The sequence below is a fragment of the Enhydra lutris genome, unplaced genomic scaffold (genome assembly GCF_002288905.1).
Source record: "Enhydra lutris kenyoni isolate GAN:26980312 unplaced genomic scaffold, ASM228890v2 scaffoldscaffold82, whole genome shotgun sequence".
Classification (NCBI taxonomy): domain Eukaryota; kingdom Metazoa; phylum Chordata; class Mammalia; order Carnivora; family Mustelidae; genus Enhydra; species Enhydra lutris.
This window is the reverse complement of record NW_019154166.1, coordinates 3,179,930-3,319,358: the sequence shown is the minus strand read 5'-3', so window position 1 is coordinate 3,319,358 and position 139,429 is coordinate 3,179,930. Positions and strand designations below refer to the sequence as shown.

General features: G+C 52.0%; 5 protein-coding genes across 6 annotated transcripts in view; all 5 read left to right on the top strand.

Moving 5' to 3' along the window:
• LOC111161150 (phosphoinositide-3-kinase regulatory subunit 5) overlaps positions 1 to 13,385 on the top strand; it is a 61,879-nt gene extending 48,494 nt beyond the window's left edge. The window contains exons 6-19 of the mRNA XM_022524677.1: positions 4,236 to 4,305; positions 6,409 to 6,583; positions 7,027 to 7,180; positions 7,422 to 7,505; positions 7,777 to 8,500; positions 8,626 to 8,782; positions 9,135 to 9,247; positions 9,697 to 9,820; positions 9,951 to 10,044; positions 10,154 to 10,230; positions 10,848 to 10,941; positions 11,042 to 11,124; positions 11,432 to 11,544; positions 11,645 to 13,385. Coding sequence (XP_022380385.1) covers positions 4,236 to 4,305; positions 6,409 to 6,583; positions 7,027 to 7,180; positions 7,422 to 7,505; positions 7,777 to 8,500; positions 8,626 to 8,782; positions 9,135 to 9,247; positions 9,697 to 9,820; positions 9,951 to 10,044; positions 10,154 to 10,230; positions 10,848 to 10,941; positions 11,042 to 11,124; positions 11,432 to 11,544; positions 11,645 to 11,792 — 2,210 coding nt within the window. The 3' untranslated portion in view covers positions 11,793 to 13,385. The remainder of the gene's footprint in view (positions 1 to 4,235; positions 4,306 to 6,408; positions 6,584 to 7,026; positions 7,181 to 7,421; positions 7,506 to 7,776; positions 8,501 to 8,625; positions 8,783 to 9,134; positions 9,248 to 9,696; positions 9,821 to 9,950; positions 10,045 to 10,153; positions 10,231 to 10,847; positions 10,942 to 11,041; positions 11,125 to 11,431; positions 11,545 to 11,644) is intronic.
• A 10,645-nt stretch (positions 13,386 to 24,030) lies between these two features.
• On the top strand, positions 24,031 to 51,263 carry LOC111161206 (phosphoinositide 3-kinase regulatory subunit 6-like). The gene is made up of 8 exons (XM_022524786.1): positions 24,031 to 24,093; positions 24,233 to 24,370; positions 39,331 to 39,432; positions 48,031 to 48,114; positions 48,543 to 48,634; positions 49,549 to 49,617; positions 50,446 to 50,578; positions 51,146 to 51,263. Exons 3-8 carry the CDS (start codon positions 39,420 to 39,422, stop codon positions 51,217 to 51,219), a joined length of 465 nt encoding a protein of 154 aa, XP_022380494.1. The 5' UTR covers positions 24,031 to 24,093; positions 24,233 to 24,370; positions 39,331 to 39,419; the 3' UTR covers positions 51,220 to 51,263.
• Positions 51,264 to 56,482: 5,219 nt separating this feature from the next.
• LOC111161090 (phosphoinositide-3-kinase regulatory subunit 6) lies at positions 56,483 to 87,619 on the top strand. Its single transcript, XM_022524573.1, has 20 exons — positions 56,483 to 56,488; positions 56,533 to 56,623; positions 60,402 to 60,533; positions 60,962 to 61,053; positions 61,968 to 62,036; positions 62,865 to 62,997; positions 63,565 to 63,634; positions 64,648 to 64,831; positions 67,981 to 68,146; positions 68,845 to 68,931; positions 69,972 to 70,395; positions 70,716 to 70,794; positions 71,550 to 71,672; positions 74,339 to 74,449; positions 78,045 to 78,132; positions 78,401 to 78,471; positions 78,981 to 79,071; positions 79,886 to 80,001; positions 86,264 to 86,376; positions 86,929 to 87,619. The coding sequence occupies exons 1-20, from the start codon at positions 56,483 to 56,485 to the stop codon at positions 87,083 to 87,085; spliced, it is 2,403 nt and encodes an 800-aa protein (XP_022380281.1). The 3' UTR covers positions 87,086 to 87,619.
• Positions 87,620 to 88,763: 1,144 nt separating this feature from the next.
• LOC111161205 (major facilitator superfamily domain containing 6 like) lies at positions 88,764 to 90,631 on the top strand. Its single transcript, XM_022524785.1, has one exon. It carries the CDS (start codon positions 88,838 to 88,840, stop codon positions 90,581 to 90,583), a length of 1,746 nt encoding a protein of 581 aa, XP_022380493.1. The 5' UTR covers positions 88,764 to 88,837; the 3' UTR covers positions 90,584 to 90,631.
• Positions 90,632 to 109,114: 18,483 nt separating this feature from the next.
• Positions 109,115 to 120,043, top strand: LOC111161230 (coiled-coil domain containing 42). 2 transcript variants are annotated; one of them, XM_022524827.1, is made up of 7 exons: positions 109,115 to 109,197; positions 109,519 to 109,624; positions 109,935 to 110,039; positions 111,104 to 111,301; positions 115,582 to 115,803; positions 115,918 to 116,076; positions 119,769 to 120,043. In XM_022524827.1, exons 1-7 carry the CDS (start codon positions 109,115 to 109,117, stop codon positions 119,844 to 119,846), a joined length of 951 nt encoding a protein of 316 aa, XP_022380535.1. In that variant the 3' UTR covers positions 119,847 to 120,043. The 2 variants fall into 2 exon arrangements, with proteins under 2 accessions (XP_022380535.1, XP_022380536.1); XM_022524828.1 differs by lacking the exon at positions 115,582 to 115,803 and having other exon boundaries at positions 119,769 to 119,846.
• The last annotated feature ends 19,386 nt before the right edge of the window (positions 120,044 to 139,429 follow it).

The following is a 139,429-nucleotide window of genomic DNA, read 5'->3' as shown; positions in this document are numbered from 1 at the left end:
CCTGGGAAGTCCGGTCCCTCACTGCGAAGCGCCTTCCCCCCGTGACACTGCCTGGGGGACGGTGTGACGCTGCAGATGTCCTGGTGATGGAGGGGAAGGCCAGCACCTGTGTGGAGAGGGTGGCGTCCTGCTTGTGCTGGGAACTTGTCCTCTTCCAGGAAAAGCAGAACCGAAATAGGAAATCACAGACTCTTCTGCACGTCAGAGAGTCATTTCCACACAGTAAAAAAAAAAAAAAAAGGAAAACAACAAAAAACCCCTAACATGTAGAAACACAGGGAGCCTTCATCAAAGACACTGAGCTCATTACCAAGGGAACCTGCAAGACGGCAGGGCTGGTTTAAAGGAGGGTATGAGAGCCCAGTGGAAGTTTCTCGATAAACCAGAGTAAGATTGCAGAATTAGATGCGGAATTGGTTAACATCATAGAGGGCGGTAACACCGTAGCCTGTGGGTGCGCTTTTCTACGGGACAAAAATCCCTTCAGTCGTCTCCCCCCTGCCCCTCCCCCCAGGTTCACCTCTCACTTCTCAGAACCTCGGCCGTGGCCAGTGGTGACTAGCAAATTGGGCTAAATGACCCTTTCCTCTATGATCCTGAAGTGGGATGGTTGGAAAGGGCTGTAGCCAAGCTTTTGTCAGGGCACGTGGGACTGTTTTCCCTTATGGCAGGTCCCCATCCCCATCCTCCCTGCTGAGGGAAGCAGCGGAGTGAGCTCTCCAAGGAGAAGCCAAGGCTGAATCACTTAGTGGTTCCTGGTACTTGGTATGATGCCGTGGCGGCCTCAAATTCTGGAGCTGTGTCCCCTATGGCAAGACATGTATTTAATTTACAGGAGCTCTCATTCCTCATCTGTAGAATGGGTAGCCTCATGCCCCCTCCCTCTCGGAGCGCTGCGAAGGGCAATGCTGGTGCACAGGGCAGCCAGAGCCGGAGAGACAGGTCCTGACGGGGGAGCCGGGGAGCGGGGGAGCCGGGCCCTCCACCCAGGGTGCCTTAGGGAGCCAGTTGCCATGGCGACGAGTGAAACAGTTTATCCCGCTTTGATGTGGCTGGGTGGGCAGAGGAAGTGGGCAGGTTATCAAGCGTTCGGGCCGCCCCCTTCTTCCTGGTTCTACGCCAGTAGGCTGGCCCACCGCCTCTGGTCCCGCAGACGGCAGGAAACCTCAGGTCAGCCCTGCCAGCTCCCGCCCACCACAGCCCTCTCGGCTTCAGCCCGCGTGTTTGTTGGGTATTTACTCCAACCCCCGCGGGGCTGTGTAGACCACAAAACCTGCCAGCAAAGAGTGGATCTGTGATGGTGAGCGGCGACAGGGGGCATCACCCGTGAGTCTCAGGACGGTTTCCAAAGCACACACCGATGGCTTCTCCCCCAGACCACGGCCCTGTGAGCGTTCCTTCCCCGGGCAATCTCGGCCACTTTTCCTTTCACTTGGTGCCTTCTATCCTTCAACCTTCTGCTGAAGCAGGTACAAACCTAGATTCGGTCACTTTGGCCCCTGAGTTGGTGGCAGGTGAATTCTGAATAATCTTCCGTGGCCAGAAGCTTCTCTCGGGACATTACTGACCTGAGGCATTTGCATTTCATGGTTTTTTTTTTTTGGGGGGGGGGTCTCTGATTATGGAATAGAAGGTGTAGATCCCTTGAAGGAAAATCAGATGTCACTGACTAGCAGATGGGGTCTTCCTCAAAGAATGCTGCCATACCAAAACCCATAGCCCCCCCCCCGTCCACCCCAAACAACCACCAATTCTCCCCGACACCAACTGAGTGTCCCAAGACCCAGTCCGGTTCTGGCACCAACTACCCACAGTTAACGAAGACCCCACGGGTTAAGCTCAGTCCCCTAGACCACCCCCATTTCAGATGCCAGTTGCAAACCCCACTTTGCTAAGAACCCAAAGTGAGGGACGCAGCTGGCAGGAGAAAACATTATAATTGAGATCCTCTCCCTCCCTTTCAAAGTCTTAATTACAACTGGCCAAAAGTGGACTTTCTAAAAAAAAAAAAAAAAAAAACCAGAACGTTTAAAAATTTGAGTATTTGGTTTTTTTTTTAAGATTTTATTTATTTATTTGTCAGAGAGAGAGAGCACGAGAGTGAGCACAAGCAGATAGAGCGGCAGGCAGAGGCAGAGGGAGAAGCAGGCTCCCTGCTGAGCAAGGAGCCCGAGGTGGGACTCGATCCTAGGACGCTGGGATCATGACCTGAGCCGAAGGCAGCGGCTTCACCCACTGAGCCACCCAGGCGTCCCAAAATTTGAGTATTTGATGTTACAACGTCAATGAAAGAGATTTTTATGATTGAAAAACAGTGGTTAGGAGGGATGCAACATCACTGCTCTGGTGTTCTTGTCAAAGATTCTTGCCTCCCTCCAATCCTGGGATGACATGAAATGCCCCAGATTGAGGAACGTTCTGCCATAACCAATCAGGATTCTTGAGTCAAGGTCATGGATGACTGGGACAGATTGAGGAAGCGTTATAGGTGGAGGAGGCTAAGAAGAAATAAGTCCATGCAGTGTGGGACTCTGGATAGATAGGATCCTGGAACTGAAAGAGAACAGTAAGACCATATATGTATTTCTTGTATTACGGAGTCACAGAAGGAGATGTAGGGAAAAGAGTGGGGAGCCACTATTTCAGAAATCACAGGGTAGGATGAATCAGAAATAAGTTGCCTATCCATGACAGAAACCCCAGTATAACATTGGTGGAAACTCATAGGAGTTTATTTTTTTCCTTATATTAAAAAAAAAAAAAAAAATTCCACTGGAAGGCAGTCCAGGGTTGGCACAGGAATTGCACAAACATTCTAGACCAGGCTTCTCCTTTCTTTCTGCTCCACCCTCCTTAGCAGGAAACCTCATCGTCAATGCCCTTTCATGGTCTAATAATGGCTGCAGGAGCTCCGGCCATCGTGACCCTATTCTAGTTAACAGAAAGGAGGAAAGTGGGGGTTACAGAAAGGGGTCTTCCAGAACCTCCACCCAACCCCTGCAAGGCAGGTTGAGAAATGTGACCTGTCACTCTGTACCCAGGGTCCCTTTGGTGAAGAAGAGGGTGGGTGTTGGGTCGATGCCCACAGGTGTTTGCTGTGTGCGACCCACGAGGAAGAGTGGCCTGGCAGAGCGGGGACTGGTTCTGTCAGGGTGACCTTGGGCAGGGCAGCGAAGGAGCAGGGGTGGCAGATCTCCCTCCAATCCCCCTAGGCCTGGTGGCTCTGCAGAGCTGGAGGCCATCCCATGGACGGAAGGGTCAGGAGAAGACTGCGCAAGTCAAGTCCTCAGGACAGCATTTCACTGACTGGCTTGCAGGGAGCCCTGAGGGGAGCTTGCCTCTGTCATGAATGCAAGTGGCCACCAGGTGGCGTCCCAGGTCCCCAAAGCCACAGCCCGTTTCAGGGACTTTCCTATCAAAACAGACATTACATGAACTTCTAAACATGTGACAATTACGTCAGAGAAACATCACGCAAAAGGCCCCCAAGTCAAAGCAATTAGGTCCTAAATGAGAACAGCACAAACTGGTCATTTTTATTTTTTGCAGTTGACCAGACAAAAATCATGGCCTTTCTGTTTGCAGCAGCCTCTGATCCCTGCCTGTCGTGGCTTTGCACTTTTCTGAGGGGCTCGCCTTCCTGCTCCCCACTCACCCATTCCAGGGCAGCCTTGCCCCCTGACAGGGACCCCTGCCTGCCCTCCAAATCCCAGCCCCTGCTTCTGGGGCTCTTGCTGGTGGAGAGGACCAAGTGTGCTTGAATCTTCCTGTGGTGGGCACACAACTGAGTCCTTCCTGCGGACGGTCTGTTCTGCAGCCACGGGCCTGGGTCAGGCCGCAGGAGCAAGGGAGAGACGTTGGCCAGTTTGGTGCCGGGGCAGAGACAGGGCTCAGCCTGGGAGGGACAGCAGCAGGGAGGCTGAGCTGCCCTGAGAGCCCCTGGGAAGTTGGGCAGAGGTGCGGAGGGCCAGAGGAGACTGAGCTGGGGGCCCGCACACCCTCGGGGGAGCCCCTGCACCTTCGAGAGGGCCAGGGAACCCCTGGGCCGCCGCAGACCAGACACCTTGAAGCCTCTGGTGCCGCACCCGCTGTCCGTGAGGAGCCGAGCTGCATGGGACCTGAGCATCATCCCAGGGGTGTGGGGGGAGCCTCGCAGGCCGGTGCGGGGCCACTGCAAGGCCATGACTGCTGGAGAAGCAGGTAAACCGACCAACTCTCCTTTGTTCTGGCTACAGGAATCACCTACCAGCGGCTGGTGAGGGCCGAGCAGGGCCTGTCCATTAGAAGTCACCGCAGCTCTACTGTGTGAGTGTTCTGGGGCGGGGTTCCCCCATCCCCACCCCACACCATCCTCCCTCCCGGCCCCACGCATCCGGCTTTCGCTCCATCCCTGCACCACCTTCCCCTCCGACCCCCCAGCCCCCGGGAAACAGTCTTCAAGAGGACCAGGAATGCCTGGGAATCATCGGTGATTCTTTGTACATAAGGTTGTTTCTCTGGGCTGAGGCATTTTCCTCCCAGTTCTAAATGGCTCTGAGGCTTTAAAAAATGAAACAAACCTTAAAAGCCACCTGCACAGATCATGCCAGGTCCCAGGCACACATGACCTCGCTTTGTCCCCACTTTTCAGATGGGGAAACTGGAGGTCAGAGAGGCCAAGTGTGACTTCCTGAAGGTCACACAGCTCGTAAACGTCTGAGCTGGGATTGAAGTCTCAGTCTTACTCAAAGGCCCGTGTGCTTTCTACAGCGTCTTTCTGCCTGTTACTAAAACAGCATTTTCCAAACCTTTTTTGATGAGGACCTACAGTAAAAAAAAAAAAATGCATTTTATTTTATTTTAATTTTTTAAAGTAATCTCTTTGTGCAAGTTCTATGGGGCTCGAACTCATGACCCTGAGACCAAGAGTGGCATGCTCTACCAACGGAGCCAGGCAGGCGCCCCTAAACAATGCATTTTATATGAAAGCCTACTGTATATACACACACACACACACACACACACACACACACACACACACACACATGTATGTGCACACAGAACTGAAATGAGCTTTAGGTGAGAACATGCGTGCAGAGAAAGCGTGCAAGGGAAGGGCATATGCCCGGCTGGTCGCGTCCTGCCCTCACATGTGTGTGGAAGGAGTGAGCGAGCACTCAGTGAAGGAGAGAGGCTCAGGCAGGGACAGCTTGGGCAAGCCTGTCCCCTCTTCCTGACGAATGGAGGGGTCAGCACTAGTTTCCCCCCCCGGAAGGATGGGGACTCTGACAGAGCCCAGTCCTGTTGGTGGGAAGCGGGGGGGGGCCCCGACCCGGGGCAGCCATCCGCAGGGACGGGCGGGAAGGCCACCTTCACGCTCCTTCTCTGCACGGAGCCTGTGAGAGAGAGGGGGGAACAGTTCTAGCAGCTCCCACTGAAGCCTCTACAGCAGGGCTTTTGTGTTGTCTTGAACGCTTCGAGAAAACACAGCGATGGAGGGCGGATGACGGAGGGCGAAGTGAGAACAGACGTGTGTGCTTAACCGTTAGCTGGGCCATCCACACCTTGGGGGGGTTCCCGATTCTGTTCACATTTGGTCTGTCTGAAGTTTTCCATGATGAACGGAACGTCAAGGCTGGCCTGGAGAGGGAGCGCAGGGTCCGGGGAGAAGGCGGGCTGGGCACGAACTCCGCTCCCAGCCTCGTGCAAGCTAGCTGGGGCGAGTTAAGAAAGGGGGGTCCCCTGTGAGCCACGGACTCACAGGCAGCCTTGACCCTATAGCCTGAACGTGCAGGGCAGCTTGCCCGCTGGCATGTGGCTGCCCCGTTCCCTCCCCGCTGCAAAATGAGCCCCTGGCCCCAAGTCCCCTCCCCTAAGACGGCCCCAAGTCCCCTTGAGGCCTCCTTCGTCCGTCCCGACGTCCTGTCAGAAAGACGCTGATATAAAAATTAAGGTGACAAACCATAAGTGACTCTTAATCTCACAAAACAAACTGAGGGTTAATGGGGGGAGGGGGGTTGGGGGGGTGGGAGTATGGACATTGGGGAGGGTATGTGCTATGGTGAGTGCTGTGAAGTGTGTAAACCTGGCGATTCACAGACCTGTACCCCTGGGGATAAAAAAAAAAGTTTAAAAAAAAAAAAAATTTAAAAAAAAAAAAGAAGAAGGAAAAAAAATTAAGGTGAAATTTCTTCTGGAAAAATGAAGTCTCACGCTCAGAAGGTCCCTGGAAAACACTTGAGTAGACTGCAAACTGTGCTCTTCCAACTGGGAGCCCTGAGCCAGCCTGCTGCCTCTCCCCTGGGCTTGGCCTCTACCTGTGGAGGCCTCCCCTGGGGCTGAGCAGCTCCTCCGGGTGCCCCATGTGAGTGAGGGGGGCGGCGGCGCTGTTCCTGCCCCCACCCCAGAGCCCGCCCTCTGTGTCCCCAGCACCGTGCTGTTGCTGAACCCAGTGGAGGTACAGGCGGAATTCCTCGCTGTGGCCAACAAGTTGAGCACGCCCGGGCACTCACCCCACAGCGCCTACACCACCCTGCTCCTGCACGCCTTCCAGGCCACCTTCGGGGCCCGCTGTGACCTCCCAGAGCTGCACGGCCAGCTGCAGGTAGTGCTAGGGGCCTAAGGGCCTTAGCATCACCCTGACTGATGTGGCTGGGCACTGGCTGGAGGGCTGGCTGTGCTGAGAGATTTCTATGAAGCTGGGTCCCCACGGAGGTGCCGACAGAGGTGGCTAGCAGCCCAGGCAGGGGACTGGGCATGAGCTTCCGAGGGCTGGGTAGGCTGGGAACAGGCTGTAGAGGGAAGCTGGGAGACCTGACTTCTAGTCCTAGCGCTGTGACAGGTTAGCCGTGCGGCCCTGGACAGTGTCCTCCCCTCTCTGGGCCTTTCTCTCATGACCACTTCCTGAGAAGGGGACCCTGGGGAGGTGGGTGCCAAGGCTGGGGAGGAGAGGGGCCGCAGCCACCATTGGAGAGAACCTAGGGGCTTGAGGAGTCGGGTAGCTGAGCCCTGGTTTGGGAGCAGGCCTGTCTTCTCCTGCGGTTTCAGTCCAAGAGCCTGGCCGAGCTTGAAGACATCTTCACGGAGACTGCGGAGGCCCAGGAGCTAGCTTCCGGCATCGGGGACGCAGCTGAGGCCCGGCAGTGGCTCCGGGCCAGGCTGCAGGCAGTGGGAGAGAAAGCTGGCTTCCCCGGCGTCTTAGGTGAGGCTCTTGGGAGAGCGCGGCGTGTTTTTCCCTGGGGGGGGGGGTGAGCAGCCCCAGGGACCAGTGGCTCTGCCCCACACAGCCTGCGGGGGACCCAGCCGTTGTCCGGGCACTCCACCACCCCGAGGTGGGAAAGAGAGCTGGCTGGCCTCGGCCCAGCCCACCGTGCAGCCGGCGCTAGTCTCTTCTCTTCCACGAGCCCCTTGCAGCCCTCACCTCCTGTCCCCTCCTCTTGCAGACACTGCCACACCTGGTCAGCTCCGGACCATCCCCATCCCTGTCGCCAGGTGTCACACGTACAGCTGGAACCAGGACAGCTTTGGTGAGCGGCCCAGCTGGAGCCCTCGAGGTGCCCACCCCCCCACACCCCCCTTCCCAGTTGCTTCCTGTCCTGCCACCTGCCACGGGCCCAGCTGCCCAGGCAGGCTCTAAGCAGAACAAGGGCTGCAGCTCACAGCTCACCCTCCTCCCGCCCTCTCCTCCTCCTCCTCCTCCAGCTGGTCTGTCTGAGCCTGTGGTCCCTCCCGAGGGCACGCAAGAGGGGTTTCAAGGACCCAGACACCCAGACAGTGCCTCCCCTGGCTTCCCCGCAGACATCCTGCAGGAAATCCTGCTCAAGGAACAGGAGCTGCTGCAGCCAGGGATCCTGGGGGATGATGAGCAGGAGGAGGAGGAGGAAGAAGAGGAGGAGGAGGAGGACTTGGAAACGGACGGGCACAGTGCCCAGAGGGACTCCCTGCTCTCCACCAGCTCCGCAGTCTTCCACGACTCCACCCTGTCCCTTGCCTCATCCCAGGCCTCAGGGCCCACCCTGTCCCGCCAGCTGCTGACCTCCTTCGTCTCGGGCCTCTCGGACGCCATGGACAGCGGCTACGTAGAGGACAGCGAGGAGAGCTGCTCCGAGCGGCCCAAGAGGCCGGGCAGCCAGGAGCGCCGGGGCCACCGCAGGCCCGGGCACAAGTTCAACCGGATCTATAAACTCTTCAAGAGCACCGGCCAGCTGGTGCTGCGGAGGGACTCCCGGGGCCTGGAGGGGGGCTCGGACTCGGGCCTGCCCCTGCGGCGGGCGGGGAGCCTCTGCAGCCCCCTGGACGGCCCGGCGTCGCCCCCCGCGCGGGCCCAGCGCTCCCGCTCGCTGCCGCAGCCCAAGCTCAGCGCGCAGCTGCCCAGCTGGCTCCTGGCCCCTGCCTCGCGCCACCAGCGCCGCCGCCCCTTTCTGAGCGGGGACGAGGACCCCAAGGCGTCCACGCTCCGCGTCGTGGTCTTCGGCTCCGATCGCATTTCGGGGAAGGTGGCTCGGGCCTACAGCAACCTGCGGTAGGAGTCGGACCTGGGGTTGCGGGGTGGGGGCGGGGCTCGCCCTGCCCTGGGTAGGGGTGGCGGGGGTGGTGGCGGGCTGAGGTCTGAGCGGGACGGCTTTCTCCTGGCCTCCTCCTCACCAGGCAGCTGGAGAACAACCGCCCGCTCCTCACACGGTTCTTCAAGCTCCAGTTCTTCTACGTTCCGGTGAAGCGAGGCCATGGGGCCAGCGCCTGCCCCACCCCTGCCAGCCAGACACCCCCACTCCCCACAGACTCCCCGAGGCACCCCAGCCCTGCGGTAGGTCCCGACCGCAGCGGAGAGGGGGGCGTCCTCACCTGGTTGAAGCCCTTCCTGGACTTGGGGTTCTGTCCCACGTGCCGTGGGAGCGCAGAGCGGGCCCCGGAGGGCCACCCGAAGGGGTGAGGAGTCGCCGCCTGGAGCAGTCACCGCCGCTAGGGGGCGCCTCCTCCCGCTGGAGCCTTGCTGGGGGGCGGGGGCAGCCCCTGCCCTGCACGTGGCTGTGGCACTTTGCTGCGTGACACTGGCTAAAACTTCTCGGACTCCTCTCAGGGCGGGGAGGGGCCCTGACGGGGGCTGCAGATGCCGTCGGGGGCGGTGGGCTGGAATGACTCCCGCCCCCTTGTCCCAGGAGCTGGAGAGCACCAATGACATCTCCCACTACCTCGGCATGCTCGACCCCTGGTATGAGCGCAACGTGCTGGGCCTCATGCACCTGCCCCCCGAAGTCCTGTGCCAGGTAAGCGGCCCCCGTGGGACACGAGGGGGCACCCGCTGCAGTCACACGGCACCGCTCAGAGGCCCTGGTTTTGGGGGGGATCCGGCGTGAGGCCTCCAGGGCCGCCCAGGGTGAGAAACGCGACTGAACCCAAACTGAGGGCAGTTGAGGGCAGTGACAGGGCGGGTCCCAGAAGGATCCTGGGGACCTTCAGCTTCAGCCTCCTGCCTCATCTCCCGGCTTTGTCCAGCTCCCTGGGGGGCTCTGGTGTCAGGTGAGGGGGCTTCTGAGGCTGGGCTGTGGGCCGTCCCCCGGCCATTCTGTGTCCCTTTGATCACACCGTGGCTTCCCTGGTCCCGTCTGCCTCCATCCCTGTATGGATGCGTGTGTCCGTCTCTCTTCCCCTCACGTCCCCTTGCTCCCTCGCTCGCCCTGACCGGGCCACACACCCCCCCCCCCCCCCCCCCCCCCCGCCCCTGAAAGCGGAATCCCGGCCCCTGGAGGGCTCCTCGGCCCAGCTGCCTATCCTGGCGGACATGCTGCTCTATTACTGTCGCTTCGCCGCCCGGCCAGTACTGCTGCAGGTCTACCAGACAGAGGTAAGGACACCCCTGCTGCAGGCAACCCCCCCACCCTGACCCCTGCAGCCAACCGCCTCACGCTGCGGCAGCCCCTGGGTGTGGGGGCATCTGGGAGGGCCCCACTGATGCCCTCCCGTGCCCTCTGCAGCTGACCTTCATCACGGGGGAGAAGATGACCGAGATCTTCATCCACTCCCTGGAGCTGGGTCACTCTGCTGCCATGCGTGCCATCAAGGCTTCGGGTGGGTGATCCTGAGCCCCAGGGGACATGGGCCCCAGGAGGTAGGGGCCTTGCAGTCTGGGAGGGCTACTGGAAACAAGAGGGAGTGAAGGTCTGTCCGTGTGCCACAGGTCCTGGCAGCAAGCGTCTGGGCATCGATGGAGACCGCGAGGCTGTCCCTCTAACACTACAGATTATTTATAGCAAGGTGAGGCCACTGCCGGGCTGGGTTCCTTGGGGTCCTGCTCCTGACCCATCCTCACCCAGAGTCAGCCCTCCTACATCCTCAGGCCCCCGTCTTTCAGCTGGGAGGCTGCAGCCGTCTCCCCTGGACAGAAGGGGAGGGAGTGGACATCCTTCTCTCCTTCGGTCTCCAAAGCCACCCCCCGACACAATGAATGTGCTCTCCCCCAAACCGCATGTACTCAGCAGATCCCATGAAGTGTTAGGGCCTGGCTGCGGGGCTGAGGATGAGGGGGGCCAGGGTGCGGGGTCCAGATGCACAGCGAGGGAGAGCCCAGCGACCATGGGCTGGCATGCCTGGCTGGGTGCATGGGAGCTGTCGGAAGGGAGCAAGAGGACTTGGGGGCAGGGGTGGGCCTGGGTGCTGTGAGATCTTGTGCCTCTGATCCCTGGACCAGGCCAGCCACCTAACACTCCTCACTGGAGCCATTGAGGTGCATATGGGGGTCAGGGATCAGGAGTTGGGGGTCTCTTGGTGCCCAAGCGAGCAGGTGAGAGCTTCCCCGGAGGAGCGCTGACTCGCTGTGGTTGGGGGTCCGGGGGGCCTCTGGCTGAGAGGGCCTGGCTTGGCTGCGTTTCCAGGGGGCCATCAGTGGCCGAAGCCGCTGGAGTAACATGGAGAAGGTGTGCACCTCCGTTAATCTCAGCAAGGCCTGCCGGAAGCAGGAGGAGCTAGGTGAGCGGCGGCGGGGCGCACGTGACGGGGCGCGCGTGGTGGGGCCCGGTCTGCAGCGGGGAGGGTCCCTGAGCCTGGCCTGAGCTGTCCCTGCCCCCAGATTCCAGCATGGAGGCCCTGACGCTAAACCTGACGGAGGTGGTGAAAAGGCAGAACCCCAAGTCCAAGAAGGGCTTCAACCAGGTGAGGATGCCCCCGCTTTCCGCTGCGGTGCCTTCGGGAGACCCTGGCACGGGCGGGTGCGGGGTGTGCCCACAGTCAGGAGTCCTGTGCGCGGATGTGTCTCACCGTGGGGCCCTGGGCCTTCTCCTGGGGACACTCGTTTCTCCCTGCCTCGGGGAGGGACAGGGCCAGAGAGGAGGCAGGGCCGCAGGGAGGCTGCTGGACCCTGGCCCAGGCTAGCTGTCAGCCCCGCAAAGCCGCTGCGGGGGTGGCCACTGCCGGTGGTTCGGGAGCGGTGATTGGGGGCTTACGGGGGCTTTGTTTCCAGATTAGCACATCACAGATCAAAGTGGACAAGGTGCAGATCATTGGCTCCAACTGCTGCCCCTTCGCCGTGTGCCTGGACCAGGATGAGAGGAAGATCCTGCAGAGTGTGGTCCGGTAGGAAGGGAGGAGCCCAGGGAAGGGGTGTAGGACCCTGGAAGGAGCTGCAGGGATGAGGCGGGTGAGGAGCCTGCCCTTACTCCGGCCTGTCCCGCAGGTGTGAGGTCTCCCCGTGCTACAAGCCCGAGAAGAGCAGCCTCCACGCCCAACCCCAGCGGTCCCCTGACCTGCCGTCCCAGGCCGTGCCGGACCTCTGCTCCCTCCTCTGCCTGCCCATCATGACCTTCAGTGGAGCTCTGCCCTAGTGGGGCCCTCACAACCCAGGACAGGAAGCCCCGAGCAGGCAGCCTCCGCGGAGGCCCTCCCCACACAGTGGCCGGTCTTGCTCCCTGTGGGGAACTGGATGGCCCTCTGTGGGATCAGACCCTGCTGTGGGCCCGGACAGCGGGCAGGGAGTTGATGGTTTCTGGGCCCTCTGGGCTGTGGCCGGCTACACTGACCCTCAGATTCCTCACGGTAGAGAGGCGGGGGATGGATGAGCTGACCCCAGAGGCCCTGGCCACTTGTGTGGTCTAGGACCCTTTCTAGAAAGATCTGAGGTTCTGGTGCTCCGTGGTGTGGTTTAGGCCTCCTCTCCCAACCCTTGGCTGGGCCCCCCTCCTTAGTTTGTCAAAGTCTTGGGAACGCTTTGTATCTGGGGTTCAGTCCCCTCTATTCTGGGATTCAGGTGGTATAAACAAGGCTAGGAGTTTCTTCCCAGACCTTCAGTAGCACCCCTCCCCCCATGTCTCTCTCTGTCTCAGAAGTTCCCTGGGTCTTCTGGGAAAACAGCACTAATGCTTTACCTGTCTTCGCTCAGCCTGGGGAGCCCCTTTCTGGCTCGGAGAGCCTTGGGTTCAACAGCAGTCCGGTTACCTTTCTAGCTCAGTGACCAGAAGGAAGGGCATTAGCTTCTCCGAGCCTCCATGTCCTCAGCACTAAGACCTTCAGGGGTTGAAAAGAAATTGCCTGCTAAGTGCCTGGCCCAGTGGCCCACTCATGGGCAGTGCTCAGTTCGGATGAGCGGCCTCACCCTTAAGGGCCAAGTACCCACCCCCCAACCCCCCCACCTGGCACTGGGACACCCTCACGGGCTCTGGGATGCCCTTCACTCCACCTTGAGGCAGGACCGAGACTGCGGGGGTGAGGAGTGGTTAGGTTCACCCTCCAAAGGAGGAATGGCCTTGGCGAGGGTAAGAGGATGGTTGCACGGGAGCCCCCCCCAGTCCTCGCTGACGTCTCTCCTGGGTTGGGCCCCATGACCCCCGCTCCCATGTCAGGCCTTAGGCTGGTGTGTATGGAGGCTTCCAGTTCCAAAATCCACGGACCCCATTCTGGCACCTGGGCGGGATCCCAGAGGGGTCGAGGGAGAGCCTGGCCTCCAGGCGCTTTGTGCCTGGCTGGGGGGAATGGGTCACGGGATGTGAGAGCCAAAAACATAAAGTTGTCGGGTCTGAGTGGTTTGGAAGCTGGAAGCAAATGTGGGCTAAGGCGGTAGGGGGGCGGGCAGGGCCGAGGACGGGATTTGGATGGGACAGGTGAAGAAAGTAGCCATGGGAGAGGACCGCATCCCTCCCAGAGACCCTCCATCCCCTCCTTCTCCTGCTTCACCTGGCTCCAAAGGTTCGAGCTTACAGGAGCCCCCAAACCCCAGCCCAGACTACTCACCACCAGAGAGCAGTGACCGGAGCCGGCTCTGCCCTGCGTCACCGCCCCCTGCCCCATCCCCACCACCTATACTTGCTCTGGGCTCTGAGAGCGGCCAGCCATAGACTTTCCAAAGTATTCTGTTGTGTGAACAGGTTACTACAGGATAAACCAATACCCATGAATAAATGAATAGAATTTAATATTATTTTCAAAAAAAACTTGATTCTTCTCCTATTTCTTGAGTCCCTCCCCCGGTTATTTTGCTGCATGGCGAGTAACTGCTAGTTGCTTCATTAACATAAACCCGTTCACCAGCAGGAGCAGCAGCAGTCAGATTCTTGGGGAATTGTTCTGTCTGTTTTTTTGTAAATTTTCCTCTCTATGGGAAATGTATTTGTGCTGGGATTTTCTCTTGACGCTACTCCACCGAAGCCTCATCCCCTTGCCGAGAGGAAGGGAAGGGAGCTCATTGCTGGCCCTCTGGACGGGGGCTGTCCTTAGACTTGGCTCACAGGGAGGGAGAGAAAAGCCGGTGAAGATGGGAAGGATGTTGGAACAGACCTGTGACTTGGGAGAAGCAGGTCCACATCGGGAAGGCAGGAAAACAGGTCAGCATCCTAGCGTGCCTAGGAGTTCAGCATTGAACTAGGCATGAAGGAAGAAGGAGCCGTGAGATGTGCTCTCTGCACCAGCTAGCAATTGCCAACAATAAAGCACACCAAACACCCAGTGGGTGAAAACCGTGATCCCTTACTCTTGCTTGTGCATCTACGGGACCTCCAGGGATCACTCCATCTAGGTGGGGCTCAGAGCAGCTTGGCTCCAAGCTGTAGGTTCAGGCCGGCCCCGTGGGTCTCACGGGCACCTCAGGCCTCCATGGTAGCATGAGAGGGGCCTGCTAGGGCCTGGAACTGGCGGGGTGCCTCTTCCGTCAAAATTCCACTGACCCAAATCAAGGAAGCACAACAACCCGTAGATTTAATAAACTCAGCAAATCTCACACAGGAGAAAAACAAAATCATACTTTTACTTCTATTGGTCTTCCCAAAATCCCATAGCCACAGTCTGATCATGAGGAAAGTATCAGACAAATCCAGACTGTAGGACATTCTATAAGATAATCTGACTAGTACTCCTCCAGGAAGTCAGTGGCATGAAAAACAAGGAAGGGCCGAGAAACTCAAAAGCCAAGGAGACAGGAAACCTGAAAACTAAATGCAACGTCGTACCCTGGATTGGATCCTAAAACCGAAAGAAGATATTAATGGAAAAACTGGTGAAATCCCTATGAAGCCTGGAGTTTAATTTTTTAACACACACACACACCTCCATTGTAAGACTCCTGGGAGAGAAAAAGATAATGAAAAAAATCTTAAAGACAGCCAAAGGGGGGATAAATATATATATATATTTTACCTTCAAAAGATCAATAATTAAACTGAGACCTCCCTTCTCAACAGAAACATTGGAAGTCAGAAAACAATGAAATGACATCTTTTTTTTTTATTTTTATTTTTTATAAACATATAATGTATTATTAGCCCCAGGGGTACAGGTCTGTGAATCGCCAGGTTTACACACTTCACAGCACTCACCATATCACATACCCTCCCCAATGTCCATAACCCCACCCCCCTTCTCCCAACCCCCCTCCCCGCAGCAACCCTGTTTGTTTTGTGAGATTAAGAGTCACTTATGGTTTGTCTCCCTCCCGATCCCATCTTGTTTCATTTATTCTTCTCCTACCCCCTTAACCCCCCCATGTTGCATCTCCACTTCCTCATATCAGGGAGATCATATGATAGTTGTCTTTCTCCGATTGACTTATTTTGCTAAGCATGATACCCTCTAGTTCCATCCACATCGTCACAAATGACAAGATTTCATTTCTTTTGATGGCTGCATAGTATTCCATTGTGTATATATACCACGTCTTCTTTATCCATTCATCTATTGATGGACATCTAGGTTCTTTCCATAGTTTGGCTATTGTAGACATTGCTGCTATAAACATTCGGGTGCACGTGCCCCTTCGGATCACTACGTTTGTATCTTTAGGGTAAATACCCAGTAGTGCGATGGCTGGGTCATAGGGTAGCTCTATTTTCAACTTTTTGAGGAACCTCCATGAAATGACATCTTTAAAGTGCTGGAAAAAATTCAGTCTAGAATTGTCCAATGATTTTTTTTTTTAATACACTGCTCACAAGAGACACTCTAACTATAAGAACACAGAAAGTCTGAAGACAGAAGGATGGAAAAGGCAACACCATGCAAGCTGACACACATAGCCGGTGGTATTATGCTAATGCCAAAGATTTTAAGGTAAGAATAAAAAAAAGAGGCACATTTTATAAAGATCAAAGAGGCAATCCCACAAAAATATATCACAATCACAAATCTGTATGATTGCAATAACACGCCTTCAAACTACAAAGTAAAACTTGACAGAATTAAGGTCTCCACGACCGTAAGGAAAGACTTTATTACACTTTCCTCAGTAGCTGACGGAACAAATAGGCAAAAAAGCAATAGGAATATAGAGGATCCGGACAATACAACGAACACATTTGATCTCATGCCAACAGAACGCGGCTCAGCCGCAAAATTCACATTATCTCAAGTACAACTAGAATTATCAAATTTCAAATGATTGACATCAAAGGGACTATATTCATCTCAAAAAGACTGAGGAAGAAAGGTACAAATCCTAAAGGAAGGAGGAGGAAGGAAAGAAGTGTAAGAGCGGAAATCCATGAATTAGACAACCAATGTCCTAGGAGATAAGTACAAATTATCAATATCAATATCATGCATGGAAAAAAGGACATCTCTACAGATCCTACGTACACAAAATACAATGAAAGGATATTATAAATTCACCAAAGAATTCGGCAATTTGGATAAGATGGAGAAGTTTCTCGGAAATACAATTTGTGAAGGAAATGGATTTCCTGGATAAGCAAATATATATTCAAGAAATGGAGACTGTTTTCTTAACTACACTGGCAGACAGTGGTTCTTTTTGCTGCCCCCACACTTCCACGAATTTCAGGATATCATGGAGTTGGAACCATATAGTGACTACCCTTTTCAGATTGGCTCACCCACTGAGCAGTATGTATTTAATGTTCCTCCTTGTCTTTGCACGGCCTCACAGCTCCTTTCTTTTTGTTGCTGAATAATATCCCGTTTTACTGATGTGCCCGGTTTGCTTCTTCAGTCGCAAACTGAGGACATCTTGGTCGATACCAGTTTTTTGGCAATTATGAATAAAGCTAATATAAACATTCATGGCTGGTTTTTGTGCCTACGTATATTTTCAGCTTGTTTGAGTAAATACCAAGGAGCACAATTGTTCCATCATATGTATATTTAGTTAAGACAAAAAAAAAAAAAAAAAAAGCCAAGCTCTTCTGAAGTGACTGCGCAACTTTTTCATTTTTATCAAATGAATGAGAGTCCCTGTGGCTCCAACATCCTCATCAGCATTTGGTGGCATCATGGTTTTTTGGATTTTATTTATTCTAATGGGTACGTAGTGATGATATCTCATTGTTGTTTTGATTTGCAAGTGCCTAGTAACTGCAAGGTTGAGTACCTTTTCCTGTGTTTTTCATGTGAATATCTTTTTTGTTGAGGTATCTCTTCAGATCTTTTGCCCATTTTTAAATTGGGTTGTTTGTTTTCTTACTATTGAATTCTCAGAGCTCTTTGTATATTCTGGATACCAGTCTTTTATCAGATACGTGTTTGACAAATATTTTCTCCTAATCTCTGGCTTATCTTTTCATTCCTCTTAACAGTGATGCCTTTTTCAGAGCAAATGGTCTTAGTTTTAATGACGTCCAATTTATCCATTTGTTCTCCTCTGGACAGTCTGGAGCTTCCTCTGTCTGGTCTTTATCTGACAGGTGCACTGGTCTGTCATCATCCTCAGACCTTGCCCTGAGGTCCCTGACATCCAAGTCGTGCCTCCTCCAGGGGACCAGCTCTCCCACCATCCCTGGGGCAGGGAATGCCTACATCCCCTTCAGTCTGCTCAAAGCAGAGGCATCAGAGCTGTTTCCAGCCCCTTCGCAGAGGTGTGTGTGGACCCCACCTGCCTGGTTCTTGCCCAGGGTTTCGGACTCCCCTCCCCCACTCTCACAACCACCCCCCTCTCCAGCACTGGGATCCAGCACTGTTGTCCTGGGGTGGCGGGTGGGGTGGGGGCTTCTCCCTATTTTCCCATCCCTGAATCCCTCTATTTCTTCAGGCCTATCATCAGGGTAAAGGAAGCTGACTATTCTGGCAGAGGCTGTCCTCCCCCACCCTCTGGGGACAGAGACAGGCAGGTGGCAGACTGTCCCTACCTGTGCCACTTTCTCTCTGTTCCTTGCAGCAGGCACACGAGCGTTCCAGCTCAGACCACAGTCCCTTATCTTGGTCTGCTCAGGCTGCCATCACGAATGCCATAGAGCGGGCAAACAACGGGTGTTTATTTCTCACAGTCCAGAGGCTGGGACATCCGAGATGAAGGTGCTGTCAGATTCTGCTTCTGGTACAATCCCCCTTCCTGCCTTGCAGATGGTCACCTTCTCACTGTGTCTTCACGCGGTGGAGAGAAGCAGCCCTAGCATCTCTTCCTCTTCTCAGGAGGCAGGGCTGGGGGTTCTACCCTCATGATGTCATCCAGACCCAATTACCTCCCCAAGTCCCCACTCCTAATTACCGTCACCCTGGAGGGGCAGCGTAAGAATTAGGGGTGGACCCAAACACCCAGTCCATAACACTCCACGACTCTCAGTGGTCGCTGGAGAGGCGGCTGGGGCCACACCGATCACCTGCACATGGTGGGCCTCTATGCACAGGGCGAGGTGCCCCTTGGAGAAATCTCAGAAACGCAGGGCTCGGAAGGTCGAGCCTCCTAGTCATTGCAACCTGATCAGAAAAATCTCCACTGAAAGTCAAGCTAGCACAAGATGAGATATTAGCAAACATTTTACAGCACTTACTGTCATGTGCCAAGCACTGCCCACGAGCTTTACATACCTCTGTTATCATGCTCAGGCCTCCCAACAGCCCCATGGGGTGGGTACTATTAAGCCCATTTTACAGATGAGGAAACAGAGACACTAAGGACCTTGCCCAAGGTCACAGGGACAGCGGAAAGGAGAACACGGGATTCAAGCCCACATCGCTGAGTCCGAGTCCCGGCTCTTAACCACTCAGCTAGGCTGCTCCCTCAAGCCACTCATGTCAGAGCTGGGGAAACTGAGGCCCGGAAAAATAAAGTTCACGCAGCTCTCCAAGAGGCTTGACTTCATTGTCATAGAATTCTGCAGTTCTGGTGGTTTCAGAGCGGAAGCTAGGGTCTTCACACACCCCCTAGGCATGGGGGTGGGTGGGAAAGTGGGTGGGGTGGGGAAGCTAAGGCCCCCAGGGGGTTGGCAGGGCTCCAGACAAGCCCGTACCTTCCACCGCGGAGGGGTAAGCAGTCAGGAGGACGGCCCTGTGTGGAAGTGCTCCAGGCCCAGGAGCTGGCCCCAGGGATCCCCGAAGACCTATGAAGTGGGAACGGCAGGAGGGGACCGAGCAGTCCTACCCCACCCCCACCCCAGCACAGAGGCCTTCTCTGAGCAAAACTAGTCGCAAGTCTCAAGGCCAGAACCAGGATTGTCATGGGGAGGAAACTGAAACCCAGATGGGAGGAGAGACCTGCGCGGCTAGAGGAAAGTTACAACCGACTCCAGCCAGGTCCCTTGTGGGGGTGTATCTGCTCGCCTGAGTGCGCGTGCGCGTGAGGGGAAGACAGTTGGCACAGATGATAAAGGGTTGGGGTCCTTGAGTTTTCTCAATGATCCTCGTCAACCCCCAGCCCTCCTGACGTCCAGCTTTCTTGACCTGCTGGCCTGTCTCTATTCCTAGTGGGAATTCCTGTGCAAGAACACAGCGACTGTGATGCGTCTCTTATAAAACAGGAGGCTCCAGGCCCCTTCACATTTGGGGAGTGCTCAGACCTGCTCCCCAGCTCGGTTTCTCCAGCCCCCGTCTGGCCTGAGGACGGGGGAGGTGCGGGGAGACTAGGCCCCGCCCCCAGGGCTGCCCAGGGCTCTCTCCGCCCCTGCCCGGAGGTCCGGAGGAGACTGGAAGGACGACAGGTGCACAGACCAGGAAAATCCTGGAGAGGGAAGTTTTCTTCTCCACCTTGGAGGCCGGTGTGTACGAGGGGGAATGGGCTGATTTTCCCTGCGTTGGACCCACGTGCGTGTGGTGCTGGGCCAGGAAATACCGACTTTGACGTTTAAGAAATGATCCTTTTGTACTGATCTTCCGGTGCTCTCGAGGTAAACAAAGCCTGGGGAAGATCACTTTGCATAATCGCCCCCAGCGGGCACGGGGTGGAGACAAAAAAAAAAAACAAACGATACTAGGAGGGAGGGGTTGGGGGTGTGTGTGCTCCTTTTCACTCTGTATACTTCTGTAATAGGAGTGTTTTTGTAATGAAAATGTATCTGTGAGTGGCTTGAGTAATTTTTTTATTAGAGATTTTATTTATTTACTTGACACAGACAGCAAGAGAGGGAACAGAAGCGGGGAGGGGGGCAGAGAAGGAGAAGCAGACTCCATCCCATGACCCTGGGATCAGGACCTAAGCTGAAGGAGAACGCTTAACCCACTGAGCCACCCAGGTGCCCCTTAAGTAATGTTTTGAAACACTAAAATTAAAAAACAACAACAAAAAAAAACCACGTTGACATTACAATCAAAACTCTTTCCTCAAAAATAAGACTGTCTGAAAGAACGAGTGTATGGATATAGAGCACAAGCCTGCTTCCTACAACGGTCCCCTGACTCTAGTCCTAATTCTACATGCACACTCACCCCACAAGACAGCCCTGCTAGAGATAAGGATGGAAATTCCAGGACACCGTATTCTTCAGTCTCTCCACACCCATAGCTGAGACTACTAGCTGCTAACAGGTTCCCAAAAGAAAATGATGCCACTGATTTTGGGACCGCTTGTGGCGGACCACTGCTTTAAAGCATGACGTCGTCCTCCGCCCCTGCTTCCCTGGGCCGTGCTCTGAGGGCTGGAGGGAATTCTCTGGAAGCAGAGGTGCACGTCAGGTGGGTACCTGCTGTGTCCTGCCTGAGTCTTCTTAAGAGTGGGAATCAGAGCCCAAGAGGGTGGGCCAAGCTTCTCTCTGACTTGTCCCCGTAGGTCCTCCCAGGGGAGCTGCGGGAAGCCCCTGGTTCGAGTCCCACCCCCCACCACGTAGGTGAGCCATCTCCATAACTGTCCCAGGTCTGGAGATGGTTGTATATGTGAAGGAAGGTGTGTTTCCATCTGCGTACCTCTCCTGCCTTTCTCACTAACCAGACAGCCATTTGGTTTTGGGTGTTGTTCTTGAGTTTTGGGGATTATAAACCTGGAGTCAGTGGTCAGGATGGAGGTATAGGGCACTGAATGCACTTCTTTTTTTAAGGAGCTTTTATTTATTTGAGAGAACCCAAGCTGGGGGAGCAGCAGGCAGAGGGAGAAGCAAACTCCCCACTGAGCAGGGAGCCCGACGCGGAACTTGATCCCAGGGCCCCGGAATCACCACCCAAACTGAAGCGGATGCGTAACCGACTGAGCCACCCAGGCACCTGCCCTGAATGCACTTCTAAGAAGACTTCACTTTGTGAAAAAGTCTGGGTGGGAGGAGCTAGGAGTGTGTGATTCAGAGTCACTGGGGGAGAGAGGAGAAAGCAGAAAAACCCCTCACCCTACCCCAGCCCACCAGTCCAACAGCATGGCACAGACCAAGGGTGTCTGGACAATAGGATGTCCATGGGGGATTTTTATTTTTAGGTTTTAATTTAAATTCAATTTAAGTAATATACAGTGTATTAATAGTTTCAGAGGTAGACTTTAGAGATTCATCAGTTGCGTAGAACACCCAGTGCTCATTACACCACGTGCCCTCCTTAATGCCCACCACCCTGTTACCCCTCTCCCCCAGCTATCTTCTCTCCAGCAACCCTCAGGTTGTTTCCTACAGTCAGGAGTCTCTTGTGGTTTGTCTCCCTCTCTGCTTTCGTTTTATTTTTCCTTCCCTTCCCCTTTGTTCCTCTGTTTTGGCTCTTAACTTCCACATATGAGTGGCATCAAATGATATCTGTCTTTCCCACGGAGGATTGTTAAATCGCTTGCTAGGAGATGTGTACAGGCTTTTGCCATCCTCACCCTGTAATCTTCAGGAAGATCTACATTGCTTATTGGGATTTCCTGTGGGCGGATTCCTTAGAAAACAGCAAGGCCTGATGGAAGTCTGCCTTTGCAGCTTAAGCTTCCCGAGACAATTCCCACAGGTGACCCCGGGCATCTTGTATCCAAAGCAAACAAGCCTGAGTGACTCCAGTGCCCGGATCCTAGCTCTGGTCCCCTTGCCCACTGCTGTCTATCAAAAGGATTTAATGTAATGGGTTTAAAAGTTACAAATGTAATTTGCTTAAAGCTCTTGGCTGCTTAGTAATGGATAGACAATGATACAAAGTATCGCAGTGACTAGAAGGGGCTGGTGGGTTTTTTTGTTTTTTTGTTTTTTGGTTTTTTTGCAACATTGGAAAAGAGATTCCACCCTAAGAAGAGCTTCTGGAGAGGCAAGGCGTCCCTGGGATCAGTCAAAAGGGCAGTGCCACCTCACCCTGGTGATGGTTGGGTGTTGCAAGGGACACCTAGGGGTCCTTGGTCCTTCCTTTCTCCCTCCTCTTCACTTCTCCTTGTTCTTGGCTGCCTGTCGTGCAGCTGCTCCTTGCAGGGGACAGCTCTGGGGCTGTCCATGGTCACCAGGCAGCCTGTGGCTATCACACCCAGTGTGCAGGCCAAGATGTTAGCTGTTGAAAGAGGACAGCGCAGCCACAGGAGGCCCTGTCAGCTTGTGATTTCCGATTCAGTTAGGCTGAAACTGATAAGGAGAGAGGGTTGCCCACTATGGCCACACTGACTGGGGCTGCTGCTGAGTGTCGGTCATGCAAGGGTGGAGTCCCTGGTCTTTATCCTGTCCTGGACTTACTGCCCTCATTCACTCCCCCATCCATCCATTTGTTGTATTTAATGAGCCAAACAGTCTCTTAAGAGTCTCTTGTCCTGGGACTGATAGGATAATGAGTAAGACCTGAGTAAGATCTAGCCTCTGCCTCCCTGGGACTTACAGGGGAGGGTGGAGAGATGAGGCAGAACTCAAAGGCGTAGAATGTAATTCCAGTCATGTGAGGGGGTGCAGAAAATTACATATGGCAGGGAGACTGACCCACGGAGCAAATGATTTAAAATTCTGGACTTTTTTTTTTTTTTTTTAATGCATTCTTCTGCAGAACCCATCCAAATCTTGGCGGAAAAAAGACCAGTCACTTCTTTTTTGCAAAGGAGAAACCCAAGTGACAGAAATCCAACTCAAACCGTCTTACTGAAAAAAGGCAAGAGAATGCAATGAATCACGTAGTCAAACAATTAGGAGTATATCCAGGCATTAGGGTTTCAGGCATTCAAACGGCATTCAAACGGCACTGTCTGAACAATCAGTCTCTCTCCAGAACCATTTACCATTAGGCAAAATCAGTTGAGAGCACAGTGTCTGTGAGCTTTCCAAAGGTCTAGAAGGGTGCTGAAGATTTCCCAAAATATTGCTTGGCTTCAAAGTGTGAGAAAAAAAAAAAAGAACATGAGGAGCTAGTCAATGGGTCCATACCTTGGAGGTGGTCTGTTCCCTGGAACTGCTCCCTCCTAATTGCCGAGGTCAGCAGATGCTTTCATTGGCCTCCTTACCGGTGTCCTCTCTGCAGTCTTTGATGCCACTGACCGCCATGTCCTTGGCACCCTCCCCTCCCCTAGCTTGCACGGCACTCTGCTGTTCTCCAGGCTCTCTGACTTGTGTTTTTGTTCTTTTCTGCTGGAGTTGGGAAGATGAAAGGGACCCCACAGCACATGCTCCAGCCTGGAGCTCAGGGGCCACCTGGACCACTAGGGAGCTGCAGGTGTCCAAGATTCCTGGGACAGGTCACAGTGATGGGACCTGGGTTTGGGTTCAGGGAACAACCAGGTCGAGACAGGCCTTGGGAGTCTGGCCACTCTCCTAAAGGTAACAGGGAGCCATTGAAGGCTGTACTGGGGACGTAATGTGATCAGATTTGTGTTTCAGCACCAGAGAGGGGCCTTTGGCTGGAAGGTGGAAGCAGGATTAGGCTTCTCTGGTCATTCAGGAGGAGGACAATGGTGGCCCAATGAAGGGGTGAGAGCCATGGGGTGGGAAAAGGGGACAATTTATGACACAGACTTGGTTCCACTTAAATGGAACAGATGAGGGAGAAGGAGGTGTTGAGGCTGACACCCAAGTTTCTGATTCTGAGATGAGGAGCAGAGAGGTGGGTTTGCAGGGGGTGGGGGAAGAGAGCCTGGTTTGTCCAGGTTGAGCTGGATATGCTGGATGACCCTCTGGCTGTCAGTGTCCGGGCAAGGACAGTGGGGTTGGGGTGTCTGGAGCTTGGGAGAGAGGTCAGGGCTTCTCCTGGCATCACAGCCTGGTCAGCACCGGGGGTGGGGGGGGGGGGGGCGGGGGGGGGGGGGGGAGGGTGCTCTGTGGAGGTGCTCCCTTCTACCTCTTCCAAAGAAAGAACCCCCAGGGCTCCGGGGTGACCACAGAGCTTCTGCAGAAATCAGCTTCAGTGCAGGATGTGTTCTGGGAGGAGCTTTGAAGGCCACGGGGAAGGGGAAGGAAGAGGAGGGGACAGAACCGGGCCTGGGCCACACGGGGCCTTTCTCTGCAGAGCGGAGGCTGCCGTGGAGACTAAAGTCATCGGGGTCTCCGGTGAGGGCGGCCTCCCTGAGCCGGACCGTGGGGAGCCGGTCAGCGGAAAGACTTAGGGGAACCGAGTTCCTCCCGAAACAAGGTAGGTGATCGCGGGGGCGTAAGGTGTCCTGGGAGGAAGCCGGGGAGACGCAGATCGGAGAAGAGCCGATGGAGGGGCTGGGAGGAGGGATGTCGGCTGGGAGCCTCGAGGGGCTAAGACGCCCCTGGCTCTTCCGTAGCAAGCCTTCCAGAGAAGGGTTACCGAGATACGGAGGCCACTAGCGGCACTGGGCCAAGTGACTATCATCTAATCCTTTTCACAAGAAGCAAGGACCCAGGACCCATGAGAGGACCTCCTTCTTTCCTCCCCGAATGCTGTAAGTGTCCATAATAGTGTAACATTTGACACACGCGGGGCGCAGCCGCGCGTACTCACCAGCCGAGGCTTCTCCCGAGCAACGGCAGATGGGCCGGGTGCGCGTTTGATGCCTGATTCGTAGCTCGGAGATGTGAGGCAAGGTGGCAAGGGCTGCAGAGCAGGCGAGCCAGGCGCCGGGTCAGGGTCATCCTTCTGGTCCCGCCCGCACCCCTTCTGGGACATCCTCTGTCCGTCCTGCCCCCGGGGACGCAGGTGACCATCACGCTGGCCCGGCCGCTTCTCTCCGCGCCCACGATCGAGCCTCTTCTCCCCGGGCCGCGCAAGGCCAGTCTCCGTGCTCCAGCCGCTGTGGCGTCGAGTGTGGCATGAGTGACCCACAGAAAGTAAAGGGCGTGGGGGGCCTCGGTGAGGTGAGGCGGGTTCGCGCAGGCAACCTTGGGGTGGGGGGGTTCTGTGGGAGGCGACACGTGAGCCTGGAGGGGCAGGCAGCGTCTGTGTGCACAGGTGAGACAGCAGGTATGCGAACTCACAGAGCAGGGGAGGGCGTGCGGTGGAGGGGATTGTGGGAATGCGGCGGAGGGAATTGTGGGAATGCGGCGAGGGGATAGTGGGAATGGGGCGAGGGGATTGTGGGAATGCGGCGGAGGGGATTGTGGGAATGCGGCGGAGGGGATTGTGGGAATGTGCAGCTCGCGACTCTGGCTGTGGAAGCTGGAACTCCTAGAGGGCTTGCAGGCGGGAGATGCTCTGCGCCTTTCCTTTGAGAGGTTGGTGAGCATCCTTTCATTTAGTCCTGGCAATACTCCTACGAGGTTGGTGCTATTATTAGCTCTCCTTTAAAGATCGGGAAACTGAGGCACAGAGGTTCTAAGCAGTAGCTCAAGATGTCACTCACAGCAACAGAGAGCGTTGGAACCCAGGCAGCCTAGCCACTTGGCCACACAGCGCCTCCCTGGGCCCTGCCTGGTCTGGCTGTGGTGGCTGTGAACCTGGTCCCCGGGAGATTCCTCCCAGGCTCCCTGCCCTCCCCACCCCCGCGCCCCCGCAGAACAATGCTCTCCTTCCCTTACCCCCCACCGCCTAGACTGGCTCTCCCTCACATCCAGGTGTTTCCTCCCCGGCCAGAGGCAGACACGGCAGGGGAAACAGGCCTGCCCCATCCCCAGGGGACAGCTGGGAGCAGGGCCCCCATGTCCCCAGCGCCTCGGGAATCTAGAAAGCCCAGGTGGGCTTCACGGGCTGAGCTTTGCATTTCTGCTGTGGGTCCACTAATCACACGCTCTGAACCAAAGAACGGGGTGTGCTGTCGGCAAGAATGATTCTCCATGGGGCACAAAGGTCAGAATGCTGGAAATAGCATCTGTCCCCCAAACTCAGGGGGGTTGAGGCTGCACTGGTGGGAGGAGAAGGAAGTGGGTCAGTGGTGGGGCGGTCTCTTCTCCCTGTGCCAGAGCGAGGACAGGTGGGCGACAGAGCTACCATCTTGGGAAACTCGGTGTTTTCCTTCCCTGGTTGTAGACCTGGGGGGTTGGCCGCAGGGAGGGTGTGTGGGAGGTTCCATGTAAATAACAACCTGGCCCAGGGGCCAGCAATGGGGGGAGGTTGGGGTACTGGGGGTGGGCGGGGGATCATCAGAAGCTGGGGTCTTCATTGCTGGAACATGGGCCCTGAGCCAGGCCTCCCCAGATCCTCCTCTGGGATCCCCGAGCCTGCTTCCTTGAGCCCTTCCTGTAGCTAAAAGTCTTCCCCACCTTGTCCTGCACCAGCAGTGGGCTGGGAACGGCAGCTGGGAACCGGCTCCGGTTGGCTTCTTCCTTCCACCTTTCTCCAGCCACTTCTGTGGTTCTATGGTGGGTCCCTGGTGTGTTTCACTCCAAGGCCATGACCAGCTGGCTTTGCACCTGCTCTGAGGACTGTTTATTGTGAATATTCTGTATTTAAGGAATGGTACCCTCTGAATCCCAGCCCAGTCATTCACCCTTTGTCTCTCATCTTGTCCCTACATAAAGAATTGTGAAGCGCCTCAAATCTCCCCCTCCTCCTAACTATTCAGTTAGCCAGCCACAGTTTCGCCAGCGGAAAACATAAGACTCGAGAGTCCAAGATAGACGACTTGATGACTCATGGTGTGACAAGCACATGAGAATACAGTCGGAACATCTCAGGCCGATATGGCCCCACTCATTCCCATGCCTCTCGCAGGTTTCTACCCAGAGCTCACCTCCTCCATGAGATCTCCCTGAGCAACCTTCTAGAAACCTCACCCCGAGCCCCGGAGCCCCACATTCCCCTCCCCGGCCTTGTCCTTACAGCACTGACTGTCAGCTAGTATATGACTTAATTATCGAGTCTATCGTCCGTCCCCTGCATGCTCGCAACACAGCCAGTAAAGTCAGGTCTTTATGAGAGCAGCTGTTTTTGTCTCTTTTTTATTTAATGATTTTAATATTTATTTATAAATATTTAATATATAAATAATATAAATATTAATGATTTAAATATTTTAAATATTTAATGATTTAAATCATTTAAATGATTGCCCTATCCCCAGGACCTGGAACGGTGTCTCCCTGTATAGAAGGGGCTGAACGAAGTAATGAGTGAGTGAATCTATCTGTTTACTGGGTCCCCCATGGAAAACCTGATTTTCCTACCTGTGTCTGCAGGATGGGATTGGGCACACACCAAGGCTCAGTAAAGGCAACACTGAAGGAACACCGAGGGGTGGGGCAGGGTTAGAGGCAGCCCGCAAGGACGGGGGTGCTTCTCCTGCGTGGTGGGGACCCACCCCGGGCTGCTTTCCCTGCTGCCGACACCCGCTGCTGGGAACCTCCCCGACTGGTAGCAGAGGCTGGTGTATTCCTTTCCTGTGCTGTCACGTTCTTGCGGTGACTTGGGGCAGTGGGGGAGGCACGTGAGCTGATCTCTGATGTGCCCTTTGCTCGGGCAGTGGCACAAAAGCCACAGTGAGACATTACAACCTGAGTTTGTCCAAGGTGGGACCTGAGCTGGACCCCCACACACAGGTGGCAGAGGGTGATGTCCTTCTCACCGCCATGCCTGGGTTCCCTTCCCCGACATGGTCATCTCCTTCGCCAGCATTCTGAGCACCAACACAGTCTTCGTTTCACGTGCCATTTGTCCAACCAGCCGTACCCCCACAGACTTCTTTCTGCTCCCTGGCCTGAGAACGGTCAGGGACAGTGACCCTGTCCTGTCTCCCTGTGAGCGCCTAATACTCGTTCATTCAAAGATATTTATTGGGGGCCTTCTACTGGTATAAGCAGCGTCAGGTAACGGGGACCCAGCAGTGCATAAACAGAGTCCTGCCCTCAGGGAACATTCTAGCAGAGGCAACAAGTCCATTCACAAATGGGACTCCATGCATGGTGCCCGGGGAAGTGGAGAGGCACTCCGTGGGTGTTTGTTGACTGACTCACATGGGCACCATTGGCAACCCCAGTGCCCAGCTCACAAATACTATCCTTTTTTTTTTTTTTTAAGATTTATTTATTTATTGGAGAGAGAGCACAAGGGCAGGAGAGGGGCAGAGAGAGAGAAAAGAGCATCTTAAGTAGCCTCCCTGCTGATCGCAGAGCTGAACACAGGGCTCGGTCCCATGACCCATGAGATCAGATCATGACCCAGCGGAAACCAAGAGTCAAACGCTTAACGGACTGAGCCACCCAGGCACCCCTGAAAAGCCATTAGCTGCTCTTGGAACATTAGAACTGGAGACGCAGTGTAGCTCACGGATGGCTCACTGTCTGCCTTCAGGGGCCCCACAGTGGCATGAATGATGCCCTAGCCAAGCTCCTGAGCACCAGGGAACACAGGTGTCTCTGCCTCTGCCCACAGGGTGGGCATGCCTGTGGGCTGTTGCCATGCAGGGAAGTGGACCCTGTCTTACCAGATCTCCCTGTTAATTCCTTTTATGTAAAAGTTGGATTTTTATTTAAAATATGACTTCTTAAGAGTTGGCTGCAGATTCAGATCTTCTGAATCTCTGGCTTCTTCTGGTTAGGGGAGCCGATGGCCCAGACAAGGGGTAAGGATGCTGGCTTTTCACTATAGAGTGGTTTGAATCTTCTCAATTTGCCATTGGCATGGTGGTTCATCAAAAAGTGAGTTTTATCGATCTATACTAGGCAGAGCGTGTCACTGGGGCCCCGGGGCGAATCTGGGCAATGGGTTCGTTGTCTGGAACGTGTGGACGCAGGTCCCTGAGAGTGTCAGTGTGCTGATCATGGGGCAGGCATGTGGCCACTAGGGCCACAATGCTGTCCTTAGAAAATCCTTAAAAAGTCAGGGCCCCAGTTCAAAGGGCGAGGACCATGTCTCCCTCATTCATGTCTGAACACCCACACCCTTGTCCAATTTCTGCTGCCTGGACTGGACCGTGTTCCATAGATCCTCTGATTTGCTTAGTAACATCAGTCATTCTGAACACTCCCAGGAACTAGGAAGAGAGCCATGGGGCCTCTGAGCCGCCCAACTGGAGGTTCCCTGTCTGTGGAACTTCCTGCTCTTTTCCTGTATCTGTTTTCTCAGGCTTTGTTTCTGCATTTTACTTACAAGACAATCCCATTGTGCTTATCTGGTTTCCCAGCCTTCTGGAAGAGCAGAGATGGCTGAGACACGGTTGCTGCCAACAGGGGGGAGCCCTTGTTGGAATTAGAACCGTCCCCTCTGAGCAGACACATTACAGCGAGTGCCTCTTCGCATGGATGAATTACAAAACCTTACCCTCCCTGGCAGGCTGGATTACCAAAAGGCCAAAAAAATGGTCCACCCGAAGGTAGCCCCCATTCACCCACTAAGTGCAAGGTGCACCCCCACTGCTGAGACAGGACTCATACCCAAGGAGTCAGAAAGTACGAGCCATTCAGGGCAGGATGGAGGCTGCCGTCATCTGCAGACAGCCCCTGAAGTTGTCAGCATGCAACAATGATGTGACATGTGCCCCCATGAGATTCATCGAGAAGACCTTCAGAGACCTGTTTCGGGGCCAAAATGGGCAGGCTTCATTTCCTAAGAAATGCATGCCATCGTGAAGTGAAGAGAGGTAATGTTGATGCATTCTGAGAATGACTGGGTTCTGCTCCTTTCCATTTCCTGTCTGGGTGCAAGCTTGTCCCCTGAGGGCTCCCCCACCGTCTTATGGTCAACAGCCCCAAAGGACAGGAAATAGATCACAGAGATCTGTGGAGGAACAGGGGGGCCACAAAGCATCTCCAGCACCTGTGCCAATATTCATAAGCACCGAAGAAGCGTTTGCTGAATGAACAAGCGAGCAAATGAATGAAGAGAAAAACGGCTAAGAAGGCTTTCCGACATTGGTTGTTTACACTTCTTACAATTTTTACTTTCTGTTAAAAATCAGCCCAGAATAGCCCTAGCTTTGCACCGTGAGTCCTGAGACACGCACACGTCTTTTAATCTACCTCTCTGTGATTTCTTTTCCTTCGAGGATGCTCAGTATTCCTTATCCACAGATTCCTGGACAGAAGCTTACCTGAGTGTTCATTTCTTTCTTTTTCACTAGCAGCAGAGGGTGCCCTGTGAGATTTGGTGGTGGGAGAAGTAGGGGTGCAGAGGGCAAGGGAGGTGGCCGTGACCTCATCCCCTCAGCTGAGATGGAGGTCTAGCCCAGGTTTCATCATTCATTAGCCATGTGATTTTGGGAAAGACGCTTCACCTTTCTTCTACAGAATGTTAATTCATCATCTACTGGGTACCAGCACTGCCCAAGGAGTGGACATGCTGCGGTGAATAGACCCGGGAGGGCCCAGTGTTGGTGCAGCTCGTGTTCTAATGAATAGCCAAGAAAATTAATCATGACACAGGACAACTTCTGATACTGATAAATGCTATGAATAAAATAAAAGCGTGGGCTAGAGGATCACCTGGGGTGGGTGGTGGGGTTTATTTTAGGTAGATTGACCAGGAAGGCCTCTCTGAGGAGGCAAAATTTTCAATGAGTATTGAGAAGGAGCTTACCGTGGAGAAAAGTGTTCCAGGCAGAGCCGTGTGAAGGTCCTGAGGCAGGTCTGGGAAATGTGAGTAACACAGTGAGCCAAGAGGTGAGAGCCTCATGAGCCAGAAGGAGGGGGGCGGAGAGATGAACCTGGAGAGGTGCACTGGGGCCAAATGGGGCAAGATTTAGGCAGGGTGAGGAGCGGGGAGTTATTCTAAGGTCCAAGAGAAGCCATTGGAGGGCTTTAATCAAGGACTGGGGTGTAGAGAAAGAGTGGATGCAGGGGGACTTACTGGGGGATGACCATGATCTGAGCAAGAAGTGATGATAGCTTGGTCCCCGTGCATTGGGCAGAGATTATCTTTTCATTCTTAATCACAGCTAATAGAGGGGGACCTGGAAATCCCACATTCTGGGTCGCACTTGGGAAGCTTCTCTTGGCCTCTCTGCATCACTGGGTCTGGAGTCAGGGTCTGCCCTGTCCCCACCGTGTGGTGGCTCAGATCACCCCACGTTGCCATTTCCAGCTCCTCCCCCCCAGACTGGGGACATCCTGGGGTCAGCCACATGCTCTCATCCACAGTTGGATTTTCAGGTTTGCGTGTTCACAATTCCTTCAGTTTTGATGTCTACTCTCACCCACAAAAACACGCCACGAAGCCTTTTCAGAAAGAATGAGCAGCAATGAATGCTCAACACGTTCCTGTCTTTGGTGGAGTTTTGGGTCCCTCATCTCCACACCAAGCCCGTTTTCAGAATTTTGTCACGAAACACTTTGACATTCTACCTGGCACTTCGGGACACCCATGTCACCCAGGGGGAGGCTGCAGCTCAAAGAGGCCAGGGATGAGCCCCACAGGTGCCCAGGAAGAGAGAGAAGGACAATTATTTTAATAGTTTTATCGTTTAAGTTACCCTGCTTTTAAGTTAACATACGCAGAGCAACGTGACAGCAGTCTTCCTAAGCTGGGTGGTGGGCTCACAGGTGTCCATTTTATTGGTAGGTTTCACGACGCTCTTTGGCACACTCTGTTCCACAATAAAAAATAAAGTCACACATCATCTTGGTTGATAAAAATCTCAATTCCGGGGCACCTGGGTGGCTCAGTGGGTTAAGCCTCTGCTTTTGGCTTGGCTCATGATCTCAGGGTCCTGGGATCGAGCCCCACATCGGGCTCTCTGCTCAGTGGGGACCCTGCTTCCCCCCTCTCTCTGCCTACTTGTGATATCCCTCTGTGTTGAATAAATAAAGTCTTTTTAAAAAATATCTCAATTTCTGTGAATTCCTAGCCACCCACCCTCCAACACCATTCACTTTCACATATGTTCTCACCACCACCGCATCTTCCTCTCAATTAATTTGTTAAAAGAGAACAGATTATGTGTCCTGTAGAGGTTCTCAGAATCTATTTTCCATCCTGGTCGTATGTGTCCACGTACTGTATTTTCTGTAAATCAGCCATCCATGTAGAGGCTTGTTTGCTTTTAGAATATATAAAACATGCACAAGTTTTAAAAATTAAAATGGTCCAAAAAGGTGTCTATTGAAAGGTCAGAGGCCTTCCCGGTCCCTTTCCTCAAGTGTGTTCCCAGAGGCAGTTAGTGTCACATGTGTAAATGGCCTGGATCTGGTTTTATAAACCTGTGAAAACACCATCAAACGAGGAGTGCTTTTTGTTTCTTTGTTTAGTAAATTCTAGAGTTTGGTGGTAAGTATTTAAGCATATAACCACATGGTGCCAGTTACAAATTAGGGTGTGGGCTCCTCTCTTTTAAAAAAAAATAATGTACTTAAGTTTTATATACAGTGAAATCGATTTTTTTTTACTATGCCCTTCTATGAGTTTTTTTTAAAGATTTTATTTATTCATTTGACAGAGACCACAGGTAGGCAGAGGCAGGCAGACAAAGAGGAAGGGAAGCAGGCCCCCACTGAGCAGAGAGCCCGATGTGGGGCTCAATCCCAGGACCCTGAGATCATGACCTGAGCCGAAGGCAGACGCTTTAACCCACTGAGCCACCCAGGCGCCCCTCCTTCTAGGAGTTTTAACACACTTGTAGACTGATGTTTCCCATCACCCCAATCAGGATACAGTCATCCCATCACTCCAGAGAGTTCCCTCTTGCCCCCTGATAGTCAACCCCTCTCCCTACCCTAACCCCTTACAACCACTGACCTATTTTCTGACCCTATAGTTTTTCCTTTTCTAGAATGCCCTATAAATGGAAACGTACAGCATGTAACCTTTTGAGTCTAGCTTCCTTTCCTCAGCATGAGATTCATACACTTTGTTGTATGTAACAATAGTTGATCTCTTTGTGTCACCGAGTATCCCACTGTACGAACGTATCAGTTTGCTTGTCCATTCACCCTTGAAGGCATTAGGCATTAGTATCATATCTAAGAAATCTCTCTAACCCAAGGTCACAAAGACTTACCCTGTGTTTTCTTCTAAACCTTTATAGTTTTACCTTTTACATTCAGACTGTGATGCATTTTAAGTTCACTTTGATTTGAGGTGTGGAATTTAAGTTGAGGTACTTTGTTGTCTTTGTGTGTATGTGTGTGTATTGATGATTGATTGATTGTTCCAGACAATTTGTTGAAAAGACTTATCCCTCCCCTTTGACTTGTCTTTACAACTTTGTAAAAAATCAATTGGTTGGGGGCACCTGCGTGGCTCAGTGGGTTAAGCCTCTGCCTTTGACTCGGGACATGGTCTTGGGGTCCTGGGATCGAGCCCCACATTGGGCTCTCTGCTCGGCGGTGAGCCTGCTTCCCCCTCTCTCTCTGCCTGCCTCTCTGCCTACTTGTGATCTCTGTTAAATAAATAAATAAAATCTTTTAAAAAATCAATTGGTTGTTTCAATGTGTGTCTATTTCTGGACCCCCATTCTATTCCTTGGATTTGTGTCTAGTCCTTCACTAATAATTTTATGGTTGTTTTTAAAATAGGGAGATGAGTCCTCAAATTTAAAAAAAAAATTTTTTTTTGGCTACTTCAGTTCTTAGAAATTTTAGAATCTGCTTATCTTCTATCTGCAACAGAAATCTGCTGATATTTTTATTGGAATTACATTAAATCTATAAATCAGTTGGAAAGAAGGGACATCTCAACTATATTGGGTCTTCCAGGTCATAAACAGTGTGTATCTCCATTTATTTTGGAGTTCTTTGATTTATTTCATCAGCATTTTGTGGTATTCGTCGTACAGATCCTACAAGTGTTTTGTTAGCTTTATTTCTCTTTTTAAGTATTTCTTTTCCTTTTGGAGCTACTTTAAATGGCATTGCATTTTAAATTTTGGTTTCCAGTTGTTCCTTTCTTAGCATATAGAAATATGCCTGATGTTGTATGCTGACATTATATCCTGTGATCCTGGCAAACTCACTATTAGTTCTAGGAGATTTTTTTGGTAGATTCTTAGGGATTATATATGTACACCTATTACGTGTGAATAGGGTTGTTTTATTTGCAAATAGTTTTATTTCTTCCTTTCCAATATGTACACCTCTTTTCTTTTTCTACTTTTTTTTTTCTGTCTTGTTACACTGGCTTCCAATAATTTGTTGGTTTGTTGAGTAGAAATGGTGAGAGTGAATGTCCTTGCCTTTTCCTAATCTTTGAGGGGAACTATTCAGTTTTTTTTAAATTTTTATGTATGTTAGTTGAGAGGTTTTTTGGTCTAAGCCCTATATTAGATTAATGAAGTTCCCTTATTGTCCTAATGTATTCTAAGTTTTTATCATAAAATTAAAATTTGTCGAATGTTTTTACTGCCTCAACTAATAAGAACATATGGTTTTTCTTTTTTAGTCTTTAATATAACAGATTACCCTGCTTGCCTTTCAGATATTGAACCAGTCTTGCATCCCTGGGATAAACCCCACCAAGTTGTTATGCATTATTCTTTTTATATATTCCCGGTCTTCATTTGCTAATATTTTGCTCAGAATTTTTTTCATATATGTTTATAAAGGATATAGGTCTATTTTCTTTTCTTGTACTATTTTTGTCTGGTTTTGATATCAGGAGAGTGCTAGACTCCTAAAATGAGTTGGGAAGTGTTAACCCACTTATTTTATTTTGGGGGCATATGAATTACTTAGAAATGTGTTGTTTAATATTCCGGTATTTGGAGATATTCTAATTATTTTTATATTACTAATTTCAAGTTGAATTTCATTATGATCAGCAAACCTACTTTGTATAATTCAGTTATTTTAAAATTATTAAGGTTTGTTTTGTAACCAAGGGTATTGTCTATCTTGGTGAGTGTTTCGTGTACACTTGAAAAGAATTCATATTCTGCTGTTGTTGTATGTAGTGTTCTATGAATGCCAGTTAAATTCAGTTGGCTGATAATATTCAATTTTTCTGTATATTCAGTTAGTTGATAGTATTCAGTTTTTCCATGTCCTTCTTGATTTTCTATCTTCTGGTTCTATCAGTCACTGAGAGAGTACTGTTAAAATTTCCAGCTATAATTGTGGATTTGCCTACTTGTAATTTAGTTTCATTAGTTTGCCTTTGTGTATTTTGAAGCCCTGTTTTTAAGTGCATACAGGTTTAGAATTGTTATAGCTTCTTCATAAACTGACTCTTTTATTATTATGAAATGTAATAAGAAGCTTATTCTGACAATTTTCCTTGCTCTGAAATTACTTTGTCTCGTAATAATACACCTACTTCAGCATTCTTTTGATTAATATTCAAGTAGTATATATATTTTTTGTTCTTTTGCTTACCTATGATATTATATTTAAAGTAAATTTATTGTAAACAGCATAGAGTTGGTTCTGATTTTTTTTTAGTGCTGACTGTCTATGTCTTTTAATTGGTGTGTTTAGACAGTTTACATTTAATATAACTATTAATATATTTTTATTCAGGTCTACCACTTTTATTATTCATCTTCTGTTTGTTATTTCTTAGTTTTGTTGCTCTGATAGAGGGAAGAAAGCATTAAGGATTCTTCCCATGTCCTTGGAACTGTAATTCCTCTAGTCAGAGGGAAGAATTTCCCTTTTTCAGAATTTTAGGCACCTGTTTGGCCACCATGGCCAACCACTGTTGCTGCTATTGCTATTAAAAGATTGCCTGGGGGGGGTGTGCCTGGGTGGCTCAGTGGGTTAAGCCTCTGCCTTCGGCTCAGGTCATGATCTCAGGGTCCTGTGATCGAGTCCCGCAAAGCCTCTGCCTTCGGCTCAGGTCATGATCTCAGGGTCCTGTGATCGAGTCCCGCATCGGGCTCTCTGCTCAGCGGGGAGCCTGCTTCCCTCTCTCTCTCTGCCTGCCTCTCTGCCTACTTGTGATCTGTCCCTGTCAAATAAATAAATAAAATCTTTAAAAAAAAAAAAAAAAGATTGCCTGGGGGATATGGAAGGAGGAATTGCAAAAGAAAAAGTAAATACCCCATCTCTTCAATCCTTTGGGGACCCTTTTTTTGTTCCTCAGACCAGAAAGAGAGGCTTTTCTTCTAGCTCTTTCTGTCTGCCCTAAGTGTGGACTTGTGAGTTTCAGGCTATCTTTGTGGTCCAGACCAAGGGATAATGGGGAGGGGGGAAGTGAAGAAAACTCATTGCCAGATTGTTCATGAACTGGTTTTCTTCCCCATTCTGCCTGATACCACTTACTTCTCAGCATCCTCAGATAGCCATGCCATGCATACCATCCAGAATTTTTAGTTTTTTTTGAGTGGGAGAGTTACAACAGAGTGTACTTACTCCACGTTAACTAGAACCAGGACCTTCAATATCACATTTTGATGTTTAGTGTTTTTTGTTTTGTTTTGTTTTTTAAGATTTTGTTTATTTGGGAGAGAGAGATTGAGAGAGAGAGAATGAGAAGGTAGAAGGTCGAGGGAGAAGCAGACTCCCTGCAGAGCTGGGAGCCCAGTGCGGGACTCGATCCCAGGGCTCCAGAATCGTGACCTGAGCTGAAGGCAGTTGTTTAACCAACTGAGCCACCCAGGAGCCCTGATATTTAGTTTTTACTGACTTTTTACAATACATCTGAGGAAATTTAGAAATACATTTTTAAAAAATTAATGTGTTAGAAATGTGTTAACTGTTTTGTTACCTAGTGTTTGAGATGAATACTTCTGAAAATCTTTTTAATTCAGTAAATGTAAATATACGTCATCATTTTCATGTCTGCTTAGTATTCCATTGCATGAGTAACTTTAATTTGCTTAATTGACACTCTGCCATTGGGCCTTTAAGTTTCTTCTGTTTTTCTCCCTTTATTTTTTTAAAAGATTTTATTTATTTATTTGACAGAGAGAGATCACAAGTAGACAGAGAGGCAGGCAGAGAGAGAGAGAGAGGGAAGCAGGCTCCCTGCTGAGCAGAGAGCCCGATGCGGGACTCGATCCCAGGACCCTGAGATCATGACCTGAGCCGAAGGCAGCGGCCTAACCCACTGAGCCACCCAGGCACCCCTCTCCCTTTATTAACAATGTTTTGACGGATATTGTTGTATACTCTCCTTATGCACTTATCCAATTATTTCCTTAGGATAAATTCCTAAGAGTGGAGTTGCTTGGACAAAAAGGATACACATTTTGAATTTTGATGTTTATTGCCCAACTACCCTCCAGGAAAGCTATACCAATTTCTGCTCTCAGCAACTGAGTACGGAGAAAATTTTCCCATATCTTCAGCAACAGTTGTTTCTATCTTTTCTAATAATTGCCAATGGTATATCACATTTTAACATTCCTTCCAATGATTAGCAATCATCTAGAATTATTCAGAATACATTATAATTTTAATGCATTCAGTTCGATCAGTGATATTTTATACTTTTTTTTTAAGATTTTATTTATTTATTTGACAGAGAGAGAGATCACAAGCAGGCAGAGAGGCAGGCAGAGAGAGAGGAGGAAGCGGGCTCCCTGCCGAGCAGAGAGCCCGATGCGGGGCTCGATCCCAGGACCCTGAGATCATGACCTGAGCCGAAGGCAGCGGCTTAACCCACTGAGCCACCCAGGCGCCCCATATTTTATACTTTTAATATTAATTTTTATTGTGGTAAAATATACATATCATAAAATTTTCCATTTTAACCATTTTAAAGTGTATGGATTTGGTGTCATTAAGTGCATTCACAATATTGTACAATCCCCACAGTCCATTTCCAGAAATTTTTCATCATCTCTGTACCCACTGAATAATAATTCTCCTCTCCTCCTTCCCCACAAGCCCTGGTAACTCTGTTACACTTTTCTCTCTCTGTGAATCTGCCTATTGTTAGTGCCTCATGTAAATAGAATCAAATATTTGTCCTTTTGGCCTGATGTATTTCACTTGCATGATGATTTCAAAGCTCATCTATGATGTAGCATGTGTCCAAAGTTCATTCCACTTTAAGGTTGAATAATTTTCCATCATATGGATATACCACATTTTGTTTACCCATTCACCTGTTGATAGACGTTTGAAGTATTTCCAATTTGGGGCATTTTGAATAATGCTGCCATGAATGCTGATATGCAAGTATCTGCTAGAGTCCCTATTTTCAGTTCTTTTGGGTATTTACCTAGGAGGGGAATTTCTGGGTCCTGTGGTAAATCTGTGTTTAACTTTATGAGGAATCACTATACTCTTTTTCCACCACAGCTGCACCATCTTGAATTCCAACCAGCAACACACCAGGTCTAATGTTTCCATATCCTTGCCAACCCTTGCTGTCGCTTTCTTTTTTAAGCAGCTGTCCCAGTGGGTGGGGAGTGATTCATCTATATTTTTAAACTATCTTTATTAGATTTTGCTATCAAGGCTAAGTTGGCTTTTTCAGAGAATCTCTCCTTCTTTATGCTTTTGAACAGTTGAAATAGCTTAACATTTTTCATTGCTGGTTTGAGAGAACTTATCAGAGGAACCATCTGAGACATATATCAACTGTTTGTTTTTTTTTTAAAAGAGATTTATTTATTTATTTTAGAGCATGTGTACCAGTGGGGAAGAGGCAGAAGGAGAGAGAGAATCTCAAGCAGGCTCCACACCGAGCACAGAGCCTGATGCGGGACTCCATGTCCTGACCCTGAGATCATGACCTGAGCTGAAACCGGGAGTGGGACACTTAACCAACTGAGCCTCCCAGGCACCCTGACATATATTACTTTTTAAGAGCTAATTCTTTGATGGCTCTCTTTGTTTCTTCATTGATCACTAAGAAAAGCAGTTTTCCTAATTCAATGGAGGCTTTTGTGTCATTTTTATTTCCCTAGAAAACCATGTGTGAGATATAGGGTTCATTTTTTTTTTTTGCTACAAATAAACATATTACATATCATATATGTACATATGTGGCATGCACTGTGTTATCTTTTCTAATCATTGTCGATAGCATATCACATTTTAATGCTCAATTATATGATTTGTTTATATGATTATCAATAGGTTACAGTAACTTAGCGTACATTATATTTTATTCCATTGAGTATATATGACACTTACCATTCCTGATATTTTCTTATTTCTCTCTCTCTCTCTCTCTCTCTCTCTCTCCGAATTAGCTTTCTCAGGTATCTTTATTCACTTATTCTTGGATTTGGTCAGAGTTCCTCTGCTTTTCAGTTTTGGAGTTTGTTGCTCTGGGAAGCAGGCTTTGGGGGGGTTCCCCTGACTGGGGTCACGGTGGGGCAGCCAGGGGTCATGACATTCGAGAGCCGGATAGTCTGAGTTCGGTGCTCATTCCTTTACTTGCCATCTCTTTGACCTTGAATCATTATTTAACCTCTCTGTGCTTCAATTTCCCCATCTGTAGAAGATAGTACCTACCTTATACAGTTAATATGAATGTTAAAAATTTGATTGTTTTAACGTGTTTAGAAGAGTACCCAGCACACAGCCAGCACCATAGAAGAATTCCTCCAACGCATTAGGAGCCTAGGTCCCCTAGGAGCCTCTCCGCTCCCCCAAATACACTTTCTGTACCTTCCCACCACTTAGCTAACTGCTTCTTATCTTGCAGAACCACCTCTCTGCGGAAAAACAACCACTTTATTTTCCATTCTGCTGCCTGAGACGACCACATCCTCCTCACTCACACCCCAGCCTCCCATGGAGAGCTCAGGTCAGTATGACTGGGGGCAGCGGGGTCTCACAAGCCTGGTTTCGTCGTGGGGAAGGCCTCCCTTGCGGGCGAGAAGGCCCCCAGGGCTGGCAAGACCACCTTCACCTTCACCCAGACCCCCAGCTCAGCTGCCCAAATGTGAGAACATCTTGAGGAGTGGACGGCCACACACCTGTATGAGACCCAGCTGCTTACAGGTCACTGCGCTGGACACGGGGATAATGACAATGAGGGTCAAGATCTATCACCAAATGTTTGTATTTACTTAACAAAAACCTCTGTAGTGCTTATAATCTGCCAAGTAGTGATAAAGACACTTGACAAATAGTATCTCACTTGAGTCTTTGTAAAGACCCCATGAGATAGATGTTATCCCCCATTTCGCAGAAGGAGAAAGTGAGACCCAGAGTCTTTGTAAAGACCCCATGAGATAGATGTTATCCCCCATTTCGCAGAAGGAGAAAGTGAGACCCAGAGGGGAGAGGTACTGCTCCCAAGGCCACCCACAGATACCGTATAGTCAAACCAGGGTTTGACCCCAGCAATCTGGGTCCGGCTCTGTGCCCTAAGTTATTTCACTGGGGGTGTCCTGTGCGTTCATCAGAAGGATCCATGAGGTACAGTATCAATGTAATCTTCCTCGTTTCAATGAAGGGGAAACGGAGGCTCAAGTTAGGTAATTTGTGCAAAGCTACACAGCTGGTAAGTGGCAGAACCATGATCAGAACCAAGGTCTGGCTCATTCCCAACCCTAGTCTCTTCATGCCTTATCAATCTGGGACACAAGGAGAGATGACCCTTCCCTCGAGATGTGTATCACCAACGGTCACCCGGGAAGTCCCACAGCACTCCTCGTGAGACGTAGACTCTGATGCCCTTAAAGACCCCCATCCAGGGAAGGGGAGGGCATGCCCAAGGCAGGTGCAGCTACTGGGTTGTTACCATCCCTCAGACATGTGTCCTTTACACACACACACACACACACACACACACACACACACACACACACCCCACTGCATAGAGCCTCACACAGCCAGACGTTCCATCTGAATCAGACAAGTCCATGAATCCTGGCACTGAGATATTCTGGGCTGTCCTTAACCAGCTGGGGTTTGCCCTGGGAGGATAGTGGTAGAGCCAGCCCCGTAAAAATCTAAATATTTCAAAACCAACTTACTTTGTCCTGACTTTAATTATAACAGTAGACGCACGCCATGCTGTGTTTTAGGAAGAAAGGTGCTCCAATAAATTTTCTTTGGACACAAGCAGTAGAAACCCATAGGGCTAGTTTAACTACCAAAAATAAAGAATGGCCTAGCATTGAAGGACCAGCTGAAGCCCCAGGCACCAGCAAGGGCGGGGAGCAGAGCGGACCCACCCCTAGGACGGGAGGAGGTAGACAGTGACCTCAGAGAACGCTCTGCGCCTTCTTCCCTGCTGGCCATCATCGGCACAAGGTTCGCCTAGAGGGAGAGAGAGTCCGTTGGCCAGCTCAGTCCTGTGCCCAAGTATGCGGAAGTAGAAAGGTATAAATTACCCTCCCAGCTTGGGCTCTGGGCTCAGACCTTTGGAGAACACTGTCCTGAGGAGTCCACCAGTGTTAAATAAACCTCCAATCCTCCAAACTCTCCAAATGCCCCTTGGTTCTTCCTTCAGGATCCAGTCCAGGTTCCCTAACAGTGGGAATTCTCCCGAGTGGGGCATCCACACGAGGAAATGGTGCTGCTGATTACGTGTCTGGATTTTTCTTTCACTGAAACCACTGGCATTGGGTATTTGAGTCAGGACCCTGGGAACCTCAGCCCTATTCCCAACCCCACCGATACTCTAGACCCGCACAGTCCTCCAGATTTAGAAAATGGGTCCTTTTCCTCTCCAGCAAAACTATGGGGTGGGGTCAGAAAAAAAAAAAAAAGAAAAAAAAAAAGGTAATTTGGTAATTTGGCAGAGCAAGGCCAAAGGCCACAGCCTCACCAAGATCACAGTGAGCAGGGAGGATTGCTGGGCAGGGGAAACCACAGATACCCACCACCAAGGATATGACAGGTGACCCCCTCCCACATCAGATGGGCAGAAGGAAACATCCCAAAATTCCGATGCTTGCCCTGGGAGCTCTGAGGGGGAGGGGGCGTTCATGATCAGAACTGCAGTTGTATGGGCTGTGTTCCCAAATTACAAATGTTTATAACCTTCCCCACCGTCCTAGAGCCCTAAAGTGTTCTGTCATTCTAGAGTCAAGAAGAGGGGCACCTGAAAAATTATTTATTTTAAGGGATACAAAAGAGCAGTGTGGCACAGGCACCAAAGCTGTGGTTATTTTGCCATCCCTGCAAATCTGAGCCTTTGTTCCACATGGGGGCAAGGAGGATCAGGTGTGGGATGGAAGAAAACTGTGAGCCCCATTACTCTGGCTGATGGTGTGTCTGGGTGCTGAGCCCAGATTTCAGTGACCAGCTGAGAGGCTGAGACCAGGGGATTCCCAGATGAGTCCTCGGCCCTGGTTGGAAGGGCATTCCGTGAGGTCCAGATGGTCAATATGTCAAGGTCAGAGAAATTTCACCCTCTGAAAACCAGGGAAACCAATGTACCCAGTGACATCCATCTGTACAGAGCTCGGGAGTCCCAAGTCTGAGTCAGAACACACACACAAACCAATCGTGTTCCTCTCAGTTGTTTTATGGCTCACCTGACATGAGGAAACGGGCCCTGGGGTTAGTGATTTTATAGCGATTTTAGAAGAGAATGGTCCAGAAAGTGTTTGTTGGTATTTGCCATTTCCATCCCAGGGAGGGGGAGCTGATTCTGACAGCTGCTATCCGGAAAGCAGAAAAGGACAATACTTTCCAGTACTCCAGTTTGAGGGGAACATCCCTTGGAAAGTACAAATTCAACCTCTTTGGTAGTAATTTTCTGGGTACCAAGTGACCCGAGTGTCCCTATAACCCTTGCATCTGGATGGACACATCTACCGCCTGCCCCAATTCCACTCCTTGGCTAAAGAAGGCTGAGGAAATACTTAGTTTGTTCCACCAGCCCTCTCCATCCCGATGCCTTGGGCCTCTGCGGGTGTGTTAGGAAGGGTGTCCTACTGTACAACCATGTGCAGAATGATTTGTCTTAAGGAATTTGCTCACATTATTATGAAGGCTGACAAGTCCCAAAGCCTGCAGTTGGCAAGCTAGGATCCAGGAGAGCCTATGGTATAGTTCCAGTCCAAAGGCAAGGAAAAAACCAGTGTCCTAGCTGGAAGGCAGTCAAGCAGGAAGAATTCCCTATTACTTGGAGGTGGGGCGGGTGTCAGCCTTTTGTTCTGTGCAGGCCTTCTACTGATTAGATGAGGCCCACCCACGTTAGGGAGAACAGTCTGTCAACTCAGTCTAGTGGTTTAAAAGCCTCATTCAAAAACACCCTCCCAGAGATACCCAGAAGAATGTTCGAACAAATATCTGGGGGTCCTGTGGCCCAGTCGAGGTGACCCATAAAAAACCGTGACAAATAGGTATGGGGTGACTTCAAGACAACAAAGACAGGTCTGCTTAGAAAAATCTTAGAAGATTTTATTCATGTCATGGCTGGACCCCAAGAGAGTTAGAGCCATGTTGTCTGCTGCCTAGTTCCCAGGGTCACGTTTCTGAAGAAATGCATACGTCTTGCAAAACAAGTGAAATACAGCAATAATAAAAATGAAACTTCCTCCCATTATGTTTTTTGAATCTCCTTCTGTCACCATGAAGCCAGGAAGGAGCCATTCTGACCCTGTGACCTTCATCCTTTATGCAGGGATAATCAGCCTCTGTGAGCATCTCGGCACCTGACTCCTTCCTTGACTAACAGCTCAATTGTCCAGAGCTCTCAGCTTAAGAGCTAAGACAGTAATTGCTACCCTAACTATCCATTAGAGTGTCCTGGGGAGCTATTAAAAAAGAAATTATTAGTCCCTACTCTCAGAGATCTGATTTAAGCTAGTTTGCTGGGGGGCTGTATGTTAGTGTTTTTTTAAAGCTCTCTGGTGATTCTCCTGTGCAACCAAGATTGGGAAGGAGAGAAAAGGCAAACATCCTACAAGGACTGTCTGGGACCACAGGGCAACACAGAGCTGGAATGGCCTTGTGCTGCTATAGCTTCGAATGGCCTGAAATCGAAGACTGGACCTTGAACTACCTTGAGAGTTGCGACTCTGTCCAGGCACCTTTATCTGGGGCATTGGCTTTTGGTATTCGAAGCCCAGATACGCATAGATAGACATATGTTGTTCTCCCTTTTCCGGCTAAGCAGGTGACTATAAGGGGACATAATAAGAGTGGAGCTTTAGAGGAAGAGCGTCCGCCAAAGGGACAGCTCTCTTCCAACAGCTCTGTGCCCTCACACAAATGCCAGCCTCATTTGTCCAGCTGTCAAATGGGACGAGAGCCTCCAAGGTCCTTCTGGGTCTGACCTCTGTGTTCGGAGAGGTAATACGGCACAAGACTAAGAGCTCTTGACTTGGAATCTACAAAGCAGAACAGGAAGAACTGTATTGCCCTGCTGAGCTCCCAGGGCTCTGCTCAGAAGCCAGTGAGATGAGATTCCAGAAAATTATCTGCGCGTCCGAGGGTCTGTCAGAAAGGCTAGCTGGTACACCCGTGACCCCGATGTCGGTGGGTTAGCACAACCGACGCTTACGTCTCACATCACCATCCAGGCTGGGCTCCAGTCCTTCAGGGATGTGCCCTCTCATGGCACCATCTCCTCCAACACGTCTTCCAAGGTCACCAAAGAACAGGAAGAGAGAGGTGGCGGATAATACAGAGGATTTTTTTAAAGGTTTTATGTATTTATTTGAGAGAGTGAGAGAGCGAGCACAAGCAAGGGAGCTGCAGACGGAGAGGGAGAAGCAGACTCCCCGCTGAGCGGGAAGCCCGAGGTGGGGCTTGATCCCTAGACCCTGGGGTCATGACCCGAGCCGGAGGCAGATCCTTAACCCATGGAGCCACCCATGTGCCCCAGTGCAGAGGATTTTATGTCATACGTTGTGTCCACCGCATTCCACTAGACAGGCTCAATGCGTGACGTCCATCTAGCTGCAGGGGATTCTGGGAAATGTAGTCTTCCCGGGGACCCAGGACAAACATGAACTCGGTTTGATGAACACCTCACATTGTCTTACCACACCTCCGTAAGACTCTCTGTGTGTATGCCTTTTATGTGCTATTTAAATGTGAGATATTAATAGTAACATGATGCCTAATAGTAATATCTCACATTCCTGGATGGAGGGGAAGGTAATAATTATGAATGGCCTTTATTTATTGGCTGTTCTGAGTCAAGAGTAATGTTAGACATGCATGTCATATACGAATAACCCTGAGACGCTTGAGGCACAAGAAATATCCTCTTTCTTTCGTTTGCTTAATCAGATCAAATCCAGCTTCAAGCTCTCATTTTCCAAGGTCAGTACAAATTCCAGAGTCATTTGCCTGGGCTGCCTGCCCCCTGTTTGTGATCTCATAAGCCCAGAGGTTACAAAGTCTTCATGATGGGAAGAGGCTGTGTCTTCAATCCACTGTAGCTGCCACACCCCCGTCCCTGAACAGGTTGGCCAGGTGTGCACGGTCCATAGGGAGAGAGAGGGTTCCTTTGGAGACATTCTAATGCGCTGGCAAAGGTGACCCAGGAGACCACAGCCGTGGCCCTCAAGCACCAAGTATAGTGCTCACCTGCCTTCGTCTGAGCTCTCAGCCAGCCCCCGAGGCTATGTCCCAGCCAGCCCCAATCTTTCTCATTCTTTGGGTCCCCATAACCCTGTGCTCTTACAGCCCTGGGGCATCCAGCCTCCCACCTCGGATTGCCACTGTCCTCAATAGCTACAAGCAGCAGGAAGCCTCCGGGTTCCTTTGAGACATTTCCAGCTCGGTTGTCTCAGTCCTAGAGCCAGGGGTCTCAAACTCAAGGGGCCAGGCACAGGGTGTCGATGAGCCAGACAAGGAGAGGGGGCCGCTGTGAAGAACCGGGGTAGCTGTGCCCCGTCGATTGTCACATGTGCGAAGAATGCATGCCTGGTGTCAACAGACTTTCCAGGGATGCCAGAAACCCAAACTTTCATGCAAAATCTCCTGATTTGTACATGTCAGCAGCTGATTTGATTTTTTTTTTTTCCCAAGACACTCTACAAGCCCAAACAAAACACGTCTGCAAGCCAGATGCGGACCAAAGCCTGAACGCTTGTTCCGGCCGCCCAGACTTTCGAAAACATACTTTATGTGGGGCTGTCTCCTGGGGCTATTGGCAACTTCTCTATTTTTCTCTGAAACATAAAAGCTTGACTCCTTGTGCAAGGCAGAGGAACCCAGGGCTCAGAAGACAAAGGCTTGGCTGCCCTTCTAGGGAGGGGCAGGGAGGAGATGATGACTATCATAGTTTGAAGTCTGTGCTGTCCACGGAGAGGCGGCTGGGGACGGAGGGAGACAGAAGGAAGGAAGGAAGAAAGGAGAAAGTAGACATAACAATGTTTTAAAAACTCTGCCTGCATTAACTCATTAAATCTCCATGTAAGGTTGGGGCGCCTGGGTGGCTCAGTGGGTTAAAGCCTCTGCCTTCGGCTCAGGTCATGATCTCAGGGTCCTGGGATCGAGGCCCACATCAGGCTCTCTGCTTAGCAGGGACCCTGATCCCGCCCCCCCCCCCACTCTCTCTGCCTGCCTCTCTGCCTACTTGTGATCTCTCTCTGTCAAAATAAGTAAATAAAATTAAAAAAAATCTCCATGTAAGGTGGACACAGGTAGTTAGAAAGGCAGCTTGTGACCAGCCTTCGTGCCAGGCTTCATGATTTCCTTGCCAGGGGGGCGGGGGGTGGGGAAGGGTGGGGGGTGATGCACAGCCCAGCAGAGTGGCGGGGGGAGAAACTTGAGCTGTGAGAGCCGCCCACTCTCAGCCTTGGGGAGACTCAGAAACAGACTTTGATGAGGTCCAAGGGGACCAAGTGAGCAGCAGGAGAAAGGTGGGGGTTTTTCGAGAAGCAGGGGAGCCCTGGCCAACTTAGCCGAGCTCATGCCAGAACCCCAGAGGGGTTCGGTCCCTGAGCACCAGTGCTTTGGCTGAACACGTTCTACCTGCTGATTCTTTAAAACATGTGATCTCTACCTGTATCCTTCCAAAGGAGTGCGAGGCAATTATGATGCAGGTTTCGTAAAACATAAAGCAAGAGCCCCAAAGAGGAGCAGAGAGGAGACGTCCCTGTCCCTGGAGATAAGCTGGTTTTTGAGGCTGGGCCCCCACTTTGTCAGTTTCCTGACAACCCAACAAAAGAGGAACCCCTGAGGCATGTGGTTGGTATTCTCTGACAACCAAAGGCACACTTGGCTCGTGAAGGAAGACAGACGCTTGGTGAGAGCCAGTCAGAAAGAGGAATTTATGGTGTGGGAAGTGTCTCTCATGCTTCCTGTTTTTAGTCTGGAGTCTCCGAGAAGCAGACCTCATGATGGGGTGGCCATGCAGGGCTTGAGGTGGGGACACAGCCCAGGGGCAGGCTACGGAGAGAGCGCTGATGGGTGTCCAGCTCCGAGGGAAGGAGAAAGAGTTGAGGTGCTCGTGGAAATGCATTCGACCCAGTTGTGACCAAGAAAGGCTCAGCAGTGTGGTTGGGGAGCCCTGAGCCCAAGTCAGGTGCCTCAAGGGTGCAAGTCTTGGAGGAGGAGTGTCACAGTGGCCGGGAGTGTGGCCCCGCACCAGGTGATGGGCTGCAGATGCCCAGCCCTGAGCGCCCCCTCCCACCCTGACCAGCTAACCTCTTCTTGCAGTGGGAGATGGGCCAGGGGCCTCCCCACCACTCCCATGCTTTCCGGATGTCAGTGGCTCATTCTTGTACCACACTCACGCTTTGACATGCCAACGGACCACAGCTGAAGAACAATCTCATGACACTGGTTTCAGTGGCAAAAGAGACTTCATTCAAGACAGTCACACCAGGGGACAGAGATGGGGCTCCACCCCAAATGACACAAAGACATCGGGGGAGTTACAAGCCCATGGATTGCAAGGGGGTGGGGCAGGTGGGAAATCAGTCCGAGGAGACGTGGGGCGTCTAGATTTGGCTAACGGTGTTCTGCTCAAGCTGGGCCAGGCCAGCGGGATGGGGTGAGGGACAGAACCGGGGCCAGGGCTGGGGTCTGGAGGGGAAGTTGGCTTAGCAAAGCCTGAGTTCAGTTTGATGAGGGGACAGTCTGTCGTTTCCTGTCCCATCCTTGATCTGACATGAAATTGACTTGAAATTTAGGAACACATATTTTTTTGAACACATAAAGATAAGTGCCTAATTATTCAGGTTTTAGGACTGCATGAGTGTCCCCTAAAACAGCCCTGTGAGCCACCAGTGGAATACCCACGGTGCTTTGGGGAACGTGGGTTTTACAGAGAACAGGGAGGTGCTGATGGAAAGGCTTATTGGAGAGCTGTGTGCTGGCTGCCTGCTCTAAGTTGATCACTTTGGGGCACCTCTTGGGGCTTAAAGAAGGGGTGAAAGATGGTCTCAGGGAGAGCAGACATGGGGGTGAGGGTGAGGCCGGGGTCGCTGAGCTCCAAAGCTCCTGGCCCAGTGCTCCCCCACCCACCCCTGCTGCCCAGATGCGGAGCTGGACCTCCAGCGGAGCGTGCAAGCTGTTCTCCGGGAACTCAGCCCCCATGCCCCAGCCCTGCAGAGCAACCAAGGTAAGAGCCAGCAGGCAGCCTCTGTCCCACTCCTTCTCAGCCACCTCCCCAGCTCCCCGTGCGAGCAAAATTCCTCTTGACTCTCTGGACCTGCACGACCTCCAGACACGTGGCCCCAGGTGCTGAGCTCCAAACATCGCCAGCCTGTAGGCCACACGCACACTCTGGCCCACTCATGTCCCACATCCCTGCCTTTCCACCCCGAGAATGCACTGTCCTTGACGGGCAGTGGAACAGAAATCCTCCACGTGTGACAAGCCCTCCCCACCGTGTCGCCAGAGCCAGACGCCCGGCTGAGGGGTCAGATCTGTAGTCAGTCAGAGTCACAGTGTGGGGCTCCAAGGGCTCAGGGTCCTGCTCAGGGGGATCCCCTCTAAGAGCTCCTATGCCCCGCCTGCGTGTGCTGGGGTCCTCTCTGTCCTGGCCAGGCATGTGGAGATGGTCCCTGCACAAGAAGGTCGAGAGAGATCCTGGGAAGAGTCCGGTGCTGGTCCGTATTCTGCTCAGAGAGCTGGAAAAGGTGGGTTCTTGGGTTTCAGGGAGGCAGGTGGGTGGTGGGGAGGAGGAAGAGAGAGGCCAAGCCAGCTGGGGCCTCAGTCCCATCAGTGCTGCATCCACCCTCCCCCCAACTGTGGTCCTTTGTGGACCTCCTGCGTGATTTTCAGCAGCTCTGTCTCCCTCCTCTACTTCTTGAAGGAATATTTTCTTTACGCTGACTCCCACGGTTTCATGTGACTTAGCGTATTTCAGAAAGAAGCTCTGTACCATGGCTACACATGGAAAACCCCCACTTGTGGGAACAGAAAATGCGGATAAACATAAATGCATACCTATTAAAAATGTTTCAAAATTGTTCTTGTAGGGGCGCCTGGGTGGCTCAGTGGGTTAAAGCCTCTGCCTTCAGCTCAGGTCATGATCTCAGGGTCCTGGGATCAAGCCCTGCATTGGGCTCTCTGCTCCTTGGGGAGCCTGCTTCCCTCTCTCTCTCTCTGCCTGCCTCTCTGCCTACTTGTGATCTCTGTCCATCAAATAAATAAATAAAATCTTTTTAAAAAAAAAGTTGTTCTTGTACCTCCCCAAAATGATCCCCTCCTCCATGCTCTGTGTTGTATCCATTTGGGAGATGCTGCTCTCGGGGCACCTCCATGTCGGGGGGCTGGCCTACTGCTCGGCACCAGCTCCTGCCCCGAGTGGATGCCCCCCACACCCCCAGGCTCTCCCAGCCCGCTCCACCCCCATGCTCCCTCCCCACCCCACCCCTTCCTTGCTGGGGCAGGCTGTGCCCTTTTCCCTCCCCTTGGCATGGTGAGATGCTTGCCTTTTACCCCATCTCCTGCCCACACCTACCCCCACCCAACCTGTGTTCTGCTAGGAGGTGGTGAGCCCACCTCGAGCCCCAGCCCAGTAAATGCCCCGTGGTCTCCTGTTTTCTAGGCAGAAAGCGAAGACCTCCGGCATGTCATCATTCCCTTGCTGCATACTCTGCTGTACGTGCTCACTAAGGTGAGCTAGAGCGGAGGGTCGGGGGCATCGTGGAACCCCATGAGCACCAGGGCCAGACACTGTCTTCTCCCTCAGAGGATGCCTGTCTCTGCGTGGGCGAGCCTAGAGCTCTTGGACTACCCGCCCTAAACTGGCTTCTCCACTCTAGCTGTGCCCTCGCCCTAATACACGGAGGGGTGTCCTGGGGCAGAAGTGGGGGAAGTGGGGGAGGCGGTGTGTAGAATGCACGAGAGCCTCGAATGTCAGAAGAAAGTCCTCGGGATTGCTTCTCTGTGCGCTGGGGGCCATCGCTGACCCTGTACAGAGGAGAGACAAGCCGTGGAGAAAACGTCTTGAGAACGGGAACCAGGAGCTGTGTATAGTCGCGGGGGGTGGGAGTGGGCAGCAAGGGGGATGAGGGGCGTGACGAGCAGTTCAGGGGCTGCTGGAATCCAGGAGCAGAATGGGGCTGAGCTCCAGCAGGGTAGGAGCCTGGGGGGTGGGTGGGGAAGGGGAGCCCCCGGGCACTGCGCTGTGAGCATCGTGGCCACGGGACAGCCAAGCTTGGAACCTGGAGCTCTGCAGGAATGAGGAAGAGGGTGCTGAGAGGGGTGGATTTGCTAGCAGAACAGGGGGAGATGGGTTCCCACCACAGTGAATTGGAGCAGGGTGTCAGGAGGTGTGTCATGGGCACTGGGAGAAGACGCTGGGGGTGTACGTTTGGGAGAGAGGTGTGAGCCCAGCTCTGGCTGTCAGACCCGTCCTTCCTCCTTTCCATCCCACTCTCCCGCCCCATCCAGAGCCTTCTGACCTAGGGCTCCAGGCACCTGACTCCTCCCTCCTACCCAGGCCACCGGCATCACAGAAGAGCTCTACCGGAGAACCTACAACTTTTGCACGAGGTTGCTAACCCTGCCCGCCCCCTACTGCACCGTAGCCTTGGATTGTGCCATAAGGCTGAAAACAGAGACTGCTGTCCCAGGTAAGAGCTGTCCCGGGTAAGTGCTGTCCCAGGTTAGAGCTGTCCCAGGTAAGAGCTTTCCCCAGTAAGTGCTGTCCCAGGTAATAGCTATCCCAGGTAAGAGCTGTCTTGGGTAAGAGGTATCCCAGGTAAAATCCTCGGGTAAGAGGTATCCCAGGTAAAATCCTCGGGTAAGAGCTGTCCCAGGTAAAATCTGTCTCAGGTAAGAGCTGTCCCAGGTAAGAGCCATCACAGGTAAGAGCTGTCCCAGGTAAGAGCTGTCCCAGGTAAAATCTGTCCCAGGTAGAATCTGTCCCAGGTAAGAGCTGTCCCAGGTAAAGTCTGTCTCAGGTAAAAGCTGTCCCAGGTAAAGTCTGTCCCAGGTAAGAGCTGTCCCAGGTAAAATCCGTCTCCGGTAAGAGCTGTCCTCAGGAAAGCGCTGCCCCAGTTCAGACCCAGCAGTAGCGTGTCATGGTCTTGCTTTCTGTCTGAGGTCCCTGGAGCTCTGAAGTCCCAGCACCTCCTGTGGAAGTGAGGAAGGAGGGCCAGGGACTAGGGGCTTGCTGGCTGAGGTGGTCTGCTTTGCAGGGACGCTGTACCAAAGGCTGGTCATTGCTGAGCAGAACCTGATGAATGAGCTGTACCCCTACCAGGAGAGGTGAGTGGCCCCAGGAAGGGTGCTACCTTCTGTCCCCTCTAGATGTTGGGACTCCATGACTGCTCACTGAGGGGGACCGGGCGGGGTGGGGATGAACCCCAGCAGAGCTTCCCGTCCATGCCATGTGTCCAGCCGTGGGGCGTATTGTCAAGGGTGGGCAAGGCCTGGCTTCTCTGGGGACTCCCCGGAAGCAGGGTAGGTCTTTCTTCTTGGGCTGCTTCTGAGCCATCCTGCTCCCATGCAGAAGGTGACATGGACACTGAGCCACTCTGGAGTTCTGTTGTCCCACCCCACCCTTAGCCATGATGCAGCATCAACCAGCCAGGCAGCCAGAGGCAGCCCTGGGGTATTTACAGCTCAGGCCACAAGCACACCATGGAATCTGGGGCTCTGGTCTGTGTGTGCCCGGCCCTTGATACAAGATTGAGCAAATGTCTGCTTGTAGTGTTGGGAAGAGGGGCTGATGGAGTGGGGGTGCCTTGCCTCCTGCCCTGCAGGTGCCACTGCTGAACTAGCCGCGGAAGGGGCAGATTGGGGTGCAGGGAGCTGGAGGGACCCAGAGGAGCTGGCAGCCGGGAAGGGGAGCAGGTGCGGGAGGCTGGTTTTTTGGGCGTGATCAGGCGATGGGAGGAGATGGGGTGCACTCAGGGTCCAGAGCGCCTTTGGGCAGGAAGGATTTAGGATCTGTCCTGGAGGGTGATGTCATCAGTGGGCCGCGGAGCTGGGGGAGGGAGCAGGATTTCGGTTGGGGTTACCTGGACATGAAACTAACCTAGCCCTCTCCCCAGCCACCACCCCAGCAGGGGGTAGCTGCTCCTACCTGCTCTGATCTGCCCCAGTCCCCACCGCTCCCTATTGCCACCCCCCCCACCTCGACTTTCAAACTCCAGGCTCCTGTGTTTGGAGAAACAAAACACCTGGGGGCTGCGAGGCTCTGACGGTGCCCCTCCGGGGGCTCTCCTCCTGGGGGGGGGGAGTCTTTGTAAAGACCCCATGAGATAGATGTTATCCCCCATTTCGCAGAAGGAGAAAGTGAGACCCAGAGTCTTTGTAAAGACCCCATGAGATAGATGTTATCCCCCATTTCGCAGAAGGAGAAAGTGAGACCCAGAGGGGAGAGGTACTGCTCCCAAGGCCACCCACAGATACCGTATAGTCAAACCAGGGTTTGACCCCAGCAATCTGGGTCCGGCTCTGTGCCCTAAGTTATTTCACTGGGGGTGTCCTGTGCGTTCATCAGAAGGATCCATGAGGTACAGTATCAATGTAATCTTCCTCGTTTCAATGAAGGGGAAACGGAGGCTCAAGTTAGGTAATTTGTGCAAAGCTACACAGCTGGTAAGTGGCAGAACCATGATCAGAACCAAGGTCTGGCTCATTCCCAACCCTAGTCTCTTCATGCCTTATCAATCTGGGACACAAGGAGAGATGACCCTTCCCTCGAGATGTGTATCACCAACGGTCACCCGGGAAGTCCCACAGCACTCCTCGTGAGACGTAGACTCTGATGCCCTTAAAGACCCCCATCCAGGGAAGGGGAGGGCATGCCCAAGGCAGGTGCAGCTACTGGGTTGTTACCATCCCTCAGACATGTGTCCTTTACACACACACACACACACACACACACACACACACACACACACACCCCACTGCATAGAGCCTCACACAGCCAGACGTTCCATCTGAATCAGACAAGTCCATGAATCCTGGCACTGAGATATTCTGGGCTGTCCTTAACCAGCTGGGGTTTGCCCTGGGAGGATAGTGGTAGAGCCAGCCCCGTAAAAATCTAAATATTTCAAAACCAACTTACTTTGTCCTGACTTTAATTATAACAGTAGACGCACGCCATGCTGTGTTTTAGGAAGAAAGGTGCTCCAATAAATTTTCTTTGGACACAAGCAGTAGAAACCCATAGGGCTAGTTTAACTACCAAAAATAAAGAATGGCCTAGCATTGAAGGACCAGCTGAAGCCCCAGGCACCAGCAAGGGCGGGGAGCAGAGCGGACCCACCCCTAGGACGGGAGGAGGTAGACAGTGACCTCAGAGAACGCTCTGCGCCTTCTTCCCTGCTGGCCATCATCGGCACAAGGTTCGCCTAGAGGGAGAGAGAGTCCGTTGGCCAGCTCAGTCCTGTGCCCAAGTATGCGGAAGTAGAAAGGTATAAATTACCCTCCCAGCTTGGGCTCTGGGCTCAGACCTTTGGAGAACACTGTCCTGAGGAGTCCACCAGTGTTAAATAAACCTCCAATCCTCCAAACTCTCCAAATGCCCCTTGGTTCTTCCTTCAGGATCCAGTCCAGGTTCCCTAACAGTGGGAATTCTCCCGAGTGGGGCATCCACACGAGGAAATGGTGCTGCTGATTACGTGTCTGGATTTTTCTTTCACTGAAACCACTGGCATTGGGTATTTGAGTCAGGACCCTGGGAACCTCAGCCCTATTCCCAACCCCACCGATACTCTAGACCCGCACAGTCCTCCAGATTTAGAAAATGGGTCCTTTTCCTCTCCAGCAAAACTATGGGGTGGGGTCAGAAAAAAAAAAAAAAGAAAAAAAAAAAGGTAATTTGGTAATTTGGCAGAGCAAGGCCAAAGGCCACAGCCTCACCAAGATCACAGTGAGCAGGGAGGATTGCTGGGCAGGGGAAACCACAGATACCCACCACCAAGGATATGACAGGTGACCCCCTCCCACATCAGATGGGCAGAAGGAAACATCCCAAAATTCCGATGCTTGCCCTGGGAGCTCTGAGGGGGAGGGGGCGTTCATGATCAGAACTGCAGTTGTATGGGCTGTGTTCCCAAATTACAAATGTTTATAACCTTCCCCACCGTCCTAGAGCCCTAAAGTGTTCTGTCATTCTAGAGTCAAGAAGAGGGGCACCTGAAAAATTATTTATTTTAAGGGATACAAAAGAGCAGTGTGGCACAGGCACCAAAGCTGTGGTTATTTTGCCATCCCTGCAAATCTGAGCCTTTGTTCCACATGGGGGCAAGGAGGATCAGGTGTGGGATGGAAGAAAACTGTGAGCCCCATTACTCTGGCTGATGGTGTGTCTGGGTGCTGAGCCCAGATTTCAGTGACCAGCTGAGAGGCTGAGACCAGGGGATTCCCAGATGAGTCCTCGGCCCTGGTTGGAAGGGCATTCCGTGAGGTCCAGATGGTCAATATGTCAAGGTCAGAGAAATTTCACCCTCTGAAAACCAGGGAAACCAATGTACCCAGTGACATCCATCTGTACAGAGCTCGGGAGTCCCAAGTCTGAGTCAGAACACACACACAAACCAATCGTGTTCCTCTCAGTTGTTTTATGGCTCACCTGACATGAGGAAACGGGCCCTGGGGTTAGTGATTTTATAGCGATTTTAGAAGAGAATGGTCCAGAAAGTGTTTGTTGGTATTTGCCATTTCCATCCCAGGGAGGGGGAGCTGATTCTGACAGCTGCTATCCGGAAAGCAGAAAAGGACAATACTTTCCAGTACTCCAGTTTGAGGGGAACATCCCTTGGAAAGTACAAATTCAACCTCTTTGGTAGTAATTTTCTGGGTACCAAGTGACCCGAGTGTCCCTATAACCCTTGCATCTGGATGGACACATCTACCGCCTGCCCCAATTCCACTCCTTGGCTAAAGAAGGCTGAGGAAATACTTAGTTTGTTCCACCAGCCCTCTCCATCCCGATGCCTTGGGCCTCTGCGGGTGTGTTAGGAAGGGTGTCCTACTGTACAACCATGTGCAGAATGATTTGTCTTAAGGAATTTGCTCACATTATTATGAAGGCTGACAAGTCCCAAAGCCTGCAGTTGGCAAGCTAGGATCCAGGAGAGCCTATGGTATAGTTCCAGTCCAAAGGCAAGGAAAAAACCAGTGTCCTAGCTGGAAGGCAGTCAAGCAGGAAGAATTCCCTATTACTTGGAGGTGGGGCGGGTGTCAGCCTTTTGTTCTGTGCAGGCCTTCTACTGATTAGATGAGGCCCACCCACGTTAGGGAGAACAGTCTGTCAACTCAGTCTAGTGGTTTAAAAGCCTCATTCAAAAACACCCTCCCAGAGATACCCAGAAGAATGTTCGAACAAATATCTGGGGGTCCTGTGGCCCAGTCGAGGTGACCCATAAAAAACCGTGACAAATAGGTATGGGGTGACTTCAAGACAACAAAGACAGGTCTGCTTAGAAAAATCTTAGAAGATTTTATTCATGTCATGGCTGGACCCCAAGAGAGTTAGAGCCATGTTGTCTGCTGCCTAGTTCCCAGGGTCACGTTTCTGAAGAAATGCATACGTCTTGCAAAACAAGTGAAATACAGCAATAATAAAAATGAAACTTCCTCCCATTATGTTTTTTGAATCTCCTTCTGTCACCATGAAGCCAGGAAGGAGCCATTCTGACCCTGTGACCTTCATCCTTTATGCAGGGATAATCAGCCTCTGTGAGCATCTCGGCACCTGACTCCTTCCTTGACTAACAGCTCAATTGTCCAGAGCTCTCAGCTTAAGAGCTAAGACAGTAATTGCTACCCTAACTATCCATTAGAGTGTCCTGGGGAGCTATTAAAAAAGAAATTATTAGTCCCTACTCTCAGAGATCTGATTTAAGCTAGTTTGCTGGGGGGCTGTATGTTAGTGTTTTTTTAAAGCTCTCTGGTGATTCTCCTGTGCAACCAAGATTGGGAAGGAGAGAAAAGGCAAACATCCTACAAGGACTGTCTGGGACCACAGGGCAACACAGAGCTGGAATGGCCTTGTGCTGCTATAGCTTCGAATGGCCTGAAATCGAAGACTGGACCTTGAACTACCTTGAGAGTTGCGACTCTGTCCAGGCACCTTTATCTGGGGCATTGGCTTTTGGTATTCGAAGCCCAGATACGCATAGATAGACATATGTTGTTCTCCCTTTTCCGGCTAAGCAGGTGACTATAAGGGGACATAATAAGAGTGGAGCTTTAGAGGAAGAGCGTCCGCCAAAGGGACAGCTCTCTTCCAACAGCTCTGTGCCCTCACACAAATGCCAGCCTCATTTGTCCAGCTGTCAAATGGGACGAGAGCCTCCAAGGTCCTTCTGGGTCTGACCTCTGTGTTCGGAGAGGTAATACGGCACAAGACTAAGAGCTCTTGACTTGGAATCTACAAAGCAGAACAGGAAGAACTGTATTGCCCTGCTGAGCTCCCAGGGCTCTGCTCAGAAGCCAGTGAGATGAGATTCCAGAAAATTATCTGCGCGTCCGAGGGTCTGTCAGAAAGGCTAGCTGGTACACCCGTGACCCCGATGTCGGTGGGTTAGCACAACCGACGCTTACGTCTCACATCACCATCCAGGCTGGGCTCCAGTCCTTCAGGGATGTGCCCTCTCATGGCACCATCTCCTCCAACACGTCTTCCAAGGTCACCAAAGAACAGGAAGAGAGAGGTGGCGGATAATACAGAGGATTTTTTTAAAGGTTTTATGTATTTATTTGAGAGAGTGAGAGAGCGAGCACAAGCAAGGGAGCTGCAGACGGAGAGGGAGAAGCAGACTCCCCGCTGAGCGGGAAGCCCGAGGTGGGGCTTGATCCCTAGACCCTGGGGTCATGACCCGAGCCGGAGGCAGATCCTTAACCCATGGAGCCACCCATGTGCCCCAGTGCAGAGGATTTTATGTCATACGTTGTGTCCACCGCATTCCACTAGACAGGCTCAATGCGTGACGTCCATCTAGCTGCAGGGGATTCTGGGAAATGTAGTCTTCCCGGGGACCCAGGACAAACATGAACTCGGTTTGATGAACACCTCACATTGTCTTACCACACCTCCGTAAGACTCTCTGTGTGTATGCCTTTTATGTGCTATTTAAATGTGAGATATTAATAGTAACATGATGCCTAATAGTAATATCTCACATTCCTGGATGGAGGGGAAGGTAATAATTATGAATGGCCTTTATTTATTGGCTGTTCTGAGTCAAGAGTAATGTTAGACATGCATGTCATATACGAATAACCCTGAGACGCTTGAGGCACAAGAAATATCCTCTTTCTTTCGTTTGCTTAATCAGATCAAATCCAGCTTCAAGCTCTCATTTTCCAAGGTCAGTACAAATTCCAGAGTCATTTGCCTGGGCTGCCTGCCCCCTGTTTGTGATCTCATAAGCCCAGAGGTTACAAAGTCTTCATGATGGGAAGAGGCTGTGTCTTCAATCCACTGTAGCTGCCACACCCCCGTCCCTGAACAGGTTGGCCAGGTGTGCACGGTCCATAGGGAGAGAGAGGGTTCCTTTGGAGACATTCTAATGCGCTGGCAAAGGTGACCCAGGAGACCACAGCCGTGGCCCTCAAGCACCAAGTATAGTGCTCACCTGCCTTCGTCTGAGCTCTCAGCCAGCCCCCGAGGCTATGTCCCAGCCAGCCCCAATCTTTCTCATTCTTTGGGTCCCCATAACCCTGTGCTCTTACAGCCCTGGGGCATCCAGCCTCCCACCTCGGATTGCCACTGTCCTCAATAGCTACAAGCAGCAGGAAGCCTCCGGGTTCCTTTGAGACATTTCCAGCTCGGTTGTCTCAGTCCTAGAGCCAGGGGTCTCAAACTCAAGGGGCCAGGCACAGGGTGTCGATGAGCCAGACAAGGAGAGGGGGCCGCTGTGAAGAACCGGGGTAGCTGTGCCCCGTCGATTGTCACATGTGCGAAGAATGCATGCCTGGTGTCAACAGACTTTCCAGGGATGCCAGAAACCCAAACTTTCATGCAAAATCTCCTGATTTGTACATGTCAGCAGCTGATTTGATTTTTTTTTTTTCCCAAGACACTCTACAAGCCCAAACAAAACACGTCTGCAAGCCAGATGCGGACCAAAGCCTGAACGCTTGTTCCGGCCGCCCAGACTTTCGAAAACATACTTTATGTGGGGCTGTCTCCTGGGGCTATTGGCAACTTCTCTATTTTTCTCTGAAACATAAAAGCTTGACTCCTTGTGCAAGGCAGAGGAACCCAGGGCTCAGAAGACAAAGGCTTGGCTGCCCTTCTAGGGAGGGGCAGGGAGGAGATGATGACTATCATAGTTTGAAGTCTGTGCTGTCCACGGAGAGGCGGCTGGGGACGGAGGGAGACAGAAGGAAGGAAGGAAGAAAGGAGAAAGTAGACATAACAATGTTTTAAAAACTCTGCCTGCATTAACTCATTAAATCTCCATGTAAGGTTGGGGCGCCTGGGTGGCTCAGTGGGTTAAAGCCTCTGCCTTCGGCTCAGGTCATGATCTCAGGGTCCTGGGATCGAGGCCCACATCAGGCTCTCTGCTTAGCAGGGACCCTGATCCCGCCCCCCCCCCCACTCTCTCTGCCTGCCTCTCTGCCTACTTGTGATCTCTCTCTGTCAAAATAAGTAAATAAAATTAAAAAAAATCTCCATGTAAGGTGGACACAGGTAGTTAGAAAGGCAGCTTGTGACCAGCCTTCGTGCCAGGCTTCATGATTTCCTTGCCAGGGGGGCGGGGGGTGGGGAAGGGTGGGGGGTGATGCACAGCCCAGCAGAGTGGCGGGGGGAGAAACTTGAGCTGTGAGAGCCGCCCACTCTCAGCCTTGGGGAGACTCAGAAACAGACTTTGATGAGGTCCAAGGGGACCAAGTGAGCAGCAGGAGAAAGGTGGGGGTTTTTCGAGAAGCAGGGGAGCCCTGGCCAACTTAGCCGAGCTCATGCCAGAACCCCAGAGGGGTTCGGTCCCTGAGCACCAGTGCTTTGGCTGAACACGTTCTACCTGCTGATTCTTTAAAACATGTGATCTCTACCTGTATCCTTCCAAAGGAGTGCGAGGCAATTATGATGCAGGTTTCGTAAAACATAAAGCAAGAGCCCCAAAGAGGAGCAGAGAGGAGACGTCCCTGTCCCTGGAGATAAGCTGGTTTTTGAGGCTGGGCCCCCACTTTGTCAGTTTCCTGACAACCCAACAAAAGAGGAACCCCTGAGGCATGTGGTTGGTATTCTCTGACAACCAAAGGCACACTTGGCTCGTGAAGGAAGACAGACGCTTGGTGAGAGCCAGTCAGAAAGAGGAATTTATGGTGTGGGAAGTGTCTCTCATGCTTCCTGTTTTTAGTCTGGAGTCTCCGAGAAGCAGACCTCATGATGGGGTGGCCATGCAGGGCTTGAGGTGGGGACACAGCCCAGGGGCAGGCTACGGAGAGAGCGCTGATGGGTGTCCAGCTCCGAGGGAAGGAGAAAGAGTTGAGGTGCTCGTGGAAATGCATTCGACCCAGTTGTGACCAAGAAAGGCTCAGCAGTGTGGTTGGGGAGCCCTGAGCCCAAGTCAGGTGCCTCAAGGGTGCAAGTCTTGGAGGAGGAGTGTCACAGTGGCCGGGAGTGTGGCCCCGCACCAGGTGATGGGCTGCAGATGCCCAGCCCTGAGCGCCCCCTCCCACCCTGACCAGCTAACCTCTTCTTGCAGTGGGAGATGGGCCAGGGGCCTCCCCACCACTCCCATGCTTTCCGGATGTCAGTGGCTCATTCTTGTACCACACTCACGCTTTGACATGCCAACGGACCACAGCTGAAGAACAATCTCATGACACTGGTTTCAGTGGCAAAAGAGACTTCATTCAAGACAGTCACACCAGGGGACAGAGATGGGGCTCCACCCCAAATGACACAAAGACATCGGGGGAGTTACAAGCCCATGGATTGCAAGGGGGTGGGGCAGGTGGGAAATCAGTCCGAGGAGACGTGGGGCGTCTAGATTTGGCTAACGGTGTTCTGCTCAAGCTGGGCCAGGCCAGCGGGATGGGGTGAGGGACAGAACCGGGGCCAGGGCTGGGGTCTGGAGGGGAAGTTGGCTTAGCAAAGCCTGAGTTCAGTTTGATGAGGGGACAGTCTGTCGTTTCCTGTCCCATCCTTGATCTGACATGAAATTGACTTGAAATTTAGGAACACATATTTTTTTGAACACATAAAGATAAGTGCCTAATTATTCAGGTTTTAGGACTGCATGAGTGTCCCCTAAAACAGCCCTGTGAGCCACCAGTGGAATACCCACGGTGCTTTGGGGAACGTGGGTTTTACAGAGAACAGGGAGGTGCTGATGGAAAGGCTTATTGGAGAGCTGTGTGCTGGCTGCCTGCTCTAAGTTGATCACTTTGGGGCACCTCTTGGGGCTTAAAGAAGGGGTGAAAGATGGTCTCAGGGAGAGCAGACATGGGGGTGAGGGTGAGGCCGGGGTCGCTGAGCTCCAAAGCTCCTGGCCCAGTGCTCCCCCACCCACCCCTGCTGCCCAGATGCGGAGCTGGACCTCCAGCGGAGCGTGCAAGCTGTTCTCCGGGAACTCAGCCCCCATGCCCCAGCCCTGCAGAGCAACCAAGGTAAGAGCCAGCAGGCAGCCTCTGTCCCACTCCTTCTCAGCCACCTCCCCAGCTCCCCGTGCGAGCAAAATTCCTCTTGACTCTCTGGACCTGCACGACCTCCAGACACGTGGCCCCAGGTGCTGAGCTCCAAACATCGCCAGCCTGTAGGCCACACGCACACTCTGGCCCACTCATGTCCCACATCCCTGCCTTTCCACCCCGAGAATGCACTGTCCTTGACGGGCAGTGGAACAGAAATCCTCCACGTGTGACAAGCCCTCCCCACCGTGTCGCCAGAGCCAGACGCCCGGCTGAGGGGTCAGATCTGTAGTCAGTCAGAGTCACAGTGTGGGGCTCCAAGGGCTCAGGGTCCTGCTCAGGGGGATCCCCTCTAAGAGCTCCTATGCCCCGCCTGCGTGTGCTGGGGTCCTCTCTGTCCTGGCCAGGCATGTGGAGATGGTCCCTGCACAAGAAGGTCGAGAGAGATCCTGGGAAGAGTCCGGTGCTGGTCCGTATTCTGCTCAGAGAGCTGGAAAAGGTGGGTTCTTGGGTTTCAGGGAGGCAGGTGGGTGGTGGGGAGGAGGAAGAGAGAGGCCAAGCCAGCTGGGGCCTCAGTCCCATCAGTGCTGCATCCACCCTCCCCCCAACTGTGGTCCTTTGTGGACCTCCTGCGTGATTTTCAGCAGCTCTGTCTCCCTCCTCTACTTCTTGAAGGAATATTTTCTTTACGCTGACTCCCACGGTTTCATGTGACTTAGCGTATTTCAGAAAGAAGCTCTGTACCATGGCTACACATGGAAAACCCCCACTTGTGGGAACAGAAAATGCGGATAAACATAAATGCATACCTATTAAAAATGTTTCAAAATTGTTCTTGTAGGGGCGCCTGGGTGGCTCAGTGGGTTAAAGCCTCTGCCTTCAGCTCAGGTCATGATCTCAGGGTCCTGGGATCAAGCCCTGCATTGGGCTCTCTGCTCCTTGGGGAGCCTGCTTCCCTCTCTCTCTCTCTGCCTGCCTCTCTGCCTACTTGTGATCTCTGTCCATCAAATAAATAAATAAAATCTTTTTAAAAAAAAAGTTGTTCTTGTACCTCCCCAAAATGATCCCCTCCTCCATGCTCTGTGTTGTATCCATTTGGGAGATGCTGCTCTCGGGGCACCTCCATGTCGGGGGGCTGGCCTACTGCTCGGCACCAGCTCCTGCCCCGAGTGGATGCCCCCCACACCCCCAGGCTCTCCCAGCCCGCTCCACCCCCATGCTCCCTCCCCACCCCACCCCTTCCTTGCTGGGGCAGGCTGTGCCCTTTTCCCTCCCCTTGGCATGGTGAGATGCTTGCCTTTTACCCCATCTCCTGCCCACACCTACCCCCACCCAACCTGTGTTCTGCTAGGAGGTGGTGAGCCCACCTCGAGCCCCAGCCCAGTAAATGCCCCGTGGTCTCCTGTTTTCTAGGCAGAAAGCGAAGACCTCCGGCATGTCATCATTCCCTTGCTGCATACTCTGCTGTACGTGCTCACTAAGGTGAGCTAGAGCGGAGGGTCGGGGGCATCGTGGAACCCCATGAGCACCAGGGCCAGACACTGTCTTCTCCCTCAGAGGATGCCTGTCTCTGCGTGGGCGAGCCTAGAGCTCTTGGACTACCCGCCCTAAACTGGCTTCTCCACTCTAGCTGTGCCCTCGCCCTAATACACGGAGGGGTGTCCTGGGGCAGAAGTGGGGGAAGTGGGGGAGGCGGTGTGTAGAATGCACGAGAGCCTCGAATGTCAGAAGAAAGTCCTCGGGATTGCTTCTCTGTGCGCTGGGGGCCATCGCTGACCCTGTACAGAGGAGAGACAAGCCGTGGAGAAAACGTCTTGAGAACGGGAACCAGGAGCTGTGTATAGTCGCGGGGGGTGGGAGTGGGCAGCAAGGGGGATGAGGGGCGTGACGAGCAGTTCAGGGGCTGCTGGAATCCAGGAGCAGAATGGGGCTGAGCTCCAGCAGGGTAGGAGCCTGGGGGGTGGGTGGGGAAGGGGAGCCCCCGGGCACTGCGCTGTGAGCATCGTGGCCACGGGACAGCCAAGCTTGGAACCTGGAGCTCTGCAGGAATGAGGAAGAGGGTGCTGAGAGGGGTGGATTTGCTAGCAGAACAGGGGGAGATGGGTTCCCACCACAGTGAATTGGAGCAGGGTGTCAGGAGGTGTGTCATGGGCACTGGGAGAAGACGCTGGGGGTGTACGTTTGGGAGAGAGGTGTGAGCCCAGCTCTGGCTGTCAGACCCGTCCTTCCTCCTTTCCATCCCACTCTCCCGCCCCATCCAGAGCCTTCTGACCTAGGGCTCCAGGCACCTGACTCCTCCCTCCTACCCAGGCCACCGGCATCACAGAAGAGCTCTACCGGAGAACCTACAACTTTTGCACGAGGTTGCTAACCCTGCCCGCCCCCTACTGCACCGTAGCCTTGGATTGTGCCATAAGGCTGAAAACAGAGACTGCTGTCCCAGGTAAGAGCTGTCCCGGGTAAGTGCTGTCCCAGGTTAGAGCTGTCCCAGGTAAGAGCTTTCCCCAGTAAGTGCTGTCCCAGGTAATAGCTATCCCAGGTAAGAGCTGTCTTGGGTAAGAGGTATCCCAGGTAAAATCCTCGGGTAAGAGGTATCCCAGGTAAAATCCTCGGGTAAGAGCTGTCCCAGGTAAAATCTGTCTCAGGTAAGAGCTGTCCCAGGTAAGAGCCATCACAGGTAAGAGCTGTCCCAGGTAAGAGCTGTCCCAGGTAAAATCTGTCCCAGGTAGAATCTGTCCCAGGTAAGAGCTGTCCCAGGTAAAGTCTGTCTCAGGTAAAAGCTGTCCCAGGTAAAGTCTGTCCCAGGTAAGAGCTGTCCCAGGTAAAATCCGTCTCCGGTAAGAGCTGTCCTCAGGAAAGCGCTGCCCCAGTTCAGACCCAGCAGTAGCGTGTCATGGTCTTGCTTTCTGTCTGAGGTCCCTGGAGCTCTGAAGTCCCAGCACCTCCTGTGGAAGTGAGGAAGGAGGGCCAGGGACTAGGGGCTTGCTGGCTGAGGTGGTCTGCTTTGCAGGGACGCTGTACCAAAGGCTGGTCATTGCTGAGCAGAACCTGATGAATGAGCTGTACCCCTACCAGGAGAGGTGAGTGGCCCCAGGAAGGGTGCTACCTTCTGTCCCCTCTAGATGTTGGGACTCCATGACTGCTCACTGAGGGGGACCGGGCGGGGTGGGGATGAACCCCAGCAGAGCTTCCCGTCCATGCCATGTGTCCAGCCGTGGGGCGTATTGTCAAGGGTGGGCAAGGCCTGGCTTCTCTGGGGACTCCCCGGAAGCAGGGTAGGTCTTTCTTCTTGGGCTGCTTCTGAGCCATCCTGCTCCCATGCAGAAGGTGACATGGACACTGAGCCACTCTGGAGTTCTGTTGTCCCACCCCACCCTTAGCCATGATGCAGCATCAACCAGCCAGGCAGCCAGAGGCAGCCCTGGGGTATTTACAGCTCAGGCCACAAGCACACCATGGAATCTGGGGCTCTGGTCTGTGTGTGCCCGGCCCTTGATACAAGATTGAGCAAATGTCTGCTTGTAGTGTTGGGAAGAGGGGCTGATGGAGTGGGGGTGCCTTGCCTCCTGCCCTGCAGGTGCCACTGCTGAACTAGCCGCGGAAGGGGCAGATTGGGGTGCAGGGAGCTGGAGGGACCCAGAGGAGCTGGCAGCCGGGAAGGGGAGCAGGTGCGGGAGGCTGGTTTTTTGGGCGTGATCAGGCGATGGGAGGAGATGGGGTGCACTCAGGGTCCAGAGCGCCTTTGGGCAGGAAGGATTTAGGATCTGTCCTGGAGGGTGATGTCATCAGTGGGCCGCGGAGCTGGGGGAGGGAGCAGGATTTCGGTTGGGGTTACCTGGACATGAAACTAACCTAGCCCTCTCCCCAGCCACCACCCCAGCAGGGGGTAGCTGCTCCTACCTGCTCTGATCTGCCCCAGTCCCCACCGCTCCCTATTGCCACCCCCCCCACCTCGACTTTCAAACTCCAGGCTCCTGTGTTTGGAGAAACAAAACACCTGGGGGCTGCGAGGCTCTGACGGTGCCCCTCCGGGGGCTCTCCTCCTGGGGGGGGGGTCACCCTCACTGGCGCCCCCTGCCATCTCTGCCCTCAGAGTGTTCCTCTTCGTGGATCCGGAGCTGGTATCTCCCTCCGTGTGCAGCGCCCTGCTGCTGGAGATCCAGGCCGCGCAGGTGCAGCAGACGCCGGAGGCCTGCATGCGGCACGTGGTCTCCCACGCCCTGCAGGCGGCACTCGGGGACGCCTGCCACGCCAGCGCCCTGCAGAGCAAGCTGAAGGTAATCGCCCCGCCCCAGCCCTCCTGGGCTGCCGCCCACACCAGCGCTCCCACTCACCCTCCCACTTCTCCCGTTTTCATACCACCTTCCCCTCAGTCAAAAAGGGGGACACACTCACGGAGGAAGATCTTGGGTGGGGGGAATGCGCGTAAGCCAGAAGAGGAAACAAACCTCCCGCAGGCCTGTCTACCCAGACACACTAGCAGTGAACACTGTGGTCTGTTTCCTGAACCAGGCTGGCAGCACTCATCATCGTAGCTGCTGTGGAGTGAATGTCCGCTGTGTCCCGGGCACCGCGCTAAGCGCTTCACGTGTATCCCATCTTAACGTTGTGAAATGGGCGGAATGATCCAAACGGGCACAGAGAAGTTGCTGACCTGCCCGTGGTCACACAGATACAAACGGACTGAGTCAGGATTTGAACCCAGATCTCTGTGACATCAGACCTATGTTCTGCCGCTTCCCAGCCCTGCTCCCCCACCGCTCCTTTCTAACAAAAGGAGATCCCAAACTCTGTATATGGTTTTTATATACCGCATGGGTGTGTGCGCTTACATAATACCGGTATCCCCCATCCCACTGGAAATACGCCACATGGGAGTGTTTTCCCTTGAAAATATGTAGCCCTGATGGCTGCACCATATTCTCACCTCTGAGCGCGCTGTTAGTTATTTAACTCGCCCCCTGCTCCAGTCCGGGGCATTTCGTTCCTTTCTCACGCTCACCCCCTTGCATCCTAATCTCTCTGCCTGACTCAGCCTGGGCCGCTGTGCACAGCCAAGGCTCCAGTAGGTTAGAGATGCTCCGGCCACGGGCTGTAGCAGGTACAGGACATCTTTGAGGGGGACGGTGCCACCTGGGGCTGTGCGTCCCACACCGTGGGGTCAGGGGAACAGGAACCGGGGAGGCTGCTTTGCAAAGGCGGGTGTCGGGGATTTCCGGAGCGATGTGCGGATGAGGCCAAGCAAGGGGCCTAGAGACACAGCTTTGGGGGCCAGATGTCACTGAATCAGCAGTGGGACTGGAGACCAGCCGCATCTCCTCGGGGTCAGCTGTCTCTCTTGTCTTCAATCTCCTGAGCCCCAGAAGGAGTTTACCCACAGCTGATTGTGTAGGAATCGGAGTTGTCCTGAATTACCATGAGGGACCGGACCTTTTTACTTCCTCCCACATCTGCTAGTTATTGGGAGTGGACTGTCCTCGGGAGCAGCGCGTGAGCGTGGAGGTGGCTTTCTTCAGGGGAGACCGACTTTGGCAAGAGGTTCAGCTCACCGTGGACAGCTGTCATCGCTCCCAGTAGCAGGGCTCGGGTGTGTCTCAGTCCTGAAAGTGGGGGATCTGGGTAGCCACGTGCATTTATCACATCACACGGTGTCAGAGCCAGAGTCATTACAGTGGCCCATAAGACCCTCTGAGCAAGTGCCCTCAATTATATCCTCTGGCTGTTTTCCCTCAGTCCCCCCGCTCCCGCCCCGCCACTGAAGGAGCTCGTCTCCTGGCTTAGAGGATGTGGGGTTCTAACAAGGACACAGGCAGACCCACCTCCATTCTGGGTTAGAGGTCTGCCAAGGAGGGTCGTGGCTTCCTGATTAAGAGAGAGCACGTCATTCTGACCAGCTGGGACTCCAATAAATGTTTGCAGAACAAACAAATAATGCAATTAGAGGAACATATGAATCTGATTGGAAAAGCCCTCAGGGTCCGTTTCATCTTGGTGCTTAATTTATAAATACATTAAATATTTACTGAGCACTCACGACATGCCAGGCCGTGTTCCTTCTGGATGCTGGGATCCAGATAAAAATTCCTGTCCTTGGGGAGTTTATATTATAGTGTATCTCTTTCTTTTTCTGTGTGTGTGATAATAAATAAAATGTACAGTATGATAAATAACAGCGAAAGGGGGAAATGTGCAAAGAAGGATGTGAAATTGGGAGGAGAGGCTGAAATTTTAGATCATGTGATCAGGGAAGTCTCCTTGTCAGGTGACTTTTGAGTCAAGTCCTAAAGGAAGTGAAAGAGCGAGCCATGTGGATATCGGAGAGAACGTGCAAGCATTGGGAACAGCAAGTTCAAAGGCCCTGGGGTGTAAGCATGTCTGGTGTGTTTGAGGAACAATAAGGAGACCTGTGTAGCCAAAGCAGAGTGGAAGAGAAGGAGAGTATGGAAGATGGAATCAGAGAGCAAATGAGCTGGTGGGACAGATGCTGTGTATACTAAAGGAAGCAGGAAGCAGCCGTGCTTGAGAACATGGAATGCACAGAGAGAGGCTTCCAAAACCTGGTTCCGTTAATTTCCATTAAGGAGAAGGGCTCAGCATGGTGCTTTACCCCTAACTTCTTTAACACTAACTTCCCTCTTTTAAAGAGAGAAGGCAGCAGAGGTACCTGGGTGGTGCAGTTGGTTAAGACCCAACTCTTGGTTTGGTTAACGTCTGACCCTTGGTTTTGGCTCGAGTCGCGAGCTCAGGGTTGTGAGATTGAACCCCACAATGCCCTAAAGTGAGCCCCTGGTGGGAGCCCCACGTCTGCTTACGGTTTTCACCCCCTCTCCCCGGTACTCATGCATGAGCTCTCGCTCTAAAATAAATAATGAATCTTTTAGAAGGAGAGAGAAAGAAGGCAAGCTCTAAGCTCTAAAGCTCGGCAGGCCTCAGTACCTGGCTAGAATTTAATAATAGTGCCTTGTGATTGTTAATATTCATCTTAGTTATTACAAGATTCCCTGAGGCACTAGCCTTTTTATATAGATAGAGCAGCAACATAAATTGTCCCTCTGAAATAATTTTGAACCAAAAAGAGTGAGCTGACTGGAAGACAAATGGCAAGTAAATACCAGCACGGTATGTCAAGATAGCGCAGGAATGACAGAAGTCCAGGGAATAATCAGCAGCTGTTTTCTTGAGCAACTACTCTGTGGTTGAAGATGTTCTAGGGGCCCCGGGTGCAGCTGTGACCAAAGGCCTGCCTGCCCGGAGTTTGCATCCAGGACGGTGATCCCTGCCCCTCTGGGGTCCAGACTTTGCAGGGAGCCTCGGTGTGAGGGACAGGAGGGACCGGCAGGTGTAAGCAGCTTCAGGCAACGTCAGAGTTGGGGTGGGTGGGTGGGTGCTGGGCCGGGACCCAGGCTCTGGCGACCCTCCCCGGCAGGCCTGCCCTCGCCGAGCCCTGGAGTGCTATTTCCACGCCGTGGTGGCCGCCGTGGAGCAGATGGCCAGCGAACCCAACCCGAGCCGGGAGGGACACCTGGAGAGGCTGGAGGAGATTTACTGCGGGCTGCTGGGGCCGGCGGCGGCCGCCAGGGGACGCTGCTGCGGTAAGCAGGCGGGGGCAGCGAGGGCCCGCAGGGGGGCGCCAGAGAGCAGCGCCGCACCTGCCACGCGGGGCTGAGGCGGGTGGGAGCCTGGGGACTTGGAAGGTGGGGGCTGAGAAGGTGGGTGACTTGGTCACAATGACAGCTAACCCTGCCGGGCACCTCCTGTACCCCAGCTGCTGTTCGAGGCACCTGGCATATATTTGAATATTGCATGGATTTATCCTCAGAGTAAACTTCTGAGATAGAAATTACTGTGCCCCTCGTTTTACAGACCAGAAGCCTGAGTTAGAAAGAGGCTGAAGGATCTCGCCCAACATCACCCAGTTCCTAAGAATCAGACCCAGGCTGTGTTACAGAAACACAGCAGCGGGAAAGGCATCCTGGCCTGGCTGTACTTCTGGCTTGGGGTTAGGAAGAAGGGACCCACCGTGGGAGGAAAGGTCCCGAAAGACACTGAGCTGGTCTGTGAAATGTCCTAACGGTCGAGCCAGGAAGTTTGGAGGAAGCAGGGGGCCGCTCAACAGCCTCGGGCAGGGAGGGGACAGGTGCGCTGTTGGGCCCTGGGTGAGCTGATGGGACAGAGTGGAAGCCTGGGCTGGACCATGTGGGAGAGAGGGTCTTTGCACCCCCTCTGGGCCTTACAGGAGCTGGAGCGGGGAGGGCAGAGGGGAATGCCACAGCCCTCCTCCTGCCTTCAGGTGACCCCCTGCAGGACCCACAGCCAAGCATCCCTCTGCCCAGCCCCCACATCTCCTTCCACCTGTGGACCGACGAAGAGCAGCTCTGTGAGTCCCGTGCCTCGCACCTGGCTGGCGGGGAGCTGGCTGGAAGGAGGGGTGTGTGTATGTCTGCGTGCGTGCGTGTGTGTGTGTGTGTGTGTGTGTGCGCGCGCGCGCACGCGCGTGAAACTGTCTTCACGGGTCTGTGTCCGTCTGTGACTATGTGTACTGTGTCTGCATGTCTGTATGTGTGTCCGCATTCTGTGTGTGTCCACGTGTGTGCTCCTTAGTGCCTGAGTTGTTCTGCATATGCAGAAGGACCCATTTTCTCCATGTCAGAATAGCTCAGTGCATTAGCCGCTGGCCTCCTGGGATTAGGAATTGCCGGATGCCATGCTGACCCCAACAATGAATGTCCCTAAGAAGGGACACAATGACAGTGACATGAAAGAAGTTACCGTTCCCACAGCTGGACGGGAGCCCTTCCAGAGAGACCCGCCTGCCTGACACTTATGTCCACACTGGTGTTCCCATGCAGCTATCCCCAGCCCTTCTCCAGCCAGGCAGGGGGTGGGGGCACAAGGGTGTGGATCATGGCGGGAAGTGCTGGGCTAGTGAACTGGGTCCAAGTCCTGGCACTTCCTTTCATGTTCTGGGTCACGCTAGACTGACTCAGTTTTCTCATGGATAATAAAATGGAAGTAGATTAGAAAAGCCTAGAAGTCTTTCCTGGAGCAGGTATGGTCTGTTCTCTATGTCCCAGGGGAAGCTACAGACCGGGGGAGGATGGGAGGAAGCCAGGGAGTGGATATGATAAAGAAGACTCCAGGGTCAGCTAAATGGGAGTTACTGAGTGAAGATGACTTCTTTACTGCAGGACTTCTCAGAGCCTTTAACATGTTTACTAATGGAACTCAACTACAGGTGGCAGGAATATTCAGGGTTCTCCATCTTTGTTGGCCGCAGAACCTTTGTTCCTTCATGGGGCTTCTGTTGGGCTGACTGGTGTTTGAGAAACCTGGAACCACAGGCCTTCCTGGGGTGAGGCCCTGCCAGCCTCCCGTAACTTCTCTCCCCTGACGGTCCCCTTGTTCTCTGCATCCCAGGGAAGGAGCTGGTCCTCTTCCTGCGCCCGCGATCCCAGTTGCGCCTCAGTGCCGACTTGGAGGCCTTGGATCTGCAGGGCCTCTGGCCAGACCAGGAGCTGGCCCGGGCGTCCATGCTGTCCACTGACAGTGGCATCGAGCGGGACCTGCCCATGGGGGCTGATGAGCTGCCTGTCCCCGGCAGCCCTGAGATGGAGCGTGCTGGGCTGCAGCGCAAAGGAGGCATCAAGAAGCGGGTGTGGCCCGCCGACATTTTGATGCCTGCGTGCTGGGACGGGCCCCAGGGACTGCACCGCAGGACAGGCCTGCCCAGCGGAGATGGGAGGATGCTGCCGGGGGTCTCTCGGCTTCACACAGCCAGGGTGCTGGTCCTGGGGGACGACAGGATGCTGGGGCGCCTGGCCCAGGCCTACCACTGCCTCAGGTAGGGCCCTGTGGCGGGCGGCTGGTGGGGGGACAGCTGGGGACAGGGTGGGAGGGCCTGGCCAGGATGCAGCAGGGGTGCGGTCAGACCCCGCCATCACCCAGCACCATGCTTACCAGCTCAGCTCTTTCCCGTGAGCTCCGTAATCCTTGCCACCGCCCCCTCCGCCCCTGAGACAGACATTACTGTACGTATTCTATAGCTGAGATCGCCGCCCCCCCACCCCCAGACCGCCTAGAGTAACGATCAGAACCGGGATGTGGAATTGTCTGAAGCCGCAGCACCTGCCCTTACCCCTGTGCTCTGCTGCCTCTTGCCAGGAAACGGGAGGCCCAGAAGTTCTGCCTGACCCCCAGACTCAGCCTGCAGCTCTACTATATCCCCGTGCTGGCGCCTGAGGTGGCAGGGCAGGGCAGGGCGGGGCAGGGGAGGGGGGACGTGGGGGAGGACCAAGGGGCTGTCCGCAGCAGGGGTCTGGCTTAGGGGCCAAGCAACCACATCCCTGACACCAGGGGCTAGGACCGTCCTTCCTTAGGATGCGGGGCCAGGAGAGCCCTTCCAGGGCAGGTCTGTGTCCCAGGACCCCCAGACCCGGGCCCTGGAGGCTGAATGTCCCCTCCTGGGGGCAGCCTGCCCATTGCTGAATTTTGTTTGGCTTTTCTAATGGAATTCATTGGAAGTGTCTGTTCAAACAGGGGCCACCTTTCTCTCTCTCTCTCTCTCTCTCTCTCTCTCACACACATACACATACGCAGGCACGTGCACACCACACTTCCTGGGGTCACATAAAAGGAAATTTCAGGCAGTGGGAGCCCCCTGATTTATTGGGGGATGGGGGACAAGCTTACCCTTGCAGCTTTGCATTTCTATTGTCCCACTCAGTTTGCTTTTGGGGAGCATTAAATTCAAAGCAGTCCTTGTCTCTCCACTTCCAAGGCTCATGGTCATTTTTCGATGTCCCTGGCAAGTGGCCCTCCATCCAAGGTATCCCAGTTTCACTGGGAGAGTAAAACCCAATCGTCTTCACATGGCAGAGAAACTGAGAGAGAACCAAGAGGTTCAGTGATTGACCAGTTTGCCTAGGGGACCCTCTGGCCGGGAAGAAAGTCCCAAGAGACTGGGCTGATGGGTCTGCCCTGTCCCCCTGTCCCCAGGAGCCGGCGACAAGCAGACATTCGGAGCTCCGAGAGCTGGCGGCGTTCCTGGGCCGCGCAGACCCGTGGTACCAGAACACAGTCAACACACTCTGCCCGGCCATCCACAAGCTGGCAGAGATGGTAGGGGAGATGCGAGGGTAGGGGGGAGGTGGGAGGGGCCCATTTTCAGATACCACCCCTGGCTCTCAGCCTCAAGAGTCAGCCCCAGGGTCCCCCAGGGTGGGATGAGGCTGGAAGGGAGCACAAGAGAGGAGCCCTAACCAGCTCATGCTGGAGCTCTTAGCAGGCACCTGTTTGGGGGTGGGGGGACACTGGGGAAAATATGAAGCAGAACATTCTCCCGTAAGTGTATAGGCCGATTCGTTCCTTCTCTTCTGGGGTTCCTGGGACAGTCTCTGTGATTGTAAGAGCCCGTGCTTCCTGAGAGCTCCCACGGGCTCAACACTCAGCAGCCCTACCAAGTACAGGCACTCTTACGGGTGGGTGCTAACGTTGCCATGTCCCCATTGTACAGATCAAGCCGCCGGGGTGCAAAGAAATTAGGTAACTTTGTCCGAAGTGGCGAGATGAGAGGTAGAGTCCTGCTTGGAACCAGAGCATATCCTCTTGACCACAAAACCAGGCTATACCCCCAACCTTCCTGGGCGGGGCGGTAGGGAGGGAGCTCCCACCTTTTACTGACTTGAAAAGGCCTTCATCTATTAGGAGAATCTTTTTTATATCTTTCCAGTAAACTCTACCTCCATGTGGGGCTCAAACTCGCGACCCTGAGATTAAGAGTCTTTTAGTTCCACTGACTGAGCCAGCCGGGCAGGCACCACTCCTATTAAGAGACTTTTAACCTTTTTGGGGTTGCAGACATTTTTTCCCACTTTTGTTTACTTGCTTGTCAAGTTCCTCAGTAGCGGTTTTTTGACTTACAGAAGTTTGATATTTCTATGCAGTTACACACAGGACTTTATTCTTTGTGATACCGGAGTCCTGCTTCAAGAGGTCTTCTCCACAGACTGAATTATATCCAAGATTAAATTAATATTCACTCATCATTTCCCGGGACTTTTCAGGTCTCGGTTTCTCCATTTAAATAACCTGCCTGCGATCGATTTCAGGGCTGAGTGTGAGGCACGCAAATTGCTTTTTTCCAAATGCTCAGCCCGTTGTCCTAAAGCTATTTATTGCATGAGCCATCTTGCCCCATCAGTCTGAAATGCCAGTTTTATCATCTGCTAAGTTTCTACAGATGCTTGAGTTTATTCTGGGACACTTACTCTTTCTTGTCAATCCATTCATTTCCGGCCACGTTAGCATTTTTTAATTTAAGAGCTGGCAGGGCAAGCCTATCCCCTTACTCTTCTTCTTGGAAACCTTTCAGACTGTGTTTGTTTCTGTTTGTTTCCAGATAAATATTAGAAATGTGGTCAAGTTGTTTTTTTTTTAATCCCCCCCCCTCAGGATTTCGATTGGAATTTGGAGGCGAGTCAGCCTCTTTTAGGGGGTTATGCACCTTGATTTTAGGTACCTGATTTCTGACTTGACAGTCTACTTGATTGGGGTGTTTTTCTTGTACCTTCTTGTGGAGGTGTCGGGGGAGGCCTCCTCCCTGAGTTACCGCTTACCCAAAAAAATGTCTTTGTGTATGCACAGGAGACTCTTTAGCTGGGTATTGAAATACTTTTTCCTCAAAACCTGGAGGCTGTTAGAGGAGGAAGATCTTACTTGTGCTCTCTCTCTCTCTCCCTTTTTTTTTTTTTTTTGAAGATTTTATTTATTTGACAGAGAGAGAGAGCACAAGTAGGTAGAGAGGCAGGCGGCGGGGAGGGGAAGCAGGCTCCCCGCTGAGCAGAGAGCCCGATGCGGGGCTCGATCCCAGGACCCTGAGATCATGACCTGAGCCGAAGGCGGAGGCTTTAACCCACTGAGCCACCCAGGTGCCCCTTACTTATGCTCTTTTGTCAGTTAGTTTTTATTTTCATGCTGGGACATATGTGGGATTTGGGCCCTCCCTGCTCTCCTTGCCCTCAGAGTTAACGATTTGTACAGCCCCAGTGTTTCCTCCCAAAGCGGTTTCCATGTGAAGAGATTGGAAACAGTGTAGGTGAGGACAGCCTTGTTGGAGTACATTCTCTGTTCCTCCATGTGGCCTTTCTGAAGGGAGCAGTGTTTCTATAGACCAGACGGGAGAGTCTGGTCTATAGAGAGTTATAGGATCAGATATGGGTTGGATGAGATCAACTTTAGCTGCTTTCCAATTCTGGTACTATGTAAGCATTCTGTTTATCTAAAAGGAAAAAAAATCTGATGGTTCTGCTTTATAACCATAGGAGGAAGGTGTGTAGGACATGACACTAGTGTTTTTCCGATAGCCCACACATGTAAATTAATCTGTTGATATATGGAGATACCCCAAGAGTGAAAGAGACAGCAGATCCCCTCACTTCTCAAGCCGCAGGTCACTTGACCAGTGAGTGGCTGGAACCCAGCCCAGACTCAGTGATCGTTGGCTGTAATCTCAGGCATCTTGTCTATCCCAAGCACCCTACTCAGTGCCTTCGACCTAGAGGCACCCCAAGTGTCTTTGTGCAAGTGGAATGAATCGAGGACGGACTGCCTGGGTTAGGAGTGGAAATCAGGGGGAAGGAAAGGGCTGGAGTGTGTTTGAGTGCCCAGCTGGATTAGTGCCCAACAGAGGATATGTGGGACCATTAGAGTTTCTCTGTTACCAGAATAGCAGCCCCCACAACTGCATGGAGCCCCCATAACTGAAGACCTTCTCTGCCCCCTCACAGCCCCCTTCCCTGGACACATCCCGGACTGTGGACCCCTTCATCCTGGATGTCATCACCTACTATGTTCGCATGGGCACCCAACCCATCTACTTCCAGATCTACACTGTCAAGGTCAGTATTCCCAACCCTGGGACTCCATGGGTAGCACACCAGCAGGACCCTGGGATGCCACCCCCAAACACCCTGGCTCTGGGGAAATGCAGGTACCAGGGCACGAATCACAGACTCACTGGTCTTGGTTGTTAACTGTAGCTTCCCAATCTTTGAATACATCAGATAATTCCCAGCCTCAAAGACCTCCAGCACAAGCAGAAGAACTTGCTCACGAGGAGGGATGCCTTAGGCCCTGACCCTGTGGTGGACTGGGGACAGGCAACTGGGAAAGTAATTACCAGGAATTGCTTTACCTCGGAAATCCTAGATGCTCACTTTCCAGTCTCTGATCACAGATTCTCGTCCTGGCAAGACCCTCACATCTTCTCCCCCAGAACCTGCCTCCTTAGCCTGCAAGGTTTCTATTCTTTTCCGTGCTAAATGTGTGGCCCAGTGACAGGGCCTGGGAGGGAGAGATGAAGAATCTGACTCTTCCCAGACTTTGTCTTGAGCTTAACTCCCACCTTGTCTTCAAGCTCCCAGGCTCAAATGGCAGCAGGGAAGTCAAAATTTTAAACCCTCTGGTTCCCAAGGCTGTCTAGCTCTTGTAGGCTGATCCAGCCAGAAAGGGGCCCTCTTGGAAGAGCAGTGTTTCTGTCCTCTGTGCCAAGTTCGACCAGTGTCTGCTGACAGTTGTTGCTTTCTTAGTGTCCCTCCCTGACACACCCCTGCATCTCTACTCCCTGATGCTTCCACCTCCGTAGACATGGGGTCTGAGCACGGGGCTCCAGCAGGGAGGCCTCCCAGTCCCCATGGGGTGGAAGGATGCTCACTGCCCTCCACTCCTCCTGGCACCTGTTTTGTGTTGGGGAAGACCCGCAGTTGCAAGTAACAGACATATAAAAACCAGCGTCGGGAGAAGAGCTGTATCGGCTCACCTCGCCAGCAAGGGCAGAGTTGACCGGCTTTGGCAAAGCTGGGTATGATGGGTACCGCACCTGTCTCTTTCGTCTCCCTTCCTGGCGACCAGATGACCCGCAGCCATCCTGGGCCAGCATTTTTTTCAAACTCAGCAACCCCAGTGGGGAGAGGGTGTCCCTTTTCCAGTGGGATCAAGGCTAGTGCCTATCTGTATGCCTGTCACTGTGGCCCAGGAGGTGAGTCACACGTCCGTCCCTCCTGAAGCCAGCGCTGTGGGGCTAGATGGCCTGACCACCATCTCCGTATTTTCTGTCCCACTCTGTCCTCCAACCAGGCATTCTGGCTCTTCTGACACTGTTCTTGCCAGTGACCTCCAGACGCCAGGCCCGAAGGACGCTCTCCTGTTCTCTCTTTTGGACCCTTTTCTGCATTTGGCACCGTGGGCCACGATACTTTTTTCCTTTACTATACAATTACATGTATGATATCCATGTGTGCATCACAATTGCAAAATGAAGGCACACATCTCCCCCCTCATGAAGCCCGCCCCTCGCCTGACTTCTGGAACCTTCTCTCCTGCTTCTCCTCCTCTGCAACCTACAGGGAGGCTTCCTTGCCCAGCAGCCCCTTCTTTCTGTCTTTGCTTTCCATACACGCCCCGATGCTCCTGCCTCCATGGCTTTGCCCACGCCATGCCCTACCCTGGACTGCCCTTCTCGACCCTACCTCGTCCCCCCCGCATCCTCGCCAGCCCTCACCTCTGCTCCTCTTGCCCCCCAAGCAGGCTCAGGTGCTTCTCCCGTGTCCACAGCGCTGTGGGGACAGCCCTTGCTTTTCCCTCCGGCTCGGTCACATGCCTGCTCTGTGCATTGATCCCCACCAAAACTGTGCGTCCTTGGAAAGATGGGTCCGCATTTTGTGTGAATCTCATTTTTTAGAAGTTTTATCTTTAAATAATCTCTGCACCCAGCATGGGGCTTGAACCCACAATCCTGAGATCGAGAGCTGTACACTCTACCCAGCGAGCCAGCCAGGGGCCCCTTGAATCTGAGTGTTGAGTCTCCTACCACTAACACAATAAATGGTGTATGTATGGGCGTGTGTGTGCGTGTGTGCATGTGCGTGACGACTGTGGATCCGTGTGGCACCGGAAGGCCGGCGGGGGACCCGGGTGTGGGGTCAGAGGCCCGGTGGGGTGGCAGAGAGTCCACAGCCTTGCTGGTCCCTCCACTTGCTTGCTCTGTGGTCATGGGCACCTCAACTTCTCTAAAATTCATTCTGTCCGCCTATCAAGGAGGCACGATGAATTTCACCAGCCTTAGGGGTGTTGTGAGGCTTCAAATATGGTAAAGCGTGGGGGGGAGGGGCAGGGCAAGGAGGAGGGCACGTGGAGGATTCCAGAGCAGCGGCTGAGATGTTGAATGACAGCCCAGCTTTGCCGCCTGTGACGTCGGGCCCGTCAGCACACATCTCTGAGCCTCGGTGTCCGGTGTCCTAAAAGGGGGTCATTGAGACCTACCCCCTGGGGCTGCTGGGGGTTAAAGGAGGTCACATAGGTCAAGGGCCTTTCTCAGGGTGTCCAGTGCAGAGTAAGGTTGCAACAAAAGGGACTCTTGAGACTCCTCCCCGACCAGGTGTTGGTCCCTTATGTCCCGTTCACCCAAAGACCCGGCCTGCATCACCCCCGCAAACGTCTGTGGCAGAGCTGATGTCCGCAGGCACGTGTCCTGGGCTTCTGCAGGGGCCCCCCTGCTAGTGCAAGTCCATTGTCTGTTTCCGTGAGTCTCCACTCCCATATTCTGGGGGAGGCCCCGCACCGCCCCGTTCCGTTCCCCGGAGGTTTCTGGGGGCCGCCTCTGCCATTCCTGTCTCCTTCTGGATTCTCCTTCCCTGGGCATCCCACGGTGGGTCTTTCCCCTCTTTTTGACCTCAGTGAGGGATGTAGGCCCTTTCTTGGGTTTCCAAAAGACAATACAACACAAAGTGGAATGAATGGGAGAAACCTCTCACAGTGCAGGTAAAGGGAGTAAACATTTTGGCACCACAAAGGAAAGGTTAGGCGTCCGTCCACAGTCAAGGCCTTCAGCCGGAGGCCCCAGGAGCGTACCTGCCCCCCCTCACGGATCTGGGTTTATGGGCGCGGGCAGCCACGGGCAGAGACCGCTAGAAGGAACTTAATCGTGTGGCTTGGGGCTCGAGTTAGGTGATTTGAGGGAGGTGCCCCCAAAGCGGGACTGTGCCCCAGCCCCCCTCCCGTGGCCACGCTTCCCCACTGCACTACCCAGCTCCCCTCAGAGGCCCCTCCTGCCCCAGATTTCTGCCCCCAACTGCCCGTAGTGGCTCAGCTCCCTCTAGCCCTTCTTTCCCAGCCTGCCTTGCAATGCCAAGTCAGGAATGTGGTTCCCCTCTCTGGCCCTCACCAGACACAGCCCCACCCCGCGTGAATTCCGAGCCCCCCTCCCCCCCACCCATTAGATGGTAGTGGGTACAGGGGGTTTTGAGACCAGCTTCTTCCCCAATTTATCAAGTCATTACGTGGCTGGAGACATGTGGACCACAGGTGCAGGAAGTCACTGAATGTGGCTCAGAATCTAGCATTAGTAGGATGGTGGGCCACCCAGGCTCTGGGGGAGCAGCTCACGGCAAAGCTGGCCTCCTCACAACCTCCTCCCGCCCCCCTACTTCCCTCCAGATATTCAGGGACCTGAGCCAAGGCCCTGCAGAGGACATTTTCCTCACCGAGCTGAAGGTGGACGTCCAAGACTCCAGACTCCCCAAAGGTGAGCGTCCATCCCCCCCTCCCACGGGAGTGGCCTCAGCTCCCCCTCGAGCCCGTTTCCAGAAAGTCCTCCCGCCTCTCACCTCCGCTGAATACCGGATGCCCTTGGCTCAGCCAAGCCTGCCTGGACTGGTGCTTCCTTCCATGCAGGGGGAGAGGCTGTCAAGATTCAGGAGCACAGCTCGCCCCCAGTGAGGTGGACAGCGGGGCGGGAGGGGCAGGAGGGGCGGGAACCCCCCACCCTCAGCCTCTTCTCCCCTGTCCCTCAGATGGCTTTTCCCCCAGGAGGAAGGGCGCGGCTGAAGGCCCGGGGGCCGAGCTGTCCATCTGCTACCAGAAGGTGCGTGGCCGTGGGCGTGCTCAGAGGAAGGGGGGCGGGAGGGGGGACGGCAGGGTCGAAGCAGGTGTCAGACGTGCAAATGGGAGCAGACAGAGCCAGAAGAACTTTCAGCCCCTTTTCTTGAAGCTTCCCCCAGGCTTCTCCCAGCCTTTGGAGAGTTTTGCTGGGATGGGCAGATTACAGTCGACCTCGCATGCAGCCCAGGAGGCCATCTGATTTCAGGAACGGGGGGCTGTCCCATCGCTCAAAAATCCCTTCCTCCCTGGCCAACCAGACGCTTGAACTGATGTCAACAGAGACATATTCCCTTGGGTCTGGGAGGCTGAATGTGCTGTCCGTGGCCAAGAGTGCTCTAAGCCTTTCTCCTCCAGCCCCTTGTTGGTGACACGAGTGACACAGACAAGAATCTCAGTCAGGGCCGGGGCGGGAAGCAGGACTGTCGACACGAGGATGCCCAGGGATAGGGCTCTTCTGAGGACCCCGTCTGTTTCTGCCTCCCCCCTCCCCAGGCTCTGCTCAGCCACCGCGCCCAAGTGGTCACCGGTTCCCTGCGGGCCACTGGGCTGGTCCTGAAGGCCCTTCCAACCAGTGACACTGATGGTGAGAAGCGGGGACAGCAGAGAGAGGCAGAGAAGGCACGACAAGCAGGGTGGATGGGGGAGAAGGAGACTGACAGTCGAGTGACTGTAGACGGGGAGAGCCAGGAGAGTTGGGCCTCCACCTGTTCCTGAGATCCTAGAGTCAGGTTGAGTCACTCCGGTGCTGGGCCCAGGGCTGCCCAGCAGGTACCTGGGCGAGGCTCGGGAGCCACCATCAGGCTCGTCACCAGCGGGTAACATACCGTAGCCGTGGCTTCTGGCTACGCCCTGTAGCCTGATGAGACACCCGCTAGAGGTTGGAGAGACCACGGGGAGGCAGGTGCATTTATCCACCTTCCTCTGCGCTGGGCCCCAGATCTAGCTGTGCTGGGTCTGGAGATGTTGTATTGCGAATGTCGTTCCACGGGACAGGAACTCTCCAGTTCACAGAAGGCACCGCTGGTCCCAGTTATGTAATTCTGGCCAATGACCTGATTAGAGCTATACAGTGGATAATCAGAGAGTCGGTCTAATTACCTAACTACCTAAGTCTAAAATGGGGACGATAAAAGATTCTGATTTAGGTGCATATCGTAAATTAACATATGAGCTCTCTCGTTAGCTCCCCGGTCTTCTGGAATGATGAAAAGTTTTGTTAGGTGGATTGACGTCACCAAACACCTTCATTGGAGGCCAGACCAGGTTCAAAGCCAACACCTCAACTCTTTGAGTCCTAGGAGTTAGGCATCATTGCTGTTAGCAGCTTTTTACTGGAGAGGTAATGAAGCCAGAAAAATGACCCCCGTCAAGGTCACATCCCACCTCATTCCTCCCAGGTTCGGGACCCCCCCAGGCCGCACATTCTGCTGCTCCCATCACAGACCACACGTGCCTGAATGTCAGCGTGACGGAGGTAGTCAAGTCCTCCAACTTGGCGGGCAGGTCCTTCTCTGTAAGTACGGGGCCCATTGAGGTACTCAGGGACGGTGGCTGGGAGCCTGGGGTGTTCTGAGAAGGGGAAATCACTTCTGAGCCTTGGCCATCGAAGCACATCTTCCTATCGGAAAGAATCTGCCTTTCCCCAACCTGAGAAGTCCTGAGCATGAGTAAGGCAGAGTTAGGGTCTTGCTTTCCACCTGCTGGGCCTCCAAGGACCTAGAACATGCCTGAAAAATAGAAACTCCAGGCACGTTCTGGCTGCCCCCGCATGACCAGCATTCAGACTCCTGTGCAGCAAACCTCGGACCACATCGAACCAGTTCTAACCTCGCTGCCCTTGGCCCTTATTGATACTTACTGATTGCAATTCCCTTACTGGTACAGACCTAGGACCTGCCCATATGCTCTGTATCTGTTGGCCACTCTGGACTTCACTTCCCTACTCGGCTGGGATGTGAGTCCCATGATTACACCTGAACCCTGTTCCAGACTCCCACCCCTCCCCCCACACCACCTACCAGGGAGACACTTGGGATCAAGCCACCTACTCAGTCTGTATGCTCTGCGTGCTTCTAGAATAAATCCCACATCCACGGAGCAAACACCTGACCTCCCACCTCAGCAGGACCCTTCGCATCGCTTGAGCCTCTCGCATCTCTTCCGGTTCCTTTTCTCCAGCGCGGACCCTCTCTGCCGCTCCTCCCTCATAACCTGGAAATGTGCTCGGGTCTTCTCCATCCTGGAAGGAAAATCTCTACCATGACCCACTTACCTCTCTAGCAACTAGTATACTCCTTCCCTTCCCTTTAACCTATAAAAAAAAAGTTTAGTGATATGCAGGAAGTGCAAAACAAAACAAAACACAAGTAAAACCTCTTTGAGTCCTATTTTCTAGAGAAGATGCGTGTTACTATTCCAAGAGCAAACATCCAGCCTCCTTTTGTATATCTGTGCATGATGGATAGCTACAGACACACGGGTGCTTCCTTCCTTGTAGGTCTCCTCAGCTGGGAGCTCCTGCCTGTTGGGGTTTTATCTGTGGGAAACCAGGGTCGAAAACTTGACCCTCTAGAGAAATTCTGCTTCTGGGCTATTATCAGCCCAGGACCATATTTCGAGTGAATTTCTAGCTCAGAAATTCCCAGACCAGGCAGACAGTGAACACGTATAGCCCAGACCCACTGAAGGGTAGACTGTGGCTTGGAATTCCCAGGGGAGACTCATCCTCCTCACCCCATAACACAGGTGCTGGTTTTCTTTCGATGATAGCATAGACTTTAAGAGTCATTGAAGGGGATCTCAGTTTCCAGTCCCTTGGGCCTGTCCCCAGGTCCCCATGACTGTTGAAACCCAAGCCCCTTGATTCCAGTCATCACCAAATGCCCTTGGGACAACCAGAGCATCTGACCCACGCGACCTCAACTTGAGAACTTATATGGCTTTTTCTTCACTGCATCATATAGGATTGATTTTTCAATAGCCTGCAATAACTAAGGAGGACATGTGTGTTTTCTGTCTACAGAATACAAAGTAAGGTACTTAATTACTAGGTGAAACACATCATTACTCTAATCTGCAGCGTAGAAGTGTTGGTCTACGTCATCTTTCCAAACTAAGAAAGCTTTGTCCGTATTCCCGGTATGGCTTCGATTTTATCAATTCGATCTCAGTTGGTTCAAACACAATGTTCTAGTTTCTGACACTGCTGCTGGGATACAGGATGCCTTCTTCTGCCCAGTCTTTGTAGAAGACTGTTCCTTTCTCTCCCTTTCTAGAAGCTTCTGACGTTTCACCTCATAGAAGGTTCTGGAATAGCCTTGGTGGAATCTTTCTCATTCATTATCATAGATCTTTAAAGGACATCATCAGTCTGGAGACTCCCATCTTTTGTTTCTAACATGTTTTCTAGTGTTTTAAAAATTATTTCCTTCCTCTTTCCTCTTTTTCTCAAAGTTCTACATAATGGATACAGTGGAGACATAATGGATACAATTCATTGTGACTTTTTGGCCCCTTTCCCTGGACTCTTTCCTAAACAGGTTCCTTAAATAGCTCCTTAAATAGCTACTGTTATCAACTTTTGGCTCACTTCTCTCATTTCCTGGACTCCAGAACCCACATACGTGGTTTGAGTCCGATGTGTTCAGGACACCCAAATCTCTATCCCCTGCTTGGACAGTTGCCCCCCCTGAGTTTCTGACTCTGCATTCAACTCCGCATGAACCAGACGCCCCACAACACCCCAAACTCAAGACCTGCGAAACCAAAGCCCAGCGACGGCCTGGGTTCAGAGCTCGGCTCTGCCATTTACCAGCTGTGTGACTTCAGGCGAGGTAATCAACCTGCCTGTGCCTCAGTCTCACCACCTGTAAATGGGGATGATAGTAATAGCTCTGACTTTACCCAGTTGTTGTGGGGAGCAAAACGATGGGCCCATGCAAAGCTCTCAGAAGAGTGCGTGGCCAAGTATGTGCTAAAAGTATGTGCTAACAGTCATCTTTAATTCATCTCCTCCCCTCACCCCCCCGCCGCCCACCGCCGTGGCTGACCTCTCTATGGTACCATCAGTACCCAGTCATCTCTGCCAGAGTTCTGGGAGTCCCCTCGGAGACCTCCTCTTCCTCCCTTCCCTGTTTTCTGCTGGTTTTCTCTCTCAGCACTTCTCGAACCTCTCCCTTCCCCCAGCCCCCTCCTGAGCCACCTAGGTTGTCAAACCACCCTTTTGCCCAGGACTGAGGACTGCTTCCTGGGGTGTGCGACATTCTGCGCTAAAGCCCGGACAGTCCCAGGCAAACAGGACAGGTTGGTCACCCTAGGTCCAGACCTACACCGTCCCCTTTTCCTGGACACACACCATGGCCTCCTAGCTGTTCCCCTGATGTCACTGCAGTGCCCCTTAGGTCCCCCCTCCACATCTCTCTGCCTGAGTGTTCTTTCTAAAATAAAACTTGGATGTACCTGTCCGTGCTTAAAACCCCTCTGTCACTTCCCAGGGCAGAGAAATTTCATTGTGGCATGGTGTCGCTTCTCTTCCACTCCATCCACAACCCCAGCCGGCATCTGCAGGCCCTTTACCCCTAGCATGTGGAAGTGTTCTCAAAGACACACATCCGTGCCTTTGTTCAGGTGTTGTACGTGGTCTGAAACCCGGTCCCAACTTCCTCTTCCCCATCTTCTTTTCGAAGCTCCTTCAAATTGCAACTCTGGTGTTGTCTCCCCCAGGAGGCCCTCCTAGATGCTCTTCCCCCTTCCCTCCACACCCTGCCCCGCCCCCCACCGCACTGCTGGGTAAGCTAGGGTTACAGCCCTGGGGACCCAGCCAGGGGAGCAGGCGAAACACCATTAATTGGCACGATCCCCGTATGGCAATGGACTGCGAGTGCCTTGGACTCGGCCCTCGTCCTCCGGGTCCTCCCCATTCTCCCCAGCACTCGGAGCACTCAGCGTGCCGTCTTGCCCACAGCTGGTGCTCCCAGATGTTTGCTGAAGCCTCTAGCCTGTCCCTGCCCCCGCCCCCTCTGGGACTTCAGCCCCGACCCAAGTGCTTCTGAGACAGCCCCCTCTGCTGCAGGGGAGCTCCGATTGGCTGGAGCTGAAACCTGCCTTCCTCCTGCACAGCCTCAGACTCCAAGGTGGACCCCTTTACCCTCCTGCATTTCCTCTTTGCAGGTCAGTTCCCTGCGACAGTTTCTGTTTCGAATGACCTCTCTAAACAATCTAAACTTCTCGCCCTATCGAGTTCCCTTTGACCCTGCACCGCCTTCCTGGGGGAAATTCCAGGAGCCCTTCTTCACTCTTGGATCCCAGGCCGGATCTGCACCGATGGGTGGATGATGAACGTCCAGCAGCAGCGGAGGCTCCTGGCGAGCTAGAGCGAAGGGCATTCTCTGCTAGGAGACCGGCAGCGCAAGGGCACTCACTGTGGCTGGCTTGCTGTGTCTAAGAGGCAGCGACGATATTGGCCAGACTGTGATGTTGGTGTAGGAAAATAGTGGGAGATGAGGCAGGAACGGTGGGATTGGAGCTCTGGGGGCCTGGGAGGTGGGCCCACACCATTCACCAGTAGGCCCACTATTCACCAGTAGTGAACTGGGAGCTGAGATGGAGACCCCTTGCACATTTGGCTGGCCTGGACTTTCCAACTGACCTCCAGGGCTGCATCTATAGAGTGAAATCCGAGTCCTGGGGTCCCCCACAGACCAAAGCCAGGCAGGTCTGCATGTGTTCAAGCAGGCAGGCCACAAAGGGGAAATGAAGGCATCTGTCCGCACGGCACACAGGTGGAAGGAGGCCTGCGGACTGCCTCTGGCTACCTGGAGGGCTGGGTCATGGGAGCCCGGATCCTGCTGGGAGTTACCTAGAGCGGCCTGACCCAGAGAAGGAGCACTGCGTTGGGAGTCTGGGAGCTGTGTCCCACACCTACTACTGAAAGCTTTAGAAGATGACAGTCAGTCCCTCCAGACCTCGGTCTTGTCCCTGTGGGAACCCGGGGTGTCCCTCACCAGTGGGGCTCAGTTCAGGTGGGGTCCCCCAAGCTATCGTAATGCATCTGGCTTTCCCATCCCTCAGCCCGCACAGGACCCCAGCCTCCCTGCAGTCCCTCCAGGTACTTCTGGAAGGTCTTGGACATCCCCGGGCTCACAGTCATCCAGCTGGCAGTCTGGTCAGTGTCCACTAGGTTCCACTGCCCGCCACAGGGCCGCAGCTGCCCCACCATAGCTGAGGGCCCCAAAGCTGCCATTGGTCCTGATGAACAGCAGGGGAGAAGTCCTCTCTCCTTTTGTGTCACCTTCTGTCTAGCGAGGCTTGGGTCCTTCTGCCTTTGCTCCCAACCCACCTGTTCCAGCTCATAAACGAGTCTTTAGACAGAGTTATGGCAGGAGGGGGCTTGGGCTAAGAGAACAGAGAAAGAATCCACAGCGGGGTCCCCATCCCCTTCGATGACTAAAGCTGCTACTCATGCTTGGCTCCTTGCACACCTGTAGTTAAGAAGGAGAGTAACAACAGGCCAACAAATACAGGGCTTACCGTGTCCTGGCCACTCGGTGTATTTCCTCCCCTTTAATGTTCACAAAATAATCCTACAAGGTAATTGCTATTACTACTGTGTTTTTGTTTTTGTTTTTCTCAATAGGTGGGAAATAAAAGCACAGAGATTAAGAAACATGCCCAAAGTCACACAGCTAGTAAGTGGCAGAGTTGAGATCGCAACCCAGGCAGGCTATCTGTAGGGCATCTGGGTGGCTCAGTCGGTTAAGCGTCCGACTCTTGATTTCAGCTCCACACTCAGTGGCAGAGGGTGGGGGTCTGCCTGAGATTCTCTCTCTCTGCCCCTCCCCCTGTTCTCTCTCTCTCTCAAATAAATAAATCTTTCTTTAAAAAAAAAAGCAGGGGGCACCTGGGTGGCTCAGTGGGTTAAGCCGCTGCCTTCGGCTCAGGTCATGATCTCAGGGTCCTGGGATCGAGTCCCGCATCGGGCTCTCTGCTCAGCCAGGAGCCTGCTTCCCTCTCTCTCTCTCTCTGCCTGCCTCTCTGCCTACTTGTGATCTGTCCCTGTCAAATAAATAAATAAAATCTTTAAAAAAATAAATAAATAAAAAAATAAATAAAAAAAAAGAAAAGTCCTTGCCTGGGCTCCACTCCAGACCCCTTAAATCAGGACCTCTAACTTTATATTTTGGAAAGGTGATTCTTAGGAGAAGCCAGGGTTTGAGAATTCTTGAACAAGAATGAACCCTAAAGGCTCAGAATGTTGTGGGAATGAACCACCCAGAACCGCTGTCTGCATGTCGGGGGGTGAAAGGCCCCCTGAATGCCCCACCTGTGTCTGGCTCCTAGATGATTCCATGATACAGGGAGCTACAGGTCTGGTCTGCGTCATGAGGGCAGGTGGCCGCTTCCCAGGGAAATAATTTTGTGTGTAATCCCACTGTGAGAACGGCAGTCAGGACTCAGAGAACCCCCCAAATCCTGCCCCCAACACTGAACATGCAACCCATGTGCCTGGGATATGGGGGCGCTGGGGCCCCTGGATAACCTGGCAAGCACCGGCCCCAGCATTCCCGGTCGTTTGAGATCTAGGACAACAGATTGGGAAAACAATTGCTGGAACGAGAGACCCAAGGTCCAAGGGGGAGCCCAGAGGCTCCAGGTCACTTGCAGGAAGAGAGCTGGGGACCCCGTGGGCTGGACTGCGGAAATACATTGAGAGAGGAGGAGGAGTTGGCAAGGCTGTCTGTCGCAAAGGTGACACTCACATGAGCTCTTGGTTGTAGACGGTGACAAACACCTTCCGGATGGCCACCATCCAGATCCAGAGCCAGGACCAGAGGCTCCTGACGCTGCTGCTGGACAAGGACGGTCGGCGAACGTACAGGGATGTGGTCAGGTGAGGCTGGGCCTCGCCCCCACTCCGTGTCCCATGGAGCCAGCTCCTACCACCCCCTGCCTCTAGCCTACGACGCAGGCAGACCTTGGGGCGGGGCAGGTGTGGTCCACCTGGTGGTGTGGACTGAGGCCACTGCCCCACGACTTCCTGGAAGTCCAGGGAGAAAAGCAAATGAATGGGGAAGCCGATGATATTAATGTTCTGGAGATTTCCTCGATGAATGTTAGCAGCAATAGGTTTAAACCCCTGTCTGGGCGCTGACCCCCTCACACAGGCTGACCTTCTGTGGCAGCTGTGCCCATTAATGCGACCCTTAGTGGTCCCCCCTCCCTGGGGTGCAGTATTTGGGTAAGACGGGGTACACAGAGGGGCCCACGCAGGCACGCCTCCTCTCCCGGTGTTTACTCCTGGCCTGGGTGCTCTTCTCTTGTCCTATCTCCCCTTTCTCTCTCTGCAAGGCCTCCTCCCATCTACCCTGTAATGTCTTCACTGTGCCCCAGCAGATCTGACCCCAGAGATGGGTCTCCTGAGCTCGCCTCTCTCCACCCGCAGAATCGAAGTTGCTCCCTGCCCAGAGCCGTGTTCCGGGACTCACAAGTCCAGGGCGTCGTGGGTTGGTTCACACCAGCCGGCGGAGGCAGAAGGGACCAGAGCCAAGCCCAAGCCCCTTCTCATGCCCATCAACACGTTCTCTGGCATCGTCCAGTGAGCCTGAAAGGGCGGCAGAAGGGCTGAGTCCAAGAGCCCCAGACCAAGAGGAAGGATACACTACCCCATCAGCCTCCAAACACTCATACCAGCAGCTGGGACGAGGCCAGGCTGCGCTGGGTGGCTTCTGGCTGTGCCCAGAGTTCAGGGAGCTTGGCCCACACCCAGGCCCGAGGACAGCTCCAGCAAAGCTGCGCACACGCAAGACCCAGCTCCGTGCACAAATGTCCACACGCCTTCATCTATTTTTAGCCCCACCCCTCCCACTCAAGCTCCCCCTATCACCCCTGAAAACCCAAGTGAGAGCTGCTGTGTCGTCCAGGGCCCTGTGGCCTGGGGGGAAGTGGGAAGGAGGGCAAAGGCACCTCCTCTCTCCTGAGTCTGTTCCTTTCCCTCCCTCCAGCCACTGTCCACACGTGCGTGGGCAGGCAGGTGTCCCTCCTGGAGGAGAGGAAATGTCAGATTCAATAAAGGCACACTAAAGCGATTTTGCTTTGACCTAATACCTGGCCGGATAGTAAAGACGTGAAAATTCCTGGCTTCTGAGTTCCAAAACGTATATCCAGATGTAAAACAGGGAAGACCAGGGACACAGGACCACTATCTTCACCCTTAGGACTAGGTGGGGGGCAGGAGGGAAGGCAGCAGAGGAGAGAGCAGGGTAGCAGGGGGGAGTGGGTGGAGGGTGTGGAGGAACCTTTCTCAGGTTCCCGGGTCCAAGAGCACAGATGTAGCTGCTTTACTTTCAACCTCATTGCCTGGTGAGTGGGGGCAAGTCTGGAAGACTCCCTGTAAGAGGGGGTGCCTGGGGGGGGCCATCTAGGCAGAGGGGTCCAAGGAGCACCAGTACAGAATCGTGCCCGCCCCTCCGTAGACATCAGCTCTGGACAGAGTGAAGACCAAGGAGTGGATGGACTTGAGATCCTCCACTGAAGCCCTGCCCCCGCACCCCCAACAGAACCCAGGGAGAGAGGGATTGGGGACGGTCCCCAGTCAGTCGGAGTGGTTTTAAACCGGAAATGATTGATATCACCGTATCTGGTGACTTTACCTGGAGGTGGCTTATGGAGGGTGTAGCCCGTTACTGGACCGCTGGGCACCCTCAGGTGTAGACTCAAACTATCCAATACATACATAGGGTTACAGGGGCTGGGACGGCCGCCTTCCTGGGGTTGGGATCCTGGCGGAGACAGGCAAGAAACAAGATAAACCCGCGAAACAGAAACGTGTGGAGCGCTGGATGGCGATGCGTGCAGGGGAGGGGGTGGGATCTGTCAGTGAGGGTGGATAGGCGGGTCCCTGAAGGTTACAGGGCTGTCCTTGACGGAGGACGGGCGCCAAGACCTGAGGAAGACAGGGAGGGAGCCCCCATCATGAATTCCCCTCCCGCTCCCCGCGCCGCCCCCCAGTTTTCGTTGCCCGAGGCAGCTCAGGAGCTCACGCAGGTTAGCTGGGAGCGCGCCCTGCAGGCCACAGGCCCCACCCTCGCGCCGCGACCGGCAGGTGCGGCCGGCAGGTGCGCCGGCCCAGCCCCGCAGGTGCGGCGTCCCGGGGGCGGGGCCACTTCCGGGACGGCCGCCGGACGTGGCGGGGCGTGGAGTGGGGGGTCGGCCGTTGACCCGGTGACCGCGGCGCCGCCCGAGGCCGGAGGTGACTCCCCGCGCCCCGCGCCCTCTCCGGGGCCATGGCTCCGCGGCCGCCCCGCGCCCAGCTCGGCCCCCCGCCCGCCCGGGACTGACGGAGCCCGGCCGCCATGAGTGCCAACCCGCAGTGGGACATCAGCAGGGCGCTGGGGGTGGCCAAGCTCTTCCACCTGGTGTGCGGGGTCCGGGACGCCTGCGTGACTCCGTTCCTGACCCTCTACCTGAGGCAGCTGGGCTTGGCCGCGCCCTGGGTGGGCATCCTGATGGGGACCAAGCACCTGATCGCCGCCTTCTGGGGTCCCTTCTGTGCCTTCCTGGCCAAAATCTACCAGAAGAGGAGGGTGCTTCTGATGGGCTCGCTGCTCGGCTCGGTGGGGGCCAGCATGGTGATGGTCCTCGTGCCGCCGCTGCACGAAGTTCCGGGGTACCGCTCCTCTAACGCCAGCGACGGGGCCACCCCCACCGCTCCGCCGCCTGGGGCCGCAGGAACTGTAACTGCCACCTCGGCCCGACAGCCCGCCTCCAGCCATGCGGCGGGGTCGCCCAGCCCCGCAGGCGAGAGCCGCACCGGGACAGTGGACCCCGCTGGCTTCAGAAAGGCACCTGCGGGAAACGTCCACGAATCGGCTGGCGGGCCACCTGGCTACGCCAGGACCACGTCCCCACCTCTCCATCCTGTCACTGCAGGGGTGAAGGCTACTCCTGGGGAAGGGGCTTTTAACGCGGGCAGGACAGTCCTCCCTTTGCTGGCTGGTGGTCCAGCCAACTTGTCAGCAGCTCAGGGGAGTGCCCAGGGCCTTGACCTCTCCTTGGAAGGCTTGCGCTGGACTTTCCTCCTCTCCCTGGGCTCCCTGGTGTTCTGGGAGCTGCTGACAGCCCCTCTGGAGCAGGTGGCCGACGACAGCCTTTATGAATACTTGGATTTTGTGGACGCCACTGACCGCTACAGAAGCCTCTGGATCTGGAGGCCGCTGGGCATGTCGGCCGGTGTGTGCGGCGTCACAGCCTTGGTGGGGCAACTGGAATGTGTCCTGATGACAAATGGCCCCCGGGGTGTGTTGCATTTCTATGGCTACTCGCTGGTCAGCACCCTGGCTTTACTGGTGAGCGTCTCCTTTCCGGTCCCCATCTGCAGGCGGCGGGAGCCCAGCTACAAGACCGTCAAAACGCTGTCCCTCGTGGGCGGCGCCCCGCGGCTCATTGTCCTAGCCCTCACTGTGTTTCTGGTAGGCGCGGCCACCAGCGCGGTGCAGAACTTTCTATTCTGGCACATGGAAGACCACGGGAGCGGCGAGCTGGTGATGGGTTTCTCGGTGGCCCTGGGCTCGCTGGGGGAGATTCTACTCCATCCGTTCAAAGCGACACTGCTTAGGAAGCTGTCAAGGGTGGGCACGGTGGGGCTGGGGCTGGGCTGTCTGGCAGCCCAGCTCCTCTACTACTCCTTCCTCTGGAGCTGGTGGTCGGTCCTCCCTGCGCAGATCTTGAACGCCGTCAGCAGCGGGGCCCTGTGGTGGGCCGTGAAGGCCTCCGTCGAGGACCTGGCCACTCCCGGGACGGCAAGACCCCTGGGTGCGATGTTCCAAGGCCACATTTCTGGGGGAGGGTCCAGCCTGGGCAGTGTTGTGGGGGGCTTCGTGGTGATGTCCTTCAGCCTGGCCGTGCTCTATCAGGCCTGCTGCGTGGTCCTGTTACTCTGGCTGGCCCTGTTCCTGTCCATTCAGCCCCGACTGCCCCAGGAGCAGAAAATCAACTACTCGAAACTGCTGGTCATGGAGGCCAGCGACACGAGTGACTCTGAGCAGGGGACGGAGCGGGACTGGCTGGTGAAGGCCATGAGGGAGGAGGACTCAGAATAGAAGGGCGGAGACAAGGTCAAGATGTACCAACCTGGGAAGGCACCCAAGGGTCTGGACAAGAGCTCATCCGCTGAGGACAAGCCCTGCGTCCCGCTGGGGGGCTGCGGGGGAGTCTGGAGAGAGAGAGAGTGCAAGTCTGTGCAGAACCCCACCCCCCACCCCGGGGATCATCTCGTTTCATGATTTTCTTTACTTTTAAGGTAAAAGGAGATTTAATTTTTTGCTGTTTAATCTTTTTTAAAGAATGGAAGAAAAATACATTTGCTAAAAAAAAAAAAAAAAAACGCCCTTTGTAGACCCCATGTTTTGGTGTGTGAGGTTTGCAAGAGCTTCACGGTACTGACTCTTGGTGCTGTTGATTTGAGCCACAGTGGGAGTGCGTGAACTGTGGGGACCCCCAGGATTCTCTTTGGCAGAGGGGGCAGCGGGCTTTGTTTGGTGAGTCACGTGCATTGCCGTGGTTCTAAGAGCACGAGCCGGGTCCTACAGAGGCCCTGCTGTGGGCAGGTAAGAATGGGAATGAAAGGAAAGCGGATGCCCACACTCACCCCCAGGGACCTGGGTTTCCAACCAGAGCAAATGCTGGGTGATGTACTCTGCGTTGGGGGCACAGGGATTCAAGTTAATACGTTTTCATTCTTACTGTCAAATGTGCGTGTGTCACCAGGGGGTCCGATCACTAGAATTGTCTCCCATACTTGGGTCCGAGCAAGAGCAGTTTCATGTCTTGGGGCCCATACCATGCACGCTGTACCCCACACAAGTTCATGGGGATTGTTCACAACTGCTTGGTTGGGGTGCAGCAGCCTCTGTAGAGTTGGGGATGCCACAGATGGTCCACATTTGTGCCGGTGCTTAGCCAGTCGGTGGGGTAACCGCTCAAACCCTCCCACCCTCCCACCCCCTGCAGGAAAGGGCCCTTTATTCTGGAAGCCAGCACCAGAGACTAAGTCTTCTTCCTTATAATCAGGTAAGTATAGGATACTGGATTTCTGAGGGTCTCATTTTACGAATGCGAAAACGTCTCATACTGGGAGAAAGGAGACAAATGCATGAATGTCCACTGGGTCAGACGTGGTTCTAGGAAATTTAAACTTTTTCAGTTTTCCCTGAGAAGACTTAGGGTATAAACCACCACCAACAACAACAACAAAATTAGCCTCTGCCTTAAATAACTAGGGATTCGTTTGTCTCACATAAGAAGTCTAGGGGTAGGCAGTCCAGAGCTGGCATAGCGGCCCAGCAATGCCACAGAGGTAGTCTTTTCATCCCTCTGCTCCCATCACCTTCAGCTCATAGATCCCGTATTTGTCCACTCATAATAACAGAATGGCTGCCGCACTGCCAGCCCTCTCATCTCATATTCCAGGCGAGAAGAAGAGGGCAAAGGGAGAAACAGGAATGAGCCCCCTGTATCAGGAAAACAAAAGCTTTTCCAGAAATCAGCAGATTTCTGCCACCCAGAACTGCAAAGGAGTCTGGGAGGTGGAGTATTTTCCGCCCAGCACATTTACATTCTGAGTAAAATCAGGGTTGTGTGAGGAAGAAGAGGGGGCTGAATGTCGGATGGTCAACTAGCAATGTCTAGCACAGTTATCAGAAGTGGAATTCACACCCAGGCCTGCCTCACTGCAAAGTCCGTGTCCCTCCCTGCACGGCAAGCCGGCTTCCCAGGCATAAATGGCTTTAGTAATTCCACTCCCCTGACAACAGCCCTGTGAATCAACCAAATTTGTTATCTGTGTGTTACAAAGAAGACAGAGTCTCAGAGAAGTCACACATTGGGTCGCTGGCAAGAAACACCACCAGAACCCTAATCTCCTTACCCCGAATTTTGATCCTTTTCTTCTATGCCACAGTTTCCAAAGCCCGGCTGTCTACCTGAGTCATCTGGGGAGCAGATCCAAAAAGACAGGCTCCTTGGTTCTGTAGGAACCTCCTGGCCGGTGCCCAGGAATCTGTATTTTTTTTAAAAGATTTTACTTATTTGACAGACAGAGATCACAAGCAGGCAGAGAGGCAGGCAGAGAGAGAGAGGGGAAGCAGGCTCCCTGCTGAGCAGAGAGCCTGATGCAGAGCCTGATCCCAGGACCCTGAGATCATGACCTGAGCCAAAGGCAGAGGCTTTAACCCACTGAGCCACCCAGGTACCCCAGAAATCTGTATTTTTAATGCGCTCTCTGAGTGATAGTCCACTCAGTTACCCTTTCCAGCCCCGTCTGTCTCACCCCTCCTTCCAGGAATGCTTCTAGCATGCAGGGAAATGCGCAGTAGCTACTGAGCGGTGACCGTGTGCTAGACACCTTTCGAATACTTGACATGCACTGGCTCGCTTAGTCCCCCAAGCGATCTTAGGACACAGCCGATGTCCCCCCTCCAATTTACAGATGTCAGAGTGACAGCTCAGGACCTGGCTGGAGGTCAACAGCCAGCATGTGGCAGAGCTGGGACTCCCATCCAGACTGGTGGCCCCAGAGCCCAAGGCTTTAATCATCATGCTCTGTGGCTAAGGGAAGAGGAGAAAAGGAGGGAAATTCAGTATTAAGATTGAAGGCAGGTGCACTTGAAATTTACTGGACAGGAGGCAGAACTTGCTACGTAGACGGAACCCACAATAATATCAAAATGCAAACACAGGTGTGTTCCTCTAATGTAGACAAAAGGATGGGGAACAGGACTTGGTTTGGGGAAGGATTGAAGTTAGTAAACGTGGTTTGACCTGAAGAAGGAAGGAAGGAGGAGAAAAAGGAGCAGGAGGTGGGAGAGAAGGAGGAGGTAAGGGACCTGACATTTTAAGGATCTCAAAGATTTGAGGGGGAGGATACCGAGAAATCTGTGTTCGGGCTATTTAGTTAATGTGACCGTCCTCTGTGAAGAATCATACTCCCTGTCCTGGGGAACTCAAGAATGAAGAAAATGCATAGTCCCTCCCCCACCCCAAGAAGCCAATGATCTAATGGGGAGATTTGTTTTGTACAAAGACACGCGCATACCTAAGACAGAGCAGGACATTGTGGAAAATCCCCGCAAACAGCATCCCTGGAGTGAAGAAAGGGACAGATCGTTCCTGACTCAGGAATTCAAGGAAGGTTTCGTGGGGATGACATTTAAGCCAAGCTAACAGGTGGGGAGAGAGTGGTCACTCGGGGAACGGTATTGCAGGCAGCAGGAACAGATGAACAGAGTTACCGAGGGGGGAAAAGCGTGGAGTCTGCTTGGGGAATGGCAAGAAACACAGTTCGGGGCGGGGGCGTGGGGTTTGCGTGGTGTGGTGCTGACAGACAAGCCTGGGGAGAGAGCTTAGGGCCAGCTCACAGAAGACCTTGATTCTGTAAGCTTTGGTAAACCATGGAAGGTTCTTGAAAGGGTCGTGACAGGTGAGGACGACAATGAGCTTTTTTTTTTTTTTTTAAGATTTTATTTGTTTATTTGAGAGAGAGAGGGAGCGAGCACAAACAGGGGGAGCAGCAGGCAGAGGGAGAAGCAGGCTCCCCGCTGAGCAGGGAGCCCAGTGCGGGACTCGATCCCAGGACCCCGAGGTCATGACCTGAGCTTAAGGCAGATGCTTAATTGACTGAGCCACCCAGATGCCCTGACCTTGAGCTTTAAAAAAAAAAAAAAAAAAAAAAAAAAAAAAGCTTTATTGAGGTATTATTTATGTATAATAAGATACACCTATTTAAATGGTACAAGTTGACATATACACAAATCCACACCCTTGAAACCATCACCACAATCAGGACAGTGAGCTTATCCATCACCCCCCAGATTTCCTCCTGCCCCTTGGGAATCTCTCCTCCACGCTGGTCCTAAAGAGCCACTGACCGGTTGGTTCTCTGTCACTACGTAGTGGTTTGTAAAACATACCAAAGACTATGGTATCTACGATTTTACGTCTAACTTCTCTCATTGCATAATGGCAAGGACTTCTGACACCAGGCACCCTGGGTTAGGCCAAATTCCACTGGCTAAGGGCACACAACTGCCCCCAACTCCCTTCGGACCCCCAAGGCCACCCTCACTTTGACCAACCAACTACACATGTGGGGGTTCCCCACCCATCCCCCCCAGGTTCCAGAAGTCACCAGAATGATTCCTAGAACTCAGAAAAGTGTTAACAACCCAGAATCAGCCAGAAGAGGGGAGCCTGGCTGGCCCGGTTGGGGAGCATGTGACTTTTGATCTCAGGGTCGTGAGTTCGAGCCCCGTGTTGGGCATAGAGATTACTTAATTAGAAAAACAACAATAATAAAAGAATCAGCCAAAAGAAAAGATACATGCATGGGGCAAGTTCTGGGAGGATCCTGACATGAAAAGCCACGTGTCCCCCCCGCCACGTGTCAGAAAATGGTATAAACTACTGTCACCTCTTAGAAGGTTACAACACCTCTTAGCTAGTAAAGGCTCCGTAAAGCCCTAACAAACTCGTTTGGCTCTGTCGGACCTGTAATTCCCCGTAGCCATGTGGTAACACGACCTCCTTCGAGGTAACACCCATCACTATCTTGCAGAACTAGTATTTCCTGGATGATCCTTTGGAAAATTCTGATGTTGGTGGTTCACTGTGTGACCTTTTCAACTGAGCAGAGTCGGTGCTCAAAGATAAATCTGGGCTCCGCCCCCGGACTGGCAAGGATCCTGAGAATCCGTGCTAAGAACTTGGCAAAGCTTGTCCCGTTCAATCAGAGCATGAACTCCTTTTACAGGTGAACTAACTAACTTCCAGGCTAGGTCTGTTTGAGCCACTCTGTCAGTCTCTATGTTACAACTGGTTCGGATAAGTGGCCGGGGAGCAGGGATCAGAGGCTGGGACGGGCTGGGGCCGAGAAACCGAGTCTGCAGTGGATTTTGTAGGAGGAGCCATGGACAGCAAGGTTGGTGACCCTAGCTGCCAACCTTAGGGAAAGGGAACTCTCCTAGGTTGAACCGTGCCTTCCCTCTCTGGGCTTGACACCTGCATATGGGAATGCTTGTAATTTTCACAGCACTATGGCTCATTTTACAGCAGGGGAAACTGAGTCTTGGAGAGCTTAACTGACTGAGTTGCCCAGCATCGAGGCTATTAGACGGTGGAACGTGGCTTGAGGGCAGATCCGACCACTGCAAATTTCTCAGTCCTTCCTCTGAACATTATGCTGCTTCTGGCGAGGTTTTACCAGCCACCGGAGGTGTACTGAAAGTTTTTGACCCTCTCTTGCCCCTTGCCTTGTGAACAATAGGTCTGAGCTGGGGGGAGATTTTGGGGTCTAGGTCACCTGTCTTGGGCAGACCATTGCAACTGTCCAGGCAGGAAGTGTGTTAGCAAAGGCTTCTAATACCACTTTCGTTTTGCTCCAGACCTTGAAAAGAATGCATCTAAAGTATCAAGTGTGATGTCTGCTGAGGGTTTTATTAAGTTTAAAAAAAAACAAAAACCTTTCCTTTTCTTCCTCATTTTCATGACATTTTCAGCACAAACTTTATCAAGAATCCTGCATCTATTGAGAAGGTCATGTGATTTTTCTTCCTTAGTGCATTCATGTAGTGAATTTCACACTAGCCGTGAATTCTTAGATAATCCCTATATCATCCCGATAAATTGTGTTTTTAAAAAATACACTGTTGGACTTGGCTGGCCAATATTTTATTGAAGATTTTTGCATAAATGTTCACTTTGCTTTTTTTTTTCTTTTTCCTAAGCTAGTTTTGTCGTTATGGTTATGCCAGTCTCGCCTTTATATTTTCTATTTTATGGAGCCACTCATAAGAGATAAGACTCATCTGGTCGGGATGCCTGGGTGGCTCAGTGGGTTAAAGCCTCTGCCTTCGGCTTGGGTCATGATCTCAGGGTCCTGGGATCGAGCCCCACATCAGGCTCTCTGCTCAGCAGGGAGTCTACTTCCCCCCCGCCTGCCTGCCTCTCTGCCTACTTGTGATCTCTGTCAAGTGAATAAATAAAATCTTAAAAAAAAAAAAAGACTCATCTGGTCAACAAATGGTAGAACTGTTCATCAAACATTCTCGTTCTCGGTTTATTCATCTAACCTTTTACATTTTTCTGTATCCTTTTTACTCAAGTTTTCAAATGCATTGGTGTATAGTTGTTGAGACAGAAACTGCTGCTTGCCTACTCAACACTCATTCTTCTCTCTCCTCTACCCAACTGTGTTCCTGGCAGCAAATGTGTTCAAGTGAAATGCTTACCTTCCCAGATTCACTTGCAGGTAGAAATCTGCACAGGATGTCTGGGGAAGTCTTTGCTTTCCTGGGCATAGGCTCCGCCTCCTGTAGGGGCTCCACCTCCTCATCTTTCTTTGGGAGAGAAACAGCTGTCTCACAACTAAGTTGACAAGCATGAACCAAAAAACGTCACGCACACTTAACTGAACACAGTCTTTTTTGCTTAGCTACTTTTATCAGAGGTTTGTGTCTAGAGTTTTCAAAAGACCTGTCCCAGGTTTTGTTAATTTTGTCCATTGTTTTTGTTTTCATTTCTGCATTAGCTCTATTGCATCCTTCCTTCTTCTTTCTCTGGGTTTACTCTGTTGCTTTCCCCCCTTGAGTTACACACTCACCTCTGTTGTTCTGAGTATTTCTTGTTTTCCAATAAATGTCAAGAATGTTAATTTCCCTTATGTATTGCTTTGGTACAAACTCTGACCTTGCAGTACAGTTCCAAATGTTTCATGATTTTCTTTGCGGTTTCTTTGTTAGCCCAAAGGTAGTTTTCATTTTTTCCTAGGAATATGGGATTTTTAAATGTTCTGTTTTTACTAGATTGTATCTGCGTCTCATTGTAGTTGGAAAATGTAACCAATACCATCCTTGGTAATGCATGGCGAGGTCCTTTGTTTGTTAGGTATAAAGAGGTATGTGTGTGCAAGCGTAGCTCCGGATTATTAATTGTCTTGGTCAAATATTCTATCCTGCTTATTTTGGGTCTGCTTGCTGTATCATATTCTGAAGAAGTGCTAAAACCTCAAAATATAATTGCTGGTATATCCATCTCCCCATCTTAGCTATTTGTTGCTTTATATATTTTAAGGCTGCATTCCTGGGTACATATATACTTATGATTGGTATATTTTTATTATCCTTTATTAGTATGTAAGCTCTCCATTGGTCCTTTATTTTTACCCTAAATTCATTTTTTTCTTCTGATGTTAAAATTGCTACCCTAGAGTTATTTATTTTCTTAATGTGCCAGGCTTTTTTTAACCATTGTTTTTCCGATTTTGCTTCTATGATCCTTGCTAACAATATATTACTGTATCTTGTTTTACATCTGATCAGAAAGTCTCTGTGTCTTGATCTGTGAGCTTGACTCAGCCTCCCCTATATTTCTTAACTTTATTTCAGGACATATTTTGCTGAATCATTTTGTGTTTTGTATTTATTGTACTTTCTCTCTACTCCTTTCCATCTTTGGAATAGTTCAAAATTTCTTTCCTTGGATTTTTCTGCTTTCTGTTGCCAAGATCAAATTATTCTGTAGAAAATAATACATCCTTTTTATACCCTTCTCATGGTTAATGCTGATGTATCATGACCCTTATTTAAATTTATTCTTTCTCCTGTCGATTTCTTAACCTTGACAGCTCTAGATTTTTCCTTAAACAAGACATGTTCCATCACCCTCCAGTCTTTCCTCCTCCCACCAGGTCACCATTCCCCTTCCCCAGCCATGCTTCCAATCCTGGGTGTTACTTCTAAATTATCTGTAACAGATTTTTTTTAGGAGGGATGCATTGCTAATTTAAGTAACATTTCACGTTTCTAAGTTATGTTCTCCCTCTTACTTTGCATAGCTCATTGCTTCATTTTGAATTAATTTCCCATCTTGGCGAAGTACTTCTCCTTTAAAAATGCTTTCAAGGGGGTGCCTGGGTGGCTCAGTGGGTTAAAGCCTCTGCCTTTGGCTCAGGTCATGATCCCAGGGTCTTGGGATCGAGCTCCACATTGGGCTCTCTGCGAAGCAGGGAGCCTGCTTCCCTTCCTGTCTCTCTGCCTGCCTCTCTGCCTCTTTGTGATCTCTGTCTGTCAAATAAATAAAATCTTTAAAAAAAATAAAAATAAAAATGCTTTCAAGGGAGGTTGACTTCTGGAATGGTAAAGCGAGGACCTTGATGAACCACTCTTCCATAAAAGCAACAAAAATACTGGCCAAATAACTAAAACCAACCATCTCAGAATTCTGGAAAAGTGCCAGAGCTACCACATGAACTGGGAATCATCTAACCAAGAGAAATTACTGAGCTTCAATAAGACTGTGGTGCCTGTCACATTTTAACTTGGGATTATTCTCATCCTCGCTCTCTCTGCACCTTGGTGGCCCAGTAGTGGTGAAAAGTCAACAGTCTCAAAGCTAATGGAGAAGACTGACTTCTTCTGAAGCTCTGTTAAGGGCCCCATCCCTAGAGCCCTGTCAATATTTTGTCCACTTTCGCAGCTCCCTGGAATTGCCAGGGTGTTGTGGCTATTTATTTCATTTGACTTACAGCTCAGCTCAGGGGGAAAATAAAAACTATACTTAGGGCACTACCAAAAACAATAGTAGTCTTCTGGCAACACATCAGCTGCCAAAGTTTGTGATTTTGGTTAGAGGAAACAAGAGTCTGGCCAACACCAACAGAAGTTTAAAAGTAAGCTCTGCATAACTAGAAAACCACAGAGGACTTTGAAAAGCTCTGACATGTTCCTGGGGATCTAGAAGGCTGCACAGTGTGCATGCTTGGGAGAGACCTCAGAGAGAAAAAGGCTCCAGTCACTCACCTCTGGCTGACCTTCAGGCCCTGTGCACTCAGGAAGTAAGAGCTAAAGCCATTTTGTAAACTGAAGTTTGATGTATGCTTTCAGATACAGATCCCCTTGTAAAAGGGTAGGAGACATATACACAAGGCATTTAGGGAAATCTTTGGACTGATCATTGGTTCACCACTAAATTATACTGAACCGAGAGTAAACCCTAGAAAACCAGATTTAAAAATAAGAACTTTAAGGGAAAAAATAAGGGCCAGCAGAGAGGTTGAGAGCTGCACACTGCAAGGAATATAGAATGGACAGAATTCATTTAGGAAATTCCCTAAACAAATAAGCAGCCACAGGAAAAACAATAATAATAATTTTTTTAAAAAACCAGCAACAACAACAAACCTGGGGAGAGGGAATCTGATTTTAGGTTGTTACAATACATTATTTTAAGTGCCTAAATTTAGACAAAAATTTGCAAGCTCTGCAAAGAAACAGAAAAGTATGCCACATACACAGTAAAATGAACAGCCAACTGAAAACATCACCGAGGGGCACAGATGTTTAATTTAGTAGACAAAGACTTTAAACCAGCTATCATAAATATGTTTAAAGAACTAAAGGATACATGTCTTAAGAATTAAAAGAGGGGCACCTGGGTGGCTAGTCAGTTAAGCATCTGTCTTCAGCTCAGGTCATGATCCCAGGGTCCTGGGATTGAGCCCAATACTGGGCTCCCAGCTCAATGGGGAGTCTGCTTCTCCCTTTCCCTTTGCCCACCCGCCAATGAACTCTCTCTCAAATAAATACAATCTTTTAAAAAAAGAAAGTATGAAACAGTGCCTTACCAAATAAAGAATATCAACAACAACAAAATTACAAAAAAAAAAATTAGAAGAGGAATTCTAGAGTTGAAAAGTACAAGTATTGAAATGAAAAATTTACAAAAGGGACTTAATAGTAAATTTGGGCTGTCCAAAGAAAGAATCAACAAACTTGAAGATAGATTAATAGAGATTATCCAGGGGTGCCTGAGTGGCTCAGTGGGTTGAGCCTCTGCCTTCGGCTCAGGTCATGATTCCAGGGTTCTGGGATTGAGCCACGCATCGGGCTCTCTGCTCAGCAGGGAGCCTGCTTCCCCTTCTCTCTCTCTGCCTGCCTCTCTGCCTACTTGTGATCTCTGTCAAATAAATAAATAAAATCTTTAAAAAATAGAGATTATCCAGTCTAAAGAAAAGAGTGAAAAAAAGAAAGAAAGAGAAATGAACAGGGCCTCACAGATCTGTGAGATACCATCAAGAATAGCAACATAAACCTAATATGAGTCCCAGAAAGAGAAGAGAAAGGGGAATAAAGAATATTTGAAAAAAAAATAATGACTAAAAACTTCCCCAATTTGACAAAAACGATTAATGTGCACATCCAAGAAATTTGACAAACTCTAAGTAAAATAATTCAAATAGATCCACACCTAAACACATCATGGTCCAACTGGTGAACACCAAAGACAGGAAAATCTTGAAGGCAGTAAAAAGAAAACTATTTCTCATGTACAAGTGAGCCTCAATAGGATTAACAGCTGACTTTTTATCAGAAATCATGGAGGCAGAAGACAGTGGAATGATATCTTCAAAGGGTTGAAAGAAAAAGACCATCAATCAAGAATTCTATACCCAGCCAAACTCTCTTTCAAAAGTGAAGGAGAAATTAAGATATTCCCAGATAAACAATTACAGAAAACTTGTCACTAGAAGATCTGCTCAGAAATACTAAAGGGAATCCTTAAAGGGACACCAGACAGTAACTTGAACACACATGAAGAAATAAAGAGCACTAGGAGAGGTAATTATGTACATAAATATAGAAGGCAATATAAATGTATTTTTGTTATAATTCTTTTCTTCTATGTCATTTAAAAACAACTGCATAAAGCAATAATTATAAAACTTTATTGATTGACTTATAATGTCTGAAAATGTAATTCATATGACAATAATAGCATATTGTTAGGGAATGGAGGTATACTGGAGCAAAAGTTTTGTAGACTATTGAAATGAGGTTATTATCCATCCAAACTACATTGTTAAATTAAAATGCTAATTATAATCCCCAGGGCAGCCACTAAGAAAATAATTTGTTAAATGGTTTCAAAGAGAGTCTTGATGTGGTAAAGTTTTTGAGGATATATGTGCCTGACAATATTTTTAATTCATGGTCACATTTTTAAAAGATTATTTATTTATTTTAGAGAGAGAGAGAGCGAGCACAGAAGGGGGTGGGTAGAAGCAGACTCCCTGCTGAGCAGAGAGCCTGATGTGGAATTCAATCCTAGGACCCCAAGATCATGACCTGAGCCAAAGGCAGATGCTTAACTGACTGAGCCACCCAAGATCCCCTCATGGTCACATTTAATAACAGTTAAAATGCATAAAATAATACTAAGATTTGAAAAGTTCTCAAGTCTTTTGAAATATTCCATTGTTTTCTTGCATCCAGTTTGATGTTGAGAAGTCTGATGTCAACATATTTATTGTTTCTTGTGGGTGATCTGCTTTCTCTCAGGAAGCTTTTAGAATTTTCTCTGTCAACAACAAAATAATAGACTATCTGGGAATAAATTTAACAAAAAATATACAAGACCTATATAAAAAAAACTTTAAAACTCTGCTGAAGGACAAAAGACTGGAACAAATGAAAAGCGTATCATGTGTTTTGGTAGACAGACTTAACATCATTAAAATGTCAATTCTCTCTATCCACTGGCAATAGTGTGTGAAGCAGTCATCCCACAGCAATGTGAAGGAGAGAAATGAAATGATATAACCCCTGTTCTAGGTATCTGGCCCTCTTCTGCTCTAGACTGCTGAGAGAGCGAGTGAGAGAAAGAGAGACAGGGGGAGAGAGAGAAGCATTCAACCACCAACCACTTTCTGCCTCACTGGGGTTTTCCTCTCAGATTTTTGATTTGTTGTTGTTTGGCTTAAACAACAGAAATTTAATTTCTCAGAATTCCATAGGCTAGAAGTCTGAGGTGAAGGTGTTGGCAAGACTGGTTTCTTCTGAGGCCTTTCTCGTTGGTTCCCAGATGGTCTTTCTCTCCTTGAGTCTTCATGTAGTCTTTCCTCTCCACAGTTGCACATCTGTGTCCTGATCTCCTCTCTTATAAGGACACTAATAAATTTTCTAAATTAGGACCCCTCCTTAATGAGCTTATTTTACCTTAATCACCTCTTTATTTTTTATTTAAAATTTTTGTTTTGGGACACCTGGGTAGCTCAGTTGATTAAGTGACTGGCTTCAGCTCAGGTCATGATCCTGGAGTCCCGGGATTGAGTCCCACATTGGGCTCCCTGCTCGGCGAGGAGTCTGCTTCTCCCACTGACCTTTCTCCACTCATGCTTTCTCACTCGCTCTCTCAAATAAATAAATAAATTAAATCTTAAAAAAATTAAAATTTCTGTTTTATTTGAGTAGAGTTAACACAGCCTGTTACTTGAGTTTCAGACATTCCACATGGTGATCTGGGAAGTTTATACATTATGTTGTGCTCACCGTACAATGCTATTATAATACCACTGACTGTGTTACCTATGTTGTACCTTTTATTCCCATGACTTACTTGTTCCATAACTGGAAGCCTGTATCTCCCATTCACCATTTTGTCTATCACGCCCTCCCCCTGCCCTCTGGCACCTGTCAGTTTGTTCTTTGCATTTATAGGTCTGATTCTGTTTGTTACGGTTTGTTTGTTCATTTGCCTTTTTTAGAGTCCACATGCAAAAGAAATCATAAGGTGTTTATCTTTTACAGTCTGGCTCATTTCACTTAGCATAATATCCTCTAGGTCATCTACATTGTCACAAATAGCATGATCGCATCCTTTTTTATAGCTGCATAATATTCCATTATATATATCTATCACAATTCCTTTATCCATTCATCCGTCAGTGGACACTTAAGTTGCTTCCATATCTTGGCTCTTATTAAATAATGCTGCAATAACCATAGGGGCACGTATCTTTTTGAATTGGTGCTCTTGTATCAGTGTTTTCATTTTCTTTGGGTAAATACCCAGTAGTGGAATTATTGGATCATATGGTGTTTCTCCTTTTAGTTTTTTGAGGAAACTCCATACTGTTTTCCACAGTGGCTATACCAATTTACATTCCCACCAACAGTGTAGGAGGATTGCTTTTTCTCTACATCCTTGTCAACACTTGTTACTTCTTGTCTTCTTTATTTCAGCCATTCTGATAGGTGTGAGGTGGTATCTCATTGTGGTTTTGATTTTCATTTTCCTGATGATGAGTGATGTTGAGCATCTTTTCATGCATTTGCTGGCCATTTGTATCTCTTTTTTTTTTAATGTCTAGTCAGGTCATCTACCTATTTTTTAATCAGATTGGGGGGTTTGGATGTTGAGTTGTATAAGTTCTTTATATATTTTAGATATTAACCCCTTGTTGGATATAGCATTTGCAAATATCTTCTCCCATTCATTATTTTGCTTTTTTGTTTTAACAATGGCTTCCTGCGCTGTGCACAAGCTTTTTATTTTGATGATGTAGGCCCAATAGTTAATTTTTTATTTTGTCTCCCTTGCCTTGCAAGACACATCTGAAAATTGTTAAAATGGCGATGTCAGAGGAGTTACTGCCTGTGTTCTTTTCTAGGATTTTTACAGTTTCAAGCCTCACATTTAGGCTTTAATCCATTTTGAGTTTATTCTTGTGCATGATGTTAGAAAGTGATCAGTTTCATGCTTTTACCTGTAGCTGTCCAGTTTTCCCAGCACCATTTATTGAAGAGACTGTCTTTTCCCCATTGTATATTCTTGTCTGCTTTGTTGAAGATTAATTGACCATATAAGTGTGGGCTTAGGGCTTTCTATGCTGTTCCATTGCTCTGTGTGACTACTTCTATGACAATACCATACTGTTTTGATCACTACAGCTTTGTAGTGTATCTTGAGATCTAAGATTATGATACCCACAGCTTTGTTTCTCTTTCTCAAGGTTGTTTTGGCTATTCAGCGTCTTTTGTGGTTCCATACAAATTTTAGTATTATTTGTTCTTGTTTTGTGAAAAATGCTGTTGGTGTTTGGATAAGGATTGCATTGAATCTGTAGACTGCTTTGGGTAGTAGAGACGTTTTAACAATATTAATTCCTCTAATCCATGAACTTGGGCTATCTTTCCATTTCTTTGTGTTGCCTTCAACTTCTTTCATCGGTGTTTTGTAGTTTTCAGACTGCAAGTCCTTCACTTCTGTGCTTAAGTTTATTCCTAGGTATTTTATTCCTTTTGGTGCAATTGTAAATATTTTCCTCTTAGTTTTTGCATTCAGTTTAGGGAATCCATCAACCTGCCTCCCACCTCCACATTTCCAGGGACAGGAGCAAAGACCTCCTCCTGGTTTTCAATCTGACTTGAAGTTAGCCTCATTTGGAATCCTGGCTTTGCTATTGCTGAAGATGAACTTAAATCCCCAAGTGTCCATTTTTTTTTTCTTCTACATGATGAGAAGTTTGGAATAGATGAGCTCAAATGAATCTGGCTCTAAAATTCTGTGACTCTGCACAGTAAATGAAGAGGTGGCAGGTAAGAGACATTGATGTTTTAAGACTCCACAGTTTCCAAGGAGATAAAGAGGCATAATTGGGACCACCCAGTGAGAGCATTATTAGCAAGAACAGATGTCAAGTTTGGAGAAGGGATGACAATCGAGATTCAAGGAAAAAGGGGAAGAGAGAGGATGCTGGCAGAGGTTCACAAGAAAAATGAAAACCAGTGATTGAATAGAGGTTAAGAGAGAGACAGCAGGTGTTGGGAATAACAAACATGTTTAACCACCGTGGGAACAGATACAAAAGTCTTTCCCTTTAAATCTATTATTAAATATTTCTGCAATAATAAAAGTATGCAGAATAATATAATGAACACTTGTGCCCCTTCTAAGATATTATTCATTACCAATTTATAGTAGCTCTCCCCCCATCAGCACCAAGTGGTAGTAACTATTTTCCTAAATTTGTCGACTATCATTCCCCATAGCCCTTTACATTTTTATTACATATGTGTGTATTCAAAGGCAACGTTTTATCTTTTAAAAATCAGGTTTGATGTCCGAAGATGGAGAACTACGACTGTGGAAATACTTGTTTGAGATAAAGCAAAGTGTCCTTGCTAAAGGCAAGGAGAATCATAAAATAGATGGAAAAACTTGGATCAGAGAATAAGAAGCTAATTGCTATTGACGTAGTTCTCTCCTAGGTCACGAGGTCGCTGGTGAAGCTCCCGTAGTAGGACCAAGAGCATCGGCCAGCTTCCTGATGCGGGGAGAGGGCCACACTCCTAGAACATCAAGGTCAGAAGGAAAGGGATGATTTCAGCCACTGTTCAGCAGAGGTCTTTTAGTTGGGGCCAGTGGGGATTCTGTTCTCAGAAACATAAGCGGTGGGAAAGCGGGCATCAGAACACAGCAAGGAGTCATTTACTATTTCAAGGACAAACCACAGAGTAGGCTGAGGTTTGGGGCCAGACTCCAAGTTCAGAGTTGGCTCATGGCTAGCCAGCGAGAGGCAGAACCTCTCCCTTGTGCCGCAAGACGCCCTTGAAACCGCCTCCACTGGGGCCTGTCATCCTTGGGCTCAGCAAGCTGCCAAAGAGAGTAACAGATAGTTTTCTGGGTTCAGTGAGACTGCTGTCTTGCACAATTCTGTTAGTGAAAACCCACATGGGCCATCTTAGAAACCCAACCTTGCAAGGAACTTAACGAAGACCTAACCTCCACCATAGCAAGCAAATTAAAATTCACTCCCATCAACACTAAACACGATTTGGATTGGGTGGGGGAAGTGAGAGGATTTTCACAACCTCAGTTTTGAAATTGTCAGTGAGTAACTCATTTAGTTCTCAATTTGTTTTGATTTTTTTCCAAAAATCTGTGCAGAAGTGGAAATTCTTGAGAAGTGAGAAAATCGGATCTCCAGATTCCTTTTGAATGTGTGAAATGCTAAAGTTGAAAACTCAGAAAGTTGGGATATTACGTTTGTATGCTTTTAATTAAACATTTATCCTTTATTTCATGGCTTCCTTTTTGTATCCGAGAGCCAATAATCATTTCCAGGCTTCAAACGTTGTTTAGGCTCTTAGAAAGCTCACAGACCCTGAGCTTTGTATCTGTAGGACCTAGAGGAGAGACATCCCATGGAAGAGATTTTATTTTTTTTATTTTTTTTAAGATTTTATTTATTTATTTGATAGAGAGATCACAAGTAGGCAGAGAGGCGGGCGGGGGGGGGGAAGAAAGCAGGCTCCCCATGGAGCAGAGAGCCCGATGTGGGGCTCGATCCCAGGACCCTGAGATCATGACCTGAGCTGAAGGCAGAGGGTTTAACTCACTGAGCCACCCAGGCGCCCTGCATGGAAGAGTTTTTAATGGGAGGTGCCTGGGTCGGTGGGTCCTGACTGGTTCCTTTGTCCCACCTCCTCCGCCCTCTCCTCCCGTGGTCCCTTGTGGTGGTAGTGAGGGGACCGCCCTGAAGACAGCATCAGCATCCCCAGACCTAGTCACCAGAGTCTTTACTTCCTGCTTCCTCCCTCAAACACAGTAACAGTGGGGACTTCGCTTTGTTCTCTGCTCTATCCCCCAGCCCCCCTCCGCCACCTAGTAGAGGTTCAGTACATCACAGGCACTCAGCACCAGTCTTTTTTTTTTTAAGATCTTATTTATTTATTTGACAGAGAGAGAGAGATGGCAAGTAAGCAGAGATGCAGGCAGAGAGAGAGGGGGAAGCAGGCTCCCCGCTGAGCAGAGAGCCCAATGGGGGACTCGATCCCAGGACCCTGGGATCATGACCTGAGCCAAAGGCAGAGGCTTAACAACTGAGCCACCCAGGCGCCCCTGGGCACGAGTATTTTTGGAGCTCATGTGAACATGGGCTCTGGGACGCAGCGTCCGATGGTGGACCAACTGGGCTCCAGCTAGACTGGTATCACTTGAATGTTATAGAATGAGAATGTCATCCCTTATTACTCTCGTAATTAAAGGTAATATAATTTTAGGTGAGCTATCACCTCCCACCCAATCGGGATGGCTGCTACTGATAAAACAGAGATGCGCAGTGTTGGTGGAGGTGTAGGGAGATTGGAACCATCAGGCCCCGCCGGCGGTAATGTGAAAAGCGCAGTCACCCTGGAGGGCCGCACAGTGGTTCTTCACAATACTGGACGCAGAGCTACCGTGTGACCCGGCGATCCCACATCTGGATGTACACCCAGAAAGAACCGAAAGCCTGGGACTCCCAGATAGCCCTGCGTCTTCCCTAAGGCCCCTTGAGGCGGGGTAGTGAGACTCCAGAGAGGGCTGGTGGTGAGCAGTGCTGAAGAAGGTTCTCGTGCGAGGTGTGGAGGAAGCCCCAGAAGGAGCTTGGCCTTCGGCCCCCTGACGCCACAGATGCACCCCAGGATTCGTGCATATACTCGGGCAAACAGGTGACCCGAGAGGCAGACAGCCCCCTCCTCACGGGGAAAAAGAAGGTAAAGCCCGGCTGGCCTGCGCCAGCCCTAGGAGCGCACAAGGAGAGAAACGTCCCCTTTTGCGGACCCCGTTTCTTGGGGCGCTCCCGATGAGAACCACTGCGGGCTGGGGGCCTGAGGGCGGGGTGGGGGATGTCCTGCTTCCCCCACCCCTGTCCCCGCGGGCGGTGGCCGGCTCCGGAGGGTACTGGGGAGAAGGGACTGGGGAGGGGGCTGGGCAGCCCCCACCGCGCCTCCCCCTCGGGGCCCGCGTCGGACGGCCAGCAGGGGGCGCCAGAGGACCGGCGATGCCGCGGGGTGGGCCGGCACGCTCGGGGCGCCGCCCTGCCCGGGAGGGACCCCCGCCCCAGACCCGGAGGGGCCGAACTCCGCGGCCGGCGCGGGCGGGGGACCTAGGGGACGGCGCGCGGCCGGAAACCTGTGCCCGGAGCAGGGACTCGAGGTCGCGGCCGGCACCTCCCCGCTCCCCAACCCGGGACCCGTAGGCCCCCGCCTCCCACGGGGTCTCCAGTCTGGAGCGCTCACGGGATGAAGGAAGGCAGCCCTCATCTGGGATACGTGGGAAATCTGTGCCGGTCACGGTGCCAGGGGGCGGCTTTTCTTCATATTCTGATGGCCCTGGCCCTGAGCCGGCTACACCTCCGGGGCGGAGGACCCCTCCACCTCCCCGCCGCGGCCTCTTTGGTCCCCAGGCTCCCCGCCTACCGGGCCCACCGCTTGGTCCTCAAGCTCGCCCCCCCCCCTCGCGGGCCCCCACCCCCGCCTCCTTTTCTTCTGGGCGGACTGTCCCAGCCCCAGCCGCCCTCTCACCCTCTCACACACCTGAGTCCCCAAGGACTCCCCTCCACCGAAACCCCCTGTTGGGCCGTGGACCCCCGACCCTGCCTCCCAGGCCTGGACACCAGACCCTGATCAGGCTTAACCTCCCAGAGCTCCCGGGGAGGGGGCGGGGAGGTTAAATAAAGGCGGGGTTCCTGCGGGACTGGGGTCCACGCGGGGACAAGGGTCAGAGGGCAGAGCCTGGGTTCCGCAGGCGGCCCACAGAACCAGGAGGCCTGTTGCCAGGTAACCCGATCTCCCGTCACTTGCCCACACCCCACCCTGAGCTGCCCACCCGCCAGCCTCCTGCCGTCTTTCCCTCTGTGGGTCCCTGAGAAGCAGCAGGAAGGGAGAAGCAAGAACCCAGCCAGCAAACACCCCCCGCCCCCAGCCTCAGTTTCACCGCGAGGACTGGGCCGCTGGGCCCCCTAGGGCAGCATCAGGATGAGTCTGGGCATCATGGAGGAGGAAGACCTGGCCGAGTACTTTCGGCTACAGTATGGGGAGCGGCTGCTACAACTGTTGCAGTGAGTGTCTCCGGGTCTGGGGGCGCCCACAGTCCCTGTGCCCCCCCCTTCCAGTCTCTCCTACCCCTGTAACCCTGAGCCCCAAGTCACCTGCCCTCAACCCTGGCACCAACCCAGGGTCCCAATCAGACCCCCAGCCCTTGTCACCCTGCCCCACCATTCCCAGATGCCGATGCAGCCCTCCCTCCCCACATGCCACTCCCTTCCCTCCGGCGGGGGACAGGACCACCCCTTCCCCCCGCCTCCTCTGGTGTTGGCCCAGCCCCAGCCTGTCCCAAGAGCTCAGAACCCACAGGCCTCTCTCACCTGTGTCTTGGGCAGGAAGTTCCCGAACATTGAGAACCAGTCGGAGTCTCCATCCATCCGGCTCCTGGAGAAGAAGAAGGAAGCCAAGATCATGCACCGGGCTATGGAGCAGAAGAAGGAGGTGGGGGCCTGGCCCTGGGGTGCGGGAAGGGCCACGGGGTTCAGAACCTGAGGACGCCCCCCCGCCACCCATCCTGCGGGTGGCAGTGGCTGGAGCCAGGAGTCCTGCGCCGAGGTTCTGTGTTCCCTCCCAGGAGAGAGAAGGGATCTTCATCTTGGGGGTAGCAGGGGCTTGGGATGCCCTCTTCTGAACCCGGTGTGGGGCGGAAGGCGGGAGGCCTGGGGGCAGAAGACAGAAGGCCTGGGGGCAGAGGCCCCGGGGGCAGGAGGCGCAGGGGCGCTCCTGACCCCTGTGCTGCCCCCACCCCAAGATATTTCAGCGCCGTATGGAAACCCTGAACCTGCGCTGGGAGGAACTGGGTGTCAAGGAGGCCCAGCTGAAGGCCCACATCCAGAAGTTCGAGCAGTTCATCCAGGTGCGAGGGCCTGCGGGTTCCCAACTGCCCTCTTAGTCCTCCTCTCCCTCCTCCTCTTTCCTTCTCCTTCCCCCTCCTCCTCCCTCCTCCTCCCACTCCCCCTCTTCTCCCTTTACCCCCTTCCTCCTTCTCCTCCTCATCTTCCCCATTCCTCCTCCCTCCTCCCTTCCTCCTCCCCCTCCTTCCCTCCTCCTCCTCCCTCCTCCCTTCCTCCTCCCCCTCCTCCTTGCTCCTGCTGACTCCTCACCCTAGGTTAGCGCCTCTTCACTGCTCAGCAAGGCCTGGGGCTTCTCCCTCTATGTCCTCGCTCATTACCATTTGTCATTTCCTGTTTCCCTGTCAGTCTGGGCCCTTCTGGACTGCAGGTCACCATTTCCTCGAGTGCCCCGGGTACATGCAGTGTCTCAGGGACTGGATGGGTGGGAGATGACAGGCGGGGTTGGGCATGGGGAGTACACAGATGAATGGGACAGGGCTTCAGCCCCAGCCGCCCACCCAGCCCCCAGCCACTCTGTGCTTTCAGTGGACCTGAGGGGCAGGCTAGCAGCTGCATTTGTAAAAAGCTCCCCAGGGGATCATGATGCAGCGTTTAGGGGTTTAGGGGACCTTGGGTCCTCTGCCAGGCTCATGGGGCGGAGTGTAAACCCTCCCTGTGCCTTCTCCACCTGCCTCCCAATGTCCTCCACCCATGGAGCCCCCCCGGGAGCCCCTGAAGAGGGACAGTAGCGAGGGGTGCGTGTGTCCCTGATCTTGCCGTGAGGGCTCGGCAGAATGAAGAAGGGGATGTCGGCCCGACTGCCCCTTCTTTGAGGACATCAGTCTGCACCAGCGGCTCTGGCCTCAGCCTGATTCCTCCCCAAGCTGGAGCACATCCCCTGGGGCCTCTGGTTCCTACAGAAATGAGAAACTGAGTCACGGAGTACCAAGCACCAAACGGGGAGAAAATCCGGGCCTCCTGGCCCACAGGGGCGGCCCAGCGATCCCTGCCCATCCCCGGCACACAGAGGGAGGACAGGCCCAGTGTCCCACTGGTGCCACCTCCCCCACCCCCACCCCCGCCCCAGGAGAACGACCAGAAACGGATCCGGGCCCTGAAGAAGGCCAACAAGGAGCGGGAACTGAAGAGGCAGCGCCTGCGAGAGCTGGCCACGGCCAAGCAGGAGATGGCGGCCTTGCGGCTGGAGCACCAGAGGCTGAGCGGGAGGCTCCAGGACTACTCCGTCTTCAACAAGTACCTGGAGAAGGTGGTGGAGAGCTCGGAGGTGAGCGGGTGGGCGGGGGTGGGACTGCCCCAGGGCCTGGGGCCAGCAGGGGCGGGTGGGGGGTGGGGGGGAGCAGGACAGTCACCCTGCTCTGAGCAGACAGCTGGGAAGGGGTCCTGCGGGGTGGGGGCTGGGCTTGTTTCTCAGGGCTCTGGGGTCCGCAGGTGCATCCAGGTGACATGTGTATGTCTCTGCGTGTGTGTGTTGGGGGAGCAAGGTTTCGCTTGGGACCCCCAGGGACCAGCTTTGCCGGCAGCGGGATCGGGCCACACCGTCCCCTGCTCCCCATCATTTCAGGTGTGACAAGAAAAGAGAGAAACCCAACCCAGTGTAGAGTTAGCGCAGTGCACAGGCCGGGGTCCTCCTTGAAACAGAGCTTTGCCCTTTCTTCGAGGCTCCTCCCCCGTCTCCTACCCTCTTCCCTTCCTCCTTAGCCTCCTGGAGGACGCCGGGGTGGGGCTCATCTTCCTAGCTCCTTCCTTCAGTGGCCCTCGGGTCTTTGTCCCTGACCATTCACTTTTCTCTTTGATCAACTTGAGGGGCCTCCCACGCTCCCATGTGACAGCAGCAGGCAGGGCCTCTCACGGGAAGGGGGGGGTGGGGGGTGAGAGCCAGGTATGGGTACAGGGTATGCCCTCCAGGGTGTGTCCTGAGCGCAGTGCCGGCGGGGGGGGGGGGGGGCGGGGGGGGCCGCGGGCGGGGGGGGGGGGGGGGGGAGAGGGCAAAAGATGGATAGCTTTCTGAAGTCCCAGAGCTAATCTCTTAAAATCCCATACTAGAACTAGAATTACGCATGTGTGAAGCCCAAATCCGTGTTATGTGCGCCATGCCAAGGTACCTATTGTACAATAAAAGTTTCATTCGTCTTGGGGCACAGGGAGGGGAGTGAGCAGACAACGTCTCAAAGCAGCAGGTACATTATAAGAGAGGACTCCAATCAGACCTAGGGAAATGTGTGTCTTACAACCAAGGAGCCTGGTCTGTGTCTGGCTCTGAGATTACTGCCCCAATGCCCATGGTCTGGACTCTCAGCCCATCAGCTCTCCGCCCCCCCCTGCCCCCACTGCAGCCAGTCCTCCCACGGTGTGTGTCCCCCGCTGTGAATGCTAGAACTGGGGCCTCATCCTCACCTCCTCCCCCTCCTTCCTCTCCGCAGCCCATCAATCAGCAGATCTAGTCTATTCTGCCTCCTAAGTATTTCTGGAATCCGGCCCCTGCCCGTTCCTCATCCAGACCCCCAGTGCCCTCATCCGGAGTTCAACGCTGCCTTTATTTCTGGCCACCAGCCTGTCCCACGCTCTCCCACCGTGATCTCCCGCCCCTCTTTCTTCCTCTCTCTTTCCGTCTTCCCCTAAGTCTTTTAGAATATTTCGAGTACACGGAAAGGTATAGAAAAATACGTAATTGCACCCAGGTATCCACTGCACCTTGCCAACTCTTAATATTTCCCCCTATTGTCTTCCAGTTCTTTTTTCTTAAAGAAGGCACTACCGCTAACTGCAGCCCCTCATGGGCACCCCCCTTTCAAGCCCCCTTCTTCCCCTCTCCGAGGAGCTGGCCGCCATCCGCACTTTTTTTTTTTAAAGATTTTATTTATTTATTTGACAGAGAGAGATCACAAGTAGACAGAGAGGCAGGCAGAGAGAGAGAGAGAGAGAGAGAGAGGGAGAGGAGGAAGCAGGCTCCCTGCTGAGCAGAGAGCCCGATTCAGGACTCGATCCCAGGACCCTGAGATCATGACCTGAGCCGAAGGCAGCGGCTTAACCCACTGAGCCACCCAGGCGCCCCGTCCGCACTTTTTAACCGCTCATTCTCATGCGTGTGGGTATTATTTTGGTCCCATAGCACATCTCCATAAACTATGAAGAGTGTTGCCCGTGCCCCTTCGTAACTTGCTTTTTCTGATCAAGGATACTTTTTCTTTAAAAACAAAACAAAACAAAAAAACCTGTTCATTATGGGAAATTTCAAACATATACAGAAATAGAATCATCTATTGAATGCCCATTACTCATTGCCTAATTCCAACAATTATCAACTCATTAAATCAACCCCCAGACCTTCCCACCTCTGCCACTTGGAAGCAAATGATTTTTTTTTCATCCATATTTCAGTATGTGACTCTCAAAGATGAGGCCAATACCATTGTCACACCCAGTAAAAATGTGATCGTAATTCCTTAACATCAAGTCGTCAGTGTTCAAACTTCCCTCATCTGTTACATACCTGCTTTGCATACAATTGTTTTGTTCCAATCAGGGTCCGCAAGGTCCCCACGCGGCATTCGGTTGATAGGTTTGTGCCTCGAGTATTACAGACGTTCTGATTCTGATCCAAAGAAGCTAGACAGACAAGAGGACATACGTGCGATCCCCCTGATAGATCTGAAAACGGGTCAAGGTGGATCTTTGGTGATAGAAGCCACAGTTCTGGTTTCTTTAGCAGTGGGGACAGACGCTGAGCTGAAAGGGGTTGGTGGACCGTTCTAGGGTGCTGGGAATGTTTTGTTGTCTCTTCTTCACCTGTTAGCTAGGAAACTAAGGCCAAGAAAGCCTTCCTCAAGAGAATCTTCCCTTCACCAGCTGTTTGATTACTTTGTGAGTCTTAAAGGAAAAACTTGTTAAGCACTTGATTCATTAGTATGAATTCCTGGATGGTTGGTATATCTGGTATGTGCGTTCGTTTGCACTTTTTCTCTCTGACATGCAAAGTGTCCCATCTTTAAACAGTGGGAGCCTCTTCTGGTTGGTGCCTGTGTCCTTTGGACGAGCATCAAGTCCTTGATAGGTGCTCCTGGTAGCTCCTCTCGTTTTAACTGTCGCGTGCTGTTGCATGGTGCGTGTACTCGATGACCTTTCGAAATGCAGACATCAAGTAATCTCTCTGCTTCCTTCAATGAAGGAAGTCCACATTCTCCTCGGGGGCTCCTGGGCACTATCGTTACTTCCTCTGGATGGATCTTTCCCTCCCCATCTTGATTACAATTTATTCATACTAATCTCCCTTGAGCATCTTAAATATGCCACACGTCCCCGAGGTCTGCAGACAGCAGCTCCCTCTTCCTGTCCTCACCTTCCCCCACCTGCCCGTGGCTGGTCAGCTTCTGTTCATACCTCTGGTCTGAGCGCAGCATCCTTTCCCCCCAGAAACCTTGCCTGGCTGTTCCCACCTCCTCTGATGCTGAGTTGGGTGGCCCTTCCCCACAGAGGCATTATGGATGGAGAGGACAGCACTCACACCACCTTCTACAGAGGACAGCTGGCCTGCAAGGTCAGGTCAGAGTGTCCTGGCCCGGCACCAGGCTGGAGCAGGCAGCTGCACCTGGCAGGCCCCATGCCCCACTGGTGGCATCTGTTCCCACTGGAAGGGGACCTCAGCAAATGTGAGCAAATTCCAGAAAGCCTTCTGCTGAAGATACTGCCACACGTCTTCGACCAGACCCCTCTCCCCAGTCATCGATAGGGCTTATCACTCCATGTTGTAATGCTTTCCTTGTCTGTCTGTCCTCCCTCCACACCATCCCAAGTCATAGGCTTCATAAGAGCAGGGTCTGGCTTTCTTATCTCCTGCTCTGTCCCTCGCACTTAGCCTACTGCCTGCCTTACAAGTGGTTCACCATTTGTTCTTGTTGGACAGGATCATTATTGCCTTGGGAGACATCTCAAAATGCACCCTTCCAACCCCCGAGCCCCAGCCAGCAACCTTCTAGAATAACCCGGGGGCCCTTTTTGCAAAATTCAGGTGCCAGGGACCACCTCGAACCTGTTGATTAAAATGAATGTCTTGGGGCGCCTGGGTGGCTTGGTTGGTTAAGCGTCTGCCTTGGGTTCAGGTCCTGATCCTGGGGTCCTGGGATCCGGCCTGTGTCAGACTCCCTGCTCAGCAAGGAGCCTACTTCTCCCTCTCCCTCTCCCTCTCCTGCTTGTGCTCTCTCACTCGCTCTCTCTCAAATAAAAATATATATATATATATGACACGAAACTCTTGGGGGCGGAGCCAGACAGGTGTCCTTTTCAGAGCTCCCAGGCGATGCCAACAGGCAGACCGAGGACCCCAGCTCCAGTGGCACCTGCCCCCAACAGAAGGTCCCAGTGGCCCTTAGCAACCCAAAAGGGCCAGCAGGTGGACTCCAAAGTCCTCGCGGCCTCTGCCCTTTGGCCTTGGCCCAGGGTCTCCCGGCTAGGAGGAGACCCCTAGACAGAGGTTTGGCAGGCAGGGAACCCTGCCATCTGGCCCCGGGGGTGGGGGGAGGCAGTGCACTGATGGAGCCCCCGTCGCAGTTCGAAGAGATCCACGAGGTGATTTCGCGCTACAAGACGCTGGTGAGCATGCACCAGGACCTGATGCAGTCGGCGCAGGAGGGCCAGGAGAAGATCGAACGCGCCAAGGCGCGGCTGGCGCGCTACATGGAGGAGAAGGACGACGAGATCCTGCAGCACAACAACGAGCTGGCACGACTGCAGATGCGCTTTGACCGAGCCCGCAGCGATGTCATCATCTGGGTGAGCGCGGGGTGGGGGTGGGCGGGGCGGGGCGTCGCTGGGGGCGTGGCTGGGAGCACCCACCCACGCCTGTGCGCCCACACCTGCTCACCTCCTGACCTCACCCCAACCCAGGAATCTCGCTGGGCTCACATCCAGAACACCGCCGCCAAGAAGACCCTCTTGCTTGGCACCATTAAGATGGCGACGCTGAATCTCTTCCAGATCGTGAGCAAGCAGCTGAAGGAGACCACCACCGTGTCCCTGGAGGACACGCACAAACAGCTGGACATGGTAAGAGGGGGCACAAGTGCCCTGGCCAGCTGGGTCTACTCAGCGGAGACGACCGTCCATTGGTCCAAGGCGAGAATGAACCCCCTGGGGCTGTGGTTCTCAAATTCAGCAGGATCCGAGTCCCCTGCGGGCTGGGGGCTGTGGCTGGGCCCCAGCTCCGAAGTGTCTGACTCAGTAGGTCTGAGATGAGAACCCATGAATCTCCAGTTTTCAGCACGTCCCCAGGTGATGGTGCTGGCCTGGGTTCCGCGCTTTGAGAACCCCCGCATTAGCGCTAAGACCCTGTTGGCCATAGTGAACGCGGGGAAGGGCGGGGACCCCTGTAGAATCCGGTACTTGTGCACACCAGTCCTACTGAATTCTAGAGAGAGGCTGAAGGCTCGCGCCGACGGCCCATTCTTGGAAAAAGAGAATTTTGGGAGTTGAGGGGGTAGGAGGAGGAATCCGCAAGTTTAAGGAAGTGTTAGGGTCTTACTAGTACCAATCTGACGTTTTCTCTTTGAAGTAACTGAAAGGAGGAGCAAGGGGGGGTGCTGGCGCTCAGGGGGTTAAGCATCTGCCTTCAGCTCAGGTCATGATCCCGGGTCCTGCTCAGTGGGCGTCTGCTGCTCCCTCTCCCTCTGCCTCTTCCCCTGCTTGTGTGTGTGCTCGCTTTCTCTCAAATAAATAAATAAATAATTTTAAAAAGTAACTGTAAGGAAATTGGGAAGGAAATAGGTGTCTCACTGTATGACTCTAAGTTGTTCAATGCCATGTGCATCGAACATTACCACGTGTATCCAGCATTACCCCAAAGTCATCTCACTCCCGACCGCACGTGCACAGATGGGGGAACTCCGCGCAGGCAGAGGCACTACCCATGCTTCTCATGACACGCAGAGAACCGTGACTAAGTCTTTACTCCTTGGGCAAAAGCCTCAGGCTTTGCCGTGAAGTAATAGAATACGAGGATTTGTACTTGTCTTGTTCCTAACTGTATCTTGGTATCTAGAACAGTGCCTGGCACACAGTAGGTGCTCAATAAGTGTTTGGTGAATGAATATGAAACACAAGCCAATAAAAGCCATGGACTGGAAGCTTCTTGCCCTATTTAACAAAAACAAAAAAAGGAAAACTTGGGGCACCTGGTGGCTCCGTCGGTTAAGTATCCAGCTCTTGGTTTCAGCTCAGGTCATGACTTCAGGGTCGTGAGATTGAGTCCCGCACGGGGCTCTGCGCTAAGTGGGGAGTCTGCTTGAGATTCCCTCCCTCCCTCTCCCTCAGCCCCTCCCCCAACTCTCGTGTGTCTGTTCTCTCTCTCTCTCTCAAATAAATAAATCTTTAAAAAAATAAAAAAGTAAAACTTGGGAGATGTAAAGGATTTCACCCACTGACCAACCCCGAAGAGGGATTTTCCCCAAACCGTACGATCAGCTCAAAGTGCATCTGGAGCAGAGTTACTGACAGCTGGAAGACGGTGAAGGCGGTTAATAAGAACGTTTGTTCCAAAGCAGTGAGTCTCAAACTTTTTGGTATCAGGAGACCTGCACGCTCTTAAAATTGATGGAGGACCCCCCCCAAAGAGCTTTTATCTACTGATATTTCCCATATTAGAAACTCCCAAAGGAAAAATTTAAAAGAATTGTCACTGTTCAATGACGAGAAGAAGCCCCTCACCATCAAGGCATGCTTGATGAAAAACACATTTTCGAAACAATACTTCGTGGGCCAAGTCACACAATCACAAATCCGTTTAATGTCTGGCTTCCCCAGGACAGGTGGATGGATTCTGCTTTCTGCTTCCACATTCAGCCTTCTGCGATGGAGCCCTTCTATGGTGGAAACACCCCAGCGTGTATGCTCAAGAGAGAAAAAGACAAGTAATGTCTTTGTGGTATTGAAAAAGGACTTTGACCCTGCAGACCCCTGTCCCTGGCAGAATGGTGTCAGGGACTCCTGGAGGTCCTCAGGCCCCTCCGTTTGCTATTGGAAAGCAAGGTTGGGGCAGTAGGTGATCATCTCCAGCTCCCCGACCTGCCCAAGCATCCCCTGCTCAGACCCTAGCTCCCAGCCCACCCACTCCCCATTCTGAGCTTTCTGACTTGCTCACAGCCTCAGTTTGCTTCTACAAGAACACTTCCTACTCCCCAAGTCGTTATTTTAAAAATATCCCACTGCGTTTCCATAGGACATGAGCCTATGGACAGACATACACGTAATCAACTAGCCTGAGACAATTAGGAACAAGGACCCGGGAAAGTGAAAGTTACAACCGAAGGTCCAGGAACCAGTGAGAAACACGGACTGCAGATTGGGAGTATAAAGGAGCCCGAGAGGGTCAGTCATTGCTTCTGCGCCCCCTGATGACAAGAAGGAAAAGCAACACGTAGTTCTGGTACCAAAATGAGAAGACGTAGTTGTGCTCAGAGCAAACATTTTCTGGTGCTTCACTCCAATTGAAATTTCCCAAGGAGGCTACAGAGCATCCCAGGGCACTGACGTCCCAACGACATCTCTGACCCATCCATGCACGGGCTCTGGAAGGCAGCCACTTATCTAGAATTTAGGAGCATGGTCCCACGGTACACCTTAAGAAACATGATTCTGCAAAAGGCTGAATCTGAATTCAACGGTACTATGTCGTGGAAGGTCCAGTGTGTTCCTTGAATGAAACCCAAGCTTTCTGGAGTGCCATTTTCCTAATTGCGCTTGGCAAATCCTAGGACCCCAAGAGGTGGGTAAGTTTCCTGTGGGGGAATCAAAGGAGTTCATGGGCTAATGGGTTTGGAAAACTTTCAGGGAAGCAAAGTCAAATGGTCTTTGCTGTGGTCCTGCCCTGAGACTCTCCACGCAGATAACGTTTCTAAAGCTAACTTGACACAGAACCCCTTCTGGGGGTGTGTGTGATGACTGGTTAAAAGAACATAGTTTGGGAAATTCTAGGCTTGTCTCCTCTGTAACCCTGGGGAAGATAGTTTAATTCACTGACTCTTTCCTTCCTCTTTTGCAAAAGCAGGAATTGTATCCATAATAGCAACAGTATTCCCGGGTTTGTTAAGAGTTTGGGACGGTCTGTGTAGTCCCATCTCCAGGAACATTCTCGAAAAGGAGAGATAGAACGGAGGTCTTAGAGGTCATCGAGGCCAGCCCTTCTGAAGATAAAGAAGCTGAGTCCCAGAACAATGAACTGATTTCCCCAGAGCCGCGTCACGAGACCAGGTCCCCACGTGGCGCCTAGAGCCCATGTTCTTTGAAACCGAAGCTGGTGAACAGAACTCTGGCTTCCCTCCGTGACTCAGGATTGTCGTGATGGGCATCAGTTCTGGGTTCCAAGTACATGCCTTGCTTGAAGGCTATTAATTGTGGGGAGCTGTTTCCCCCAACACTGCTGGCCCCCACCTTCCAGAGGCTTCTAGGCTTCTAGTGCCCGGGTCAGCTCAGCGTCCCCTCACCTCTCCCCTCCACCAGACTGTCCACGGTTCTTTTTCCTGCTGTCACCCTGTCAGTCCCCAGGAGCTCCCTGTCTGTGCCTACTGGTCTGCTAGGCCTGTTGCTTCAACTAAAATGATTGTCAAGTTAGGGAAGGTTAAAGCCTCAAGAAGGCAGTCCCAGGAGGGCAGTGGCTCCTTCCAGGTTATGCCCAGATGTGCTACGTGTGAGGACAAGGTGGCCTGGTGCTGGGTGGGCTAACTCGGGTCCCCTGGCCTTGTTAGATCCAGCAGTTCATTCAGGATCTGTCGGACATCTGGGCAGAGGTGAGGAAGAAGGAACAGCAGCAAGTACGGGTTTAAGAAGCAGCCGCGGTTCCAGAACGTTCTGAGGCGGAGACTGAGAGAGGATAGGTTTCCGGTGAGCTCGCGGTCCCGTCAGCCCAGCTCAGCCATCTGGGACCCCTGTGCCTTTGTGCTGGCGAACACCCTGCCATTTCCCCACCTCAGGCCTCAGTCCCTCCCCTCCCTGAAAACATTAAATTCTGTAAGGTGTTTCTAAGTTCTGCCTCTTTTTTCGCTTATTCACGGAGAGGATGGCCCACTGGGGGGAGAAAAACATCCCCTCTTGAAGCTGGTCACTTGGGCGGCCCAGGGACTAGAAAACAAGCCTCAGGCCTGACATGTCCGAGGCTTTGGACTTGCACAGAGAAACAGACCAGCAGTGGGGTGAGTACCCAGGACCCTTCTTTCCTCTATCACTTCAAAAAAATTTTTTTTAAGTTGGGGGTTCCTAAGTGGGGTTCAAAGACTCACACGGGGGCAGCTTCCCAAGTCAGAGTTGCGTAGGTGGTGAGTCAAGGACTGTCCCCAACCTAGGGGCCAAGCCCTGCTCCCCTGCCTGCTGGGACCCTACAACACGCATTGTGGTACCAGCCACGCTAACATGGGACTAGGCGGCAGGCCCGGAAGGACGCATCTCTCAGCCGGTGGGAATGATGGTTGGAAACCAGCAGAACTCGGGGCACCTGGGTGGTTCGGTCATTAAGCCTTAAGCGTCTGCTGGCTCAGGTCGTGATCCCAAGATTTTGGGATCCACCCGGGTCAGACTTGCTGCTCAGCGGGGAGTCTGCTTCTCCCTCTCCTCCCCTCTCGGAATCTCTGTCTCTCTCAAATAAACAAATAAAATCTTAAAGGAAAAAAGAAACTAGCAGAACTGAGTAGAGATAAATGGAAAGTTTCACACTCAGGGTCAAATGCTCCAAATTATCAGGTCGGATCAGAGACCGGACCAAAAAAAAAAAAAAAAAAAAACACAAAACAAAACAAAACCACAAACAGAAACAAAACAAAACAAAAAAGAACAAACGAGCCTTTCTTAAACGTATATACGCGCACACATCATCCGGGTGCAAACCCCACGGGGCTCCACTGTCCCTGTCTCCGGGAGCCGCGTGCCTGTTCACGGGCGCTGGCTACAGATGACGAGGTCAGGATGCACAGTGGGTCTGCCAGCCCTGGGCCGGGGCTCCCTCTGCCAGGCGGGAGCACGGTCGCTTCCCCTCCAAAGCCTGTGGCGGAGCAGGACGGAACAAGGAATCCAGGGGGCCTGCGGGATCCCCGTCGGCAGCAGTGAGGCAGCCTCCCTGCGGGGCTTGGAGGGGGATCCCGCTGGGGGCGGCAGGTAGCCCTGGCTTTGCACCAACTTAAAGGGGCAGGTGCGCTCCCGGACCAGCCGCAGCCACTGCAGGTGGAGCTGATTAGAAATGCAAATTTCCAGGCCCCGCCCCAGGGTGGGGCCCAGACCCCCTCCCCTGGCTTTTTAATCAGCCCTACAGGTGCTTCCGGTGGCCCAGGCTCGGGTGGGCGAGGCTGGAGGCCCCCCCTCCAGGGTGCCTCAGTCCCGGCCTCATGGCTGGGTATGGGCTTCACTCCAGGGCCCCCTAAACGTCCCACAGAGTCTCGCCGGGACCCCCGCGCCCCCTCACCTGAAACACCCAGAAAAGAAACTCGGAACTACAGGGCAGCCCTACCTCAAGCCGCCCCTGCGGCACAGGTGAGGGCCGCGGAGGTGGCGTTCCTGGCCCAAGGGACTTCTCTCTGGAAGGGGCCAGAGGCAGGGGCCATCCTGGAAAGCTGGGAGGGCAGGAGGGCGAGGTCCCCGAGTGCTGCTCTGGGGAAGTGGGGGTGTCGAGACCCTCACTGGAAGGAGATGGAAGTCAGGGCAGCCAGAAACAGGTTTGGCGGGGAACGGTGTGTCTCTAAACTACCTCCCCTCCCCTTCGAGGGTCCTGGGGTGGGAGAGGGTGTGGGACACAGGGTTCCCCAACACACAAATCCCCTTTCTGCTGTGTCTGTAAGGTGGGGGTTGAGATGTCCAAACTTCCAGCACTGAACCGGCTTCCTGGGCCAGGCCCTCCCCCTCCCTGCCCCTCCAGCCCTCCCTACCTCTTTATCTTCCCTCTTCCCCCCATCCCTCTCCATCCCCTCCCCCTCACCTCCCTCTCACCTCCCTTCCTCCCTTCCCCTCTATCCCTCTCCTCCCCTCTCTTCTTCTCTCTCCGTCCCCCCACCCCCTCTATCCCCCCTCCCTCTCCTCCCCTCTCCTCCCCCTCTCCCCCCCTCCTCCCCCTTTCCCCCCCTCTCCTCCCCCTCTCCCCTCCCTCTCCCCTCCCTTTGGCCCCCTCTCTGCTTCATTTCTCCCCCCCCCCTCCCTCTCCCCCTTCCTTTCTCCTCCTCCCTCTCCTCCTCCCTCTCCCTCCCTCTCCCCTTATACTCCCCTCCCTCCTCCTCTCCCTCCCTCCTGGCCCTCCCACTCCTTACCCTTGGAGTGTCAGGTTTCCTGCTTGACTGACAAGGTGGGGGGGGGGGCTGTAAATAGAGTCGCACTTAGAATCCCTGAGATCACTCACAGCCTTATCTTACCCCACACGTGTTCACACATATGTGGCTAAGTCACTCTGATACTGCGGCACTTTTCAGGGTTCCAAAGGGGCCCAGCCCTGGCCAGGAAGAAGAAATTCTGTGAGTCTAGGCAGATTTCTTGATTCCAGGCAAAGCCACAAATCCGCAGACTCCTTCCCCAGCCCACAGACAGGGGCAGAAAGGCCCCGGGTTCCCCGGGAACCTCTCACTGAGGAGCAGCAGAGAGCAGCGGCCGCAGACAGACCCCCATGCCTTCCCCCAGCCCGTCAGCACATCCACCCTGGGCCCAGGACCCACAGAAAGAAGCCCGAGACTGTGGTTAGGGCAGATTGGGCTCCCAGACGCAGGAGGCCACCTTCCAAGAAAAAGATGGAGTGAAGGGCCTGATTAGAGCGTTTGCAGCAAGAAAAGACACGAGCTCGTTGAGACAGAAAGAATGTATTTGTTCCCGAGATGAGTGGTTCTTGTCAGCAAAGGCAGGAAGTAGGGTTCTGGGTGTTTTATGGGTAAAGGGAAGCAAGAGGAAGGGAGACCTTCGAAGACTCCCTCTCTGGCTTAGAACACACCATTCCTGTGGGACCTGTTAGCTCTTCCAGATGGAAAGGAGGGGAGGAGGGGAACAAGAAGGAGCCCAGCCTGCACACAGCCAGGCAGACGGACATCCTCACGTCTGTCATGTGTAAGGCCACACCACACACACAGTCCCTGATGGCCCAAAATCGGAGGACGGGATTCAAACAGAAAGTTGAAGGATTCTCGGAGCGACCTCTCTCTGTCTCAAGTAGCTGGACAGTCCATGCTTCTGTGGGATTAGTTGTTGGCCCTTGAGATCAGGACACCCACCCCTCATCCACCCACCTGATCTTACCCTCTCTGTCCCTTCCCAGACTCCAGGCCGGGGTCCCACATCTTCTGTGCAAGCTGGAGGCGCTCTGGACCCTTCCAGGCTTCTCTCCCCCTTCTCCCACACTGAGGGCCATGTGCTTTCCCTCTCTGGAACTTCTAACATTTGGACGTTGAGATAGCTCCCACCACAGACCAGGACTGATAAGAGGGCGAGTGGTCATTTGAGGAATTTTATCCAGACGATCTCCATTTTACCACAGAACATGGGATTAACGCCAGGGAGTGAAGGTTATGGGCGCCATCTTGAAACGTTGCCTTCCACCCTTGATCAAGAAAGGAGTCAAAACAGCTTGAGAAGGGAGGGGGAGGTGACAAGAGGGACTGTGGTAAGGGGGGGGTCAAAGGCCAAGATGAGGTGTGGAGGGAAGGAAATCTTTGAGCTGTGCACCTGACCCAATATCTGTGTATTAGTGATAGTCTCGTACAGCATTCCCCTGGGGCTTCTTGCCCTCTGAGGGGTTGATGAGTGGACAGGAATCCATCTGGGACTCTCCTGATGTCTGATGAAGCTTTTATGTACTCACATCTAGGGATTTTTCATGAGTGAGGGACAGGGGGACGGAAGCAAGAGAAAGTCCACATCCGTCGGTAGGTTCTTCTCAGATTCCTGACGTGACAAGGTGAAGACGTACTGCTTTTTAAAAAACTGAACAGCCTTATTGAGGTAGAACTCCTACACCGTATAACTCGTTCATTTAAAGTATACGTTGCAGTGGACTTTAGCAGGTTGACAGAATGGTGCGACCATCCTCCCAGTCAGTTCCAGATGTTTCCGTCCCTGCTCCCCCAAAAACCCGCCATACCCATTACCCATTTTCTCCCAAACCCCCAGCACTAAGCAACTAATAACCTACTTTCCATTTCTCCGGATTTGCCTCTTCTGGGCATTTTGTGTAAGTGGAGTACACTGTTGTTTCTTGCATCTGGCCTCATGTACTTAGTACGTGTCCAGGGTTCATCTGTGCTGTCGTGTGAATCGATGCGTCGTTCCTTTTTATGGCTGAGTAATATTCCACTGTATTGGTATACCACATTTTACATACCCAGTCATCAGCCAAGGGACATTTGCGTTGACTCTCCTTTTTGGCTTCTGTGAGCGGTGCTGCTGTGCACACTCCCGGGCAAGTGTTTCTGTGGATGTCGGTTGTCCTCTGTCTTGGGTTGTGCTCACAGGGGTAGACTTGCTGGTTTGGACGGTTACTCTGTTTCCCCTTTTTAGGAAGTGCCGAACTGTCTGGAACGGCTGCATGTGGAGGTACTCTGGGGACACGCACTTTCATGTCAAGGATTAATGGCCAATTCGCAGAAAGAAAGGTCAGCGGGGGAGGAAGAGTCCAAAAGAAAACCCGGACTTGATGAAAAAAGGACCCAGGAATGCACTTGGAGATCAAAGAATACAACACCCGATTATGGGCTGTCCAGGCTCCGGGGAAGGAGGCTGGACCACGAGGTAGGGACCAGGCAGCCACCCAGCCCTACCCATAGTTCCCTTCGCAGCCCCCATGTGCGCCGTCCATCCTCCCCACGTGATACCCTCACATCTGGGCTTCAGAAACCTCCTGCTGATCGGCAAAGAGTCGATCACCTCTTGTACACCAAACGCAGAGGGAAGCGAAGGTGACAGGTTCGGAAATAGTTGGTGTGGGTTCTGCCTCTTGGGGCCTATGGTCTCTTGGGAGAGACATTAAACCAGTAGTGATAAATAGTTACATAACTAAATAATGATGGCTCCGCAGCTGTCAAGAAGTGGCAGGTGCCAGGATCACGTAAGGGGGCAAAGAACCAGCCAGACCCTTCTGAGGGTGCTGTGTAATGTTTGGGAGGAGACTTAAGGGATGGATATAGGGGTTTTTTGCAGACGATGGTGAGAACAGAGTCAGGCTGTCCTGATGCAAAATGGGAACACCCCGGGTCTGGAAGGTGTGGCTCGCTCAGGAGGCCGGTGTCGCGGTACCAGAGAGAGGGAGGGCAGAAGGTAGGCAGTCCCGGATCCTCCTTCCAAGGACCCTGTGCTTTCTTCTAGCCTGAAGAGCACACAGAGGGCTGTATTAAAGGAAGAAATTCAACACAAAAGGCCGGCGGTTGACCTCGGAGTCAAAGTTTACTTGGTTTTGGTTTTATAGCGAGAAGCTTAGAAGCTCAGTTTGGGGGATGCCTCGGTGGCTCAGTTGGGTACACATCCGGTTCGGCTCGGGTCATGATCCCAGCGTCCTGGGATTGAGTCCTGCGTCAGGCTCTCTGCTCAGCTGAGAGTCTGCTTCTCCCTCTCCCTCTTCCCCCCACAACCTTTGCTCATGCTTGCACTTTCTCTCTCTCTCTCTCTCAAATAAACAAAATCTTAAAAAAAAAAAAAAAAAAGAGCCCAGTTTGGCACCAAACCACGGATCTGGGGAATGAGGTTTAAGGGAGTAGACCTTTAGATCTGAAAAGCAAAACAAAACCCGCGAATCTTCTCTGTCCTGTGCTAGAAAGGCAAGTCTGGCGAAATCTGAGCTTCATGGTCGGGGGAGGGGGGGGGCCTGCAGGGTCTCATCCTGGCAGGTGGGACACCTTCCCTGGGGACTGCCCCACTGTTTGATGCCAGGCACAGTGCCCGGCTCAGCATGGCGGCTCCCACTGCTGTCCACGGTCTACACAGCGTGTCAGTCTTAAGCCGGGCAGAGCACAGTCAGATGTGCCCTCGGAAAAGCGGTCTCTGCCTCCTGTGGGTGTAGAATGGACTGGGTAGGGGCCAAAAGGAGGGTGGCCAGAGTGGCTGCAAGGAGACTATATTCATAAAGGAAGCTTTATTTTTTTTAACTTAAAAAAAATATGACTGCCATTTAGATATGCAATGTATGCATCTTCAAGATTGCGTTGAACTCCTCCATTGAAGGACCCAGTGTGACCTGGTTCAAAGGAGAATGTCAAGAACAGACACAGAGACAGACGGTCTGGAAAGCTGACACTACTTTGCTCGCAGACGCCAAGAATGGTCTCCGCCGCAGGACGGAAGTCAGTTGCTTCTTCCCTGCACACAACTCACCCGAGTTTCAATGACCAGAAATCCTCAGCTTCCCCTCTGTAAGTGCCCTTCTGCCTCTAGGGGGTCTCAGGAACATATGCCGCCTATTCCCGGTTTGGAAGCCGGCCACCACTTTGGCAGCCTGGGCCTGCTGTGGTGGCCTTTGCAAACCTGGATGTCGGCAGAGGAACAACATGTGATAGACCCCCGTGGGGTCTTGTAGTGGGACGGGGGGGAGGAGAGCCCACAGACCTCCCCGCTCCCGACAGCAGATCCTGGGACACCTCGGGAATCCAGTGAAACTGGTGCCCCAGCATCTCCTGTGTTCTTGCCTGCTTAGCGTTGTATGCTGTGTGGGCTTTCTAGTTTCCTAAATCTTAATGCTCAATTATTTATAGGTGATTTATAGGTGATTTCAGTGCTGCCTCCTGCTTGCAATTTACGTTAAAGATGAACTGTGCAAGTTTGTTTAAAGTTTATTTTATTTTATTTATTTTGTTAGTAATCTTGACACCCAATGTGGGGCTCAAACTCATGACCCTGAGCTCAAGCGTCCCAGGCTCTTCTGACGGGCTCAGCCAGGTGTCCCTGTGACCTGTGCAATTTTTAAGAGGCAATCTAGCGTGATGGTTTTGCACACAGATTCTTGGGTCAGGTTCTGAACACCATGGCGTTGGGCATTTTTTTTTTTTAAGATTTTATTTATTCATTTGAGAGAGAGAGAGAGAGAGAGAGCACAAGCAAGGGAGAGGCAGAGGCAGAGGAAGAAGCAGGCTCCCCACTGAGCTGGGAGCCCGACATGGGGCTCCATCCCAGGACCTGGAAATCGTGACCCCAGCTAAAGGCAGGCGCTCAGCCCTCCGAGCCACAGGCACCCTCGGGCATGTTTCTCAATCTCCATGAGCCTGTGTCCTCCTCTGCAAATGGAGATCACAGCAAGCAGCACCCAGGGTCGCTCTGAGGATTATTTCCATTATGTACGTACATCACCTCGCACCGAACCTGGGACACGGCAAGTGTGGGGTGTTTTCTGTCCCTGTGATTCCGGTGACTGGGTGAATTCAGGAACATCATTCTGTTTCACTCTGCTGGTGAGGAGGGGTCCATGATGCCTGTCTCCAGCAACACTGGGGTCCTTAACGGAACAGCGAGCCTCAGGAGTGAACACACAGAAGGGTTCAGCCATGTGCACAGATGGCAAGTGTGAGAACCTACAGCACAGCCCCCACCACGTACCTACTGATACCCCCCAAGTGCGAGTGCAAGGTGCCAGAGAGCAGATGCTGGAGACAACGGGGTCCCACCCCACTGGGCAGCCCTGGCCATCCCAGGGAGAAGCAGTCACCGAAAATGTCACGGTGCCCTCTTCCTTCTTGGAAGTGATGATGACCGAGGGTAATGGTTGTTTCTAGGCCAAGTTTGGGCCCTTTCTTCTGTCCTTCCCCACAATCTTCTCCCACGGATGTTGTCAGGATCCCCTGGGCTAGCAGAAGGTCTAAGTGGTACCCCTCCTCCTGGGAGATACCAGCGGTGTAAAACACTCATGCTAATAATTATCAAAATCACAAATCTTGTATAGGACTTGCAAAGAGTATTATTGAATCTCTGCTCATTCCTCATAGACATGGCTTGAGCCCCCCGCCCCTCGAGTATGGGCTGGACTCGGCAGCTCCTCCGGAAGAATGAAATGTGGCAGAAGGGATGGTTTTAGACCTCCAAGACCAGGTCATAAAAAGCATCATGGCTTCCTCCTTTCTGTCCCTCTGGGTTCATTCAGTCCCCGGGGAAGCCAGCCGTCGCACCATGAAGACACTCCAGGGACCCCGCAGAGAGGTCCACAGGGTGAAGATCCAAGGCCTCCCACCGATAGCCATGCCGCAGGTGTTGGAAGTGGGTCCTCCTGCCTCCGATAAGTCACCCCGTACCTGTAGCCCTGGTCAACACCTTGACTGCACTTCAGGAGAGACCCGGGCCAGAATCCCCCTGCTAAGCGGCTCCAGATTCCAGCCCCTCCGAAATCAGGTGAGATAATAACATTTTGGGGGAGTGAAGGAGGGTTGGCATTTTTTTTTCTTTTTTCTTTTTTGTGACCTTCCTTTTCAGCCCTTTCTTGGCTAACAGCCTAATCTAAAGAAGCTATCTGCTCACTCTCTAGGATTTAAGTGCATCTTATTTTTTTATACAGCCTATCATGACGTAAAGTCCTTATTTGTTCATAATTTAGCTAGCTCTGCTGTAAGTTAAGCTCCGTGAGAGCGGACAATGGTTGTCTTAATGAATCAAAGGAATGAGGTGTATATTCTTTCATGGAAGGACCTATGATGCTCTTTGGATCTCCACAATTCTGCGTGCAGAAGCTTGAACATGACCACGGCTCGATTCACAGTCCAGGCCAAAAATACTCTTTGTTCATTTTCGCCTCTTCACTGTTTTACGGTGGGAATCCCAGAATTCCTCATATGACATGTGCGATCTTACTGTTTTATCCCTCTGAGTCTGAGCTCATTGCGCAGTAGTAGACCACTATTATGTGTAACTAGGGTTTTTTTTTCCCCCTGTTATTCCTAATAATTTGAAAATTGTTGCAGACATCAGGACCCTTCAGTTCTAAATACTTTGGCATGTTTTTCTGAGAACAATAACACTGAAGAATTTTACTGCAATTTATTAGGAATTATCAATTCCTAATTCAATTAGGAATTGAATTAATTATTAATTAATTCAATTAATTAATAATTAAATAATATCTAAATTAAATTTAGATTTAGATTAAATAATATCTAAAATACAGTTTACGAATTTGTCCACTTCTCCCCCAAATATCCCAACGGTCCTCCCCTTCGTTTATTTTTTTTTTAAGATTTTATTTATTTATTTGACACAGAGAGAGAGATCACAAGTAGGCAGAGAGGCAGGTGCGGGGAGGGGGAGGGGAGCAGGCCCCCTGCTGAGCAGAAAGCTCGATGCAGGGCTCGATCCCAGGACCCTGAGTTCGTGACCTGAGCTGAGGGTAGAGGCTTAACCCACTGAGCCACTGAGCCACCCAGGCACCCTCCCCCCCCTTCATTTAAAGTAAAAGACCAAGTCCTGGCTGAGGCATGAAGCCCTCCACGGTCAGCTCTCACTGCCCCCCAATCACCTCTCTGACCTCCTCTCCTACTCTCCCCTTGTCCATGCCTCTCCAGCCTCACCACCACCTTCCACAACCACCCAAAGCACACTCCCCCCTCCCAGCCTGTGCCATTGCTCTTCCCTGTGTGCACGATTCCCTCTCACCCCCTTAAAGTCTTGGCTCAAATGGTTCAGATGTCTCCTCCTCCAGGGAGCCCACCATGGTTACCCATTCTCTAATTGCCATCCCCACCCCTGGCGCTCCCATCCCCCGGCCTCGCAGATTTTTCTCCATAAAGAACCCTCTCGAAACATACTGTGGGATTTGCCTGTTGATTTTGAGTAGTGTGCGTCTCCTCTACCTGAACGTGAGCCCCATGATGACGGGGATTGTCAGCCGAGTTGGCCGCAATGTTCCACTGCCTAGACCCGTGCCTGGTTGCAAACATCAGGGGACATTTGTAGGATTGGTGAGCAAGGGAATGAAGGAGCAAGCCCAGAGAAATGCTTCCTGTGAGCACTGGCAAAGGGGACGCTGGGACAGGGGTGTAATGATACTGAGTGGAATGCTACCCCTGCTGGAGAGCTTGGCAATAATTGGGGGAACCCCCAGACACAGTGAGAGTGAGCCTTGCTGGCCAGAGAGGGACCAAGGGCCAACGGTGTGTGGTGGACATCTTACTCTGGCCACCGTGACATTCTGTCTCATATCCTGCGTCTCCGAACATCCCTCTTACCTCTGAACATTGTTGGACTGTCCTTTAAGCGTGCCATATAGAATGTTCTCTGTGCCAAACCCTTTAAACCCAGTGTCTCGGATGTAATCCTCTCCATAATCCTACGAGGTGGGTTTTACCGTAAATCTCATTTTCTGGACAAAGATGATTCAGAGGTTTAACTGACTTTAAAAATTCATATTTAATTTGCTGACCTTACAATTCAAAACGTCTAAGTTCTTCCTTAAGCTTCGGCTTACAACTCTTACTCTATTTCTGTCCAACATATTTTAACTCTCACTTCAGAAAGGAGTTTGAATGGGTGATCCAGGGACGAAGTTAAACTCCCTCAAACATTTTGAATTGCATGTAAACATTTATTGTGTCCGGTTTCCTCCGATGTGCTTTCGCGTCTGACGAGACAAACAAAATCTTTCCAAGTATATAAATGTAAATTATTCGTCCAAAAAAAAAAAAACACCGAACTTAAAAATATGGTGAACTTCACGTTCTCATAAACACTCTGATATTAGATGTAAAGTCTAAGATATTTTCAGTTTAAAATTGTGAATCTGAATCAATGACATACTTACTCGTTGTCCACTGGAATTCCAAGGATGTTTTTCAAGTTTGTTTATTTATGAATAGTTTCCACGCCCGAAGTGGGATTCAGACTGATGACCCCGAAATCGAGAGTCGCGTGCTCTTCTGATAGAATCAGCTGGTGTCCCGGAATTCCAAGATTTTTACTCTAAATAGGCCAAATCCTACTGGGCCCAAATACAGAAAGACCAAATGTGCAGAGATTCTTTTACCAAAAAATATTAATGCTGTGATTTGGAATCCCTTAAACTATCTATACTTATATTTTAAAATCGTTAAAGATCTCACTCACCAAGGAAACTCTCATCTTCGTTTTGGGTGCCATTTTGGGTGTTGCCTTCTTGACTCTCCTAAGATCCTAGAACTTCTCCTCTGCCCTATCACTGCTCTGTTGGTGACCCCACGACCCAAGGGAGGTGCCGCGTGACCTAGGGGGCTGACCTCTGAGTTCGATGGTACACCCCTCCCCCACCCAGGAAACTCAGCCGCCCCATCTGATTCTGCATGTTTTGGCTTTTCAGATAAGTCATTTCTGTCTTTGAACCAGACAGAATCCTACATTCTCTCATACTCCATCAGATTCTTTAGACCAGGCAAACCTTAGAGATGAGAAACTGGTATCTGGTTGAACCCACAGTTTATGAATCCATTGTTTTTCATTTTGCGGTGAAACGTCAGGCATCCATCAACGATGGGAAGGGACTTGGGGTGAGTCATCAGCTCCTTCTCAGGTCTGTGACATCACACCCCATCCTTCTGTGGCCTGGGACGTCAGCCAGCTCTCGGGGCAGGAAATAGGGAGGCTTCCTTCAAGAGTCCTGAGTTGGCTTCTCTCCTGCCCTAGAGGATAAAGTTCATACAGATCGGACCAGAAGACCTAGAAGCCGCAGGATTGCAGCTAGAAAGAGGAAGCTCAGAGGGGCCCTAATCCACCTTTCTTGATCTCCTTTCCTTTTTTTTTTTAAGATTTTATTTATTTGACAGACAGAGATCACAAGTAGACAGAGAGGTGGGGGGGGTGAAGCAGGCTCCCTGCTGAGCAGAACCCCCCCCCCCCGCCCGCTCACGATGCGGGGCTTGATCCCAGGACCCTGAGATCATGACCTGAGCCGAAGGCAGAGGCTTAACTCACTGAGCCACCCACGCACCCCTTGATCTCCTTTTCAATGCCAGAAAGTCTGCTGAGGCTGCAAGGGCAGCTGGCTCTGCTCCCGGTTCTCATTCACTCGACAAATATTTCTTGGTCCTGTATGATGGGCAAGGTCCTGCCTTCAAGGAGCTCATGGTCTCCAGAGGAAACCGACAGCCAGAGCTGGGGTTGAATGTAATCTGCACCCCAGGAGGGACATTGACAGAGGCAGTGGTCATGGGGATGGAAAGTGATCTCCCTCTGGAGGAAGGAGATCGGAGAAGGCTTCCTGAAGGAGAGGACATTTGATATTCAGCTGTGTTTACTGGGCACCTACTACGTGCCGGGGTCAGGGGGGCTTGGGGATGTACAAGAAAGGTCTAAGCAAGATAATTGGAGGTTACAGGGAGCTAACATTCACTGTGACCTTACGATGTGCTGACAGTGTTCTCGTGCTTTACCCGGATGGACCAGTTTAATCCTCCCAGCCCCTGTGTCGCAGGAAACCGTCAATAACCCCACCTTTGTCATGCTGCCATCCTTACACAGAAGCGGGGTTCACATCACTTTGCTCAAGGTCATCCTGCTAAGAATGAGGCCGTGGGCATCAGCAGGGTGTAGGTGAGACCTGCAGAAACATGGAGGAGGACAGGGAAGGATGAGGAAGCATGTGTGTTCAAGCCCAGAGACGTGACCTCTGGAGGGTCATTGTTCTGGCGGCTGGTAGATAAAAACGGGGTGAAAAAGCGAGACTGGGGTCAGACCATGGGGGATCCTGGGCACCAGGCTGGGCTAGCTGCACTTGACTCTGTAGGCAGTGGGAAGCTACGAAAAGGTCCGGAGCAGGAGAGTGACTCATCCTGGACTGCGCTCTCGGGAGACTGGGAGGTTGGCCGCCCAGTAAATGCAGACCATCTGGGGGCGTGATGCTCTTGGACCTGGAGAGCATAGGACGGGAGGAGAGGGGCAGGTACGAAGGCAGGAAACATCATGGGGTGGGTCTGACCTAACCCAGCAACCCGGTATTTTACAGGTAAGGAAGATCCACGCTCTTCTGGGAAGCTCACTTAGCAAAGCAGCTAGCAATGGCAGAAGGTAAGAGGCCAGCAGGTGGAAGTGTAAGTCGGGGGTGGGGCCCCCGTGTCCAGGTCTTTGGACCCCGAGTCCATTCAGGCACCATGGCATGTTCGTGGTGGGAAGCAGGAAGGTTGGGGCTCCGTTGACTTCTCTGAAGGGCACATTGGCATCAGCCTCGTATGGGTGTCAGTGCGGGGCACTGTGCAATGAGGGCATGACCCATCTTGAACCAACAGAAAGAGCCCACCCCGGTGGGTGATAGGCACTCTTCCCTCCCCAAGGAGTGGGGCTTGGGCCAGCGGGGGCTGGATGGGGGCTGGGTGTGGACGGGGACATGGAGGCTTCCATTGTGCCATTTCCACACATACCCAGAGTTGCTCTGAGGGTCTCTCTGCATAATAAACACTTTTTAAAGCAGTGGGGAAGAGAGAAGGGTGGGGGGATGAGATAGGCAGCTGTTTCAGCGCTCCTACTTTGAAAACACAGTTTTAAAAAAAATCAAAACAAAACAGGAAAGAGCCTGGTTGATCTCATTCTTAGCATCTCTGGCTGAAAGGGGCCTCCCCACCCCCTCCGTCCTAGTCGCTGCCCGGGATCTGTATCTTCTGTTCTTCTGACACACTTCGTGTGGGGAGAGCGCATTTTGGCTCCCTCCAAAATTGGACTCTAAATTTAGAACTGGCCTCAAAACTTCTGATCTTTGAGCTCTACTTGTCTGGCTTGGCCTGGCCCGCGGCAGCCTCCTCTTATCACCATTCATGTCCTTCCTATCTGGTTCTCCGGTTGTCTTGGAAACGGGAGTTGGTATGATGGGTCATGGCCAAGAAGCCGCAGCCAGAGCCCACCAGTCTCCCCGGGGAAGGACCTGGTCCCCGTTCTCCTTGTAAATAACGCTCACTCAGAGCAGAAATTGTTTCCCCCTCACAGCCTCCGAGCTGGGCCCCTTGGGCACATTCCAAATTCCTCTGGTCTCTCTCCCTTCTGTGGCAAGTTCCTTCCCTGTCTTCTCGTCTCTGCAATCACCAGAAAGGGGAGGAAGCCCTCTTGGTTTGTGCCCCGGCCAGCTGCTTGCCATCTGGACTCAGGCCTATTAACCCCCGACCTCCAGCCCTAACCCTTCCTGTCACCTCCTTCCACGTGGCCACTTTGGGGGATGAAGCCAAGGGACCTCCTAGTCCCCACCCGGTGGCCTTTCACTTGGCCCATTCTAGCAAAAGAGACGCCATTTTCCTCAGAGCCCAGCGCTCTGTGACACCCATGATGGGACTGTACCATGTTCCGTGTATCCTTTCATCCACCCGTGATCTGTGATATGTGGCAGGCAGCTGGGTCTGCGCTCTGGGCTCTGCCCCTTACCTCCACACATCTTTGGGCAAGTCACTTGACTTTGTAGCAGTTTTCCCTGTTTAAAATGCATAGTGCACAGTGCGCCCCACTTAAAACAACCCATACCTCTATGAATGGGGCCGTCTTTACCAGAGAAGCGGTCCCTTTGGCATTAAAGAGAGGACGGTATACAGTGTCATCCAAACAACGCTGAGAACAACAGTCGTGGGACACGTTAGAGTTCCGGTACCCCTCAACAAAGCCCAGAGGGGCAACCCCCCAAACTCAACTCGGAGTGGGTCCGCAGGAGGCCAAGCCCGTCTGGATCTCATCTGCAATCGTTCTGAAGGGCCACAGCATTCCAGAGATGAGAGCTAACCCCTCTACAGCAGTGTTTCCCGCAGTGCTCTCCACGGGACGTAGGATCACATGTGGACTTGGCCCTCATCGACCTGTTGTCCAGTAAGTTTGGGGGAAGCTGGATTTCTTTCCTGCAGGATTGCTCAGAGCTTTTCGAAGACTGATGAGCCCCAACTAGAGAGCCACAGACATTCTGCTTACCCTTCATAACAGCGTTTGTTTCCGCCATTTTGCTATTTCCATGAGGCTCAGAGAGGTTAAGTGACTTGCCCATGGTCCTGCAGCTCGGGAGTGGAGTTGGGATCTGAGTCTAGAGCCTACATTCTTAACACGCAGCTACTTTTCATCCCATGTTCGTAAGTTCCAGAAAGAAGTTACTGACCCTGAGAGGCTGCCTTAGTCCCAGCTGACACAGCTCAGAGAAAGCAGAACAAAAGGCAGGTTTGGGAGGAAGGAGCGGGGATAGTAAGGGGACACATTATGTGTATATAAAATCAGGTATAAGGGCCTGTGGCTGGTTCCGGCCGATGGGGACTCACAGACATCTACACTGTTTCCCACAATGGGGACCAGGCTCTGGAGCCAGTCCGATGGAGGTCCCCTTTACAAGGAAGACACGCAAGGTCTCGTGGAGGTTCCAAGATATCCATTCTAGAAATACCCATGTGCATGCAAATTTGAACTGTAGAGCTCCCCTCCCCAACGTAGCCTCCTCGGGGAGTCTGAGAGACTGAACTGTCACCTGTTCACGCTTCCGTTTCCCTCCCAGGCGCTGCTTGAAGACAGTGCCCTGCATGGGAGACACAGTGGCTAGGGAATCTAGCGCCCTTGTTCTCAAGGAGAGACAAACTTTAAACACAAATCATGCTCGCAGGTGGTTTTGTGGCGTCCAAAGTAAGTTCCCTGAAGGGAAAAATGTGGTTCTGTGGCAGTGTGGTCAAAGGAAAATGATTCTAGCCAAACTGCGGAGATCCCAGATGTCTATCGGCAGATGAATGGATAAAGAAGGTGAGGTGTGTGTACACGACGGAATATTATGCAGCCATCCGAAAACCAAAATCTTGCCATTTGCAACAATGTGGAGGGAACTAGAGGGTGTTACGCTAAGCGAATAAGTCCGTCAGAGAAAGACCATTATATGATCTCACTCCTATATGGAATTTAAGAAACAAAACAAGAGCATAGGGGAAGGGAGGGAAAAATAAAATCAGAAGAAATCAGAGAAAGAGAAACCATAAGACACTCTTAACTCTAGGAAACAAACTGAGGGTTGCTGCAGGGGAGGGGGTGGGGGGCTGGGTAACTGGGTGACGCGCACGAAGGAGGGCACGTGATAGAAGGAGCACTAGGTGTTCTATAAGACTGATCACTCACCGACCTCTACCTCTAAAACTAATGTCACACTGTATGTTAATTTACTGAACTTACATAAAATTAACTTAAATTTAAAAATGGAAAAACAAAGGACTATGATCCAGTTTAGGAAGGCATGTGTCCCTGGAGGGTGACTAGTCACATGTCCCTTCAAGAGGCCCTCCTGGGAAGAACGTAGTTGGCCGAGAGCCCCCAACTGCCCCAACTTCAGATCAACCCCAGTGTTCACACCAAGGCTACTCCCTCCCCGAGTAGCTCCTCGCCAGTGACCGAGCACAGTGGGCCACCCTGCTGGCGGGGACACTCTTGAGGCTTTAGTGTGGCTCGAAGCTCATCCTGCCCTCTCTCCTTTCACGGGCTCCCACCCTCTCCCTGACCCCCTTCACATCATTTGGGCACCTGCTTCTTGTAGAAAACATAATTCAACCAAGTACATTTCAAAGATCTTATGGGCTTTGGTCAACAATTTGTGAACCGGACAGCATCCCATTTCCCAGATAGAAGGAGGTCTGAGTTGCCATACATAAGAAAGGACTTTCATATGCAGAGCAGAAGAAAGGAAATTCTACTGGAAAAAAGCGGGCTGGTCATTACAAGGTCACTTTCCTTTAACGGATGTCTGGGGGTCTACCAGGCAGTTGACCCAGCTAGTGCCATCAGGTGATTCTTGACTGGATCAAGATTCCATTTCTGGGAGAACCAAGACTGTAATTAAGTTAAATCTCGGTTTGGTGGCGTGGGGCTTAGCATAAGTGACTCCACTTGGAGCGTCTTTTTTTCCTAAGACAAGGAAAATTAGGAAATAAATATTTTGAGCTGAATGATAAATGAACATAGAATCCATCAGAATTTGTAGTATATAGCTTGAAGGGTGCTCAAGAGAGAATATCTAGCTTTATTAGAAAAGACGAAAAATGTATGAGCAATGGTCTGAGATTCCATTTCAAGCTAGAGGAAGAACAAAGTCAACCCACAGTACGTAGAAGGAAGGAAGGAAGGACATAACAAAGGCAGCAAATATTGGTGACACAGAAAACAGAGAAACAGAAAAGGAACAACGGCCAAAGCTGAGTCATCGAAAACATCAAGAAAACTGCAAATTCCTAACTAGATTGACCAAAGAGTGAGAGGGACAATAAATTATGAATACAAGAAATAAAAGGGAAGATACCACCCCAGAGCCTGTAATAAAAATGAGACAACAGAACAGGAAGAAAGCCTTGTGAACAACTTCATGCCAATAAACTTGACAACACAGATAAGGGGACACATTGCTTAACCATTTATAACTGACCAAAAATGATACAAGATGAAACTGAAAATCCAAATGGTTTTGTCTGTTAATTGTCAAAACCCTTCCCACAAAAACAAAACAAAAAAACGAAAAACACCTTTAAGCCCAGACAGTTTTACTGGTGAATTCTATCAAATATTTAAGGAAGAAATCACACTAAACTACTCTGTCAGGAAAAAAAAAAAAAAAAAAAGAACAGGAGGGGACACTTTCCAATTCATTCTATGAGGCCATCAATACCCCACACCAAAGCTTGATGAAGACATTATAAGTAGACAAATGGACGGACGGATGGATGGACAGTTGGATGGCTGGATAGAATTCAGATCTCCGTATCTCAGTTCATTAAGATTTATTTTCTACTATCCTATATATCCAAAATAGGTCATCAGGAAGGCTTTGCTTGTCATAGACCCTCACACCCAGACTGATGAAACACCAATCTTGACACACGCTTTCACTAGGATCAAGACAGAGAAATGGTAAATTGCATGCCGATTCTTTTTTCTTTTTTTTAAGAGAGAGAGCGTGCGTGGGAGCAGTTGGGGTGGGGAGAGGCCAAGGGAGCGGGAGAGAGAATCTTAAGCATGTTCCACACCCAGCATGGAGCCCAGTGTGGGGCTTGATCTCATAACCCTGAGATCACGACCTGAGCCGGAATCAGGAGTCAGACGCTCAGTGTCTGCATACTGATTCTTAAACCTTCTGCCCTGAAATGACGTATTTCGTTCATGCTCAAGTTCACGACCATGTCCCGAGGAGATGGAGAAGTCCTAACATGTTCTCAGCAAGGGGAGAAGGGACAGTGACCATCCCTGTGACAGACATATACATAGTAACAGAAGAGCCTTAATACCTAATGCAGATGATCCGACCGGTGAGAGAGGACGGAGGGGACAACACGGGGACTCGGGGGCCTGGCTTTGAGAAATGCCGCCAGCCTGAGAGAAGGGAAGAGCCTGGGAAGGAAGCTGAGACGGAGGGATGGGAGAGGGACCAGATGACTTCATGAACAGATGGTTCCGCCACGTCTAACGCAATTGAGGGTTTGTGTAAGATGGGGATGTGGGCAACTAGGGTGTCGCTGGGATTCCAGTGGGGCGGTGGATGGGGAGGCCAGAGCGAAACGAAGAAGGACTGAGTGTGAGGTGGGGAAAAAAACACAGAATATCTTGGGACACCCTTTGAAGACTCGGATTGGGAAGGGGAGGTGGGCGGTGCCTGGAACGGGACGTGTATTCAGAGAGGACCTGTTTGTTATGTCAGCAGGAGAACCCAGGGAATGTTCAGATGTTGATGGGAAGAGGCTAGTTTGGAAGAAGTGGTTAAATACGTAAGAGAAGGGGGTCAGGGACGCTATGGGGCTCCTGGGAGGTGGGGCCTGAGAATCGGGAGTGGGGGAGACAAGCCAGCAGAGGAAGCAGGGGAGAGGCTGTAGGATGGCAGGAACCTAGAGTGAGCTGCGGTAGGAGAGAGGAAGGCTGTAACACCGCCTTAGTGGTCCCTGGGGTTGTTTCCGTTCTGCCTTCCTGTTCTAGCTCTGGACCTACTGTGTCCTCCCAACTCCATTTTTCTTGAAAATATTTCATTCATTCAACAAATATTTACGGAGCATCTGCTGTGTGCCAAGCCCAGTCCCGAGCACTGCACAGAGCGTGGTCAACAGGACAGACGTCATGCTTGTGCTCAGAATCTGTTCCCGCATCCAAAGAAGCCGAGTGGCCCAACCTCTTCAGCAAGGCAGATGCCCTCAGTTGGAACCGATTACTGGGTAGCAGCAGACAGACGGAACAGATATGGGGGTCAGAGGGAAATGGACTTCCTGTAACGGAAGAGGGCCATTGCATAGGGCTGGTCATCAGGAAAGTCTTGGGGACTCTGGGGAAAGAGGGCATGTGTCCAGTTATGTTTCTAGGGCAACGATGCCCAGAATCTCTCTGTGCTTTGAGAGTACTGTGTGCACATGACTGTGGTTGACCGTGCGTGTGCAAAGAAAGACCCACAAAGTGACACCCTCTTAGAGGCATCCCCAATCTGACTTTTGGGGGCCGGTTTTCACTCCCGTTGTAGACATTTGAACACATCCATGCAGAAATGGACAGAATAGTGCAGTGAAGCTCC

Bases quoted from the DNA above. Each gene is read 5' to 3' on its own strand.
- LOC111161230 (XM_022524827.1), top strand. From the start codon at position 109,115: ATGAGTCTGGGCATCATGGAGGAGGAAGACCTGGCCGAGTACTTTCGG. The intron at 110,040-111,103 runs GTGCGAGGGCCT...CCCCCGCCCCAG, and splicing joins AGTTCGAGCAGTTCATCCAG to GAGAACGACCAGAAACGGAT. The intron at 116,077-119,768 runs GTAAGAGGGGGC...TGGCCTTGTTAG, and splicing joins CGCACAAACAGCTGGACATG to ATCCAGCAGTTCATTCAGGA.
- LOC111161206 (XM_022524786.1), top strand. The intron at 48,115-48,542 runs GTAAGAGCCAGC...TGTCCTGGCCAG, and splicing joins AGCCCTGCAGAGCAACCAAG to GCATGTGGAGATGGTCCCTG. The intron at 49,618-50,445 runs GTGAGCTAGAGC...CCTCCTACCCAG, and splicing joins TGCTGTACGTGCTCACTAAG to GCCACCGGCATCACAGAAGA.
- LOC111161090 (XM_022524573.1), top strand. The intron at 68,932-69,971 runs GTGAGTCCCGTG...TCTGCATCCCAG, and splicing joins GACCGACGAAGAGCAGCTCT to GGAAGGAGCTGGTCCTCTTC. The intron at 71,673-74,338 runs GTAGGGGAGATG...GCCCCCTCACAG, and splicing joins TCCACAAGCTGGCAGAGATG to CCCCCTTCCCTGGACACATC.
- LOC111161205 (XM_022524785.1), top strand. From the start codon at position 88,838: ATGAGTGCCAACCCGCAGTGGGACATCAGCAGGGCGCTGGGGGTGGCC.